The 124062-nt window shown below is 38.1% G+C and overlaps 3 protein-coding genes across 3 annotated transcripts; 1 reads left to right on the top strand and 2 right to left on the bottom strand.

Annotated features, from left to right (window-relative positions):
• Positions 1 to 24376: 24376 nt before the first annotated feature.
• Positions 24377 to 75965, bottom strand: LOC132550504 (rab3 GTPase-activating protein non-catalytic subunit-like). Its single transcript, XM_060214574.1, is given in 33 exon segments — positions 24377 to 27905; positions 30759 to 30917; positions 33881 to 34120; positions 38671 to 38760; positions 38944 to 39156; positions 40849 to 40923; positions 41861 to 41896; positions 44607 to 44677; positions 47544 to 47577; positions 47924 to 48066; positions 48844 to 49002; positions 51314 to 51548; positions 57048 to 57208; positions 57699 to 57795; positions 58509 to 58606; positions 58766 to 59021; positions 59264 to 59403; positions 63112 to 63196; positions 63672 to 63736; positions 64179 to 64261; positions 66259 to 66458; positions 66805 to 66932; positions 69062 to 69201; positions 69768 to 69851; positions 71083 to 71162; positions 71335 to 71483; positions 71866 to 71967; positions 72995 to 73094; positions 73516 to 73617; positions 74247 to 74322; positions 74629 to 74676; positions 75292 to 75376; positions 75792 to 75965. Coding segments are annotated over 33 exon segments (4020 nt in total). The 5' UTR covers positions 75925 to 75965; the 3' UTR covers positions 24377 to 27752.
• Positions 75966 to 76588: 623 nt separating this feature from the next.
• On the top strand, positions 76589 to 85100 carry LOC132550492 (DNA repair protein XRCC3-like). The gene is made up of 8 exons (XM_060214562.1): positions 76589 to 76654; positions 77781 to 77910; positions 78571 to 78708; positions 79005 to 79094; positions 81152 to 81274; positions 81652 to 81797; positions 82368 to 82580; positions 84840 to 85100. Exons 1-8 carry the CDS (start codon positions 76589 to 76591, stop codon positions 85098 to 85100), a joined length of 1167 nt encoding a protein of 388 aa, XP_060070545.1.
• A 7705-nt stretch (positions 85101 to 92805) lies between these two features.
• Positions 92806 to 123416, bottom strand: LOC132550531 (S1 RNA-binding domain-containing protein 1-like). Its single transcript, XM_060214620.1, has 16 exons — positions 123338 to 123416; positions 122088 to 122323; positions 116080 to 116197; positions 113082 to 113474; positions 111876 to 112087; positions 111028 to 111185; positions 107403 to 107484; positions 104977 to 105075; positions 104339 to 104430; positions 102700 to 102782; positions 102385 to 102491; positions 101844 to 102020; positions 95199 to 95354; positions 94078 to 94163; positions 93336 to 93434; positions 92806 to 93080 (listed from the first exon to the last, which is right to left on the bottom strand). The coding sequence occupies exons 2-16, from the start codon at positions 122312 to 122314 to the stop codon at positions 92824 to 92826; spliced, it is 2346 nt and encodes a 781-aa protein (XP_060070603.1). The 5' UTR covers positions 122315 to 122323; positions 123338 to 123416; the 3' UTR covers positions 92806 to 92823.
• Positions 123417 to 124062: the final 646 nt, after the last annotated feature.

Here is a 124062-nt window from a genome sequence, read left to right as displayed (position 1 = left end):
ATTCAGGACAGCTTAAATGATATTCCGTATAAGAATGATTGAGACGCTCTATTTCCATATTAGTATATTTTATCATGCATTCATGGATTCACACGCATTTCTCGTGACGTCATAACAACTTCATAGTTGACACCAATTATCCATATATAGTGACACCTGGGTCCTAAATAAACACGTCATTGTTCTTGAACGCTTACACCCGATTCTTCGAATTCGTCTCGCCAGGTGTTTATGGTAGAAAACAATAACCAGCTCAATCGAGGCATCCGTCACTTCGTCCCGAAATATGCACTGCACACCAATTTCTACATCTGATCGATCATCTTTGATAGATAAATCTACGCCCAAATATATAGAGACTCATTAATGTCTCAATTTATAACATATTGACCTTCACTCAAATTACTCTTTAACCCCGAGACGATGTCCTATGAAACGTGAATGCACATATACACTGATACCTGCTACTGGTATTACAGTGAATATAGCAAGCGTAATCTAATAAAGACAAAACTATATTGAACTTAATTTTAATACGTTGAACTGGTTCCTCAAGTTTAATGTAAAAGAGGTACTCCCTCTCCAATACTGTTTGGTTGATGAAATGCTTACTGATTAATATAACAATGATACTGCTTTGGTAAGTAAGGAATGTTTATATAAAGGTATGTGTGTTTCTATAAGTTGAACTTATATCGTGTGGCGATTGTATCTAAAGCTTTATTTATTTATTATGTTAAACATACCCTACTATATAATAGTACTGTTGTATCGTGTATCTGTTTATAGTCCAACCAATGTCACGTAAATATCACATAGGGAATACTTTGTTGTCAGTGGGCGAAATATGTGATACGATGTCAATAACTTGTGCCAGGCGAAGACGAAATGTGTGATACGATATCAGTAGCTGATGCCAGGCGAAGGTGAAATATGTGATACGATGTCAATAGCTTGTGTCAGACGAAGGCGAAATATGTGATACGATGTCAATAGCTTGTGTCAGGCGAAGGCGAAATGTGTGATACGATGTCAATAGCTTGTGTCAGGCGAAGGCGAAATGTGTGATGTGTGACGATGTCAATAGCTTGTGTCAGGCGAAGGCGAAATGTGTGATACGATGTCAATAGCTTGTGTCAGGCGAAGGCGAAATGTGTGATACGATGTCAATAGCTTGTGTCAGGCGAAGGCGAAATGTGTGATACGATGTCAATAGCTTGTGTCAGGCGAAGGCGAAATGTGTGATACGATGTCAATAGCTTGTGTCAGGCGAAGGCGATATGTGTGATATGGTATCGATATACGGTCCATGGCGAAGATCTGATTAAGACAATATTAGAATTAATATAGGACTAATATTCTCGAGAAATCACAAAATGACATCAGATATATTAACTTAACAATTAGAGACTAAAATTAAAACATTTTGAATAAGCCTTGTTTTGTTTTACTTTGTTTTCCCTTCTTTTTAAACTTCCAATGAATATTAATGTGATGGTGGTTCAGCAAGTGACTTCTAAAATGCTGTATTTGCTAATTGAACTTAAAATTTTGTGATTGCGCTTACGATTATGTCGTTGTATGTCAAGTACAGGTTTGGCATAAAGACATAATCATAATCCAAATTCATATTCAATTATCTACGGCGCAACATACGGACAAAAGGAAGATTTACACATCAACTGCTGAAACGTAAGCGTCCTCTACTTCATCGACGACACCCGCCATGTAAACCTTGGCCAATCCAAATAGATGTTGTCACGTTCTCAAATGAGAACTAGTTATACAACAACTGAACCAAAAGGCAAACTACTGAACATCAAACACCTCCAGCTTCATATCACACAAGAAATAGAATATTTCTCAATGAGATCACTATGACGATAGTAAAACTTCCCCATAAATTTCAACAACCTGCATCTTTTGATATCCTGTGTTACGAGTTGGTTAGTCAGATGAGTACTTCTAGCACGAAAATCGTGATAATGGAGACAGGCATTTTAATATCGATGCAACTGCCACATGTAAACACCATTGGTTGGCTATGCAGGGCTATTGCTATTCAGAAATGGAAACTTCCCAATAAGGAAAATAACTGATCACGATTATCATACAGCTTGGTGGAAAGCTGTCCATGTTGGTTTCGTTGTAGGAAAATAATGAGATAAGCAGCTGATGTAGAAGTCTGTCTCGTCTTTGATTTCTAACTTTGGTTGGTATATACAATGGATGTGGTCGATAAATTTCTTGTTATTTAAAGACAAGAGGACACCAATATATCTGAAGGTAAAATTAAACGATTTTGCAAGGTCTTTGTTACCTGTTTTGATAAGCTCTTCAATCAATTCAGTCTCGCATAAAAGCCAGAAACAAGTGAGCGGACAGCGTGGCACAGTTAGTTCCCATAGCTATGCCCTCTAGATCTTACCACCAAGCTCGACGAAGATGTTGTCAACCAGGAACTCGATCACCGTTATGATATTGTCCTCAATATATTATTTCTTTGATTCGGAAAAAAAACATTCATAACAAGAGAACAAAGGCTTTGTTTCAGTTTAGAATGGTGTATGACAGTGTATAGGATGGTAAAGTCAAATTTTACTGAAGAAATGTTTGGAAGAGGGTGTTGAGGATGGGCCAATAGCGCTTTGGAGTTCTTTCAAATCCGAATACTAGTATTTTCACTTCTTGAATAAACAGAATCACAATAACACTGATAACCAGTTTTGGTAGTACTCAGAATGGTTGTTAGTAGTTTTGGCAAAGACTCGATTGAACAGCTAGACGAACCAGCAATAAAATATTGTTAATATGGAAATTCTTGTGAAGTTAGGTATCCCATAAAATAACCAACAATGATAAAGTTATTTCATGCCTTGTCTGCAGGCACAATAAGAAACCTTTCATATAAATTTTGAAGTTGTATTTAACAAGCAAGGCTGACCTGTGTTTTCGTTTTTAACTCATCTGGTCCGTCAAAACAACGTCTTCTCAATAACCAATGGACCTAATATTTCGATATTTGGCTGGTATGTTCCTAGGATTAAGCCAACAAAATTTGCGAAAATAAATGACATTGACCTATATTCAAGGTCACAGGTGTCAAATGTCCTTAAACATTTAAACGACTTCTCCTCATGAACTAAAAGCCCAAAAGCATGCTATTTGACTGGTATGTTCCTAGGATGAAGCCCAACAAAGTTTGCAAAAAAGAAACGACATTGACTTAATTCGAGGTCACAGTCGTCAGATTTCTTAAAACCTTTAAATGATTTCTTCACATGAACTTAAAGGACCAGAGGCATGACATTTGACTAATATGTTCATTGAATAAAACCCGACAAAGTTTGCGGAAACTCATGACCGTGACTTTATATTCAAGGTCACAAGGGTCGAATTCTCTGGTATATATTTATATATGCCAGGTGAGCGTTGCAAGCCCATTGGAACTATTGTTTACTCTAGATTTCCAGCTGCAGATTGATGGACCGAATGGATTAACCCACCGAACGCAGCATATTTTCTTTTTACCCGTTTCCAGGCATAGTTCCAACATTATCCATAAGGATCTTAAAATTCATATTCAAATCAACGGACGGGGTTTACGATATTTAAGATCCTTCATGAAAAGCTCTCGTAGCTTAACATTTTGAATAATGCTTAAATTACCACATAGTAATAAATAGAGGTAGAACAAGAACAAGCTGACGGAGGACTAGTTCTAAAGTTATCTACATTAATATATTGCATTGTTTGTTTGTAATTGAAAAGTTCGATGCAATGGGCTTAGAGGAAATTATAGGACGTTACAGAGGGGTTTTTTTCTTGGAAGGTATGGTGGAATGTAAGCCTGAACAGACTTCTGGTGTAAAATATTATATTTATAACATCTGCCCTTAATGTTAATTTGGAGTAATTCATGAAATATACTAAAAGGATAAAGAAACGCAGGGTGAACTTTAAACCAGAAATTAAGTATAATATCGGGCTTCATTTAAAACGAAATTTTGTATATTTACAGATAGATTAAAGCTTAAAAATTTCCAAAGTCTGTATTTTGCATCTGACAATTGGTTAAGAGGTACTAACGATTAAATTGAATGGACCCATAAGATTTTGAAATTGAAATTGAACTGAGTCATCAATATTTTGTGTGTCCGCCGTTCGCTGTGGTCACGGCCCTTTTTCTTCCGGTCATAGAGTTCATGAGAGCGTTAATCCGTCTTATGGGGATGTTGTCCCAGTCTTCAATCAGAGCTCTGGTCAACTGCTCTCGAGTAGCAGGGGGTGGCTGGCGCTTTCGAACCTGTCTATCCAACTGGTCCCAAAGATGCTCGATCGGGGACAAATCAGGGCTATATGGCGGCCAATCTAGTGGTTGAATGTTGTTGTTGGCCAGAAAGACTTGTCAAATCCTTGCTACGTGGGGCCTAGCATTATCCTGCTGGAGAGTTAGATTATGCTGCTGTAAGAAAGGGATAACATGGGGTCGGATGATCTCATCTCTATACTTAGCTGCTGTTAAATTGCCATCAATAACAATCAATTGTGATTTTAACCCGTGTGAGATTCCTTCCCACACCATTACTGAACCGCCCCCAAACCTATCCCTCTCTACAACGCAAGTATCCGTAAAACGTTCTCCACGATGTCGGTAGACACGTTGACGGCCGTCAGATCGATAAAGACAAATCGAGACTCGTCCATGAAGAAAACTTGTCTCCACTGCCTCAGTGGAAACCGTCGTGGAGCATGTGCAGCGGCCCAGGCCATACGACGCTGACGTCGAGCAGGGGTAAGGTGTGGACCTACGTAGGGGCGACACTTCTCGTAATCGATTCCTTACAGTTTTTGAACTTATAGCACGCCCATGATTTCCAGGAACACTAAGTGCACTCTCAACGGCAGTAAGGCGCCGATTACGCACATGAGAGACGACGAAATAGCGATCCTGACGTCGTGACGTTACGCGCGGACGTCCTGACCTAGGTCGATCGGCCAATCGCCCAGTTTCCAGAAGACGTCTTACAAGACGTTCTATGGTGGAAACATTAACACCAAAGTGCCTAGCAACCTGATTTTGCAGTTGTCCTTGCATCAGCATCTGAATGGCCTGACCCCTCTGAACTTCTGTGAGTCGTGCCATTCTTAAAACGAATCAAATTTTCAATTAATTTTAGGGAAGCAGTTGGTCTGTATAAAGGCTAACGAAGAGTGACTTGACCAACACTGCATGAGACCAGAACAACACGGTGCACGAGATTCTTGTTATTTTCTTCCTCCATTTACCAGAGCTGCGCACTGTACCGTGACTAAATTTTCGATACATGACAAGGTGTAATATGACCCAATTACTCAATCCACAAAGTTTCACTTTATTTGGAGAATGCGTCTTCAAAATATCGGAATAAATATTACCCTGCGTTTCTTTATCCTTTCAGTTAAGTTGCGCTTTTATTCTAGAAACATTTCATAATGAATAATAAATGAATAAAAAATGCTTTTTATCTTCCGAGAGGCATATCGGTACGTTTCTGAATAAATGACACGTTATATCCAGGTTTTGAGTAATTAGGTGAAAGTACTATACCGAAGTTATTTTAAACTACCAAAGACATTGCAACGAGATATGACATTATATCGAAATTTTACTTTCCTAGACCAGAAACGCTATTGAACTGACAAAAAAATATCGAAATAGAGATAAAGAGATTACAAAAAAAAACAAAAACAAAAAAATTAAATAAATAAAAATAAAGTATAGTCAGTTATTTTCTGTGGATGATATTTTCGCTATGAATCGGTACAATAACGGGACCGCGAAGATATAATTCTTGACATAATCAGACATAGATGTATCACATGTCCTTTTACGTCCAGGTCGCGAGATTTCAATTCGTTAAAATATAATTCCTTCATTTAAACGAAAATCGCGGTTCTTTCCTCCAAAATTGGACTTTTTTCAAAATATAAAATACATGATCAACCGTTTTTCCGCTACTTTTCTTTTGTGGCTAAGAACTATCTAAAGTTTCCCGAAATATATATGGAATGTATAGAACCGTACAATACTATGATTTGAAAACATATTACATTCTAGGTAAAATTTAATTGCTTTATCTGACGTACATGACAGCGCAAGTGACAAATGATATTGCAAAATAAGATTTAACATCATTTTTGTACTATACGTGTTAAGTCAACTTTTTAATACGGCGTTGATGCTGTCATTTAAGTGTTGACGTCATCTTAAGACACAGAGAGCAACGTGTCACACTTGTTTCTGATTATCTTGAGGAGGGCGTAGAGAGCAACGTGTCACACTTGTGGTGGTCTGGAGGAGTGCACAGATAGCAACATGTCACAGATGTGGTAGTGTGGAGGAGTGCACGGAGAGTCACATGTAACAGATGTGGTAGTCTGGAGGAGGGCAAGGAGAGCCACTTGTCACAAATGTGGTAGTCTGGAGGAGTGCACGGAGAGCCACGTGTAACAGATGTGGTTGTCTGGAGGAATGCACGGACAGCCACGTGTAACAGATGTGGTTGTCTGGAGGAGTGCACGGAGAGCCACGTGTAACAGATGTGGTTGTCTGGAGGAGTGCACGGAGAGCCACTTGTCACAGATGTAGTAGTCTGGAGGAGTGCACGGACAGCAACGTGTAACAGATGTGGTAGTGTGGAGGAGTACACGGAGAGCCACGTGTAACAGATGTGGTTGTCTGGAGGAGTGCACGGAGAGCCACTTGTCACAGCTGTAGTAGTCTGGAGGAGTGCACGGACAACAACGTGTAACAGATGTGGTAGTGTGGAGGAGTGCACGGACAGTCACGTGTAACAGATATGGTAGTCTGGAGGAGTGCACGGACAGTCACGTGTAACAGATTTAGTAGTCTGGAGGAGTGCACGGACAGCAACGTGTAACAGATGTGGTAGTCTGGAGTCTGGAGTGCACGGACAGTCACGTGTAACAGATGTGGTAGTCTGGAGGAGTGCACGGACAGCCACGTGTAACAGATGTGGTAGTCTGGAGGAGTGCACGGAGAGCCACGTGTAACAGATATGGTAGTCTGGAGGAGTAAACGGAGAGCCACTTGTCACAGATTTAGTAGTCTGGAGGAGTGCACGGACAGCAACGTGTAACAGATGTGGTTGTCTGGAGGAGTGCACGGAGAGCCACGTGTAACAGATGTGGTTGTCTGGAGGAGTGCACGGAGAGCCACTTGTCACAGATGTAGTAGTCTGGAGGAGTGCACGGACAGCAACGTGTAACAGATGTGGTAGTGTGGAGGAGTACACGGAGAGCCACGTGTAACAGATGTGGTTGTCTGGAGGAGTGCACGGAGAGCCACTTGTCACAGCTGTAGTAGTCTGGAGGAGTGCACGGACAGCAACGTGTAACAGATGTGGTAGTGTGGAGGAGTGCACGGACAGTCACGTGTAACAGATATGGTAGTCTGGAGGAGTGCACGGACAGTCACGTGTAACAGATATGGTAGTCTGGAGGAGTGCACGGACAGCCACGTGTAACAGATTTAGTAGTCTGGAGGAGTGCACGGACAGCAACGTGTAACAGATGTGGTAGTCTGGAGGAGTGCACGGACAGCCACGTGTAACAGATTTAGTAGTCTGGGGGAGTGCACGGAGAGCCACGTGTAACAGATATGGTAGTCTGGAGGAGTGCACGGAGAGCCACGTGTAACAGATTTAGTAGTCTGGAGGAGTGCACGGACAGCAACGTGTAACAGATGTGGTAGTCTGGAGGAGGGCACGGAGAGCCACTTGTCACAGATGTGGTAGTCTGGAGGAGTGCACGGAGAGCCACGTGTAACAGATGTGGTTGTCTGGAGGAGTGCACGGACAGCCACGTGTAACAGATGTGGTTGTCTGGAGGAGTGCACGGAGAACCACGTGTAACAGATGTGGTAGTCTGGAGGAGTGCACGGACAGCCACGTGTAACAGATGTGGTAGTCTGGAGGAGTGCACGGACAGCCACGTGTAACAGATGTGGTTGTCTGGAGGAGTGCACGGACACTTGCAAGCGTGTAGTCTGGACAGATGTGGTAGTGTGGAGGAGTGCACGGACAGTCACGTGTAACAGATATGGTAGTCTGGAGGAGTGCACGGACAGTCACGTGTAACAGATTTAGTAGTCTGGAGGAGTGCACGGACAGCCACGTGTAACAGATGTGGTTGTCTGGAGGAGTGCACGGACAGCAACGTGTAACAGATGTGGTAGTCTGGAGGAGTGCACGGACAGCCACGTGTAACAGATTTAGTAGTCTGGGGGAGTGCACGGAGAGCCACGTGTAACAGATATGGTAGTCTGGAGGAGTAAACGGAGAGCCACTTGTAACAGATTTAGTAGTCTGGAGGAGTGCACGGACAGTCACGTGTAACAGATGTGGTAGTCTGGAGGAGTGCACGGACAGCAACGTGTAACAGATGTGGTAGTCTGGAGGAGTGCACGGACAGCAACGTGTAACAGATGTGGTAGTCTGGAGGGGTGCACGGACAGTCACGTGTAACAGATGTGGTAGTCTGGAGGAGTGCACGGACAGTCATGTGTAACAGATGTGGTAGTCTGGAGGAGTGCACGGACAGCAACGTGTAACAGATGTGGTAGTCTGGAGGAGTGCACGGACAGCAACGTGTAACAGATGTGGTAGTCTGGAGGAGTGCACGGACAGTCACGTGTAACAGATGTGGTAGTCTGGAGGAGTGCACGGACAGTCACGTGTAACAGATGTGGTAGTCTGGAGGAGTGCACGGACAGCAACGTGTAACAGATGTGGTAGTCTGGAGGAGTGCACGGACAGTCACGTGTAACAGATGTGGTAGTCTGGAGGAGTGCACGGACAGCAACGTGTAACAGATGTGGTAGTCTGGAGGAGTGCACGGACAGTCACGTGTAACAGATATGGTAGTCTGGAGGAGTGCACGGACAGTCACGTGTAACAGATGTGGTAGTGTGGAGGAGTGCACGGAGAACCACGTGTGACAGATTTAGTAGTCTGGAGGAGTGCACGGACAGTCACGTGTAACAGATGTGGTAGTCTGGAGGAGTGCACGGACAGTCACGTGTAACAGATGTGGTAGTCTGGAGGAGTGCACGGAGAGCCACTTGTCACAAGCAGGAACATGTCAAAGTTCAAGAGATCGAACGGAGGGCTAAGAAAGCGATGCGTCACAGTTGTTATGATCTGGAGATGGGCAAAGTTTACAAAGTGTAATAGTTGTGGAGGTCTAGAACAAGTGAAGCAAGCGATTGAATATTAAATCAACTCCGACATCATAAACAGTGGAACCAGGTAGCGTACAAAGGGAAAACATTAAATGTTCGCATAGAAAAAATAATTTTTTCAGGGAAAGTCGTTCAAGGTTCGTCAAAAGTTCACGATGAGGCTGTAACACTGTTTTGATAACAACAAATACCGTGGGTCCAAAGATCAACGAGGAAAGGCTGCACTGTTATAATTTAGAACAATACGAACGATAATAAAACATGATGAGCTAGTATTGGAAAGAATGGGTTAGTTTTGGTTCGCTCTTTGTTTGCAAGAAATGTCTGCAGACAAGGACAAAAAAATTATTCAAGGCATCGGATGCTTTATCTACAGATAAGATCACATTTATTGTGCAAATATTTCAGCCTTGTCTCGACATCAGGATCAAGGAGGAATACAGGCCTGTATTGCAGATTTTAAGATGATGTTCTAGACTGAATAGATTTATTCTATTGTGAAAGTGAACCCAACGCAACATGCTCTTTCACCAATTCAAGATATTTTTGATCCCTTCATGAAAACAACTCATAACTTCACATCTTGTATAGCTCTCATTACAGCTATATATGAAGCTGAACCATAGTCACAAGGAGGGAAAGTGTGAGAGTAAGTCACAAGGAGGGAAATTGTTAAAGTAAGTCACAAGGAGGGAAAGTGTGAAAATAAGTCACAAGGAGGGAAATTGTTAAAGTAAGTCACAAGGAGGCAAAGTGTGAAAGTAAGTCACAAGGAGGCAAAGTGTGAGAGTATGTCACAAGGAGGGAAAGTGTGAAAATAAGTCACAAGGAGGGAAATTGTTAAAGTAAGTCACAAAGAGGGAAATTGTTAAAGTAAGTCACAAGGAGGCAAAGTGTGAAAGTAAGTCACAAGGAGGCAAAGTGTGAAAATAAGTCACAAGGAGGGAAATTGTTAAAGTAAGTCACAAAGAGGGAAATTGTTAAAGTAAGTCACAAGGAGGCAAAGTGTGAAAGTAAGTCACAAGGAGGCAAAGTGTGAAAGTAAGTCACAAGGAGGCAAAGTGTGAGAGTATGTCACAAGGAGGGAAAGTGTGAAAGTAAGTCACAAGGAGGGAAAGTGGGAAAGTAAGTCACAAGGAGGCAAAGTGTGAGAGTAAGTCACAAGGAGGCAAAGTGTGAGAGTAAGTCACAAGGAGGCAAAGTGTGAGAGTATGTCATAAGGAGGCAAAGTGTGAGATTAAGTCACAAGGAGGCAAAGTGGGAAAGTAAGTCACAAGGAGGGAAAGTGGGAAAGTAAGTCACAAGGAGGGAAAGTGGGAAAGTAAGTCACAAGGAGGCAAAGTGTGAAAGTAAGTCACAAGGAGGCAAAGTGTGAGAGTATGTCACACGGGGGGAAAGTGTGAGAGTAAGTCACAAGGAGGGAAAGTGTGAGAGTAAGTCACAAGGGGCAAAGTGTGAGAGTATGCCACAAGGAGGCAAAGTGTGAAAGTAAGTCACAAGGAGGCAAAGTGTGAGAGTAAGTCACAAGGAGGCAAAGTGTGAAAGTAAGTCACAAGGAGGGAAAGTGTGAGAGTAAGTCACAAGGAGGCAAAGTGTGAAAGTAAGTCACAAGGAGGGAAAGTGGGAAAGTAAGTCACAAGGAGGGAAAGTGTGAAAGTAAGTCACAAGGAGGGAAAGTGTGAGTGTAAGTCACTAGGAGGGAAAGTGTGAGAGTAAGTCACAAGGAGGCAAAGTGTGAGAGTAAGTCACAAGGAGGGAAAGTGTGAGAGTAAGTCACAAGGAGGCAAAGTGTGAGAGTATGTCACAAGGAGGGAAAGTGGGAAAGTAAGTCACAAGGAGGGAAAGTGTGAAAGTAAGTCACAAGGAGACAAAGTGTGAGAGTAAGTCACTAGGAGGGAAAGTGTGAGAGTAAGTCACAAGGAGGCAAAGTGTGAGAGTAAGTCACAAGGAGGGAAAGTGTGAGAGTAAGTCACAAGGAGGCAAAGTGTGAGAGTATGTCACAAGGAGGGAAAGTGTGAGATTAAGTCACAAGGAGGGAAAGTAAGTCACAAGGAGGGAAATTGTTAAAGTAAGTCACAAGGAGGCAAAGTGTGAAAGTAAGTCACAAGGAGGCAAAGTGTGAGAGTATGTCACAAGGAGGGAAAGTGTAAAAGTAAGTCACAAGGAGGGAAAGTGTGAAAGTAAGTCACAAGGAGGGAAATTGTTAAAGTAAGTCACAAGGAGGCAAAGTGTGAAAGTAAGTCACAAGGAGGCAAAATGTGAGAGTATGTCACAAAGGGGGAAAGTGTGAGAGTACGTCACAAGGAGGGAAAGTAAGAAAGTAAGTCACAAGGAGGGAAAGTGTGAAAGTAAGTCACAAGGAGGCAAAATGTGAGAGTATGTCACAAAGGGGGAAAGTGTGAGAGTAAGTCACAAGGAGGGAAAGTGTGAAAGTAAGTCACAAGGAGGCAAAGTGTGAGAGTATGTCACACGGGGGGAAAGTGTGAGAGTAAGTCACAAGGAGGCAAAGTGTGAGAGTAAGTCACAAGGAGAGAAAGTGTGAGAGTAAGTCACAAGGGGGGAAAGTGTGAGAGTAAGTCACAAGGAGGCAAAGTGTGAGAGTAAGTCACAAGGAGGCAAAGTGTGAAAGTAAGTCACAAGGAGAGAAAGTGTGAGAGTAAGTCACAAGGAGGGAACGTGTGAAAGTAAGGGGCGTAAAATACATGAGGGCACTGATGTGGAGATAAATTTTGCGTTGCAAATTAAACATCTATTATATAAAATTCTTTTCTTCTAGTTACATTCTCTTGAGTATGATTGGTACTTTAATATTTCACATAACTGTGTTGATATTGGAAGATTCAAACAGCATCGTGCAGTACCTACTTTAGTTAAGACAATCTCTGTAGATCTATGATGGGCAATATGTTGTTGTGAAAAGGGTAGATTCAGAAAATCTATGAAAGGCAATGTGATATATTATGTTTGTGAACAATAATGACGAATGTACAAACGACACACAAGTGAATAACACCTGTTTATATAAATCAAGAGACAGATCAAGTCGAGAGAGACAATAAAGTAAACTAAACCTTCAAGTTGTTTCCTCCTATAGGCCTAAACTTTGAAGCCAAGGAGGAGGAAATCCAAAGTGATCGCCTACGACAAGTACTAATGACGATGAGAAGGTGCGGCAGGTAAAACCTATGTTGTGAAAATTTGTCGAAAGCTAAGAAGAAATAAACGGGTCAAGAAATTGTAAAATTTCATAGTTGTCGACAATTAGGTAGGATCTTCCAACAGACTATTGGAATGCATGTGTACAAAGAAAGAGTACCTCTCTTTTGTCTGTCTTTTTTGTTTTATTTGAGGTTGAATTTATCGTAGTGCTTATCAAAACAGTTATCAGCGGATTTTTCCCTACTGTAGATTCCATTTTTGTGCCATTTATGATAACTACAACTATGGCTAAGGCGACCTAAGTAGATCTCTGGTGAGCAAAGTGTTACTACAACAATCATTAGGATGATATAAGTGGGTCTATGACGGGCGGTGTGTTACTACAACAATCAAGAGGATGATATAAGTGGGTCTATGACGGGCGGTGTGTTACTACAACAATCAAGAGGATGATATAAGTGGGTCTATGACGGGCGGTGTGTTACTACAACAATCATTAGGATGATATAAGTGGGTCTATGACGGGCGGTGTGTTACTACAACAATCATTAGGATGATATAAGTGGGTCTATGACGGGCGGTGTGTTACTACAACAATCAAGAGGATGATATAAGTGGGTCTATGACGGGCGGTGTGTTACTACAACAATCAAGAGGATGATCTAAGTGGGTCTATGACGGGCGGTGTGTTACTACAACAATCAAGAGGATGATATAAGTGGGTCTATGACGGGCGGTGTGTTACTACAACAATCATTAGGATGATATAAGTGGGTCTATGACGGGCGGTGTGTTACTACAACAATCAAGAGGATGATATAAGTGGGTCTAAGTGGGTGTTACTACAACAATCATTAGGATGATATAAGTGGGTCTATGACGGGCGGTGTGTTACTACAACAATCAAGATGGATGATATAATGACGGGCGGTGTGTTACTACAACAATCATTAGGTCTATCATTAGGATGATATAAGTGGGTCTATGACGGTGTGTTACTACAACAATCATTAGGATGATATAAGTGGGTCTATGACGGGCGGTGTGTTACTACAACAATCAAGAGGATGATATAAGTGGGTCTATGACGGGCGGTGTGTTACTACAACAATCATTAGGATGATAAGTGGGTCTATGATGTGTTATATAAGTGATATAAGGTCTATGACGGGCGGTGTGTTACTACAACAATCATTAGGATGATATAAGTGGGTCTATGACGGGCGGTGTGTTACTACAACAATCATTAGGATGATATAAGTGGGTCTACAACAATATGACGGGCGGTGTGTTAATACAACAATCATTAGGATGATATAAGTGGGTCTACGGTGTGTTACTACAACAATCATTAGGATGATATAAGTGGGTCTATGACGGGCGGTGTGTTACTACAACAATCATTAGGATGATATAAGTGGGTCTATGACGGGCGGTGTGTTACTACAACAATCATTAGGATGATCTAAGTGGGTCTATGACGGGCGGTGTGTTACTACAACAATCATTAGGATGATCTAAGTGGGTCTATGACGGGCGGTGTGTTACTACAACAATCATTAGGATGATATAAGTGGGTCTATGACGGGCGGTGTGTTACTACAACAATCATTAGGATGATCTAAGTGGGTCTATGACGGGCGGTGTGTTACTACAACAATCATTAGGATGATATAAGTGGGTCTATGACGGGCGGTGTGTTACTACAACAATCAATAGGATGATATAAGTGGGTCTATGACGGGCGGTGTGTTACTACAACAATCAAGAGGATGATATAAGTGGGTCTATGACGGGCGGTGTGTTACTACAACAATCATTAGGATGATATAAGTGGGTCTATGACGGGCGGTGTGTTACTACAACAATCATTAGGATGATCTTAGTGGGTCTATAACGGGCGGTGTGTTACTACAACAATAATTAGGATGATCTAAGTGGGTCTATGACGGGCGGTGTGTTACTACAACAATCATTAGGATGATCTTAGTGGGTCTATGACGGGCGGTGTGTTACTACAACAATCATTAGGATGATATAAGTGGGTCTATGACGGGCGGTGTGTTACTACAACAATCATTAGGATGATATAAGTGGGTCTATGACGGGCGGTGTGTTACTTCAAGTCTATTTCACAACAGCCTAGATTCTTCGAATTCTTATGGAAATATAAAGAACATGTCAAAACTACTATTTCAAGATATATTACACTGCAGGTGAGATTTAAGTGTTTCAGCTGACGTTTTGACAGTTCTGGTGACAAATTACGTCTCAGCATAAGATTTTACATCCATTCTCTCAGTACAAGTTGAAAGGCCTTCCTTCAACGTAATGTTACATCCGTCACATAAATGTTGACGTCACTTCAAATCTGAAACGGAGAATATGGCATTTACAATAATGTGCTACCATTGCGGTGGTCTGGAACATTTGGTAGTTACCAGCGTAAGACCGAAACAGTGACGGAGCTGTGTTAGCAGTGGCCTCTTGACGCGACAGTTTCCGAACTGTACTATTAATGACATATGTTGGTGAAGCAGGAGTGTTACTTTCAAGAAATGGACACTGCATTTTTCTTATAGGTTACGTTGTTGAGCTAATCAGATGATGTCTGGGTGGCCTTGATGTAAGTTACCGATTGGATAACTAAAAACTCGGTTTACACTGATTTAGTCATCACAACAGAACACGTTGTCTATATATAAAACTTTATACATTTGTTTTTGTCCATCTTCCAGTTGTTAAACTTTCATCGTCTAAAACGTTGATTTGTTTTTGTCACATTTTTATAAATTTGTTACCTGCAAAATAATAAAGATGGGATGAGTAATCACTATTATACAACTGAAAATAGAAATACTACAAAATGTTGTCCTGGATATTCAATCGTATAAAGTTCATAATAAAAATATTTTAAAATCAAATTAGCACATCGATTTTTTTTCCTGATCATTATTTCCTTGTTGTGAGTCGATTGTCGATATCTTGTAAGCTAGAGGAGCAGGTTTTGCTGTCTAGAAATGGAAAATTCGCATCATGAAAATTAAATAACACATACCATAGAGATCGGTGGAATGCTTTGGATGAAAGAATTAATTCCACATACCATTAATTCCACATACCATTAAATCCACATGACATTAATTCCACATACCATTAGTTCCACATACCATTAAATCCACATAACATTAATTCCACATACCATTAGTTCCACATACCATTAAATCCACATGACATTAATTCCACATGTCATTTATTCCACATGTCATTAAAACCACATACCATTAATTCTACATACCATTAGTTCCACATACCATTAAATCCACATGACATTAATTCCACATACCATTTATTCCACATGTCATTAAAACCACATACCATTAATTCTACATACCATTAGTTCCACATACCATTAAATCCACATACTATTAATTCTACATACCATTTATTCTACATGTCATTAAAACCACATACCATTAATTCTACATACCTTTAATTCCACATACCATTAATTCCACATACCATTAAATCCACATAACATTAATTCCACATACCATTAGTTCCACATACCATTAAATCCACATGACATTAATTCCACATGTCATTTATTCCACATGTCATTAAAACCACATACCATTAATTCTACATACCATTAGTTCCACATACCATTAGTTCCACATACCATTAGTTCCACATACCATTAATTCTACATACTATTAATTCCACATACCATTAAATCCACATAATATTAATTCCACATACCATTAAATCCACATACTATTAATACCACATACCATTAATTCTACATACTATTAATTCCACATACCATTAAATCCACATACCATTAATTCTACATACCATTTATTCCATATACCATTAGTTCTACATACCATTTATTCCACATATCATTAATTCTACATACCTTTGATTCCACATACCTCCAATTCCACATACCATTAGTTCCACATACCTTTAAATCCACATCGCAACAGTGTCACAATAGGACTGTAAGTCTGATTGAAGAGTACAGTAAATAAGAAGATTTGATAAAGGTTTGGTAGAACAACTTGCCAGTAATAAAGCGTCCTTATCATTAACTGGTGATCTGGATGATTACTAAAGCATGAATAGCTACCATTTCATCTTTGGAAAGATGAGATAATGTGTAAGGGGTTGCCTTTGTTTCCGAGAAAACCTAGTTCTTTTTGCATGTAGGAAACAACATACACATCAGTGTCAGGGAATGCAGACTTTTGTTTCGTTTGAAATTTCAAGTTGTTTATTTTAGTTTTAAAATGATAATCTAAATGTGGTGATCCAACCCTGTATACTCTTGATTCATCCATCCTCTGGCATAGTTTTCGACAGAATCCATTAGTTTCTGTAAATTCACAATCCAACTAATGGAAAGTTTTTATCACCTTTAGTATCATCAAGATATATAAAAGTAAAACAGGCTTGGTAAGGTTTTTGTGAACTTTTGTGACAAATATTACCTTCGTGTGAAACCGAAAACATTTCGGCTAAGAAAGCGGCGGTTTGTTCGCAGAATCTCAGCATATCATCAATGACACTTTTTGATGAATAGATGACTATTCAACATGTTCATGGTCTTTAAAAAAATAAACAAAAACAACAAACAAACATAGAAAAGTTAAAGATAAATAAATAAAATGTATTTGATCTGTAAGTCTCGAGTGTGTAACCTTGGCCTGATCGTGGAAATTCAAATTGATTACTGAGGCAACTACGGTTTTCTGAAATCAAAGATTTATAGACCAAGTCAGCGCCTAGGGTATCAACAGGTACGGCTTACGGCAATCAGACGGCAGTGGTGACCTTTGTACTCTGTTTTGTAGAGCAGTTATGAACCGCTAGGGGTGTGAACTGTGTGTTTGTAACTTCACACCATCTTACATTTATTCTACAAACATAACAGCATCAGTAAGAAATTACGATGCGAGGTTGCAGAGTGAAATCTTCTTCCCAAATCTAATGTTAAGGTCAAGACGAAGGTCAAGGTATTATTTATCTTTGTTTTTGTGTTTTTGGATAAGGCAACCAGTAACTGTCCATTTTACAAAGACTGTTGTCTTCTACAAGAGTTTATTGTCATTCGTGTGCAACCTCTCTTAACCACTAGTAAATCACCTTTACCGGATTTAGTCTTATAACTGTGTGTTATAGTCTATATCATCTTTACCGGATTTAGTCTTATAACTGTGTGTTATAGTCTATATCATTTTTACCGGATTTAGTCTTATAACTGTGTGTTATAGTCTATATCATATCACCTTTACCGGATTTAGTCTTATAACTGTGTGTTATAGTCTATATCATATCATTTTTACCGGATTTAGTCTTATAACTGTGTGTTATAGTCTATATCATTTTTACCGGATTTAGTCTTATAACTGTGTGTTATAGTCTATATCATTTTTACCGGATTTAGTCTTATAACTGTGTGTTATAGTCTATATCATATCACCTTTACCGGATTTAGTCTTATAACTGTGTGTTATAGTCTATATCATATCATTTTTACCGGATTTAATCTTATAACTGTGTGTTATAGTCTATATCATTTTTACCGGATTTAGTCTTATAACTGTGTGTTATAGTCTATATCATATCATTTTTACCGGATTTAATCTTATAACTGTGTGTTATAGTCTATATCATTTTTACCGGATTTAGTCTTATAACTGTGTGTTATAGTCTATATCATTTTTACCGGATTTAGTCTTATAACTGTGTGTTATAGTCTATATCATTTTTACCGGATTTAGTCTTATAACTGTGTGTTATAGTCTATATCATATCACCTTTACCGGATTTAGTCTTATAACTGTGTGTTATAGTCTATATCATTTTTACCGGATTTAATCTTATAACTGTGTGTTATAGTCTATATCATTTTTACCGGATTTAGTCTTATAACTGTGTGTTATAGTCTATATCATTTTTACCGGATTTAGTCTTATAACTGTGTGTTATAGTCTATATCATTTTTACCGGATTTAGTCTTATAACTGTGTGTTGAATGTATGCGGAATGTTAGTCTGAACTGACTTCTTGTGTAAAATATTGCTATGCTTATAGCATCAACTCCCTTATTTACAAACTCAACTTTCACAAGTTGGGGAGTTTTGGAGGATCGCGGTTATTTGTACGGACAGGTTTAAAGAGCCTGATTTGAGCCACATCATCAATGATTTTATGAAGCTAGTTTCTACATGTCACCAAAAGCAGTATTAGCTTAATCCACTTGAATCTTTCGTAGAACGGAGAGGGGAAGCGAATATAACGTAGTCCGAACATTATAGACCCGTAGTGTTTTCTGTAAATCATACATTAGATTTTCAGACGTGGCATTATATCAGCTAGATATATTATGTTTATGTCCGTTGGCACAATTACGTCTAGTTTAAGTAGTGAATAAAGCCCTAACGTTAGTGTTACTGCATCTAGGATTGGACACATTTCCTACAGAGTCCACGCGGTCATTGCAGCCATTTGGAACAGCAGTGCCAAGCACTAAGAGCGTGTTATAAAATGGCACCAGCAAAGACAATGGAGTTGGACACCTAAAATGAAAAACTGATGTCAAATAAGAGTTTAAATTATGTAGGTCACTGACTGTCTCAAAAACATGTAGACGGCTAAAAACGTCCTGGACCAACAAATAATGCTGAGCTTGAAGAAAAAGTGCTATAGAACCATAAATTGAAAATGAACATATGACTGAACATGAATTTTAAAATGTAGGTTGCAGTCCCTCAGTTTTTCAAAAATTGAAAAAAATCAATTAGACTATTAGCTGGTGATGAATTGAAGAACTAGGTAGGCTGAGGTCATTTACCCGCTAGCTGTGTGGCCTTCAGTTATAGACGACGTGTTTCATCCTCGCGTGTTAATACTGTCTTGTGCTTTGATGTTTCTATATAAACGTTACATAAGATATCATTCATTTATTTAAATTCGAATTTGAAGACCATGTTCTACTTTGAATGATTATGATAATAACTGTATTTACATAATTAAAACCATAATTTGTTATTTTTAGAAAATGTTCAATATTTATGTTTTATTTTGACAACACACAAACACTTGAATAGAATGATGATATTAATTAACAAGAGGATGAAAGCTCTGAAGAATAACTTACTTTGATCTGATATGACATGGCTACAACGGCATAGCAAATTATCATAACGTAACCTTGTATTTAAATGTCATTCAGCAACAATAGGGATTTCAAGAAATGTCTGGATTCTGTGAAAAGCTATGCTAAAAAGTAGGTGAACAAAGCCATGCTTCCTTCGGTGGATCACAAATTCGAGACAGCCAGCGCATGATATAAACAAAGGTAAATGTACACGGCGACTTCTGAAAAAGTATATGGAGAATTAGACCAGGTGTTCCAGAAGGGTAAGCGTCTTCTCCTTCATTAACGACACCAATCATGTAAACTTTGGTAAATCCAAATTAATATTGTCACATTCACGGTAAACATCAACGAAACTGCTAAGCAAACTAACGAGCATCCCAACACATCCAGCTTCTCATCGCTAAGGAAAAAGAAAATTCCAAAATGAGATATCGTCACTCTAAAACTTAATCATTTTTATTATTTCGATCTCTGTATATTTCTTTTTTGATTTGGACGGATGTTTCCCAACATACGCTCCAGTATGGTTTAAATTAATACATTTTTACCGTCATTTACATCTCTTGGAAAATATCGCTATGATAACAAAAAGGTGCAGGGGGTCCTCCGGTTTAGAATAGGGGCTTGGTGTGTACAGAATTAAAAAAAAGTTCTTTATAATAAATGTTTCAAAACAGGGTGTTGAAGATTGATTAAAAGCCGTTTTGTTTCCGTTGATATGGATTCTTAAGGGTATTCGTATACTTATCATTCATAGGCAGTTTAAATGACATGTTTGTAGTACAAAAACATGATTGACCAGTATTTTCTCTCATTTGTACCAACAGATCAAGCATCCAATTCGGTCCTGGGATGCTCGATATACAAGGAAACACTACTCACTTTATGCACTTATTGCTACCCTATACACTACCACACCCCATTCAAAATAAAGGCACGCCTTCGTTCTCTCGAGAGCTTTCTTTTCAGAGGTCTGTGGATTTTAAAGGACTCCGGAGAACTTTTTAACAATCGAGAGCACTCTCTTCTTAAAGACATATCTTCAATTAAAATAATTGATTTTCCACCGTTTACACTAGCATAACATATTCCAAACCGAAGAAACGCCTTCATTCTTTCGTCTGGAGAGCATTATTTTCAAAAACGAGAGTATCTGTAAAACTAATGTAAGCTTCTCGAATATGACTTTATTGGACACAAAAATTTTAAATGAGGGCAGTAATTATGTAATTAAGCGCTTTCAGTTACAGATTTTAAATAAAAGCAAAGTCATGCTTCAGACATAAATTTAAACAAGGGGCAATAACTCTGTAATTAAGGGGTTGCAGGCTCTGAATTTGGTACATGACATACCTTTTTAGTATGATCAATGTATTCATCACCCTTACGTAACTGTGGGTAAAGGTATACTCCGAGCACGAAAGGACGAACGGACGGACAAAGCGATGATAATATTCTCCCCCGCAAATTTTCGGATCATATACACAGTGTAACATTTATATCGTTGTCAACTTTACTGGCTCGTATTTCATGGGAAAGTACTACGAAAGTGAAGAAAAAATACTTCGGATGAAATCATGAAAATGATCAAACTTCAAGTTGACCAACTTCTCCTTGTTCGGTGGTAGGACCATCCAACATACCCATGGAAATGGTATACCCTCCCTTACCCATATTTCTTTGTTTTCATACGAGGCTAAATTTATTGAAGAGCTTATTACAACAGGTTACTAAGACCTTGCAAAGTCCTTAAATTTCAAATTCAGATATATTGATAATGTCTTGTCATTTGATAAGAATGTTATTGGTCATGTCTATGGTATATACCCATCGAATTTGGAAATCATTGACACGGTACGCTCTTCTACATCAGCCACTTACCTCAATCTTTTCCTATAGCGAAACCAACATGGACATCAAGATGTATATTAAAAGCCTTTATGATTTCGATTTCCCCTGCTGGGTTTCAAAATGATACCAAGCCTGTTCCCCAAATTACGATGTTTACACGTAGCAGTTGATTGCACATTCAACAGCTTGTTCCCAATAAACTACACTGTTTCATGAAGAATGTCGACAACCAATGCGTATGTAGGTTGAAGTCATAGTGGTCGCCACCATGATCCGATTTTGAAATATTCCCATTTCCTTGTGGGATTGATGTTGTTTGATGTTAGTGCGTCTGATATTTTTATTATAAACTCGGTTCTCATTTGAAGAACGTGACATAACTTGTATTGGCAATGGAACACTTACACTTACGGAGGAAACCTGATGACCTCCATGTAATTTTTTTCGAGTTAGATTAAGTATTTTGTTACTATGTATGTATTATCTTGTCGTAACAACGTCTTTCATCGTTTTAGCATAACACTGCATTGTGAGTGAGGTAAGCAAACCTCTGCAAAACGATTTTCAAAACTCATTTCTCGTATGGTTCCATACTTTGCTACAGTTAACGTATTTTAATACTGCCAGATTTTCTCATTAAATCCGCATGTTACATGATTTGTGAGAGTTTGATGAAGCTTTACAGATGACATTTTGATTCCATGAGGTTTTCCCTTGTAAATCTATCTGTTAATGTTTCCGTAGGATCACAACACTGGTGGCTTTCCAATGTCAGACTCCTTTGGTAATAGCATTCCAGCTGAAGTATACCGTGCTTCACACTAGGTCCAAAACGAAACGCTTGGTATAAATGAATATCTGGTTCCACAGGAAAGGCTGACCTTTCCCGTATAGTGGTCCTGGAACCTTTATTTAGATCATTTGTTCCTACAGGAAACTTTGTTTTAATTCCCGATTATGTCTGATTACTGTATTTGTAGGTCATTGATGGATAAATAATGGTATTTGGCATTAGTTGATATGTAACAAATACAAATAATAAAAAACACTGCTGATTTAATCAGTAATAGTTTATTGTGACACAAAACCATATAATCTGGTGAGAAAATATTGCACATCTCGAACACAACATCAGAATTCAAAGATATTCAAAATCAAATTCCTCTCATCCTGCATTATTTTTCATTCTTAGATTCTCATATTCTTAATCTTACAAATGTAAGAGTAATTAAAATTTATAATGAATTCATATTTCCAGAATACCAGGTAAAAAAACAAGGGAGCGTGTAACCAGGACAGAATTGACCCTACACTCATAACCAATTGTCATACTTAATATAAAGGTATCTATTATCTGTCAACACCAAACAATATCCCAATAATATTAAATCATTTAAAAAAAATGTCCATGATCAAATAGTCGACTACAGCAGGAAATAAAGCAATGTATACAATGTGACCTTTGTCATAGAAATGTTATGTATACAATGTAACATTTGTTATAGAAACGTTATGTATACAATGTAACATTTGTTATAGAAACGTTATGTATACAATGTAACATTTGTTATAGAAATGTTATGTATACAATGTAACATTTGTTATAGAAATGTTATGTATACAATGTAACATTTGTTATAGAAATGTTATGTATACAATGTAACATTTGTAATAGAAATGTTATGTATACAATGTGACCTTTGTTATAGAAATGTTATGTATACAATGTAACATTTGTTATAGAAATGTTATGTATACAATGTAACATTTGTAATAGAAATGTTATGTATACAATGTTAACCTTTGTTATAGAAATGTTATGTATACAATGTAACATTTGTTATAGAAATGTTATGTATACAATGTAACATTTGTTATAGAAATGTTATGTATACAATGTAACATTTGTTATAGAAATGTTATGTATACAATGTAACATTTGTTATAGAAATGTTATGTATACAATGTGACCTTTGTTATAGAAATGTTATGTATACAATGTCACATTTGTTATAGAAATGTTATGTATACAATGTAACATTTGAAATGTTATGTATACAAGTTAACCTTTGTTATAGAAATGTTATGTATACAATGTAACATTTGTTATAGAAATGTTATGTATACAATGTAACATTTGTTATAGAAATGTTATGTATACAATGTAACATTTGTTATAGAAATGTTATGTATACAATGTAACATTTGTTATAGAAATGTTATGTATACAATGTAACATTTGTTATAGAAATGTTATGTATACAATGTAACATTTGTTATAGAAATGTATATGTTATAGAAATGTTATGTATACAATGTAACATTTTTGTTATAGAAATGTTATGTATACAATGTAACATTTGTTAACAATGTTACCTTTGTTATAGAAATGTTATGTATACAATGTAACATTTGTTATAGAAATGTTATGTATACAATGTAACATTTGTTATAGAAATGTTATGTATACAATGTAACATTTGTTATAGAAATGTTATGTATACAATGTAACATTTGTTATAGAAACTTTGTTACCTTTGTTATAGAAATGTTATGTATACAATGTTACCTTTGTTATAGAAATGTTATGTATACAATGTAACATTTGTTATAGAAATGTTATGTATACAATGTAACCTTTGTTATAGAAATGTTATGTATACAATGTAACATTTGTTATAGAAACGTTATGTATACAATGTTACCTTTGTTATAGAAATGTTATGTATACAATGTGAACCTTTGTTATAGAAACATTATGTATACAATGTAACATTTGTTATAGAAATGTTATGTATACAATGTGACCTTTGTTATAGAAACATTATGTATACAATGTAACATTTGTTATAGAAATGTTATGTATACAATGTTACCTTTGTTATAGAAATGTTATGTATACAATGTTACCTTTGTTATAGAAATGTTATGTATACAATGTAACATTTGTTATAGAAATGTTATGTATACAATGTAACATTTGTTATAGAAACGTTATGTTTACAAAATTCTCCTATTGATTTGTAACTACAAAAGTAAATTTCTGTTACTTGAAGGCAAAGGAAACATTAAAATTGCATTAAGATAGGACGGATCAACGTTTAGGATTGATCCATGTTTAGGACTGATCCATGTTCAGGACTAGTCCATGTTTAGGATTGATCCATGTTTACGACTGATCCCTGTTCAGGAGTAATCCATGTTCAGGACTAATCCATGTTTTGGACTAATTCATGTTCAGGACTGATCCATGATTAGGACTGATCCATGTTTAGGATAGATCCATGTTCAGGACTGATCCATGTTTAGGACTGATCCATGTTCAGGACTGATCCATGTTTAGGACTAATCCATGTTCAGGACTGACCATGTTTAGGACTTATCCATGTTTAGGACTAATCCCTGTTATTAATTAGCTATTGATTTGTAACTACAAAAGTAAGTTTCCATTACTTGAAAGCAAGGGAAACATTAAAACTGCAGTAAGATAGGTTATACCAAGTAATTTAAAAATCCTGTCACCAGTACGTGTTTGAGGTTGATTTAGCTGTCTACAACTGACATTTTATAACAAAAGCTCATCTGAGGCAAACCTCAAGCAGAAAAGAGGCTAAACATACATATCTGAAACCAAATTACGTAAACATAAATCAATTTTTACTTTTTCATTTCCAATTTCCTCAATGTGTCAGATTAATCATCTGCATTTTTCAACTTGGACGTTCTAATTATGACATCACTTTGCACTGACTGTCCTGTGAAGGTAAAGGACAGATTAGCTGGGACAAGGAAATCTATCACAGAATTAAAGCAGGGGGCTTTCTCTGTGCCATGTACAATAAAATAACAATTATGTTATTTTGAGAACCTTTACTTTCTCTAAATTCAAAGTATCATAAAAATTTAATTAATCATTACAAGCTTATGGTTTTCAAATATTATCTACCAAACATCAACAAAGGATGTCTTGATGTAATAAAAACAGGTCCAAAATTCTCAAGTCTTACATATTTCACAAACATTGGTTTCTAACATCTAACTGGATACCAAATCCCTCTGTACTGTTTTAAGGACTATTTTTAAACTAACAGACTGCTTTACTTCAAACACACCCTACTTTCTGCAGTTCTCCTGCAGGAGGAGGATTGAATAGTGTTTCAAGTTGCTCACATGAGCCAGAAGCTGAAAGAACGGAAATGTTTTGTGCAGCTATAGATAAAGAGGATTTGTCGAAAGTATGACAAATGCACCAATTTCAGTAGAACAGACTAACTTGTATGGAGGGCTGACTTAACAGACGTTACAAGTTATCTCCCCTTGTCCATGCACAAAAGATACAGCAACTGTATTCTCTCATCTGAGTTGTGTAGCCTCAAACTATCTTACAACTGACGAGAGATTTAATAACTAAAAAGACTTGCACAAAGTTCAGTAGCCTTTTAATCTTTGGTATCATTCAACTATTTTCATAGGCATACAATGTATGCATAACTGATGTCTCCACAACAGATATAATGCATAGAATATTTAATACTTATAACCAGCATCACATCAACAGATCTTCATCCTCAATACTTCAGGGGCTTAAATCACTCTCTAGACCCCTACAATATGTCATGGCAATATTGGAGCTTCCATGTGCAACACCTTGTGGACAAGACTAGTTTGATCCTGATATATTGCAATGGCTTTGAAATTGGGTGTCACTCCTTTGTAATCTTCAAATGGAATGTATCAGCCTGTGATTGGTTCCAGGAGAAAAAAAAACGACCATCAAACTACTTCATTTGTGCCTTCAATTTTGCCAGGAAATGTTCTAGAGGTGCAGACAGCGAAAGTGATCCTAACCCCCGGGGGTATCGAGGACGACATTATACAGATTAAAAATCCTCAGTAATAACTCATACCTATTGGTCCTGTTTCACTTTATCAACTGCTTATTAATTCATGAAATGTAACATTAAAACTGATACAGTGTACTTGACTGCTAATTATAATGTTGGTCCCCCTGGTTTCCTTATACATAGAAGGGGTCATTGTCAACTACTGCTAAATTCCATAATGCTAAATATAAAATGAAGTGATATTTTTACAGATAAATACAATCACTGGATTACCTTTGGTTTTTTTTTTTTGCTATATTTTTTAAGAGTGTACTATTTATTAAATATAAAGTAGGGCGTTAATTTTGTAAAAATAGACCTACACCATAATATGTTTATTTCTTGAAATCAATACTTATTGAACTCATTAATGTAATATTTGTGCTGAGTGTACAATAAACTAGGTAACCACTATCAGTTAAAAAGGAGGCTCATGGGCCTTAACGCTCATCCCGATGATAAAGACTTCTATTTGATACACTAGAGACAGCAGTAGTAAGAACAATCATTTAATGAGTAAAGCAGTTCAGAAGATTTTAGTGGTAACAGCAAAACACATACTTCATTTTAACACTACCACAAAATTTCAGACCTATGGCATCAGTGTATCTGAGGAAGAAGTTTTAAATGCTTTTCAAGTTGGCAGGTATATTGGATTTCAGACAATACCAAATAATTACATCATTTAGTCAGGATCATCTCAGGTTTGTTACAGCAAAATTCTAAGGGTGGAAGTTGAGAAGTTTAAAATGTAAAAAGTTCATGCACGGCACATGAAACATGATGGCTAAAGGTCATCCTGATCCTAGAGGTCAGATGTCCTAATAAAGGACATTTATTATCATCAGTAATATTACCAGAACACACAGCAGCAATTATTTTATTTTAATTCATTTTATACCATACAATCTCTAATACCTCAAGTTAAACAAACAAATGTATGGATGTTACAGAATAGAATTACAGCAATCTTCTCCATTTCTGTAGATTATAACTATCAACTTTAAGAATGAGCATTTTTGCATCCAAATATAAAGTCTTTGAAACATAAACACAACATGTAATGGTACTAAACATGTAAAATAGATATGAGTTAACTGTGGTCAATAGACCAACATGTGAGATATTGAAACTGTACTAAATGGGGGAGAGTGGGGCGGGGGGGGGATGGGGGGGACGGAGGGGGAAGGGCAGAAGAGAGGTATGATCAAAGGTATCAAAGTCAGAGAAAAGATATCAAAAGGACCTTTGAGGGCAGAGGCCAGAGAGGTTGAGGTTGGAGGTAAGGTGGGGAGGTGGTGAGGTTAGAGATGGCAAAGTAAGAGGGTTGAGATCAGAAGGATCATCGAGGGCAGAGGGATGAGGTCAGAGGGATCATTGGGGATAGATTCAGAGGGCAAAGGGGATGAGGTCAGAGGGGGCAAAGTTAAGGATGAAACCAGTGTTATGATATGGAAGACATGGATTGCACTAAGTCCACTAGTGAGATGGCTAGGTCATACTCAGGGTATCCCTCAGGAAGGTTGTTGGCTACATGCTGGACTAGCATGGCGATGTCTCCTGCTGACACTTTAGGCTCACGCAAATGTCCTTTGTCCTGAAACATTCAAATGTTGTTCTTTATTGTAAACTGTTAATGTGACTGGGATTCTAAAATTCAATACACATTTGGAATTTTCAAATAGTCAGTTTCTGTCTTTTTTTCTCTTTACTTTCTAATCAACTTTGAATTATATGACTTCTGATACTGAATTGATATTATAAGAAGTAACAGGAGGGTTAGTTGTCCTTCTGGAAGAAAAATTACAAGTCATAACAAGAGACTTGAACCACAGGCAGAGCTGGGGAAGTTCATCTTATATAATTATATACCCCACTACTTACTAGAGACTTGAGCCAGGTGGACAGAGCTGGGGACACCGTGGTCAGTAAGTCCACCCTATATATTTATATACACTAGTACTTACTAGAGACTTGAGCCAGGTGGACAGAGCTGGGGACATTGTGGTCAGTAAGTCCACCTATATATTTATATACACTGGTACTTACTAGAGACTTGAGCCAGGTGGACAGAGCTGGGGACACCGACAGTCCACTATATATTTATATACACTAGTACTTACTAGAGACTTGAGCCAGGTGGACAGAGCTGGGGACATTGTGGTCAGTAAGTCCACCTATATATCTATATACACTGGTACTTACTAGAGACTTGAGCCAGGTGGACAGAGCTGGGGACACCGTGGTCAGTAAGTCCACCCTATATATTTATATACACTAGTACTTACTAGAGACTTGAGCCAGGTGGACAGAGCTGGGGACATTGTGGTCAGTAAGTCCACTTATATATTTATATACACTGGTACTTACTAGAGACTTGAGCCAGGTGGACAGAGCTGGGGACACCGTGGTCAGTAAGTCCACCCTATATATTTATATACACCACTACTTACTAGAGACTTGAGCCAGGTGGACAGAGCTGGGGACATTGTGGTCAGTAAGTCCACCCTATATATTTATATACACTGGTACTTACTAGAGACTTGAGCCAGGTGGACAGAGCTGGGGACATTGTGGTCAGTAAGTCCACTTATATATTTATATACACTGGTACTTACTAGAGACTTGAGCCAGGTGGACAGAGCTGGGGACACCGTGGTCAGTAAGTCCACCCTATATATTTATATACACTGGTACTTACTAGAGACTTGAGCCAGGTGGACAGAGCTGGGGACACCGTGGTCAGTAAGTCCACCCTATATATTTATATACACTGGTACTTACTAGAGACTTGAGCCAGGTGGACAGAGCTGGGGACACCGTGGTCAGTAAGTCCATCCTATATATTTATATACACTGGTACTTACTAGAGACTTGAGCCAGGTGGACAGAGCTGGGGACACAGTAAAGTAATTCAAACTATATATTTATATACACTGGTACTTACTAGAGACTTGAGCCAGGTGGACAGAGCTGGGGACACCGTGGTCAGTAAGTCCAACCTATATATTTATATACACTGGTACTTACTAGAGACTTGAGCCAGGTGGACAGAGCTGGGGACACCGTGGTCAGTAAGTCCACCCTATATATTTATATACACTGGTACTTACTAGAGACTTGAGCCAGGTGGACAGAGCTGGGGACACCGTGGTCAGTAAGTCCACCCTATATATTTATATACACTGGTACTTACTAGAGACTTGAGCCAGGTGGACAGAGCTGGGGACACCGTGGTCAGTAAGTCCACCCTATATATTTATATACACTGGTACTTACTAGAGACTTGAGCCAGGTGGACAGAGCTGGGGACACCGTGGTCAGTAAGTCCACCCTATATATTTATATACACTGGTACTTACTAGAGACTTGAGCCAGGTGGACAGAGCTGGGGACACCGTGGTCAGTAAGTCCACCCTATATATTTATATACACTGGTACTTACTAGAGACTTGAGCCAGGTGGACAGAGCTGGGGACACCGTGGTCAGTAAGTCCACCCTATATATTTATATACACTGGTACTTACTAGAGACTTGAGCCAGGTGGACAGAGCTGGGGACACCGTGGTCAGTAAGTCCACCCTATATATTTATATACACTGGTACTTACTAGAGACTTGAGCCAGGTGGACAGAGCTGGGGACACCGTGGTCAGTAAGTCCACCCTATATATTTATATACACTGGTACTTACTAGAGACTTGAGCCAGGTGGACAGAGCTGGGGACACCGTAAGTCCAGTATATATTTATATACCACCCTATATATTTATATACACTGGTACTTACTAGAGACTTGAGCCAGGTGGACAGAGCTGGGGACACCGTGGTCAGTAAGTCCACCCTATATATTTATATACACTGGTACTTACTAGAGACTTGAGCCAGGTGGACAGAGCTGGGGACACTGTGGTCAGTAAGTCCACCCTATATATTTATATACACTGGTACTTACTAGAGACTTGAGCCAGGTGGACAGAGCTGGGGACATTGTGGTCAGTAAGTCCACCTATATATTTATATACACTGGTACTTACTAGAGACTTGAGCCAGGTGGGCAGAGCTGGGGACACCGTGGTCAGTAAGTCCACCCTATATATTTATATACACTGGTACTTACTAGAGACTTGAGCCAGGTGGACAGAGCTGTAAACATTGTGGTCAGTAAGTCCACTTATATATTTATATACACTGGTACTTACTATAGACTTGAGCCAATTGGACAGAGCTGGGGACACCGTGGTCAGTAAGTCCACCCTATATATTTATATACACTGGTACTTACTAGAGACTTGAGCCAGGTGGACAGAGCTGGGGACACCGTGGTCAGTAAGTCCACCCTATATATTTATATACACCACTACTTACTAGAGACTTGAGCCAGGTGGACAGAGCTGGGGACACCGTGGTCAGTAAGTCCACCCTATATATTTATACACACCACTACTTACTAGAGACTTGAGCCAGGTGGACAGAGCTGGGGACACCGTGGTCAGTAATTCCACACCTTTAGATTTATGTGAGTCTAGGAGGAAATGTGCCGTCCTGTGTCCAGCAATTAATAGCAGTTGTGAGCCAATCAACTCATGGTCATTCACAGTCAGAAGTACCTGAAGAGGAAGGATTAGTTTGATCAGTATAGAAGTAGAATATATAGAATATATGTAATGTCTTCTGGTGATCGGGGAAGATATCAGCAACATGACAACCACTTTGTTTTCTTTATTAGAAGTTAGGCTTAAGGAAAATATCAATAAAACACGAGTGCTTTCCACCTCCCTCCCTTCCCCTTCTATACAGAAATAAAACACGAGTGCTTTCCACCTCCCTCCCTTCCCCTTCTATACAGAAATAAAACACGAGTGCTTTCCACCTCCCTCCCTTCCCCTTCTATACAGAAATAAAACAAGAATGCTTTCCACCTCCCTCCCTTCCCCTTCTATAAAGAAATAAAATACGAGTGCTTTCCACCTCCCTCCCTTCCCCTTCTATACAGAAATAAAACAAGAATGCTTTCCACCTCCCTCCCTTCCCCTTCTATACAGAAATAAAACACGAGTGCTTTCCACCTCCCTCCCTTCCCCTTCTATACAGAAATAAAACAAGAATGCTTTCCACCTCCCTCCCTTCCCCTTCTATACAGAAATAAAACACGAGTGCTTTCCACCTCCCTCCCTTCCCCTTCTATACAGAAATAAAACACGAGTGCTTTCCATCTCCCTCCCTTCCCCTTCTATACAGAAATAAAACAAGAATGCTTTCCACCTCCCTCCCTTCCCCTTCTATACAGAAATAAAACACGAGTGCTTTCCACCTCCCTCCCTTCCCCTTCTATACAGAAATAAAACACGAGTGCTTTCCATCTCCCTCCCTTCCCCTTCTATACAGAAATAAAACACGAGTGCTTTCCACCTCCCTCCCTTCCCCTTCTATACAGAAATAAAACAAGAATGCTTTCCACCTCCCTCCCTTCCCCTTCTATACAGAAATAAAACACGAGTGCTTTCCACCTCCCTCCCTTCCCCTTCTATACAGAAATAAAACACGAGTGCTTTCCACCTCCCTCCCTTCCCCTTCTATACAGAAATAAAACACGAGTGCTTTCCACCTCCCTCCCTTCCCCTTCTATACAGAAATAAAACACGAGTGCTTTCCACCTCCCTCCCTTCCCCTTCTATACAGAAATAAAACACGAGTGCTTTCCACCTCCCTCCCTTCCCCTTCTATACAGAAATAAAACACGAGTGCTTTCCACCTCCCTCCCTTCCCCTTCTATACAGAAATAAAACATGAGTGCTTTCCACCTCCCTCCCTTCCCCTTCTATACAGAAATAAGTGGTTATCAGAACATAACTTTATGAAGTGTAAATATAAATCTCTCCTCCAACTGGAAATTACCAGGAAAGGGTGTTTTCTATATATATTGTCATGACCAATGACAATGTAAACTTATGATAAAATTTGGGTGAGACTTTGATTTCAAACAGTGACTTTGAAAAGCCTATGATGCATTTGCATAACTAGAAAAGTACCCACATCCCTTAGTTATCATGCATCATGAGTGGATAAGTCAGTCGCTTTGTGGATCGAGTGTGATAGAAAAGTATCCACATTCCTTAGTTATCATGCATCATGAGTGGATAAGTCAGTTGCTTTGTGGATCGAGTGTGGTAGAAAAGTATTCACATTCCTTAGTTATCATGCATCATGAGTGGATAAGTCAGTCGCTTTGTGGATCGAGAGTCAAAAATAAAACATGTATTTTTCCCATTTTCCAATTTGAGCACTGGTCAGGTTAGACTACTTCAGCACCCCAGATCAATATATGACAGCAAAAATTTACGGAAAAGAAAAGTTTAAAGGAAGAGGTCACTTAAAATCTTATTGCGTTTCATTAAAGGTAAAGTTTACTGCCCACAAGTGAGAACTTTGCGAATGAAGATTTTCTCGCATAAATCATCAAGAAGGATGAACATTGAAATTATTTCATTTTATTGGAGTAGCCTCCCCTTGTCCATAATTACTTGAAAATATTGAAAAAAACTGACATACTGGAAAATAAAAAGCATTATTATGGCTGATTATACACTTTTATTCATTTATCTGGTTATAATGTTACCAATCATATGACAGCATGAAACATATGGTATAATGTTAAAACACTAACATACTTAGGTGGAAGAAGATGTGTGTTGTTGTGTTTTATGTAGGGAAAAATTGACTTGTAAGAGTCTCCCCTACAGATACTGATTCCCAGCATCTAATGTTAAGGCATTGAATCTGATAGTATTATTTTATGAATATGAACCACATCTGTTGAAAAATATGACAATGATACAGAATGGGATGTGATGGGATTGGACAAACAGACATGGGTAACACTTCTCACTCCCACTTTCCTCCTATAATGGATATCACCCTGCAACCTGAAAAATATTGGTACTCTGACGTTTACATTAGGATTAATAAAGTTAATAGACTTACCTGTTAGCCCAGTTACAACCTATGCTAACCTCTTCAGTCATTCTGTTAACACCCTTATCTGTTAACACCTTTATATGTTCACACCCTTATCTGTTAACACCTTTATCTGTTAACACCTTTATCTATTAACACCCTTACCAGTTAACACCTTAATCTGTTAGCCCACTTACAACCTATGCTAACCTCTTCAGTCATTCTGTTAAAACCTTTCTGTTAACACCTTTACCTGTTAACACCTTTATCTGTTAGCCCAGTTACAACCTATGCTAACCTCTTCAGTCATTCTGTTAACACCCTTATCTGTTAACACCTTTATATGTTAACACCCTTATCTGTTAACACCTTTATCTGTTAACACCCTTATCTATCTGTTAATACCCTTATCTGTTAACACCCTTATCTGTTAACACCCTTATCTGTTAACACCCTTATCTGTTAACACCCTTATCTGTTAACACCCTTATCTGTTAACACCTTTATCTGTTAACACCCTTATCTGTTAATACCCTTATCTGTTAACACCCTTATCTGTTAACACCTTTATCTGTTAACACCTTTATCTGTTAGCCCAGTTACAACCTATACTAACCTCCTCAGCCATTCTGTCGTGACCTCCCGAGTACAGTTCACACACATGGTGTCGTTTGAAGAAATCCAAATCTAGGCCAAAGTCCTTGGCAAGTTCAAGTACAAGTGCTGGCCATTTAGTTGCAGCATCAACAAACTTCTTGTTTGGACTTGTAGGAGAAACTGGAGATGATGATGAAGACTGGGTGTGCTTGGCAACATCAAGTGACAGAATCGCATTAGAGATGACACGCGCAAAGAACTACAACAGAATAGGGATGGAAGATGGTATTAAACTGCTGACTATTTTGATATTAAGTCGTGGACTACATTGAGAGTTTTATCTATCCAGGAAAAATAGTTATTATCAATATCATTAACAATACTTTCACACAAAACTCATTAGTTTCACATGTCCAATTCCTGGCATGGAATCTACAGGTGTTCACAAAGTACCAATATGTTACAAGTTCAAACTGCTCATAAATCTGTCAAAGTTTTTAGTGTCTTTTTTCAAATGCAAACAAGGACAGCATTGACATAATGATCCCTTCCCTCTATGTCAAAAACCTCAGTGATGTTACCATAAGGCAAACATAGTTGTAGTTGGATTTGATTTATCGGAGCACTAACATACTTCTGCACAGATGTATCCTCAAAACTGAGCCCTGCATAACATTTTTTGTTACTTAAGTTGTTCTTGGATGATAGAAATACACATTTCCAGTGTAAAGACCTAACAATGCCCAGTATAACTTACAATATGTAAAGGCCTAACAATGTCCAGTATAACTTACAATGTGTAAAGGCCTAACAATGCCCAGTATAACTTACCATGTGTAAAGGCCTTACAATGCCCAGTATAACTCACAATGTGTAAAGACCTAACACTGCCCAGTATAACAATGCCCAGTATAACTTACAATGTGTAAAGGCCTAACAATGCCCAGTATAACTCACAATGTGTAAAGGCCTAACAATGCCCAGTATAACTTACCATGTGTAAAGGCCTAACAATGCCCAGTATAACTTACAATGTGTAAAGGCCTAACAATGTCCAGTATAACTTACAATGTGTAAAGACCTAACAATGCCCAGTATAACTTACCATGTGTAAAGGCCTTACAATGTAAAGGCCTAACAATGCCCAGTATAACTTACAATATGTAAAGGCCTAACAATGCCCAGTATAACTTACAATGTGTAAAGGCCTAACAATGACCAGTATAACTTACAATGTGTAAAGACCGAACAATGCCCAGTATAACTTACAATGTGTAAAGACCTAACAATGCCCAGTATAAATCAAAATGTGTAAAGACCTAACAATGCCCAGTATAACTTACAATGTGTAAAGACCTAACAATGCCCAGTATAACTTACAATGTGTAAAGACCTAACAATGCCCAGTATAACTTACAATGTGTAAAGGCCTAACAATGCCCAGTATAAATCAAAATGTGTAAAGACCTAACAATGCCCAGTATAACTTACAATGTGTAAAGGCCTAACAATGCCCAGTATAACTTACAATGTGTAAAGGCCTAACAATGACCAGTATAACTTACAATGTGTAAAGGCCTAACAATGACCAGTATAACTTACAATGTGTAAAGGCCTAACAATGACCAGTATAACTCACAATGTGTAAAGACCGAACAATGCCCAGTATAACTTACAATGTGTAAAGGCCTAACAATGACCAGTATAACTCACAATGTGTAAAGGCCTAACAATGACCAGTATAACTTACAATGTGTAAAGGCCTAACAATGACCAGTATAACTCACAATGTGTAAAGGCCTAACAATGTCCAGTATAACTTACAATGTGTAAAGGCCTAACAATGCCCAGTATAACTTACAATGTGTAAAGGCCTAACAATGACCAGTATAACTCACAATGTGTAAAGGCCTAACAATGCCCAGTATAACAATGCCCAGTATAACTTTTGCCGTGGAACCTAGAGGTGTACCTAAACTGCAGGAGATCAGGGCCGGTGATTTGTCTGAATCAAATCTTTTGATGTTAGTGAGTAAAACTGGTTTTGGTGTTGGATGGAAAGACAACAGTTTTGTGTAAGTGACAAAGACAATATTTTTGACGTTGGTGAGTAAGGAGTAAGATAATAGTTTTGATACTGAGTGTCATGATCACTATTCAAGTAATTATTTAAAATCTAAATATAGCCTTTGATGTGTGTTTCCTCCAGGTTGCTTATGGGTGAAGATTCTGCCAGACACAAACATCAGAAGCATTGTGATTGTGAACTGACACAGGGACACACACTCTAAAACAATATGATTTATTCTCAGCGACTTCACAGACATAATGATTGACAGGTAGAGTTATCACTACATAGTATATATACAGCATACAAACCATTTCACAAATTTTTGTCTGTGTGACTTTAAAACCTACACACAGTTAGAGATACCTTTCAGTGACAACTGGGCTCTGTCACTTTAATCACACAAATATATAACATAGTTATGTGAACAGAAACAGGGCATGTAGACAGACCTATACAGTAATTCACACAAACGATATTCAACAATCAATCAACACACATATACCAGCGATCAATGTACTATTTATTGTCATGAGTCCTGTTCAACTTTATTGCTAAAAAGAATAGGCCTCACAATATGATATTGAAGTATTTCCAGAAATTCCTCAAGTCACATCAAAATTCTATAAGTGGGGCTTGGGAGCCACATGTGGATTGATCACAGATATACTAAACCATTCAAAGTAAAACAAAACTTCAATCATTCAGTCTTACACACATACAAATTAGATAATTCAGTCATACACACACACAAATCAAATAATTCAGTCATACACATACAAATTAGATAATTCAGTCATACACACACACAAATCAAATAATTCAGTCATACACACACACAAATCAAATAATTCAGTCATACACATACAAATTAGATAATTCAGTCATACACACACACAAATCAAATAATTCAGTCTTACACACATACAAATTAGATAATTCAGTCTTACACACACACAAATCAAATAATTCAGTCATACACATACAAATTAGATAATTCAGTCATACACACACACACAAATCAAATAATTCAGTCATACACATACAAATTAGATAATTCAGTCATACACACACACAAATCAGATAATTCAGTCATACACATACACAAATCAAATAATTCAGTCATACACACACACAAATCAAATAATTCAGTCTTACACACATACAAATTAGATAATTCAGTCTTACACACATACAAATTAGATAATTCAGTCATACACACACACAAATCAAATAATACAGTCATACACATACAAATTAGATAATTCAGTCATACACACATACAAATTAGATAATTCAGTCATACACACACACAAATCAAATAATTCAGTCATACACACACACAAATCAAATAATTCAGTCATACACACACACAAATCAAATAATTCAGTCATACACACACACAAATCAAATAATTCAGTCATACACACACACAAATCAAATAATTCAGTCATACACATACAAATTAGATAATTCAGTCATACACACACACAAATCAAATAATTCAGTCATACACATACAAATTAGATAATTCAGTCATACACACACACAAATTAGATAATTCAGTCTTACACATTGACAAATTAGATAATTCAGTCTTACACATTGACAAATCAAATAATTCAGACATACACATACACAAATCAGATAATTCAGTCATACACATACACAAATCAGATAATTCAGTCATACACATACACAAATTAGATAATTCAGTCTTACACATTGACAAATCAAATAATTCAGACATACACATACACAAATCAGATAATTCAGTCATACACATACACAAATCAAATAATTCAGACATACACATACACAAATCAGATAATTCAGTCATACACATACCAAATTAGATAATTCAGTCTTACACATACACAAATTAGATAATTCAGTCATACATTTATACAAATTCATTTGTTCAATAAGATGTATTTTTACCTGCCAATTTAATTTCATTTAATAATTATCTCTTCAATATTTAGGCCAACTTTTTGTTAAGGGCTGAATCACTTTTACATTTGCTTTACAAGGAATAGTTATGTTTTTATACTAATTATTCTGGAGTAGATTTAATGATGATCAGATCCCACCCACTCACTCCCTCCCTTGACAAGGATACTTAGATTTTTGCGGCTGTTGGATATAAAGGCAGCTATGTTTTGTGATGGAAGTAGAGGATGTTGTTGCAGATCCAGAAATAGGGAGTTCTTTGACAAGGATACTTACATTTTTGTGGCTGTTGGATATAAAGGCAGCTATGTTTTGTGATGGAAGTAGAGGATGTTGTTGCAGATCCAGAAATAGGGAGTTCTTTGACAAGGATACTTACATTTTTGTGGCTGTTGGATATAAAGGCAGCTATGTTTTGTGATGGAAGTAGAGGATGTTGTTGCAGATCCAGAAATAGGGAGTTTGACAAGGATACTTACATTTTTGCGGCTGTTGGATATAAAGGCAGCTATGTTTTGTGATGGAAGTAGAGGATGTTGTTGCAGATCCAGAAATAGGGAGTTCTTTGACAAGGATACTTACATTTTTGTGGCTGTTGGATATAAAGGCAGCTATGTTTTGTGATGGAAGTAGAGGATGTTGTTGCAGATCCAGAAATAGGGAGTTCTTTGACAAGGATACTTACATTTTTGCGGCTGTTGGATATAAAGGCAGCTATGGTTTGTGATGGAAGTAGAGGATGTTGTTGCAGATCCAGAAATAGGGAGTTCTTTGACAAGGATACTTACATTTTTGCGGCTGTTGGATATAAAGGCATCTATGTTTTGTGATGGAAGTAGAGGATGTTGGTGCAGATCCAGAAATAGGGAGTTCTTTCCCTGAAAAGAAAGTTAACATAAAAAAAAACTGTAATGTTCATATCATTTAAATTGACAGAATTACAGTACCGGTACAAGTACTGCTACTGGAAAATGATCATAAAAAATCAGACTTGAAATGTTTGAAAAGTTCTTCTTTATATAAACTGTAACCACATCACATTATATACAATATATACAGACCTTTGAATCAAACAAGGACAAGACTTTGACTGACTTCATTCCAAACACCAAGATGGCATGCATCATAACGGCCAGCTGGTAGTGTAGCCGTAACAGACCGTAGTTTGTAGACTTTTGGTCAATGGCAAGTTCTACAAGTGAGGCAGGACCCCTGACATCCTGCCACAGATGTTCAATGTTGAATACTGGAACCTCATTGGCTTCACAGTTGGCCTACCAAAACACAAACATGGAAATTGTTTTATACGTTAACTACCAAGTATAAAGAGCAGGATGTAAACATCAACTATACACGGTTACATCATCTAAATATCTGACCAAGTCCTCTAATCCAGTATACGATCCAGTCACCCTATGAGCTCTAATTGTCATAAATTGCCACTGTCCTGTATGTCTATAGAAATCCATTCTACCCTCAAATGAATACAGGAAATAAGAACTGTTTGATATAAAGATTAATTTATAAAGTTCACTATTATGTCATCGTCGATCAAATTAGAGTTACCAGAAAATGAACATACAGTGCATATGTATCATTTCTGCCAATCTATTCAGAGTTTACTCTCGTAGGTTTAAAAAGACAATTCCTGAGAGATTCCATATAGTGGCAGTCATTGTAACTGTTAGTTTAGTCTTCTTAGAAAAGTGTCCAATATATGACATCAGTCAATGTAAATGTGTCAAGCATCAAAGAATTTGCCTCAGTGTACAAGTATTTCTTGGGATTGCACATTAAAACATGAGCAAAATCAACAGAGAATTTAGAGAAATTCTTCTGTCAAAATGTTGAAAAAAATTAAGGCTGACCACAGCAGTGAAATACCAGACAACTTGACATCCTCATTTAGGGGTACTTTAGTTACTTAACTACATGCCAACTGGTTTTCACTCAGGAGTCCTGATGACGTCAGGTTGTGTTGTGGTTGTACCTCTGTATTTATATCTCTTAGTCATATGCAATCACTCTGTCTACTTGAGGTTATCCACTCCTAGACCACTTATCTGATACAACACAAAAAAGGAACATTGTGTTGGCTCCTCTTGTCCTATTCTAAAATTAGAGCTGACTGCAAAAGGATTTGGACAGCTGGGAAACCAAAAACATTTTTTGTGGCCTAAGTTTACCAGGTATATTTATCACTCTTGGAAGTGTGCAAGGGGTCTTACAATTAGAGGAAACTAGAGATTATGGGGAAACCCAAGTGGTCAGGCAGGTGACAATTTTTTACAATTGCTTAGGAATTTGAACCCTGGATGTCTAGGTGTTTCAAACAGATCAGTCAAAAATTGAGAAAGGACATTTCTAGACTAGAACGTTAATGAGATGGACGGAACATATGTGTACCACATTGTAATGCATTCTGTGTGATTTTAGTGTAATGGAGTTAAATATACTGTTACCATGCCAACAACATCATGCATTCAACACACAACCAACCATGTTAAAATTGGGGACAAGACACAAGTATACTGTACCCCAAAGTCAGGTGTTGATGACGACTGAAACCATCAAATATTTCCTCATATAGTGATACAGTCCAAACAAAACTTCAATAACTTAAACAATGACAACAATCCCCTGAGAGAACACTGGTGTTTTTACTTTGTTAGAATGACATGGCAGAAGGGACATAACTCTTAAGAAATCCAGGTGTACATTGCTACTCCTGTTATCAAGTCTCCTAAATGTTTGTAAAAGTAAGCGACACTGTACTCTAAAATCTTCTATCCCAACATAGACAGAACAACTTTATTCAGCACCAGAAAAGGATACAATAGACTCAGAAGAGCCATGTAGTATACTACTATTTAAATATCAAAGGAACACTTATATATCCAACTTGTATACAAACTTAACAAAAACAACATCAAATTTACAGGAAGACAGAAATAAAGCTTACTCACCTCCATGATAATATCTAAAAGGTCACAAACACAGCCCACAAAGCCAGCCATGCTTCCCTCACTCAGTCCCACCTCCTGGTAACAAATAACAATTCAATAATGTTTATGTTATGGCGAATGTTTTTTTATGAAGAGTAAATTTTTTTAACAAATTTGATATTTCAATTGATGTACAAATCAGAAATGTCTCATGGAGAAAGTAAAAATAAAAGATGTCTTGCTGATATTGAGATTCAAATTCACAAGATTTTCACAGCATCTTCATCTGATATTGTTACCACAAACCTAAGGTCTCATAGATTCAGGAGATACTACTTTGATAATTCACTATTAATCAAAAGTTACAATTTTCCTTCCTTTCTGTTTATATTCAAACAAGATAAGTCATGTTTCCATGTCTACTGTCAACTGCTGAAGTCATGTTTCCGTGTCTACTGTCAGCTCCTGAAGCCATGTTTCCGTGTCTACTGTCGACTCCTGAAGCCATGTTTCCATGTCTACTGTCGACTCCTGAAGCCATGTTTCCATGTCTACTGTCAGCTCCTGAAGCCATGTTTCCGTGTCTACTTTCGACTCCTGAAGCCATGTTTCCGTGTCTACTGTCGACTCCTGAAGCCATGTTTCCGTGTCTACTGTCGACTCCTGAAGCCATGTTTCCGTGTCTACTGTCGACTCCTGAAGCCATGTTTCCGTGTCTACTGTCGACTCCTGAAGCCATGTTTCCGTGTCTACTGTCGACTCCTGAAGCCATGTTTCCGTGTCTACTGTCACCTCCTGAAGACATGTTTCCATGTCTACTGTCGACTCCTGAAGCCATGTTTCCGTGTCTACTGTCGACTCCTGAAGCCATGTTTCCGTGTCTACTGTCGACTCCTGAAGCCATGTTTCCGTGTCTACTGTCGACTCCTGAAGCCATGTTTCCATGTCTACTGTCACCTCCTGAAGACATGTTTCCATGTCTACCGTGCTGATAGGTGATAAGTTATAGTTATGCTTTTGATCGGATTCTTACCTTTCTACAAAGTCTGTCTTTAGGTACCTTCCCAACCTGTGAATAAAATAAGAGGAGCTACAATCTAAACACAAATCTATTTTCTTATCTTCTAAACATAGAAAATTCTGTGTCTCCCTGTTTCTCTAAAGTGACTAAATCATCATGTACTCTGTGTGTCTATCTTCACACACTCTGCACTTGTATGTTTCTAGTGTTGTTATCTACTGTTTACCTTCAGAGTTGAAATTGCAGCCTTTTCATATGATTAAATTGTAATATAACTGATAATAGGGGTGTCCTGACAGGAATTAAACCAAGGTCTCTGATGTGGTAATTCATAAACACAGCCAACAAGTATTCTCCATCAGCTGAGTAACAGAACCTGTATTTAACACTATGTACAAGTCACACTGATCCATCAGCTGAGTAACAGAGACTGTATTTAACACTATGTACAAGTCACACTGACCCATCAGCTGAGTAACAGAACCTGTATTTAACACTATGTACAAGTCACACTGACCCATCAGCTGAGTGACAGAGACCATATTTAACACTATGTACAAGTCACACTGACCATCAGCTGAGTGACAGAGACTGTATTTAACACTATGTACAAGTCACACTGACCCATCAGCTGAGTAACAGAACCTGTATTTAACACTATGTACAAGTCACAATGACCTATCAGCTGAGTAACAGAACCTGTATTTAACACTATGTACAAGTCACAATGACCTATCAGCTGAGTAACAGAACCTGTATTTAACACTATGTACAAGTCACACTGATAAATCAGCTGAGTGACAGACTGTATTTAACACTATGTACAAGCCCACTGATAAATCAGCTGAGTGACAGACTGTATTTAACACTATGTACAAGCCCACTGACCCATCCACTGAGTGACAGACTGTATTTAACACTATGTACAAGCCCACTGACCCATCCACTGAGTGACAGAACCTGTATTTAACACTATGTACAAGCCCACTGACCTATCAGCTGAGTAACAGAACCTGTATTTAACACTATGTACAAGCCCACTGACCTATCAGCTGAGTAACAGAACCTGTATTTAACACTATGTACAAGCCCACTGACCCATCCACTGAGTGACAGAGACTGTATTTAACACTATGTACAAGCCCACTGACCTATCAGCTGAGTAACAGAACCTGTATTTAACACTATGTACAAGTCACACTGACCTATCAGCTGAGTAACAGAACCTGTATTTAACACTATGTACAAGCCCACTGACCTATCAGCTGAGTAACAGAACCTGTATTTAACACTATGTACAAGCCCACTGACCCATCCACTGAGTGACAGAACCTGTATTTAACACTATGTACAAGCCCACTGACCTATCAGCTGAGTAACAGAACCTGTATTTAACACTATGTACAAGCCCACTGACCTATCAGCTGAGTAACAGAACCTGTATTTAACACTATGTACAAGCCCACTGACCCATCCACTGAGTGACAGAGACTGTATTTAACACTATGTACAAGCCCACTGACCTATCAGCTGAGTAACAGAACCTGTATTTAACACTATGTACAAGTCACACTGACCTATCAGCTGAGTAACAGAACCTGTATTTAACACTATGTACAAGCCCACTGACCTATCAGCTGAGTAACAGAACCTGTATTTAACACTATGTACAAGCCCACTGATAAATCAGCTGAGTGACAGACTGTATTTAACACTATGTACAAGCCCACTGACCCATCAGCTGAGTGACAGAAACTGAATTTAACACAATGTACAAGCTCCACTGACCCATCAGCTGAGTAACAGAGACTGTATTTAACACTATGTACAAGCTCCACTGACCCATCAGCTGAGTAACAGAGACTGTATTTAACACTATGTACAAGCCCACTAACCCATCCACTGAGTGACAGAAACTGAATTTAACACAATGTACAAGCTCCACTGACCCATCAGCTGAGTAACAGAGACTGTATTTAACACTATGTACAAGTCACACTGACCAATCAGCTGAGTGACAGAGACTGTATTTAACACTATGTAAAGTCACACTGATCCATCAGCTGAGTGACAGAGACTGTATTTAACACTATGTACAAGCCCACTGACCCATCCACTGAGTGACAGAGACTGTATTTAACACTATGTACAAGTCACACTGACCCATCAGCTGAGTGACAGAACCTGTATTTAACACTATGTACAAGCCCACTGATAAATCAGCTGAGTGACAGAGACTGTATTTAACACTATGTACAAGTCACACTGACCCATCCACTGAGTGACAGAGACTGTATTTAACACTATGTACAAGCCCACTGACCCATCCACTGAGTGACAGAGACTGTATTTAACACTATGTACAAGCCCACTGACCCATCCACTGAGTGACAGAGACTGTATTTAACACTATGTACAAGCCCACTGACCCATCCACTGAGTGACAGAGACTGTATTTAACACTATGTACAAGCCCACTGACCCATCCACTGAGTGACAGAGACTGTATTTAATACTATGTACAAGCCCACTGACCCATCCACTGAGTGACAGAGACTGTATTTAATACTATGTACAAGCCCACTGACCCATCCACTGAGTGACAGAGACTGTATTTAACACTATGTAAAGTCACAATGACCCATCCACTGAGTGACAGAGACTGTATTTAACACTATGTACAAGCCCACTGACCCATCCACTGAGTAACAGAGGCTGTATTTAATACCTTTTACAATGTATATATTACAAAAGTTACCTTTTCCATCAGATGAGCTGCAGCAGAAAAAGTCTTTGCAATGAACATATGCCACAGTAGACTGCCCACACCTGTATAACACACAACAGTCATATGTCAAACATTTAGTCAAAACTTTTACTGGATGATTGGCTATTTAACTTACTGAGGGTTAATTTACTTAACAGGTATTACTCCTTTATAAACAGTATTTGGGGGTCCTTACCTTGTGTGAGGATGGCATTTTATATCTACAGTATCTATAAACAGTATTTGGGGATCATTACCTTGTGTGAGGATGGCATTTTATATCTACAGTATCTATAAACAGTATTTGGGGGTCCTTACCTTGTGTGAGGATGGCATTTTATATCTACAGTATCTATAAACAGTATTTGGGGGTCCTTACCTTGTGTGAGGATGGCATTTTATATCTACAGTATCTATAAACAGTATTTGGGGGTCCTTACCTTGTGTGAGGATGGCATTTTATATCTACAGTATCTATAAACAGTATTTGGGGGTCCTTACCTTGTGTGAGGATGGCATTTTATATCTACAGTATCTATAAACAGTATTTGGGGGTCCTTACCTTGTGTGAGGATGGCATTTTATATCTACAGTATCTATAAACAGTATTTGGGGGTCCTTACCTTGTGTGAGGATGGCATTTTATATCTACAGTATCTATAAACAGTATTTGGGGGTCCTTACCTTGTGTGAGGATGGCATTTTATATCTACAGTATCTATAAACAGTATTTGGGGATCCTTACCTTGTGTGAGGATGGCATTTTATATCTACAGTATCTATAAACAGTATTTGGGGGTCCTTACCTTGTGTGAGGATGGCATTTTATATCTACAGTATCTATAAACAGTATTTGGGGGTCCTTACCTTGTGTGAGGATGGCATTTTATATCTACAGTATCTATAAACAGTATTTGGGGGTCCTTACCTTGTGTGAGGATGGCATTTTATATCTACAGTATCTATAAACAGTATTTGGGGGTCCTTACCTTGTGTGAGGATGGCATTTTATATCTACAGTATCTATAAACAGTATTTGGGGGTCCTTACCTTGTGTGAGGATGGCATTTTATATCTACAGTATCTAAACAGTATTTGGGGGTCCTTACCTTGTGTGAGGATGGCATTTTATACCTACAGTATCTATAAACAGTATTTGGGGGTCCTTACCTTGTGTGAGGATGGCATTTTATATCTACAGTATCTATAAACAGTATTTGGGGGTCCTTACCTTGTGTGAGGATGGCATTTTATATCTACAGTATCTATAAACAGTATTTGGGGGTCCTTACCTTGTGTGAGGATGGCATTTTATATCTACAGTATCTATAAACAGTATTTGGGGCTCCTTACCTTGTGTGTGTGAGGATGGCATTTTATATCTACAGTATTTATAAACAGTATTTGGGGGTCCTTACCTTGTGTGAGGATGGCATTTTATATCTACAGTATCTATAAACAGTATTTGGGGGTCCTTACCTTGTGTGAGGATGGCATTTTATATCTACAGTATCTATAAACAGTATTTGGGGGTCCTTACCTTGTGTGAGGATGGCATTTTATATCTACAGTATCTATAAACAGTATTTGGGGGTCCTTACCTTGTGTGAGGATGGCATTTTATATCTACAGTATCTATAAACAGTATTTGGGGGTCCTTACCTTGTGTGAGGATGGCATTTTATATCTACAGTATCTATAAACAGTATTTGGGGGTCCTTACCTTGTGTGAGGATGGCATTTTATATCTACAGTATCTATAAACAGTATTTGGGGGTCCTTACCTTGTGTGAGGATGGCATTTTATATCTACAGTATCTATAAACAGTATTTGGGGGTCCTTACCTTGTGTGAGGATGGCATTTTATATCTACAGTATCTATAAACAGTATTTGGGGGTCCTTACCTTGTGTGAGGATGGCATTTTATATCTACAGTATCTATAAACAGTATTTGGGGGTCCTTACCTTGTGTGAGGATGGCATTTTATATCTACAGTATCTATAAACAGTATTTGGGGGTCCTTACCTTGTGTGAGGATGGCATTTTATATCTACAGTATCTATAAACAGTATTTGGGGGTCCTTACCTTGTGTGAGGATGGCATTTTATATCTACAGTATCTATAAACAGTATTTGGGGGTCCTTACCTTGTGTGAGGATGGCATTTTATATCTACAGTATCTATAAACAGTATTTGGGGGTCCTTACCTTGTGTGAGGATGGCATTTTATATCTACAGTATCTATAAACAGTATTTGGGGGTCCTTACCTTGTGTGAGGATGGCATTTTATATCTACAGTATCTATAAACAGTATTTGGGGGTCCTTACCTTGTGTGAGGATGGCATTTTATATCTACAGTACAGTATTTGGGGGTCCTTACCTTGTGTGAGGATGGCATTTTATATCTATAAAAACAGTATTTGGGGGTCCTTACCTTGTGTGAGGATGGCATTTTATATCTACAGTATCTATAAACAGTATTTGGGGGTCCTTACCTTGTGTGAGGATGGCATTTTATATCTACAGTATCTATAAACAGTATTTGGGGGTCCTTACCTTGTGTGAGGATGGCATTTTATATCTACAGTATCTATAAACAGTATTTGGGGGTCCTTACCTTGTGTGAGGATGGCATTTTATATCTACAGTATCTATAAACAGTATTTGGGGGTCCTTACCTTGTGTGAGGATGGCATTTTATATCTACAGTATCTATAAACAGTATTTGGGGGTCCTTACCTTGTGTGAGGATGGCATTTTATATCTACAGTATCTATAAACAGTATTTGGGGGTCCTTACCTTGTGTGAGGATGGCATTTTATATCTACAGTATCTATAAACAGTATTTGGGGGTCCTTACCTTGTGTGAGGATGGCATTTTATATCTACAGTATTTATAAACAGTATTTGGGGGTCCTTACCTTGTGTGAGGATGGCATTTTATATCAACAGTATCTAAAAACTGAAATGGGGGCTCATTAACTTGTGTGAGGATGGCATTTTAAACAGTATCTATAAACAGTATTTGGGGGTCCTTAATTCTAAGGAATTTTGTACTCAAAATTTTTCATACACTGCAAACAGAAGAAAACTAAAGTTGAAGTAAAAAAAATTAAAATTGAGTGATGAAGAAAAATGAGGTTCTAGTCCACTTTCCAAGGAAGGTTTTCAACACCATTTGATAAGTCACACTTAGAGTTTATTTTCTCACAAGTCACAATCTGAATTAATCTTTTCCAAAAGACAGGCCTTTCAACCATTCTAGCTTATAAATCATTATTATTGTCAGTGTCTCAACTGCCATATCTCTACATAAAACCATTGTCAGTATCCCAACCTCTGTATCTTTGTTCCATTGGACAGCGTTCTCCCAGCAGCAATTGGCCAGAAGCACATCAGATTCCATACTATGAGGTAGTCGCTGTTTCAGTACCTCCATCTTACCTACGGAACAAAACCATTCTAAGTTATGGTTTATCTCAGTCAGTCAGAAGGTTACTGGTTCATTAACAAGATAATCAGATACATCACGCAAAACAAGCTATTCCATACTGATTCAATAGATGTTGAAATTTGGTTACTGACTTACAGTTCAATTGAAACAAATAGGATCAAAGTTTAGCAAGAAAATATTCCAAATAAAAATCAGTAAGCAATAAAAAGACAATGACTTACCTGTATGGTACATACAGAATACCCACCTGTAGGTTTATCTTACATAAATAATGACTTACCTGTATGGTACATACAGAATACCCACCTGTAGGTTTATCTTACATAAATAATGACTTACCTGTATGGTACATACAGAATATACACTTGTAGGTTTATCTCACACTGAAGCACAAAGCATGTCAGTGAACACACTAGTTTTTTACATTTCAGCTGCCATACCTGTAGGCCATTCTAGCCTATTTAGAGTTATTGATAACATATATAACATTAGTGGTAGTCGTAACAATGATCAAACAGTTATACAGTTTGGCATATTTTTGCAGCAAAGGCAAAAGACACTCCTCATTTCAGTCTCTTGACATTCCCACAAAATCTCTGCTCAAATGCACCCGTGGAATTGAGAAAAAGTTTTATAATGTGTTTATTGTGATGGCAGTCACACTGAATGACAGACTGACCAAAAAAATACCAAGACTTGGTCAGGTCCATTTCAGGATAATTTCTAGCATGTTTCAGTTCAATGCCACAAGTCATGACAATAGATACCTTGAACTCTCTCTAAAAATGACTGGAAGGTAGTCTCTGTGGCTTCCATGGCCTCTCCGTGGACTTCTGAACTCTCCGACATGTGACAGGGAAGGAAGAGATCACTAGGATGTAAGCCAGACTGTGTGACATAGCAACCCACCAACTCTGATACAGCACCTGTAGCAGATAGTTTATAGATCATTAACTGATCACTGACCACACACTAACCAAACACTGATCACACTGTGACCACACATTGACCACACAATAACCAAACACTGATCACACTGTGACCACACATTGACCACACACTAACCATGACCACACACTTGACAACATACTGTCCACACACTAACCACATACCAACCACACACTAACCAAACACTGATCACACTGTGACCACACATTGACCACACACTAACCACTGATTGACAAAATACTTACCACATACTGACCACACACTAACCAAACACTGATCACACTGTGACCACACATTGAACACTCCATGACCACACACTAACAACATACTGTCCACACACTAACCACATACCAACCACACACTAACCAAACACTGATCACACTGTGACCACACATTGACCACACACTAACCACTGATTGACAAAATACTTACCACATACTGACCACACACTAACCAAACACTGATCACACTGTGACCACACATTGAACACTCCATGACCACACACTAACAACATACTGTCCACACACTAACCACATACCAACCACACACTAACCAAACACTGATCACACTGTGACCACACATTGAACACTCCATGACCACACACTAACAACATACTGTCCACACACTAACACACTAACCAAACACTGATCACACTGTGACCACACATTGAACACACACTAACCACTGATTGACAAAATACTTACCACATACTGACCACACACTAACCAAACACTGATCACACTGTGACCACACATTGACCACACACTAACCACTGATTGACAAAATACTTACCACATACTGACCACACACTAACCAAACACTGATCACACTGTGACCACACATTGACCACACACTAACCACTGATTGACAAAATACTTACCACATACTGACCACACACTAACCAAACACTGATCACACTGTGACCACACATTGACCACACACTAACCACTGATTGACAAAATACTTACCACATACTGACCACACACTAACCAAACACTGATCACACTGTGACTACACATTGACCACACACTAACCACTGATTGACAAAATACTTACCACATACTGACCACACACTAACCAAACACTGATCACACTGTGACCACACATTGACCACTCACTGACCACTCAGTGACAATACACTAACCACATACTGTCCACACACTAACCAAACACTGATCACACTGTGACCACACATTGAACACTCCATGACCACACACTAACAAACATACTGACCTCACACTAACCACATACTGACCATACACTAACTACATACTGTCCAAACACTAACCACATACTGTCCACATACTAATCACATACTGTCCACATACTAATCACATACTGCCCACACACTAACCACATACTGTCCACACACTAACCACATACTGTCTACACACTAACCACATACCGACCACACACTAACAACATACTGCCCACACACTAACCACATACTGTCCACACACTAACCACATACTGTCCACACACTAACCACATACTGACCATACACTAACCACATACTGACCATACACTAACCACATACTGTCCACACACTAACCACATACTGTCCACACACTAATCACATACTGTCCACATACTAACCACATACTGACCATACACTAACCACATACTGTCCACATACTAACCACATACTGTCCACATACTAACCACATACTGACCATACACTAACCACATACTGTCCACATACTAACCACATACCTATGTAGAATATCAAAATTTTATTTTTGTTTTGTTGTCATTCTGTAAAATATATGATGTATAAATCTGTATGTGCTTGGTCAGTAAGGGTATTGTACACGTGTGCAGGGCGGAACGTCGTGAGCACAAATGCATTTGATTGGAGTTGTTATTACATGTTTTCTTGTTTGGATGAATAAACAATAGAAGGGGAAAGTAGAAATTAGAAATTTATTTGCTTCTGTTTATTTACTGCCATTTCAGATAACAGATATAACAGACTGTTTATACCACAGTGTACTGTGCATACCTCTACTTTGTACAACTGTCATCAACATCAGTATATCATCAACCTGATTTGGACACTTCATTTGAGTCGAAATTTCAATAAGTCAAAATATTTTCCATTGTACCTTGGATTTCAAGATAACAAGTTTCGACTGTATTTATCAACCACACAAACAAAAATAGATGTATAATGTTTCTAACCTCCATCTCCCTCCATTAGCTTTATAAAACTCACTGAGTGGTTCTGGTACTGTCTGACATTTGATCTTTAAACCACACACACAGAGGTAACAATGTGGTTTGACTTACCTCTACCTCCCTCCATTAGCTTTGTAACAGATACTGTGAGTGGTTCTGGTACGGTTTGACCTTTAACCTCTGACGGAGCGATATGAAGCAGACAACTGAGACACAAGACATCTTCCAGTTTTTTCACACTCGTGTTCCACTGTTGACAATCTTCTACAGGATGTGTGTCTGGGCATGACTCGCCTGCTGGCTGGACAGATGTCAGGTCTCCACTCTCTGTGTCAGCATCATGGTCCTTATGAAAATAGATACTAATCAAATATATCCTAACCAATCACAGTCATATCAGTACAGCTAGTCTTACCATAACTATAACCAACCAACCATATCAGTACAGCTAGTCTTACCATAACTATAACCAACCAACCATATCAGTACAGCTAGTCTTACCATAACTATAACCAACCAACCATATCAGTACAGCTAGTCTTACCATAACTATAACCAACCAACCAACCATATCAGTACAGCTAGTCTTACCATAACTATAACCAACCAACCATATCAGTACAGCTAGTCTTACCATAACTATAACCAACCAACCATATCAGTACAGCTAGTCTTACCATAACTATAACCAACCAACCATATCAGTACAGCTAGTCTTACCATAACTATAACCAACCAACCATATCAGTACAGCTAGTCTTACCATAACTATAACCAACCAACCATATCAGTACAGCTAGTCTTACCATAAACCAACCATAACCAACCAACCAACCAACCATCAGTACAGCTAGTCTTACCATAACTATAACCAACCAACCATATCAGTACAGCTAGTCTTACCATAACTATAACCAACCAACCATATCAGTACAGCTAGTCTTACCATAACTATAACCAACCAACCATATCAGTACAGCTAGTCTTACCATAACTATAACCAACCAACCATATCATACAGTACAGCTATAACCAACCAACCAACTATAACCAACCAACCATATCAGTACAGTAGTCTTACCATAACTATAACCAACCAACCATATCAGCTAGTCTTACCATAACTATAACCAACCAACCATATCAGTACAGCTAGTCTTACCATAACTATAACCAACCAACCATATCAGTACAGCTAGTAACTATAACCACCATATATCTACAGCTAACCAACCAACCAACCAACCATATCAGTACAGCTAGTCTTACCTTAACTATAACCAACCAACCATATCAGTACAGGTAGTCTTACCATAACTATAACCAACCAACCATATCAGTACAGCTAGTCTTACCATAACTATAACCAACCAACCATATCAGTACAGCTAGTCTTACCATAACTATAACCAACCAACCATATCAGTACAGCTAGTCTTACCATAACTATAACCAATCACAGTCATATCAGTACATCTAGTCTTACCATAACTATAACCAACCAACCATATCAGTACAGCTAGTCTTACCATAACTATAACCAACCAACCATATCAGTACAGCTAGTCTTACCATAACTATAACCAACCAACCATATCAGTACAGCTAGTCTTACCATAACTATAACCAACCAACCATATCAGTACAGCTAGTCTTACCATAACTATAACCAACCAACCATATCAGTACAGCTAGTCTTACCATAACTATAACCAACCAACCAACCATATCAGTACAGCTAGTCTTACCATAACTATAACCAACCAACCATATCAGTACAGCTAGTCTTACCATAACTATAACCAACCAACCATATCAGTACAGCTAGTCTTACCATAACTATAACCAACCAACCATATCAGTACAGCTAGTCTTACCATAACTATAACCAACCAACCATATCAGTACAGCTAGTCTTACCATAACTATAACCAACCAACCATATCAGTACAGCTAGTCTTACCATAACTATAACCAACCAACCATATCAGTACAGCTAGTCTTACCATAACTATAACCAACCAACCATATCAGTACAGCTAGTCTTACCATAACTATAACCAATCACAGTCATATCAGTACAGCTAGTCTTACCATAACTATAACCAACCAACCATATCAGTACAGCTAGACTTACCATAACTATAACCAACCAACCATATCAGTACAGCTAGTCTTACCATAACTATAACCAACCAACCATATCAGTACAGCTAGTCTTACCATAACTATAACCAACCAACCATATCAGTACAGCTAGTCTTACCATAACTATAACCAACCAACCATATCAGTACAGCTAGTCTTACCATAACTATAACCAACCAACCATATCAGTACAGCTAGTCTTACCATAACTATAACCAACCAACCATATCAGTACAGCTAGTCTTACCATAACTATAACCAACCAACCATATCAGTACAGCTAGTCTTACCATAACTATAACCAACCAACCATATCAGTACAGCTAGTCTTACCATAACTATAACCAACCAACCATATCAGTACAGCTAGTCTTACCATAACTATAACCAACCAACTATCAGTACAGCTAACCAACCAACCAACCATATCAGTACAGCTAGTCTTACCATAACTATAACCAACCAACCATATCAGTACAGCTAGTCTTACCATAACTATAACCAACCAACCATATCAGTACAGCTAGTCTTACCATAACTATAACCAACCAACCATATCAGTACAGCTAGTCTTACCATAACTATAACCAACCAACCATATCAGTACAGCTAGTACTTACCAGCTAGTCTTACCATAACTATAACCAACCAACCATATCAGTACAGCTAGTCTTACCATAACTATAACCAACCAACCATATCAGTACAGCTAGTCTTACCATAACTATAACCAACCAACCATATCAGTACAGCTAGTCTTACCATAACTATAACCAACCAACCATATCAGTACAGCTAGTCTTACCATAACTATAACCAACCAACCATATCAGTACAGCTAGTCTTACCATAACTATAACCAACCAACCATATCAGTACAGCTAGTCTTACCATAACTATAACCAACCAACCATATCAGTACAGCTAGTCTTACCATAACTATAACCAACCAACCATATCAGTACAGCTAGTCTTACCATAACTATAACCAACCAACCATATCAGTACAGCTAGTCTTACCATAACTATAACCAACCAACCATATCAGTACAGCTAGTCTTACCATAACTATAACCAACCAACCATATCAGTACAGCTAGTCTTACCATAACTATAACCAACCAACCATATCAGTACAGCTAGTCTTACCATAACTATAACCAACCAACCATATCAGTACAGCTAGTCTTAGCATAACTATAACCAACCAACCATATCAGTACAGCTAGTCTTACCATAACTATAACCAACCAACCATATCAGTACAGCTAGTCTTACCATAACTATAACCAACCAACCATATCAGTACAGCTAGTCTTACCATAACTATAACCAACCAACCATATCAGTACAGCTAGTCTTACCATAACTATAACCAACCAACCATATCAGTACAGCTAGTCTTACCATAACTATAACAAACCAACCATATCAGTACAGCTAGTCTTACCATAACTATAACCAACCAACCATATCAGTACAGCTAGTCTTACCATAACTATAACCAACCAACCATATCAGTACAGCTAGTCTTACCATAACTATAACCAACCAACCATATCAGTACAGCTAGTCTTACCATAACTATAACCAACCAACCATATCAGTACAGCTAGTCTTACCATAACTATAACCAACCAACCATATCAGTACAGCTAGTCTTACCATAACTATAACCATAACTATAACCAACCAACCATATCAGTACAGCTAGTCTTACCATAACTATAACCAACCAACCATATCAGTACAGCTAGTCTTACCATAACTATAACCAACCAACCATATCAGTACAGCTAGTCTTACCATAACTATAACCAACCAACCATATCAGTACAGCTAGTCTTACCATAACTATAACCAACCAACCATATCAGTACAGCTAGTCTTACCATAACTATAACCAACCAACCATATCAGTACAGCTAGTCTTACCATAACTATAACCAAACAACCATATCAGTACAGCTAGTCTTACCATAACTATAACCAACCAACCATATCAGTACAGCTAGTCTTACCATAACTATAACCAACCAACCATATCAGTACAGCTAGTCTTACCATAACTATAACCAACCAACCATATCAGTACAGCTAGTCTTACCATAACTATAACCAACCAACCATATCAGTACAGCTAGTCTTACCATAACTATAACCAACCAACCATATCAGTACAGCTAGTCTTACCATAACTATAACCAACCAACCATATCAGTACAGCTAGTCTTACCATAACTATAACCAACCAACCATATCAGTACAGCTAGTCTTACCATAACTATAACCAACCAACCATATCAGTACAGCTAGTCTTACCATAACTATAACCAACCAACCATATCAGTACAGCTAGTCTTACCATAACTATAACCAACCATATCAGTACAGCTAGACTTACCATAACTATAACCAACCAACCAACCATATCAGTACAGCTAGTCTTACCATAACTATAACCAACCAACCATATCAGTACAGCTAGTCTTACCATAACTATAACCAACCAACCATATCAGTACAGCTAGTCTTACCATAACTATAACCAACCAACCAACCAAATCAGTACAGCTAGTCTTACCATAACTATAACCAACCAACCATATCAGTACAGCTAGTCTTACCATAACTATAACCAACCAACCATATCAGTACAGCTAGTCTTACCATAACTATAACCAACCAACCATATCAGTACAGCTAGTCTTACCATAACTATAACCAACCAACCATATCAGTACAGCTAGTCTTACCATAACTATAACCAACCAACCAACCATATAGTACAGCTAGTCTTACCATAACTATAACCAACCAACCATATCAGTACAGCTAGTCTTACCATAACTATAACCAACCAACCAACCATATCAGTACAGCTAGTCTTACCATAACTATAACCAACCAACCATATCAGTACAGCTAGTCTTACCATAACTATAACCAACCAACCAACCATATCAGTACATCTAGACTTACCACAGCTACAACCAACCAATCAAATCAGTACATCTAGACTTACCACAGCTACAACTAACCAATCAAATCAGTACATCTAGACTTACCACAGCTACAACCAACCAATCAAATCAGTACATCTAGACTTACCACAGCTACAACCAACCAATCAAATCAGTACATCTAGACTTACCACAGCTACAACTAACCAATCAAATCAGTACATCTAGACTTACCACAGCTACAACTAACCAATCAAATCAGTACATCTAGACTTACCACAGCTACAACTAACCAACCATATCAGTACATCTAGACTTACCACAGCTACAACTAACCAATCAAATCAGTACATCTAGACTTACCACAGCTACAACCAACCAATCAAATCAGTACATCTAGACTTACCACAGCTACAACCAACCAATCAAATCAGTACATCTAGACTTACCACAGCTACAACTAACCAACCGTATCAGTACATCTAGACTTACCACAGCTACAACCAACCAATCAAATTAATATTAAGGGCCTTACTGGTAAGATTTTGACAGGAACGTCATATGGTTAATAATACCTATTTAAATTCATAGTGGACTTAGATAAACTTCCCTGCAGCCATTATGATTCATGGTCACAGATATTTAACTGGTATCAAAACAATTAATAATGTCTAGCCAATAAGGACAAACAATGTCTGTTCAACACTGATGGATGACATCTCACAAATACTGACCTTTGACTGCAGTTGACTGTCTATGACTTCATTTACCACAGCCCTACAAACAAGTGCCAGGATGTAAGCTGCCTGTACAGCGTTGCTATGGTGACAAGCTTCTCTAATATTGAGCCACCAGGAACATACTTCTCCAGGCTCTGCTATCAGAGAGCTCTTCCCTGAAATGTAGAAACAGATCTCAGTTCTAAAGTCAGCAAGAGCAATCTAAACTAGAGTATCACAAACAGTGTATGATCCTATCCAATGTTTATGATTGTATGATATTTTAAATACCCAACAGCTACAGTCATGTCTAAATATATAAATGTATGAACTATTTTCCCGATTCGTATCCATATCATCCTTGTTCAACCCCAGAAGAGCATTCATCCTAAAAATTAGGATAATAACATACTTGCATTTGCACCAAAACTTTGTCAAAATAATTGCCCAAAAAAAATTTAGTCCCAAGCATGTCAAACATTTGAAAAAAATTGAAATCAATTAGAAATTAATTGCATCAATTAAATCTAAGCTAAAATGAAACATTCATGCTAAAATAAATAATACATTGACTGAAGTTAAAAACGGCCACCAGATGGATTGAAACAGACAGTATACAAAAATACATCCTTCAAATACACCAGGTCTATGACGAAAAGGTCTTACCTGTTAGAGAGGTTAAACTCTTTACTATGTGATACAGATTAAATACCATGTTCAGCTTCCTATTGTCATCAGACAGCCAGAACATCACTAACAGTTTCTGTAAAACACAAAACATCACATACAGTTTCTGTAAAACACAAAACATCACGTACAGTTTCTGTAAAACACAAAACATCACTAACAGTTCCTGTAAAACACACAACATCACGTACAGTTTCTGTAAAACACACAACATCACTAACAGTTTCTGTAAAACACAAAACATCACTAACAGTTCCTGTAAAACACACAACATCACGTACAGTTTCTGTAAAACACAAAACATCACATACAGTTCCTGTAAAACACACAACATCACGTACAGTTTCTGTAAAACACAAAACATCACTAATAGTTTCTGTAAAACACAAAACATCACATACAGTTTCTGTAAAACACAAAACATCACTAACAGTTTCTGTAAAACACAAAACATCACATACAGTTTCTGTAAAACACAAAACATCACATACAGTTTCTGTAAAACACAAAACATCACATACAGTTTCTGTAAAACACAAAACATCACTAACAGTTCCTGTAAAACACAAAACATCACTAACAGTTCCTGTAAAACACAAAACATCACTAACAGTTTCTGTAAAACACAAAACATCACTTCTTTTTGCAGTTACAGTGTATTCATATTTTTCAGAAAGTTGATAAAAAGGAAAGAATATAAATTTCTTTCATTCTAAAAACTATATAAAAAATGTAGTGCTTAAGAACAGGAATCTTAATAGACCTTACAATAAAACACTAGGTTCTTACCATTAGCAGTAGTGGTGATAATTTGCTATCTTGTAGTACTGTGCTGAGTTTACTAGGACAGGTTGTCTCACACAATATACTTTGATAAAAGAAATTGGCTGAAAAAGAACAAGAGACATTAAAATATTTGTTATATTTTAAAAACTTATTAGATCAGTTAGAAATACAGAGGTGACAATTGTTACCAGAGCATTGCTATAAAGGGTTGAATGGACTCTTGGTTGTCAAGAGTAAATTATCTAATTTGTAGAATTTACCTAAATTTGATCTTTTCTCGTCATTAATTCTGGTTGCTATGGTGACCGACCCATGTTGACTGGACTCTCGGTCATCAGTGCAGTGAAGATGACAGTGGAAACAGCTGATGAAGGAAGCTGCACTGAATTTACTCTCCACATCAAACTGAACACGGCGACTCACTTTCTCACAACCAACCTGTACCTGACATTGTTCCATCTGAGTGATGATGTGGGCAGCTTCCGACTCACTCAGGTGAAACGTCTGCATTAGCTCCTGAGTTATAGATATAAAAGAACGTGATCACAACAAAATGACCAGAAATTTGGTAATTATTACAGTAGATACCATGCGCTTATAATTTTGAAATACAGAAAACATAAAATATTCCTACAGATAGCGTGAAATGGTTCAATAGAACACTCATATATGTTAAATTGCTTCAAGGTTTAATATCAAGATTGACACATAAACATTGACTCAACCATGACTGTGAAGAGCTATTTTATAATGACTACCTCTGACAAGTCTGTTGCTGCACTTTTTTTATCAGCCGTCTGGTTGATGGTGTTCACCTCTTCATAAATTTTCAGTAGGTTGTCATGGAGATGACAGTAACGCACAAACAGCTTGGTATCAATGTCCCAGGTGTCCTCATCTAAACAACAATGGTTTCTATAGTACATCATCTTTTATACATTTTTATTACACTCATATCCAAGAAATATGAGAAGATATCTAGTTTCTTACCCAATGTGCCAATGTATCAGTTTTTTTTAATACAGTTAAAAATAAATCACTTTTATAACTGACCAATCAGAATAGCTTTTTCTATTTTGTTTCAAGGCTAATATATCTTTTTAAAATATAGATGTACTGATGATTCAATCACTGGATGTAAACATCAATCTCTGTAACACACATAAAAACCTCACTTGATGTAAACATCAATCTATGTAACACACATAAAAACCTCACAGGATGTAAACATCAATCTATGTAACACACATAAAAACCTCACAGGATGTAAACATCAATCTCTGTAACACACATAAAAACCTCACTAGATGTAAACATCAATCTATGTAACACACATAAAAACCTCACTAGATGTAAACATCAATCTCTGTAACACACATAAAAACCTCACTAGATGTAAACATCAATCTATGTAACACACATAAAAACCTCACTAGATGTAAACATCAATCTCTGTAACACACATAAAACCTCACAGGATGTAAACATCAATCTATGTAACACACATAAAAACCTCACTAGATGTAAACATCAATCTCTGTAACACACATAAAAACCTCACTAGATGTAAACATCAATCTATGTAACACACATAAAAACCTCACTAGATGTAAACATCAATCTCTGTAACACACATAAAACCTCACAGGATGTAAACATCAATCTATGTAACACACATAAAAACCTCACTAGATGTAAACATCAATCTCTGTAACACACATAAAACCTCACAGGATGTAAACATCAATCTGTAACACACATAAAAACCTCACTAGATGTAAACATCAATCTCTGTAACACACATAAAAACCTCACTAGATGTAAACATCAATCTCTATAACAGACATAAAAACCTCACTAGATGTAAACATCAATCTATGTAACACACATAAAAACCTCACTAGATGTAAACATCAATCTGTAACACACATAAAAACCTCACTAGATGTAAACATCAATCTCTATAACAGACATAAAAACCTCACTAGATGTAAACATCAATCTATGTAACACACATAAAAACCTCACAGGATGTAAACATCAATCTATGTAACACACATAAAAACCTCACTAGATGTAAACATCAATCTCTATAACAGACATAAAAACCTCACTAGATGTAAACATCAATCTCTGTAACACACATAAAAACCTCACTAGATGTAAACATCAATCTATGTAACACACATAAAAACCTCACTAGATGTAAACATCAATCTATGTAACACACATAAAAACCTCACTAGATGTAAACATCAATCTATGTAACACACATAAAAACCTCACTAGATGTAAACATCAATCTGTAACACACATAAAAACCTCACTAGATGTAAACATCAATCTCTGTAACACACATAAAAACCTCACTAGATGTAAACATCAATCTATGTAACACACATAAAAACCTCACTAGATGTAAACATCAATCTATGTAACACACATAAAAACCTCACTAGATGTAAACATCAATCTCTGTAACACACATAAAAACCTCACTAGATGTAAACATCAATCTGTAACACACATAAAAACCTCACTAGATGTAAACATCAATCTTTGTTATATTTTAAAAACTGTAACACACATAAAAACCTCACTAGATGTAAACATCAATCTATGTAACACACATAAAAACCTCACTAGATGTAAACATCAATCTGTAACACACATAAAAACCTCACTAGATGTAAACATCAATCTCTGTAACACACATAAAAACCTCACAGGATGTAAACATCAATCTATGTAACACACATAAAAACCTCACTAGATGTAAACATCAATCTATGTAACACACATAAAAACCTCACTAGATGTAAACATCAATCTCTATAACAGACATAAAAACCTCACTAGATGTAAACATCAATCTATGTAACACACATAAAAACCTCACTAGATGTAAACATCAATCTATGTAACACACATAAAAACCTCACTAGATGTAAACATCAATCTCTATAACAGACATAAAAACCTCACTAGATGTAAACATCAATCTATGTAACACACATAAAAACCTCACTAGATGTAAACATCAATCTCTATAACAGACATAACACACATCTATGTAACAACATAAAAACCTCACAGGATGTAAACATCAATCTCTGTAACACACATAAAAACCTCACTAGATGTAAACATCAATCTCTATAACAGACATAAAAACCTCACTAGATGTAAACATCAATCTCTGTAACACACATTTTTGAACCTCACAGATGTAAACATCAATCTATTATAACACACATAAAAACCTCTTTTGTAAACATATTTTGTTTCACACATAATAATCTCACTTGTAAAATATATCTCTGTAACACACATAAAAACCTCACTAGATGTAAACATCAATCTGTAACACACATAAAAACCTCACTAGATGTAAACATCAATCTCTGTAACACACATAAAAACCTCACTAGATGTAAACATCAATCTATGTAACACACATAAAAACCTCACTAGATGTAAACATCAATCTATGTAACACACATAAAAACCTCACTAGATGTAAACATCAATCTATGTAACACACATAAAAACCTCACTAGATGTAAACATCAATCTGTAACACACATAAAAACCTCACTAGATGTAAACATCAATCTCTGTAACACACATAAAAACCTCACTAGATGTAAACATCAATCTATGTAACACACATAAAAACCTCACTAGATGTAAACATCAATCTATGTAACACACATAAAAACCTCACTAGATGTAAACATCAATCTCTGTAACACACATAAAAACCTCACAGATGTAAACATCAATCTATGTAACACACATAAAAACCTCACTAGATGTAAACATCAATCTATGTAACACACATAAAAACCTCACTAGATGTAAACATCAATCTATGTAACACACATAAAAACCTCACTAGATGTAAACATCAATCTATGTAACACACATAAAAACCTCACAGGATGTAAACATCAATCTATGTAACACACATAAAAACCTCACTAGATGTAAACATCAATCTATGTAACACACATAAAAACCTCACTAGATGTAAACATCAATCTATGTAACACACATAAAACCTCACAGGATGTAAACATCAATCTATGTAACACACATAAAAACCTCACTAGATGTAAACATCAATCTATGTAACACACATAAAAACCTCACTAGATGTAAACATCAATCTATGTAACACACATAAAAACCTCACAGGATGTAAACATCAATCTATGTAACACACATAAAAACCTCACTAGATGTAAACATCAATCTATGTAACACACATAAAAACCTCACTAGATGTAAACATCAATCTATGTAACACACATAAAAACCTCACTAGATGTAAACATCAATCTCTGTAACACACATAAAAACCTCACAGGATGTAAACATCAATCTATGTAACACACACAAAAACCTCACTAGATGTTAACATCAATCTCTAACACACATAAAAACCTCACAGGATGTAAACATCAATCTTCATCACTCACACATAGTCTCTAAGGTATATATTGAACTATACAACTATTTAACTGGTAAATGCAAACAGATGAGGTGCCAAACATTTAGGTACAATGTATGAAGTGACCAATAAGACATAACTTGCCTTTACTAGTAACCTGCTCCAAACACATCTTCATGATCCTCCTCATACAAGCTGCTGATAAATACTTAGCTCCCAGCACTCGGTCCATTCCCTGTAGAAATGGTCAGTAAAAAGTTATTGAAACTTAAATCATAGCCTAACAAGATACTGTTGTAAGTGACATCGAGGTGATATATTGTTATGGACATTTTCATCTTTTCTTTACACATACACTAGTTAATGAATTAAGAGTTGTACAGGACCATTTTCTGAACAGTGTATAAGAACTCTCCATGTCTAAATAAGGAAATATTACATTAGAGAAGTAATGCTAAGGCTGCTTTGAGGTAAAACCTTTCATTAAATAAGTTTTATAAATCTTAAATCCTATTCAACCCAGAAAAATTCTGTTACCACTAAAGGGAGCACAAATCTCCCACTTGGTTCCCTACAATAAAAGACTACAAACTTCACTTCTGAGTACCTAAAGAAACTAAAATTCCACGGGAAATCAGTGTTTCATGTGTTAACATTTTGTTTCTACCTACTTAAACTAGAAATCAGTGAGAAATCTTGAAGATTCTTACCTGTTGTTTAATGCTAGCAATCCTCATGTCTTTAAGCAAGTTCTTCACAACATTCTCCAGAGATTCTGAAACAGATTCAACATGATCTTAGCAGCATACATGTCTGATTCAAAGTTGGATGGAAAAGAATGAAAGATATTTACAAAAGTTAACTTCAACTGTTTTTGTTCCCATATTTTTTATTTATCACATAGGGTTTCATTTGCAGAGAGAGGGTCAAATTCGTTTCTACCTTCATAATCATAAACCTGTAATAAAGTTCACTATTTATTGCAGAACTTTCACCAAGATTCAAACCCATGATTTCTGGTTTATCTAACCTACTGTATTTGACAAGGTAGAGCAGCACTTATTTTACTTCTAGCCAATTGTGACATCAGATTTTTTTTGTAATACTGATTGTGACAACATCACAGATCCCTGGGTCAGACAGGAGTTTTCAGAACCAGCAGACATAAAGTTATCAGGTGGCAAGAAGGAAGATCCTTATGACACCAATATATTTACCTGTCTCCTCTGATGTATCCTTCATTACCATCTTCAGTTTCTTCAGCAGATGAAGATCCCGAGCTCTCTTACTATTCTTGTCACTGAGTAAAGATAATAAAAACTTGATTTACATCTGTGTCCTGTACATGTACAACAGGACAAGCTTCCTGCTGACATGGAATAAAAGAAATTTGTACATCTGTGTCCTATACATGTACAACAGGACAAGCTTCCTGCTGACATGAAATGAAGAAATTTGTACATCTGTGTCCTATACATGTACAACAGGACAAGCTTCCTGCTGACATAGAATGAAGAAATTTGTACATCTGTGTCCTGCACTTGTACAACAGGACAAGCTTCCTGCTAACATAGAATGAAGAAATTTGTACATCTGTGTCCTGCACTTGTACAACAGGACAAGCTTCCTGCTGACATAGAATGAAGAAATTTGTACATCTGTGTCCTGCACTTGTACAACAGGACAAGCTTCCTACTGAACCTAAGTGAAATAACTTGTGAATGAATCACATGGGTCGGTGAGATCACTGACTTAGGTAAGGCCTATTGAGCTTAAACAGTTCAAGTAAAACCATTTTCCTAAGTATAAATACCTGTTGATTTAACTGACTTTAAAATCAGATTCATCAACCTAAGTAATTAAGATGAATGACTTCCTATAGAGTGTTTATCTGAGTGATTTACCTCACAAATTTAACTGAATGATCTACATCAGTGTTTTACCAGAGTGATTTATCTGAGTGATTTACCTGACAAATTTAACTGAATGATTTACATCAGTGATTTACTCGAGTGATTTACATCAGTGATTTACCCCAGTGATTTACCCAAGTGATCTACCAGAGTGATTTACATCAGTGATTTACCAGAGTAATTTACATCAGTGATTTACCTGAGTGATTCAGCTGACTGATTTACCAGAGTGATTTACATCAGTGATTTACCAGAGTGATTTACATCAGTGATTTACCAGAGTGATTTACATCAGTGATTTACCTGAGTGATTCAGCTGACTGATTTACCAGAGTGATTTAGCTGAGTGATTTACCCTAGTGATTTACATCAGTGATTTACCTGAGTGATTCAGCTGACTGATTTACCAGAGTGATTTATATCAGTGATTTACCTGAGTGATTCAGCTGACTGATTTACCAGAGTGATTTAGCTGAGTGATTTACCCTAGTGATTTACATCAGCGATTTACCTGAGTGATTCAGCTGACTGATTTACCAGAGTGATTTAGCTGAGTGATTTACCCTAGTGATTTACATCAGCGATTTACCTGAGTGATTCAAAATACCTGTTGAGAGGTGACTGATTTACCAGAGTGATTTAGCTGAGTGATTTACCCTAGTGATTTACATCAGCGATTTACCTGAGTGATTCAGCTGACTGATTTACCTGAGTGATTCAGCTGACTGATTTACCAGAGTGATTTAGCTGAGTGATTTACCAGAGTGATTTATATCAGTGATTTACCAGAGTGATTTATATCAGTGATTTACCAGAGTAATTTACATCAGTGATTTACCAGAGTGATTTATATCAGTGATTTACCAGAGTGATTCAGCTGACTGATTTACCAGAGTGATTCAGCTGACTGATTTACCAGAGTGATTTAGCTGACTGATTTACCTGAGTGATTCAGCTGACTGATTTACCTGAGTGATTCAGCTGACTGATTTACCAGAGTGATTTAGCTGAGTGATTTACCAGAGTGATTTATATCAGTGATTTACCAGAGTGATTTATATCAGTGATTTACCTGAGTGATTCAGCTGACTGATTTACCAGAGTGATTTAGCTGAGTGATTTACCCTAGTGATTTACATCAGCGATTTACCTGAGTGATTCAGCTGACTGATTTACCAGAGTGATTTAGCTGAGTGATTTACCCTAGTGATTTACATCAGTGATTTACCTGAGTGATTCAGCTGACTGATTTACCAGAGTGATTTAGCTGAGTGATTTACCCGAGTGATTTACATCAGTGATTTACCAGAGTGATTTATATCAGTGATTTACCTGAGGGATTCACTCGAATGATTTACCTGAGTGATGTATATCAGTGATTTACCTGAGAGCCAGATGGAAGGGTATATCCAAAGTTTTGATGACTCCTGTGGGCTCTATGAGAGCACACTGAAACACTTTTGTTTTGACACCACGACAGGTGACATTATTCAGTCCCATAATGCCATAGCTGGGACATACAAGACGACACCATTTGTTGACATTGAAAGCTGCCACTCGAGGTCCGTTGGCTGCAGTCCACACCTATTGATACAAAACCAAGATTTTTTAACTATATCATAAAAAACCTAAATAACATGTACATCATTGCACCTCTGATATAAAGTCCTCAAGGACTATTGATTAGGCTAAGAGTGAATTGTACACCTATAATATTTTGTAAGCAAAAGATTACTTACTATGAAATACACATTTTGTGACAGAAACTTATTAAAAGGAACTTCTGTACATAAATGAAAATGGCCTGATTCTGGATTACAGACCTTTACAGCAACCTAGAGGAACACAGAATGGTTGACAGTTTCACAGCTGGGGAACCATAATGAAAAGAACAAATTTTGAGCTGTGGAGGAGGACATTTTTTACCTACCTCTAATATCCCTCTCCGTGGGGCATAGATGATGAGAAACTGGGCCACTCTTGAGAGCTCCTGGTCTGAATTGCCGTGGGGACTGTCCTCTCTCACCTGAATCCAGCCCAGCTGAGCATCTCTGTAACCTAGGATATAATGTACACCACAATAAATAACCATTAGAGTACAGCAAACCAAGTGATGTTGGTGTGTATAGGCTGATAGACTGTGGCTGTGTGTCTATGTGGCTGGTGTATGAAAGTATCTGTAGGCTGATAGACTGTGGCAGTGTGTCTATGTGGCTGGTGTTTGAAAGTATCTGTAGGCTGATAGACTGTGGCCGTGTGGCTGGTGTGTTAAGGCCGTGTGGCTGGTGTGTGAAAGTATCTGTAGGCTGATAGACTGTGGCTGTGTGGCTGGTGTGTGAGAGTATCTGTAGGCTGATAGACTGTGGCTGTGTGGCTGGTGTGTGAAAGTATCTGTAGGCTGTTAGACTGTGGCTGTGTGGCTGGTGTGTGAAAGTATCTGTAGGCTGATAGACTGTGGCCGTGTGGCTGGTGTGTAAAAGTACCTGTAGGCTGATAGCCTGTGGCAGTGTGAATGGTGTGTGAAAGTATCTGTAGGCTGATAGACTGTGGCTGTGTGGCTGGTGTGTGAAAGTATCTGTAGGCTGATAGACTGTGGCTGTGTGACTGGTGTGTGAAAGTATCTGTAGGCTGATAGACTGTGGCTGTGTGGCTGGTGTGTTAAAGTATCTGTAGGCTGATAGACTGTGGCTGTGTGGCTGGTGTGTGAAAGTATCTGTAGGCTGATAGACTGTGGCTATGTGGCTAGTGTATCAGGTCTATACAAATCTTCAGTATGATACAGCAAACCAAGTGATGTTGGTGTGTATAGGCTGATAGACTGTGGCTGTGTGTCTATGTGGCTGGTGTATGAAAGTATCTGTAGGCTGATAGACTGTGGCCGTGTGGCTGGTGTTTGAAAGTATCTGTAGGCTGATAGACTGTGGCCGTGTGGCTGGTGTGTTAAAGTGTCTGTAGGCTGATAGACTGTGGCTGAGTGGCTGTGTGGCTGGTGTGTGAAAGTATCTGTAGGCTGAAAGACTGTGGCTGTGTGGCTGGTGTGTGAGAGTATCTGTAGGCTGATAGACTGTGGCTGTGTGGCTGGTGTGTCAAAGTATCTGTAGGCTGATAGACTGTGGCCGCGTGAATGGTGTGTGAAAGTATCTGTAGGCTGATAGACTGTGGCTGTGTGGCTGGTGTGTGAAAGTATCTGTAGGCTGATAGACTGTGGCTGTGTGGCTGGTGTGTGAAAGTATCTGTAGGCTGATAGACTGTGGCTGTGTGGCTGGTGTGTTAAAGTATCTGTAGGCTGATAGACTGTGGCTGTGTGGCTGGTGTGTGAAAGTATCTGTAGGCTGATAGACTGTGGCTATGTGGCTAGTGTATCAGGTCTATACAAATCTTCAGTATGATACACCTTATGTCTTTGTGATATAATTAGCTTCAATCAATGAAACAATTTCAAAAACTATAAATAACAAAGATTTTTCTAAATATGTTCATTTCCCTCATTTATTGCACTTAATGCCATTACCTATCAAGTTTTGTAACCATACACTATCACACATAAACATTTTGACAGATCTGAGGAAGGGGAGGTAATTTTTAAATGCTTCATTTATACTGACGACTTACACAATATGGAAAAACTTCTTACACTATTATGATGAGGCCTACCAAAAAAAGGAAAGTCAATTTAAAAGGGGATGCAGCAATTTCAATTAAAAGATTGAAGGGCCATGATGACAACATAAGACTATAAACCTTTAAACCCTACTGGAAGGTTGGACAGGGATGGATATTGAATGATGATGAGAAAATGTGGTGTCTGGCAGATCAGCCAAATGGAAATGAGATACTAAGTCTCAAACGTACACAGACAGAACCTAGTTCCGTAACTCTAAAATCATGATGTAATACGAGCCAGAGGACATTAATTTGATGAGACAAAGTCTTTTTCAAAATAAAAGCCATTGGTTTGTTACGGCGAAATTTTGTGAAACAATCTTAAATTTCTATAGTCCTATTGCTAATGGGACTTCATGGGATACTGTCACACACTGCTTAGTCACCACATACACATGATAAGGACACCATACACATATTAACATTAGACTACCGGCAATATCACTTACACTCGATGTGTTGAATAAATGTAAATAATTTTCCACTACAGATATTAAGAGCCATCCTTGCTGTTATGCCCTTACCTTTCCACATCCTTACTGCAATGCCATTCTCCACATCTATCAGGGTTACACGCCCAAAGCTGTCTGTAGTGGCAGCATAGTTGTTATTGGGTGATAGAAATATATTGTCTCCCTGTCGCCTCTTGTCAGGGAGTCCATACCTGTGATTATATCACACAAGTTATATATCATTGTCAGGGAGTCCATACCTGTGATTATATCACACAAGTTATATATCATTGTCAGGGAGGCCATACCTGTGATTATATCACACAAGTTATATATCATTGTCAGGGAGACTGTCCTAAGCTTACTATGTCTACAAAGTCTCATGCTCACAGCAACTGTCCTAAGCTTACTAATTATACAATGTCTTATGCTCACATCAACACTGTCCTAAGCTTACTATGTCTACAATGTCTTATGCTCACATCAACACTGTCCTAAGCTTACTATGTCTACAATGTCTTATGCTCACATCAACACTGTCCTAAGCTTACTATGTCTACAATGTCTTATGCTCACAGCAACCTTGTCCTAAGCTTACTATGTCTACAATGTCTTATGCTCACAGCAACTGTCCTAAGCTTACTAATTATACAATGTCTTATGCTCATTAAATCTACTTAGTTCTAAATATACTAAGTCTACACTGTCCTGAGCTCACTAACTATACCCTGCCTCAGCTTCCAAAGAGTATGTTGTCCTGACAGTCTAATGTCCTTACCTGAGTGACAATGGGGTCTCAGGCTCTATCTTTGGTTTCTGTTTGTCTTCTTCTCTTTGTTTGCTGCCAAATCCTAGCCAGCCACTACAAGTCAAAAACCAAATCATTACTCCACTGTGGTCATACTGTATATCTTTTATTGGATCTACTATATAAATCCACCCAGTGGACCCTGTTATCTATGTGTCTAGACTGTACATCAGACTTTACTTTATGGGCCTACCTTGCTGTAAAAGCAGACTTGAATTGATGTCTTATCTTTCAACAGACAGTATAGCAGATTTGAATTTAAGTTCCTACCTAGAAAAAACACATATTGGCAGACTTCAGGCTGTGTGCCTACCTTGCTGCGTACAGGACACCAGACATGAGGTTGTGTGTCTACCTTACAGCAGACGTAATAGTAGACTTGAGGTTGTGTATCTACCTTGATGCAGACATAATAGCAGATATGAGGATGTGTGTCTACCTTGATGCAGACATAATAGCAGACTTGAGGTTGTGTGTCTACCTTATGGCAGACATAATAGGAGACATGAGGTTGTATGTCTACCTTGATGCAGACATAAAAGCAGACTTGAGGTTGTGTGTCTACCTTGATGAAGACATAATAGCAGATATGAGGATGTGTGTCTACCTTGATGCAGACATAATAGCAGACTTGAGGTTGTGTGTCTACCTTACGGCAGACATAATAGGAGACATGAGGTTGTATGTCTACCTTGATGCAGACATAAAAGCAGACTTGAGGTTGTGTGTCTACCTTGATGAAGACATAATAGCAGATATGAGGATGTGTGTCTACCTTGATGCAGACATAATAGCAGATATGAGGATGTGTGTCTACCTTGATGCAGACATAATAGCAGACTTGAGGTTGTGTGTCTACCTTGATGCAGACATAATAGCAGATATGAGGATGTGTGTCTACCTTGATGCAGACATAATAGCAGACTTGAGGTTGTGTGTCTACCTTGATGCAGACATAATAGCAGACATGAGGATGTGTGTCTACCTTGACGCAGACATGAGGTTGTGTGTCTACCTTGATGCAGACATAATAGCAGACATGAGGATGTGTGTCTACCTTGACGCAGACATGAGGTTGTGTGTCTACCTTGATGCAGACATAATAGCAGACATGAGGATGTGTGTCTACCTTGACGCAGACATGAGGTTGTGTGTCTACCTTGATGCAGACATAATAGCAGACATTAGGATGTGTATCTACCTTGCAGCAGACATGATAGCAGACTTGAGGATGTGTGCCTACCTTGCTGTAGATTGGATACCAGACATGAACTTGTGTGCCTACCTTGCAGCAGACATGATAGCAGACTTGAGTTTGTGGGCAACAGCAAACGCTACTTCTGACAATATAGGCTGTGCACTCCCCTGTAGTAGAAGAAACACCGATTTTAATTATCTGTATTGTTAATTTACAGAAACAAGGATTTAATGTGTCCTTAAAATCCTAATTGTTGTCATCAAGACGATTCTTGAAGAAAAAACAATTTTATATTAATGTAACGAAGAGAGAAATGAAACTGCCATGTAAAAATTTTACCTCCACAGCATAGAAGAATCCAACATAATGATCAATACCAGACGTCAGGTACATGGAATGAGCTGGTGGTGTGGGGCGGATAGTAGCAGAGGGGCCACCCAGCACTGCTGCAGCCTTCATCTGGTCAAATGGGTTTGGAGTTCCCACCCCTGAAACAGAATACATTGGAGTAACTGGAAAAAAATTATCCTTACACAACCAGTACAGTGTTGGTTGTGTTATAAGAACCAGTAGTATTGTGTTATGTTATTAGAACCCATGGTACTGGATGTGGTATTAGAACCCATGGTACTGATTGTGTTATTAGAACCCATGGTAATGGTTGTGTTATTAGAACCCATGGTACTGGATGTGGTATTAGAACCCATGGTACTGATTGTGTTATTAGAACCCATGGTAATGGTTGTGTTATTAGAACCCATGGTACTGGATGTGGTATTAGAACCCATGGTACTGATTGTGATAAGAGGGTTGAGTTAATGGCCAGTACAACATTTGTCATGTACAGACATCAGTAATGTACACACTCACCACAACTACAACAGTCTAGGATGCGCTCCTGTCCCTGGAGTCCCCACTTCTTGTAAGCCAATGGAGGAGGCTGGAGGGATGAGTCCGTCCCACTGGCAGTAGCTGATTAACACAAAATAACTACCGGGTTCATACAGGAAAAATAGACAATCAAGCAATTTTATAGGAGAATGAAAATAAAAAGAACTGTAACACAATGTTTCCATGAAAAGTTTTATAAGAATCTCCAACCAAATGTGAGAATGCACAGACACTGAAAAATGAGTACTGTGATACTGGGTAATAGTATCTCTGATGTAGGCTAGAGATGAGTACTGTGATACTGGGTAATAGTATCTCTAATGTAGGCTAGATTTAACACTGTGATACTGGGTAATAGTATCTCTGATGTAGGCTAGATTTAACACTGTGATACTGGGTAATAGTATCTCTGATGTAGGCTAGATTTAACACTGTGATACTGATACTGGTAATAGTATCTCTGATGGTAATAGTATCTATGATGTAGGCTAGAGATGAGTACTGTGATACTGGGTAATAGTATCTCTGATGTAGGCTAGATTTAACACTGTGATACTGGGTAATAGTATCTCTGATGTAGGCTAGAGATGAGTACTGTGATACTGGGTAATAGTATCTCTGATGTAGGCTAGATTTAACACTGTGATACTGGGTAATAGTATCTCTGATGTAGGCTAGAGATGAGTACTGTGATACTGGGTAATAGTATCTCTGATGTAGGCTAGATTTAACACTGTGATACTGGGTAATAGTATCTATGATGTAGGCTAGAGATGAGTACTGTGATACTGGGTAATAGTATCTCTGATGTAGGCTAGATTTAACACTGTGATACTGGGTAATAGTATCTCTGATGTAGGCTAGAGAGGAGTACTGTGATACTGGGTAATAGTATCTCTGATGTAGGCTAGATTTAACACTGTGATACTGGGTAATAGTATCTCTGATGTAGGCTAGAGAGGAGTACTGTGACACTGGGTAATAGTATCTCTGATGTAGGCTAGATTTAACACTGTGATACTGGGTAATAGTATCTCTGATGTAGGCTAGAGATGAGTACTGTGATACTGGGTAATAGTATCTCTGATGTAGGCTAGTAACTACTCACCTCTAGCCACTTGGTTCCTACAGGCTCGTAGAGATTGGAACAAGCTAAAACCATCAATGGTGACCAGTGCTTTCTTGAATAGGATCACAAGCTCTTCATGCTTCAACAAAACAAAATGCATTTTGTAAAACAACATCAACAATAGCCTAAATGACTAGTCACAAACAAACTCTATTCAAACACAAAGTTCCTGGAATAAGTATTTACATGGAGGTGCTGAGTAAAAGGTATGAGATGCTTCACCTATTTTTGACATCTTCGCGCCAGCTGTTACTGGTTTTCCTTTCTTTAGTTGCATTTGAATTATAAAGTTTAAACCTTTGGTAACTTTTCAAGGACACAAATCACGATCACCCTCTCCCTCAATATGTGCATTGAACCTTGTCCGCCCTTTTTCCCAGTAACTGACTTGGCTTAACATGCTTCTGCTGCTCCTTTACATAGTGCTGGCTGAAGAAGAAACACACAAATGCACCGAGCCATCTCTATATCACCGAGAACTAACGGTGTTCTACAAATACCTGTTCTGCTAGGCCAAGATAGCGTGGCGGCTCATAGGTGTGACACTTGAGTTTCTGGACAGGTTCTGTGTGAAGTAATTGTGATAAAAGGAGTGTCCCAGACTGAAAAACAGGAGAAAGAATTATCACTCAATATATCAAAAAGAAAAAATGCAGGTGATGTGATAGTGGATTGACCATAAATAAGAATAGTTATTTCAGGATTTTAAGTTACTGTAATATCAAACCTGCAAATTAATACTGCAAAACAGTTATGTAAAGTAAATGCAGGCTCAACATTTAAGAATTGGGCCACTGATTCTGGAGAATATTTCTTGAGCAATGAAAATAGTCTAGTGTACTGGGTTCTACAATACAACAGACAGTATATTTATGGTGAGAAATAAATCACTATCTTGTAAGCAGGCTGAAAATTCTGAACTTTTGGACCATGTTTTTTTTGTTAGATGCTTTAGGTCATCATCATACATCTTAACTTCAGGTTAAGATTTCACTCTCACCTTCAGGTTGAGATTTCTCTGTCTCACCTTCAGGTTAAGATTTTTCTGTCTCACCTTCAGGTTGAGATTTCACTGTCTCACCTTCAGGTTGAGATTTCACTGTCTCACCTTCAGGTTGAGATTTCACTGTCTTCTCACACAATGGAATTATAATATTTTCTCCCACCTCCAAATTTGTAAAATATCCATGTCCCATTTGTGGAACATCCATGTTAGATAATTCTATCTTACCTCTGTGTACATCCTCAGGTGTCCAGAAGAGAAACCCACGATAACACATGTCCAGTCTGGACCTCCTTGTGTACTTCTGAAAACAAATCCAGGGGTGATAATCCAGTTAACATCAATGTAAAGAGATTTTGAAATAAATTCCCCTTTTCCATCCTTTCTTTCTCACTATGAAACAATCTTTTAAAATTTGAAATAGCAAATGATTTAATTACTACTTTGCATACACAACATAGAAACAACAATAAAGAATGCAGGACCTTTGAAACAAACAAAAGATAAAAGTAGTTAACTATGAAGAACACCAACCTGGGGACGGCATGGTGCAGTCCTCCTACACGACTTAACATCCAAATACAAAATGTGATACTACACTCATACAAACCTTTTCTGAGAGGCCAACGGTAAACACAAAATGGCTGTGATGGTTTCTCTGAAAAATAATCCAAGTGTGACAACTAAATAAATATTATTATGATTGACTTGACTCGAAGATCATCAACTTAGATACTCAGAGCTCATAATTAAGTTTCTCTGATCTTCTCCCTTAAATACTTCCTGTCATTCTCTTACCTATCCTTTTCCTTATAGATAACATCAGAAATTATATTCTACAGGTTTCCTGTCTACATGACCTATACATAGGTTTTGTCTCACCAACAGTCCTCATTGCAGTCTTTTAATATGAAGGGTAGCTAATATCTTCCAAGCTTACAGAGGATCCATCCTCCACTCTCATCAAAACAGAAGATCCTTTATCTACTTTACACATAACAGAATATCCTTTATTCACTTTCCACCTGATGGCAGATCTTTAATCCACCTCCCACTTTAAAGAAGATTATCTATTGACCTTCCACCTAATAGAATATCCTTCATCCATCTTACAGAAGATCCTTTATCTGCTTTCAACCAAACAGAACATCCTTTATCCACCTTCCAACTTACAGTGGATCCTTTATCCACCTAAATGAATATCTTTTACCCACCTTCCAACTTACAGATCATCCTTTATCCATCTTCCACTTAACATAATAACCAAACTTACCCTTCCTCCTGATTGATGGTGCCTTCAAATACTTTTGTCAACTTGGTATCAATGTCGGCTTCCTTATTTTGGGGGTCATATTTCTCTGTTTGTTAAAAGAAAATGATAATGAAACTAAACAAATTTAAGAACATGTTATCAGTTTGTCACACTATATCTTTGCTATCTGTCATGGTCTACTCAAGGGAAATAATTCTCACACAAATTAAGCTATGAATGTTTTTCCTGAGGCCTATCAGATCAAACAAACAATGAAGTGTGTATTACTTCTTAGTTTTCGACAACTAGCCTGAACAAATAGGTTAGAGAAGATAATTCAATAAAATGTTTAAGTCATCTAACAGACATAAGGTTACAACATCACTATGAGGAACCCATAATCTGTTCTTGTTTTCAATACATGCACCAGGACAGTCATAGGCCAGTTAACACACAGGACCCAAGAAATGCAATGAGTTTAATCATATCTATTTAATGGGGAAAAACCACAAGCAACATACGGGAGAGCAGTACAATCTTCTGTTCATTGGCAATTGCAATAATGTCATTGGCAGGTGATAGAGAGATGATGCAGTCCTGAAGCCAACTGTGTTTGGTGTCTGTTGTTGACTCAGATGTTGCCTCCTCTTCCATTGGAGTGGAAGCTAACTCACTGTCTTCTTCTTCTGTGTTCCAATCATCCCAGTCCACATCCCAACCTCCACTCTCATTGACAGCTGTAAGAATAAATACAAAACAAGTCATACTAGTCCACATCCCAGCCTCCTCCCTCATTGACAGCTGTAAGAATAAATACAAAACAAGTCATACTAGTCCACATCCCAGCCTCCTCCCTCATTGACAGCTGTAAGAATAAATACAAAACAAGTCAATGTTACTTTGTTGTTTTCTACAACACAGACAGATTAGCAGAGTGCTTTCCTGAAAGGAACAGCCCAACCCCATGTGTAGATCAGACCAATCTGTACAGGATCAGACCAAAACCACCTGACAGGATCAGACTAAAACCACCTGCTAGGATCAACCTAACCCCCTAACAGGATCAGACCAAAACCCCCTGTTAGGATCAGACGACTCCCCTGACAGCATCAGACCAGAACCCCCTGTTAGGATCAGACGAACCCCTTTACATGATCAGACAAATGCTGACAGGATCAGACAAATCCCTTTATAGGATCAGATCAACACCTTGCTAGGATCAGACCAACCCCCTAACAGGACCAGACTAGAATCCCCTGTTAGGATCAGACCAATCCCGACAGGAAATGAAAAATACTCCCAGGTAACTTGAGAGAGCATGTCAAACTTAAGAGGGACAAATAGTGTTTTACTGCATGGAGTCATACCAACAATCAAACTAAAAGTAACAGAGACGAGAAAAAAATCAATGGAAAGCTATGTTGATTCCCCATGGGTAGTTATGTTGATTCATTACATATTTCTTAAGTGGGAAGATAGATAAACATAATCCTCATTGACATTCCTGAAAGGGTGCCAGACCTTTACAGCACATTTCCTTAAAGACCTTATTTCATTGGTACGTTTTGTCTTTTTTTGGTAAAAACAAAGAAATATTTGGATATTAATACATCTACAATTTTGCAAATCCACAACATTCAATATTCATGTTCATCAGTCAGCATACAGGAACAATAGGCTTATCTATGTACATCAAAATTATATGAAGAGATATCTGTAAACGCTTCAAATACAGGCTCCCCTGAAGATTCTTCTCAAAGTCATGAAAAGTCCAGTACAAGTGCTGAAACAAATACGATTGTATTTTATAGCACTGAGTAAAAGCATACACCATCTTGACATCTTCAACTCAATATAGACAAAAAAGTGATATGATTGACATCACTATCTGGTAGAGTTTAACATCCCTGTCAATGAATATTGATTTCTCATTCAACAGATGGCCTTGTGCCATGCTGATTTACAGATCCCAACACAACTTAAATACATTAAACCCTCATAGTATATCTATAATAAGGCATGTTAACATTTCAGTTTTAACAATCACACAGACTTTTGTTAATCCCCAGGGGATATCTCTTTGACATGAAATGTCAATTTGGACCACCTTGCTGCTGAACTTCACTCAAACTAACATCCATTACCATTCTTTGGAAGTCTTTCAGGCGAATCCTCCTTCAAGTTTGGAAAAAGGTAACTTTTCACTTTTGAAATGTCACTGAAATGAGCTAGAGAAGTCAGCTGACACGACATAGTTATCGTAAATTATCTGTCTGAACCTTCTACACGTCAACCATGTTTACATTCAGTTGCCCGCCAGACGGCGCAATACTCGCGTCAAATACTATTTGGGGAGCATACCAGGGAGGGAAGTGGAAATTGTGTATATCGTGTTAAAAATATTGAAGCGAAGTCGTCAAACTGATTGATATTGATAAATATAAAGTCATTTTGAAGCTATTTCAAGGAGAAAAAATAATCGAATGTAGAACCAGATTTCATAATTATAGAATATAAGTGGAAGCAGGAAATACCCGCTCCCTGCTCCTGACTGCTGGCGCGAAAATGAAAGTAGACAAGACATCGGTGGCATGGAATATCTTGATATAAATCCACGAATTATCACAGGAATCAAGAGAGGTAAAATCACAATATGATTAAAGCGTTTATGTTTGCTCATTGCTATAACAACTTCTACTAACACACTTTTAAAATGCAGTCTGAAAGCACAGCGTGTCTTAAATACAACCTCCTACTTAACGTAAAGCAGAGCTTATGACAACGTAAAGCTGTGAACGTTTTTGTTTATTTGGCAGGGGTCGGAGTTGTATATTTATATGGAGGAACTCGATAATCTTACTTTGTATTTAGATTAGCACTGACAAAGTTTATCACATATATAAATGTTTCAGAACAGGCTATCAATCCTCTTTTATTTTACAATACTCCCTCAGTTTTTCTTGAGGTTTTGTAAATCTCAACACGAGACACAAATTCTGCAACCCATGTAAAGAATGAAAACACCTGCTAAGCACCCATAAAGAGATTATTATTATTATTAAGAAAGATTCTGACTATCTGCACAATTTTATTTTTGTGTCAACCAAGACCAAGGCGAAAATTAACCTTTCAGACTACATCCCTACCAACTGAGCCAAAAGTAGATTAAAATATATATTTTATCTAACACTTTGTAAGCCAGACCTATCTACTCCTTTGACAGTTTTATGAAGAAAGTGAGAAACATGAAAAGATGATTTTATCTCGATTAATACTCTGACTCTGATTATCATATTTCAGCTGGTCTGAAAACATTTGAATCCATACTGAGTTTATCAACACCAGATATTGAAAGATCTACAAATCTGAGCTCCAGTGATGTCCTTATCTTGAAGACAGCAGTAGCACAGGCAGTCCCTAAACTTCCAGTTGTCTCAGGTAGGACAGCCATTCTCAAACTCAATGTTATTTCAGTTAAATAAGGTAACATCAAAAGTCTGTTGATTAAGATAACTGTCAGCACCAGTTGTTTCAGGATAAAAATGATATTTTACATTCCTTTTCACACTAAATAATGCATCAGGAATACTGCCCTAAAATGTGTCTCATATTAAGTACCAGCCTGTCTCCTTGAAGTCTTATCTATGGCCTGAACATTAGATTCCTTCATGATAAATAACTCACTTCCATAAAGAAATTACCTGTTTTATCTTGTGTCATTGAAATCTTCACAGCGTTAGACATTCTGCACCGAGACTGTCCAGAGACTCTTGTAGTATCCAAACTAACCACAGGATGTGAGATCATAGACAAAGCACTGAGGGGTATGTGTTCTTAGCATAGTATATAATAAAGTAACTTATATTTATCAAAGTGAAAATATAAAACTAACAGAAATACAGGAGCCTGGTCAGTAGTCTAGACTAACAGAAATACAGGAGCCTGGTCAGTAGTCTAGACTAACAGAAATAAAGGAGCCTGGTCAGTAGTCTAGACTAACAGAAATAAAGGAGCCTGGTCAGTAGTCTAGACTAACAGAAACAAAGGAGCCTGGTCAGTAGTCTAGACTAACAGAAACAAAGGAGCCTGGTCTGTAGTCTAGACTTACAGAAATACAGGAGCCTGGTCAGTAGTCTAGACTAACAGAAACAGAGGAGCCTGGTCAGTAGTCTAGACTAACAGAAACAAAGGAGTCTAGACTAACAGAAACAAAGGAGCCTGGTCTGTAGTCTAGACTAACAGAAATAAAGGAGCCTGGTCTGTAGTCTAGACTTACAGAAATACAGGAGCCTGGTCAGTAGTCTAGACTTACAGAAATACAGGAGCCTGGTCAGTAGTCTAGACTAACAGAAACAGAGGAGCCTGGTCAGTAGTCTAGACTTACAGAAACAAAGGAGCCTGGTCAGTAGTCTAGACTAACAGAAATAAAGGAGCCTGGTCAGTAGTCTAGACTTACAGAAATACAGGAGCCTGGTCAGTAGTCTAGACTAACAGAAACAAAGGAACCTGGTCAGTAGTCTAGACTAACAGAAATACAGGAGCCTGGTCAGTAGTCTAGACTAACAGAAATACAGGAGCCTGGTCAGTAGTCTAGACTTACAGAAATACAGGAGCCTGGTCAGTAGTCTAGACTAACAGAAATACAGGAGCCTGGTCAGTAGTCTAGACTAACAGAAATACAGGAGCCTGGTCAGTAGTCTAGACTAACAGAAGTAAAGGAGCCTGGTCTGTAGTCTAGACTAACGGAAACAAAGGAGCCTGGTCAGTAGTCTAGACTAACAGAAACAAAGGAGCCTGGTCAGTAGTCTAGACTAACAGAAATACAGGAGCCTGGTCAGTAGTCTAGACTAACAGAAATACAGGAGCCTGGTCAGTAGTCTAGACTAACGGAAACAAAGGAGCCCGGTCAGTAGTCCAGACTAACAGAAATACAGGAGCCTGGTCAGTAGTCTAGACTTACAGAAATACAGGAGCCTGGTCAGTAGTCTAGACTTACAGAAATAGAGGAGCCCGGTCAGTAGTCTAGACTAACAGAAATAAAGGAGCCTGGTCAGTAGTCTAGACTAACAGAAACAAAGGAGCCTGGTCAGTAGTCTAGACTAACAGAAACAAAGGAGCCTGGTCTGTAGTCTAGACTTACAGAAATACAGGAGCCTGGTCAGTAGTCTAGACTAACAGAAACAAAGGAGCCTGGTCAGTAGTCTAGACTAACAGAAATAAAGGAGCCTGGTCAGTAGTCTAGACTAACAGAAATAAAGGAGCCTGGTCAGTAGTCTAGACTAACAGAAATAAAGGAGCCCGGTCAGTAGTCTAGACTAACAGAAACAAAGGAGCCTGGTCTGTAGTCTAGACTTACAGAAATAAAGGAGCCTGGTCAGTAGTCTAGACTAACAGAAACAAAGGAGCCTGGTCAGTAGTCTAGACTAACAGAAATAAAGGAGCCTGGTCAGTAGTCTAGACTAACAGAAATAAAGGAGCCTGGTCAGTAGTCTAGACTAACAGAAATACAGGAGCCTGGTCAGTAGTCTAGACTAACAGAAATACAGGAGCCTGGTCAGTAGTCTAGACTAACAGAAATACAGGAGCCTGGTCAGTAGTCTAGACTAACAGAAATACAGGAGCCTGGTCAGTAGTCTAGACTAACAGAAATAAAGGAGCCTGGTCAGTAGTCTAGACTAACAGAAATACAGGAGCCTGGTCAGTAGTCTAGACAAAGTAAAGGTTTCTTATCCACATCTTTCCAGTCAATAACATTATATAACAAAGCTTTATTAGGAAGAGAATCGCTTTTTGTCACAATTCAAAATATGTCCAGAAGGGGAAAATTATTACCTTTATTATTATTTACCTTTTCTTTCTTTTTTCTTCACTTTAAATCTAGGTGGAATTCTTTCCCAAGGAATTACAGAAATAGCTGGGGAAAGTGCCAGTGGGAAAACTCAGCTATGTCTCCAAATTTGTCTGACGGTCCAGCTTCCATTGAACCTCGGGGGACTCAATGGTGGTATGTAGGTCTAACCTTTGAGTCATTCTCATTGTTCCATAGCACCACAAACTGTTCTCATTGTTCCATAACATCACAAACTGTTCTCATTGTTCCATAACATCACAAAATGTTCTCATTGTTCTATAGCATCACAAACTGTTCTCATTGCTCCATAACATCACAAACTGTTCTCATTGTTCCATAATATCACAAACTGTTCTCATTGTTCCATAACATCACAAATTGTTCTCATTGTTTCATAACACCACAAATTGTTCTCATTGTTCAATAACTCTTCAAGCTGAGATTAAAATTAATATTAAGTCCAATTTTTAGTAAAATTTAATTACTTTGTGCAGATTCTCTTTATGTGTGCGTCTTGTTTGTTTTGACAGGAGCTGCCTATATATGTACGGAGGATATTTTCCCCAATAAAAGACTTCATCAAATGATTCAGTTCTTCAGTAGAAAAACGTCTCTTAAACTGCCAAGTCCAGTCAACTTTGGAGACCAGATATTTATAGAACATGTATCTGACATAGTGAGTGTAACAGAGATCATTATTTGTTTAAATGCCTCCGTTAGGATTCAAACTCGAGACCTCTGGCATACTAGTCTGACGCTCAACCGATCAAGCTAATGAGAATTTCCCTCTAGCCGAGCGATGTATTGCAGCTAGTATTTACCAGGGTGACAGGAGTACCAAATATACTGCAGCTAGTCATTGACTCATTTATTATATATATAATAGCATCTACTTGTATTTCCTGGTTTCCTTTTTTATGTGCAGATTATTACTGTTAACTTGATACTTACTTCAAATGACAGGATCCTCTTAACCCAGCTGTGATATATTTACATTCACTTCCACATATCAATGAAATTCTTAACTGTTATAAATTATTTTGCAGTTTTTTTTGTAACATTGGAAAGTCACAGGTGTAAGGTCTTGGCCGATTCAACTTATCAGTTATAACAATAATTAAATATAATATACTTTACATAGAGTGATTATAGATGACAACATCTTTTGACCTTTAATTTATCCATGTTCCTGTCTCCTTTAATCAATCCAGTTATCTTACCATTCTGCTGTAATTTCGTGTTACAGGAAGATTTAACACAATGTGTCAAGAGAAAACTGCCAGCTCTGTTGAGTAAAGGAAAAATCAAGCTTGTCGTTGTTGACTCAGTGGCTGCACTATTTCGCTGCGAGTTTGAGGCTTGGGAGATGGTGAAGCGGTCCAAATATCTCACATCACTTGCTGCTAATCTTCACCAGCTTAGTCATCAGTATGGTGTCCCTATTGTTTGTGTAAACCAGGTAAGTTATCAGTATGGTGTCCCAATTGTCTGTGTCAACCAGGTAAGTTTTCAGTATGGTGTCCCTATTGTTTGTGTAAACCAGGTAAGTTTTCAGTATGGTGTCCCAATTGTCTGTGTCAACCAGGTAAGTTTTCAGTATGGTGTCCCTATTGTTTGTGTCAACCAGGTTAGTTTTCAGTATGGTGTCCCTATTGTCTGTGTCAACCAGGTTAGTTTTCAGTATGGTGTCCCAATAGTCTGTGTCAACCAGGTTAGTTATCAGTATGGTGTCCCAATAGTCTGTGTCAACCAGGTAGTCATCAGTATGGTGTCCCAATTGTCTGTGTCAACCAGGTTAGTTTTCAGTATGGTGTCCCTATTGTTTGTGTCAACCAGGTTAGTTATCAGTATGGTGTCCCCATTGTTTGTGTCAACCAGGTTAGTTTTCAGTATGGTGTCCCTATTGTTTGTGTCAACCAGGTTAGTTTTCAGTATGGTGTCCCTATTGTTTGTGTAAACCAGGTTAGTCATCAGTATGGTGTCCCTATTGTCTGTGTCAACCAGGTTAGTCATCAGTATGGTGTCCCAATAGTCTGTGTCAACCAGGTTAGTCATCAGTGTGGTGTCCCTATTGTTTGTGTAAACCAGGTTAGTTTTCAGTATGGTGTCCCTATTGTCTGTGTCAACCAGGTAGCTATCAGTATGGTGTCCCTATTGTCTGTGTCAGTCAGGTTAGTTATCAGTATGGCATTCCTATTGTCTGTGTCAACCAGGTAGTTATCAGTATGGTGTCCCTATTGTCTGTGTCAACCAGGTTAGTCATCAGTATGGTGTCCCTATAGTCTGTGTCAACCAGGTTAGTTTTCAGTATGGTGTCCCTATTGTTTGTGTCAACCAGGTTAGTTTTCAGTATGGTGTCCCTATTGTTTGTGTCAACCAGGTTAGTTTTCAGTATTGTGTCCCTATTGTCTGTGTCAACCAGGTTAGTTTTCAGTATGGTGTCCCTATTGTTTGTGTCAACCAGGTTAGTTTTCAGTATGGTGTCCCTATTGTTTGTGTAAACCAGTCTGTGTCAACCAGGTTAGTTATCAGTATGGTGTCCCTATTGTCTGTGTCAACCAGGTTAGTTTTCAGTATGGTGTCCCTATTGTCTGTGTCAACCAGGTTAGTTTTCAGTATGGTGTCCCTATTGTTTGTGTCAACCAGGTTAGTTTTCAGTATGGTGTCCCTATTGTCTGTGTCAACCAGGTTAGTTTTCAGTATGGTGTCCCAATTGTCTGTGTCAACCAGGTTAGTTATCAGTATGGTGTCCCATTGTCTGTGTCAACCAGGTAAGTTGGTGTCCCTATTGTCTGTGTCAGGTTATGTATGGCATTCCCATTGTCTGTGTCAACCAGGTAGTTATCAGTATGGTGTCCCTATTGTCTGTGTAAACCAGGTTAGTTATCAGTATGGTGTCCCTATTGTTTGTGTCAACCAGGTTAGTCATCAGTATGGTGTCCCAATTGTCTGTGTCAACCAGGTTAGTCATCAGTGTGGTGTCCCTATTGTTTGTGTCAACCAGGTTAGTTTTCAGTATGGTGTCCCTATTGTCTGTGTCAACCAGGTTAGTTTTCAGTATGGTGTCCCTATTGTCTGTGTCAACCAGGTTAGTCATCAGTGTGGTGTCCCAATTGTCTGTGTCAACCAGGTTAGTTATCAGTATGGTGTCCCAATAGTCTGTGTCAACCAGGTTAGTTATCAGTATGGTGTCCCAATAGTCTGTGTCAACCAGGTTAGTCATTAGTATGGTGTCCCCATTGTCTGTGTCAACCAGGTAGTTATCAGTATGGTGTCCCAATTGTCTGTGTCAACCAGGTAGTCATCAGTATGGTGTCCCAATTGTCTGTGTCAACCAGGTAGTCATCAGTATGGTGTCCCAATTGTCTGTGTCAACCAGGTAGTTATCAGTATGGTGTCCCCATTGTCTGTGTCAACCAGGTTAGTTATCAGTATGGCATTCCCATTGTCTGTGTCAACCAGGTAACTATCAGTATGGTGTCCCTATTGTCTGTGTCAACCACTTTAGTTATCGGTATGGTGTCCTCATTGTCTGTGTCAACCAGGTTAGTTATCAGTATGGTGTCCCTATTGTCTGTGTCAACCAGATAAGTTATCAGTATTACATTCTTGTTTTGCTTACCTAAACAATAGACAGGAATTAATACTCTGAAGACAAAATATGTTACAGTTTGATGGATGACCTGTTCTCACTTTGACCATGTCACTGGTGTTGTAGGTGACGGACTCTATGAAGACGGAGGACACTAGAAAACATGTCCCAGCTCTCGGCCTGACCTGGGCAAACCAAGTGACTTGTCGTGTAATGTTATCTAGAACTCAACATCAAATATCTGTCCCGCGGCAGACTGTGAATGACTCAGTGATAGGAGGTTTTCAGACGACTGTCAGACATTTTGAAGTTATATATGCTCCACATTTACCCATGTTGAAAGTTTCATTTATTGTTGACCAAGAGGGCATTAAAGCATTAACATAAAACAGTGTTGTATTTATCTTATGTTCCTGGAACAGTTATACAAATAGTGTTGTATTTATCTTATGTTCCTGGAACAGTTACACAAACAGTGTTGTATTTATCTTATGTTCCTGGAACAGTTACACAAACAGTGTTGTATTTATCTTATGTTCCTGGAAGTTATACAAACAGTGTTGTATTTAAGTTCCTGGAACAGTTATACAAACAGTGTTGTATTTATCTTATGTTCCTGGAAGTTATACAAACAGTGTTGTATTTAAGTTCCTGGAACAGTTATACAAACAGTGTTGTATTTAAGTTCCTGGAACAGTTATACAAACAGTGTTGTATTTATCTTATGTTCCTGGAACAGTTATACAAACAGTGTTGTATTTATCTTATGTTCCTGGAACAGTTACACAAACAGTGTTGTATTTATCTTATGTTCCTGGAACAGTTACACAAACAGTGTTGTATTTAAGTTCCTGGAACAGTTATACAGTGTTGTATTTATCTTATGTTCCTGGAACAGTTATACAGTGTTGTATTTATCTTATGTTCCTGGAACAGTTATACAGTGTTGTATTTATCTTATGTTCCTGGAACAGTTATACAAACAGTGTTGTATTTATCTTATGTTCCTGGAACAGTTACACAAACAGTGTTGTATTTATCTTATGTTCCTGGAACAGTTATACAGTGTTGTATTTATCTTATGTTCCTGGAACAGTTATACAGTGTTGTATTTATCTTATGTTCCTGGAACAGTTACACAAACAGTGTTGTATTTAAGTTCCTGGAACAGTTATACAGTGTTGTATTTATCTTATGTTCCTGGAACAGTTATACAGTGTTGTATTTAAGTTCCTGGAACAGTTATACAGTGTTGTATTTATCTTATGTTCCTGGAACAGTTATACAGTGTTGTATTTAAGTTCCTGGAACAGTTATACAGTGTTGTATTTATCTTATGTTCCTGGAACAGTTATACAGTGTTGTATTTAAGTTCCTGGAACAGTTATACAGCGTTGTATTTATCTTATGTTCCTGGAACAGTTATACAGTGTTGTATTTAAGTTCCTGGAACAGTTATACAGTGTTGTATTTATCTTATGTTCCTGGAACAGTTACACAAACAGTGTTGTATTTATCTTATGTTCCTGGAACAGTTATACAGTGTTGTATTTATCTTATGTTCCTGGAACAGTTATACAAACAGTGTTGTATTTAAGTTCCTGGAACAGTTACACAAACAGTGTTGTATTTAAGTTCCTGGAACAGTTACACAAACAGTGTTGTATTTAAGTTCCTGGAACAGTTATACAGTGTTGTATTTATCTTATGTTCCTGGAACAGTTATACAGTGTTGTATTTATCTTATGTTCCTGGAACAGTTATACAGTGTTGTATTTATCTTATGTTCCTGGAACAGTTATACAAACAGTGTTGTATTTAAGTTCCTGGAACAGTTACACAAACAGTGTTGTATTTAAGTTCCTGGAACAGTTACACAAACAGTGTTGTATTTAAGTTCCTGGAACAGTTACACAAACAGTGTTGTATTTAAGTTCCTGGAACAGTTATACACACAGTGTTGTATTTATCTTATGTTCCTGGAACAGTTATACAGTGTTGTATTTATCTTATGTTCCTGGAACAGTTACACAAACAGTGTTGTATTTATCTTATGTTCCTGGAACAGTTATACAAATAGTGTTGTATTTATCTTATGTTCCTGGAACAGTTATACAAACAGTGTTGTATTTATCTTATGTTCCTGGAACAGTTACACAAACAGTGTTGTATTTATCTTATGTTCCTGGAACAGTTATACAGTGTTGTATTTATCTTATGTTCCTGGAACAGTTATACAGTGTTGTATTTATCTTATGTTCCTGGAACAGTTATACAGTGTTGTATTTAAGTTCCTGGAACAGTTATACAGTGTTGTATTTAAGTTCCTGGAACAGTTATACAGTGTTGTATTTAAGTTCCTGGAACAGTTATACAGTGTTGTATTTAAGTTCCTGGAACAGTTATACAGTGTTGTATTTAAGTTCCTGGAACAGTTATACAGTGTTGTATTTAAGTTCCTGGAACAGTTATACAAACAGTGTTGTATTTATCTTATGTTCCTGGAACAGTTATACAGTGTTGTATTTATCTTATGTTCCTGGAACAGTTATACAGTGTTGTATTTAAGTTCCTGGAACAGTTATACAGTGTTGTATTTAAGTTCCTGGAACAGTTATACAGTGTTGTATTTAAGTTCCTGGAACAGTTATACAAACAGTGTTGTATTTAAGTTCCTGGAACAGTTATAAATACAGTGTTGTATTTAAGTTCCTGGAACAGTTATACAGTGTTGTATTTATCTTATGTTCCTGGAACAGTTATACAGTGTTGTATTTATCTTATGTTCCTGGAACAGTTATACAGTGTTGTATTTAAGTTCCTGGAACAGTTATACAGTGTTGTATTTAAGTTCCTGGAACAGTTATACAGTGTTGTATTTAAGTTCCTGGAACAGTTATACAAACAGTGTTGTATTTATCTTATGTTCCTGGAACAGTTATACAGTGTTGTATTTATCTTATGTTCCTGGAACAGTTATACAGTGTTGTATTTAAGTTCCTGGAACAGTTATACAGTGTTGTATTTAAGTTCCTGGAACAGTTATACAGTGTTGTATTTAAGTTCCTGGAACAGTTATACAAACAGTGTTGTATTTAAGTTCCTGGAACAGTTATAAATACAGTGTTGTATTTAAGTTCCTGGAACAGTTATACAGTGTTGTATTTATCTTATGTTCCTGGAACAGTTATACAGTGTTGTATTTATCTTATGTTCCTGGAACAGTTATACAGTGTTGTATTTATGTTCCTGGAACAGTTATACAGTGTTGTATTTATCTTATGTTCCTGGAACAGTTATACAAACAGTGTTGTATTTATCTTATGTTCCTGGAACAGTTATACAGTGTTGTATTTATCTTATGTTCCTGGAACAGTTATACAGTGTTGTATTTATCTTATGTTCCTGGAACAGTTATACAAACAGTGTTGTATTTATCTTATGTTCCTGGAACAGTTATACAGTGTTGTATTTATCTTATGTTCCTGGAACAGTTATACAGTGTTGTATTTAAGTTCCTGGAACAGTTATACAGTGTTGTATTTAAGTTCCTGGAACAGTTATACAAACAGTGTTGTATTTATCTTATGTTCCTGGAACAGTTATAAATACAGTGTTGTATTTAAGTTCCTGGAACAGTTATACAAACAGTGTTGTATTTTAAGTTCCTGGAACAGTTATAAATACAGTGTTGTATTTAAGTTCCTGGAACAGTTATACAAACAGTGTTGTATTTAAGTTCCTGGAACAGTTATACACACAGTGTTGTATTTAAGTTCCTGGAACAGTTATACAAACAGTGTTGTATTTATCTTATGTTCCTGGAACAGTTATAAATACAGTGTTGTATTTAAGTTCCTGGAACAGTTATACAAACAGTGTTGTATTTTAAGTTCCTGGAACAGTTATAAATACAGTGTTGTATTTAAGTTCCTGGAACAGTTATACAAACAGTGTTGTATTTAAGTTCCTGGAACAGTTATACACACAGTGTTGTATTTAAGTTCCTGGAACAGTTATACAAACAGTGTTGTATTTAAGTTCCTGGAACAGTTATAAATACAGTGTTGTATTTAAGTTCCTGGAACAGTTATACAAACAGTGTTGTATTTAAGTTCCTGGAACAGTTATACAAACTGTTGTATTTAAGTTCCCGGAACAGTTATACAAACAGTGTTGTATTTATGTTCCTGGAACAGTTATAAATACAGTGTTGTATTTAAGTTCCTGGAACAGTTATACAAACAGTGTTGTATTTAAGTTCCTGGAACAGTTATACAAACTGTTGTATTTAAGTTCCCGGAACAGTTATACAAACAGTGTTGTATTTATGTTCCTGGAACAGTTATAAATACAGTGTTGTATTTAAGTTCCTGGAACAGTTATACAGTGTTGTATTTAAGTTCCTGGAACAGTTATACAAACAGTGTTGTATTTTAAGTTCCTGGAACAGTTATAAATACAGTGTTGTATTTAAGTTCCTGGAACAGTTATACAGTGTTGTATTTAAGTTCCTGGAACAGTTATAAATACAGTGTTGTATTTAAGTTCCTGGAACAGTTATACAGTGTTGTATTTAAGTTCCTGGAACAGTTATACAAACAGTGTTGTATTTTAAGTTCCTGGAACAGTTATAAATACAGTGTTGTATTTAAGTTCCTGGAACAGTTATACAGTGTTGTATTTAAGTTCCTGGAACAGTTATACAAACAGTGTTGTATTTTAAGTTCCTGGAACAGTTATAAATACAGTGTTGTATTTAAGTTCCTGGAACAGTTATACAGTGTTGTATTTAAGTTCCTGGAACAGTCATACAAACAGTGTTGTATTTTAAGTTCCTGGAACAGTTATAAATACAGTGTTTTCGTTATTTTGTGTATTAGATAATTGCTGGAAGAATCATACTAACAATATCATAGTTATTTTGTGTGCAAAATTATCCTTGGAACAGTTTTAAAATTCATAATGGTTTAACCAGGTTCAGTCAGGTTTTGTCAAACAGAATCAATGAAATCCTGAAATTATGAAACAAAAATCAATTTCAGTTCTGGATATCATTTATTTCATGAACACAAAATACAACAATTCATTTTTCTTCACAAAGAGTTAGATTTGAGCCATTTTTGGTCCCTGTTTCAATCAAATTGTTTCAATCTCATTTCTTTAAATGAAGATTTCTTTCTGTTATTCTCTTCTTCTCTCCTCCAAATTCTTTACTTGTTTTCAATTTTGGATGCTTAACTGCAGGAATTTACACAAATTTCAGAAATTTGTGATGTTAAATGAAGATTTCAGATTTTTAATAACTATTATATGCCATTAAAACATTAAAGATTTAAGAACTTAACATTCTGAATTTTGTTGGGGTTTAAATTTGGCTCAAATAATACAATGACCTTTTTTAAAGAATGGATAATTATCTATTACAAGTTGTACTGATAATTAAACCTGCTATAATGTAATTCAACATCAGTCTTCACTTTACTACTGTAAATATTTCCTTTTTCTCTTGGCTCACCATTATATCAAGTTTATAACCTTAATTCTGATGTCAATGGTTTATAAGTATTATTACACACAGCCCGATATCAATCCTCAACATCAGTAAAATCTATAACATAGACTCAATAAAATATCCATCTCAAACATATCTCTGACATAAGGTCCTATACACAATCAAGTGATTATGTTCTCCTCACTCCACCCCATCTACAAACACACACAGCCTATGCTCTCCTCACTCCACCCCATCTACAAACACACACAGCCTATGCTCTCCTCACTCCACCCCATCTACAAACACACACAGCCTATGCTCTCCTCACTCCACCCCATCTACAAACACACACAGCCTATGCTCTCCTCACTCCACCCCATCTACAAACACACACAGCCTATGCTCTCCTCACTCCACCCCATCTACAAACACACACAGCCTATCTGCCCTTCTCTGTTTGGTGTTTCATTGGAAAGTTATGACTCAATGTCCGCAGTCCTGGTTGCATCTTTGGGCAAGACACTCTGATTTCTTTGGATAGTTTGTGGTGGACCTCCATCGTTTTCAGTGCCGAATCCACCACCAACTACTAGGAGGTCCCACCTCAACCAAACTATGGCTGTTCCAAGGGGAGGTAAACCCAGCAAACAATCCTTCCATATACATACATAATGTCATACCTATTGTTACAACGGATTTAATCAAATGATGTGTTCTTCACATTATTTATCAAAATTATTACAAAATCAACAAACAAGAGGCCCAAGGGCCTTAACGGTCACCTGAGTCACAACACTTCTTGTAACATGTCATATACTCCAGGGATAAAAAAACGCAGGGTGATATTATTTGCAATATCTTGCGAACACATTATTCAAAAACGATGAAAATCTGTCAAGCAACACTCTAGGTCACAGTGCATGTGGTCCTGTATCAAATGTTGTATAATTCTATTGCCTCACAAGTTCTTCCGAGGAAAATATGAAATGGAGCAATCTTGAGCACAGTAGTGCTGTGACTTTGAGGAACACTGTTCATCATACCATTAGGTAGTCCTCATAGAGATACATCATTTTCCGATATTTTGATTAATTTCTGATAGCATTAAACAATGGTACATTACGGAAGTTCAGAGGGGTCAGGCCATTGCGATGATTATTCAAGGTCAAAGGCAAATACAGGTTGCCAGATATTTCATTGTCCATATCCGTACTATAGAACGTACTGCTAGAGGTCTAAGTGAAACTGGGTGGGTTTGCCAACAGACCTAGGTCTGGGTGCTCGCACATGACGTCACAACATCAATCGGCACCTTTCTGCCACTGAATCTACCCTTCCATGCACAAACTGTTATGAAACAATTGTTGGAAGTTGGTCTGCAGGCATGTTCTCTTTCAATTCCCTTCAATTAATCCTCAATCACAAATCATTGACTTTGCAGTTTGCTCTGTATGGATTATTCTTCATTCTTACTTTAAAAAATTGAACATTATACCATTATACTTGATGTCTTGCCGAGAATCATCTTCAAAGTTTACCCTGCCTTTTTTTATCCCTTGAGTATAGAAATGATTTTGTTAAAAAGAATTACTTTAACTATGTTGTACACATAGAATGCAAATGTAAACTGTGTATACATTAACTGCTGTGCCATTTTAAGGCTTCTAACAAAGTATGAATTAAAAGAAATCCCACTCAATATTTGAATTTTCCTATATAGAATCTTTAATCCAGGAAGAGTAGAACATCTTTGAAATTTCAGTCAATTTGACCCATTTTTGGCACTGCCCAACAGCCCCTGGGGAGGTGCATCTTATTAAACTGTCATCTAAAACTAATAATTCTAACCAGGTTTGAACAATTTCCAATAGAAAATAAACAAATAATGCTCAAAAATGTAATGTTTCTATATAAACTGGAGTAAACCTCCTCCTCAGGGGGAAATGTGAGGCCCTGTGGTCATGAAATTGACAATTTTGGTAAAGTGTTTGAAGGCCTTTCTATCATGAAAGATTCCTGATTCTACTATACCTGGGATTTGAGGAGATTTTTGAAGTTTCAATTAATTTTGACCATTTCTTGTCCCACCTCTGAGGCCCCTGGGTGTTGGGAACTGTATAATTTACAATTTTGGTGTACCTTTAGCCATGAAAGTTTTTTGTAAAATTTCTTTGAAATTGGTTCAGGGATTTTCCAGAAGAAGTAAAAAATGTGATAGTTTACGATGCCTGACAAACGGGGATCGCAATAGGTCACCCTGAGACTTTGTCTTCAGTGACCTTAAAATCTACTTAAATGACTTCCAAAACGAGCTGGAACCAATTGCACTGAAAAGAACATTTTTTTTTTTATCATTTACTTGATATCAAACACAATTCTTGTACTGGGGGATGGGGTATTAAGATCACATCAAAATCACATAAAATGTTTGCAAATGCATGATTCTTAAACATCAACAACATCACCAAATGAAACGCAGCTTTCACTTTGTGACATATACTGTCATAAGCTGAACTTTTCCATTCTGGTTGCAATCATTTCCATTTATGAAATCAACAATCTTATTTGTAAATCATCATCTCTGATCAGCCATTGTTACAGAAAGCAGTTAAGTCACCCGAACTTGACAAATTCTAGTCTGAATCGTTTACGTCCCCTGTCCAGAGAGAGGACCTTCACTTCGAGGCGGTTACCTAGCTGTATGTGCTGTCCCTTCATGGCGCTGTTAAAGAGCAGTCCTCTCTCCCCCACCCCTACATCAACAAATGCCCCGAAGTGTGTTACATTCTCAACTTTTCCTGTGAGTATCTCTCCAACCTTGAGTTCATCAAACCCAGATGTTCTAGACCGAAATAAAGGCTTGTCAAAACCTGAAGAAGAGAAGTAGAATGGCTTTCATATTGTATTTCTTCATCCAGACTCTACGTTATTATTTGTGTCTTTAGGAAATGACATCCTTAGTTTGTTAGAGAGTGTATGATTTTAAAACTGATATTAAAAACTGATATCTGACTTAAAGGTTTTGTTTCTGAATAAGAATAAACTAAAAATTAATGACAATGTAAATTGAATGAGACAAAATTTATCCCAAATAAATTACTTGTCTGTCACCTTCTTTGCCTTACCTTCACGAAAATCATAGTTAAGGGGCTGCTGTAAAGCACTGACAATGAGATCCAATGTAGGCTCTCCTACAGATAACTCTGCTGCCTGCTGGGTTACACCTGTAACACAGGGACTTAAAAATCAACCCATATTTAAAATAGTTATTAATGCTCTAAAGAACAAAATACTAAAACTTGGGTTTACATACATCCTAATTGTAAGTAATGTCCCACAAATCACCTATGCAGATGTAAAGAATGTGAAAAAAAGAAAATCAAGGTATTCATCATGAAAATACAAATATAAAAGTTAGTTGTGTGATATAAATGAGGTGTACCATCAATGTTTTACACCAATAACACACCAAATCAAACTAAAAAGATTAGAGCTGTATTGATCATGTCCAATAAATCAGAAACCACAATAGATAATTTGATTTCCCATTAAATCTATCTGTGATGTGTCATTTCCACCACAGTTTGACCTCATCAGCCATTAAAAGTATCTGTCATTAGAAGCCAAAGAAGACATATGAAATCCTCAAACAAGTTCCACATTTTAAACTTCATCAACATCAATTGAAACAAAGTACCAGTAAGATCATGTGGACCAATCAGAAGGCTAGCTGACCAACAGAATAATGCTACATGTATTAACAAATATATGAAATAGTGTGTTTGAAAGAACAAAACCTCAGAAGCACTTCCTAGTAATGACAGCTTTATCAACATCAGTGGAATGATAGATAGGGAGTGAACTTACTTGTTTTTTTCATGAAGTCCTGGACCTGTCTGATAAAATGGGCTTGTCCAACTTGTGATGGATTCACCCCAATTCTTTCCAGAAGTCTAAATATAATACAAAAAATCAGTAGGTTATCACAGATTTACCCCCAATTCTCTCCAGAAGTCTTACTATAACACAATAAATCAGTGGGTTATCACAGATTTAACCCCAATTCTCTTCAGAAGTCTAAATATAGCACAATAAATCAGTGGGTTATCACAGATTTACCCCAATTCTCTTCAGAAGTCTAAATATAGCACAATAAACCAGTGGGTTATCACAGATTTACCCCAATTCTCTTCAGAAGTCTAAATATAGCACAATAAATCAGTGGGTTATCACAGATTTACCCCAATTCTCTTCAGAAGTCTAAATATAGCACAATAAATCAGTGGGTTATCACAGATTTACCCCCAATTCTCTTCAGAAGTCTAAATATAGCACAATAGATCAGTGGGTTATCACAGATTTACCCCCAATTCTCTCCAGAAGTCTAAATATAGCACAATAAATCAGTGGGTTATCACAGATTTACCCCCAATTCTCTTCAGAAGTCTAAATATAGCACAATAAATCAGTGGGTTATCACAGATTTACCCCCATATGGTTATATCATCACAAAAGATTAAAATAGTAGTAAGTCATATCCTATTATATACACCAAAATCTTTGAGAATTTCATAAAAAGAAAAAATCAGTTTTTAAAATGGGTATTAAGACTTGTAATGTTAAGATGAAAATTTTCTCAAGTAGACAGATGGTCAATGAAGTCCAATAAAAAATGTTTAATGGTGAATGGCTCATCACATCCTATGCATCGAGGATTATCTTCGCCTTTCAACGTATATGAATGTTTAAGTATTGACAGGCAAGGACAACTTCGTCCCAATGGTTGTCTCTATAGCATGGAGACCATTCACCGATGATAGGTTTTACAGAATGCATTTTATAATCTGTATATTGATTCTATTCCTCCTGCCACTGAGCTGTTAAAATTGTTTGATAAATGGTTTAAAAGCTGGTAAGATAAGAAAATGAAATCAGTATTAAACATTGATCATCAGTTTAACAACTGTGAAATAGTATTACATACTCACCGTTGAGCTTGTGGGTAACTTTCTGGGTGAATGGAGGTCATATCTAGTGGGTTTGGTTGGTCGGACATTTTGGCTTTCTTAGCCTTGCTGACTTTTGTGGTAGCTTTCCTTTTCCTACCTCCTGACGTGCAGGCCTCAGGTTCTTCATCTTTTTCTCTACAATGAAGTCACTTATTGTCAATCATTTCAACTTTTTTTCAGTACCAGTTTAGACATAGAATATTCTAATATTGTGAACATCCAGAACTTTTGCACAGGAGCAAATGATACAAGTGTTAGTTCACCTGTTTAATTTCTTAATATGTTAGGCCACACATCAGATACCGCAGCAATTTATCATTATCTTAGTCAGGTCATCTGACTATAAACATCTACATATGAAAGGGGCCAAATAGGCTGAAAAGGAATTGCTCAACTACTCTACAGCTTACATTGAGAACGTTGTCAGTTCATCACAACTGTCATTACTCTGCATGTGTTGCTTGTTGAAAAAGCAAGCTATAGGCCCAATATCAAGACCCTTTGCATTCGGTTATTGAAAAGAAGTTACTTAAGCACTTTCACACATTTAATCTTTGTGACCTTGAAAGGTTGACCAACATCAACACCCTGGGCTTTTAATTATTGAGAAGGTCATTTTGACTTTTTAACACATTTGATACCTGTGACCTTGAAAGTGGGTCAAGGTCATTCATATGAACAAAGTTGGTAGCCCTACATCCTAGCATGCTACTTACCTAAGCAGATCATGGTCATTCATATTAAGTAGGGGTCAAATCAACTTCTGGAATCTAAGAAATGATTTTCCATTCTCAATGATGTTTCATGCCAAATATGGCTGAAACCATGTAAGCATTCAGAAAATATAGCATTTTGAAGTAGAATATTGACAGACTATCCTATTTGGGGCTCCACCTGACCCCAAATTCCTCGGGGTCCAATCAACTTCCTTGATGTAAGAAATGTTTCTCCACTCTCAATGATGTTTCACACCAAATTTGGTTAAAATCCATTCAAGTATTAAGAAAGAGTAGCATTTTAAAGCAAAATCTTGTCTAACTTCCCCTTTTGGGACCCCGCCCCAAAGTCCCTAGGTGTTCAATCATCTTTCTGAATTGAAGAAATGATTCTCAACTCTCAATGAAATTTGGTTGAAATCCACTCAACCATTAAAGAGGAGTAGCATGTGGAAGCTAAATATTGTTAAACATCCTCTTTTGGGACCTGTCCCTAAGTCCTTAGGGGTCTCATCAGGTCAATTTTGTATTTCTGCATCGTTCTCCTCAGCATGTGTCCCCATGACCTCTCTTGATCTGCATGGCCCGAAGGCGCAGTTCTGTTGTACTGACAGCAATGCCGGCATCTCGGCAATCGCATACAAAGTTGAACAGCTCTCTCTTAACCTCTTGGTGTTTTGCTGTTGCACCTCTGTTAGCCCTTTTGGTCAGTGGTTCGGACTTTAGACATTCTTCTTTTTTCTTCCATGCTCTGATATTTGACTCTGGAATGTCAAAGTGACGACCGGCAGCACGAAACCCAAGTCTCTCGTGTAGTCAATGGCGTCCAGTTTTTCTGTCGCTGTAAACGATGTTCTGTGTTTCCCCATGTCGAAGTCGGTGTAAACAATCTATCATTAAGTAACTTTGGATACCGCAGTGGGTACAGATACCATGAAAGATCTTCCAGTACTGAAAATATCACCTATTTTTTTGGAGACAAGGTAGGATTGAAAATTTTCAGACATTTAAAACAACATCGTTTTTGGACCAATAGCACGCATTCAGCTCAAGCCGGGTGTCATCAATCTCCTCATACTCAATGTGGTACCTGTTAAGAATTAGAAGCCTTTCATGCTTATTAAGTCTGGCACCTGTGTGAATTTGTTTACATAAGGTAATTAAATATGTTAGGGTCACGATGATTGTGGTTTCCTAATTATCAATGGATCAAACCACATCAACTGTTTCATCGCGGTGACCAGTAATCAATTAATCTTTCAGTAGAAAAAAACTTTTTTTTTTCTTAATCTGATCCCAAAAAAGTACCTGCACATTATACCCACAAATTTACGGTAGTTAAATCCATTGAAGTATTGTCAAATGTCACCTTTTGGAGTCCTGTAGCAAATTTGACCCCTGTGACCTTGAATATAAGTCAAGATCAAATGTTTCCGCCAATTTTGTTAGGATTCATCCTAGCAACATACCAGCCAAATATCATGCCTCTAGGCCTCTTAGTTCATGAAAATAAGTTGTTCAAAGGTTTAAACAAATTTGACCTCTATGACCTTGATTATAGATCAAAGTCATTTCTTTTCCAAAACAGCCTGACAAACTGGACATATACCTTGGTAACAGATGTATAGATACAGCTACTTACTGTGTAACCTGACACACTGGACAGGTAACATGTACAGATACAGCTACTTACTGTGTAACCTGACACACTGGACAGGTAACAGATGTATAGATACAGCTACTTACTGTGTAACCTGACACACTGGACAGGTAACAGATGTATAGATACAGCTACTTACTGTGTAACCTGACACACTGGACAGGTAACAGATGTATAGATACAGCTACTTACTGTGTAACCTGACACACTGGACAGGTAACAGTATGATATACTTACTGTGTAACCTGACACACTGGACAGGTAACAGATGCTACTTACTGTGTAACCTGACACACTGGACAGGTAACAGATGTATAGATACAGCTACTTACTGTGTAACCTGACACACTGGACAGGTAACAGATGTATAGATACAGCTACTTACTGTGTAACCTGACACACTGGACAGGTAACAGATGTATAGATACAGCTACTTACTGTGTAACCTGACACACTGGACAGGTAACAGATGTATAGATACAGCTACTTACTGTGTAACCTGACACACTGGACAGGTAACAGATGTATAGATACAGCTACTTACTGTGTAACCTGACACACTGGACAGGTAACAGATGTATAGATACAGCTACTTACTGTGTAACCTGACACACTGGACAGGTAACAGATGTATAGATACAGCTACTTACTGTGTAACCTGACACACTGGACAGGTAACAGATGTATAGATACAGCTACTTACTGTGTAACCTGACACACTGGACAGGTAACAGATGTATAGATACAGCTACTTACTGTGTAACCTGACACACTGGACAGGTAACAGATGTATAGATACAGCTACTTACTGTGTAACCTGACACACTGGACAGGTAACAGATGTATAGATACAGCTACTTACTGTGTAACCTGACACACTGGACAGGTAACAGATGTATAGATACATCTACTTACTGTGTAACCTGACACACTGGACAGGTAACAGATGCATAGATACAGCTACTTACTGTGTAACCAGACACACTGGACAGGTAACAGATGCATAGATAAAGCTACTTACTGTGTAACCAGACACACTGGACAGGTAACAGATGCATAGATACAGCTACTTACTGTGTAACCTGACACACTGGACAGGTAACAGATGTATAGATACAGCTACTTACTGTGTAACCAGACACACTGGACAGGTAACAGATGTATAGATACAGCTACTTACTGTGTAACCAGACACACTGACACACTTACTGTGTAACCAGACACACTGGACAGGTAACAGATGTATAGATACAGCTACTTACTGTGTAACCTGACACACTGGACAGGTAACAGATGTATAGATACAGCTACTTACTGTGTAACCAGACACACTGGACAGGTAACAGATGTATAGATACAGCTACTTACTGTGTAACCAGACACACTGGACAGGTAACAGATGTATAGATACAGCTACTTACTGTGTAACCAGACACACTGGACAGGTAACATGTATAAGATACAGCTACTTACTGTGTAACCTGACACACTGGACAGGTAACAGATGTATAGATACAGCTACTTACTGTGTAACCAGACACACTGGACAGGTAACAGATGTATAGATACAGCTACTTACTGTGTAACCAGACACACTGGACAGGTAACAGATGTATAGATACAGCTACTTACTGTGTAACCTGACACACTGGACAGGTAACAGATGTATAGATACAGCTACTTACTGTGTAACCTGACACACTGGACAGGTAACAGATGTATAGATACAGCTACTTACTGTGTAACCTGACACACTGGACAGGTAACAGATGTATAGATACAGCTACTTACTGTGTAACCTGACACACTGGACAGGTAACAGATGTATAGATACAGCTACTTACTGTGTAACCTGACACACTGGACAGGTAACAGATGTATAGATACAGCTACTTACTGTGTAACCTGACACACTGGACAGGTAACAGATGTATAGATACAGCTACTTACTGTGTAACCTGACACACTGGACAGGTAACAGATGTATAGATACAGCTACTTACTGTGTAACCTGACACACTGGACAGGTAACAGATGTATAGATACAGCTACTTACTGTGTAACCTGACACACTGGACAGGTAACAGATGTATAGATACAGCTACTTACTGAGAAAACAGACACACTGCTCAGCTAACATCAATGTGATACAGCTACTTACTGTGTAACCTGACACACACACTGGACAGGTAACAGATGTATAGATACAGCTACTTACTGTGTAACCTGACACACTGGACAGGTAACAGATGTATAGATACAGCTACTTACTGTGTAACAGATGTAACCTACTTACTGTGTACACACACTGGACAGGTAACAGATGTATAGATACAGCTACTTACTGTGTAACCTGACACACTGGACAGGTAACAGATGTATAGATACAGCTACTTACTGTGTAACCTGACACACTGGACAGGTAACATGTATAAGATACAGCTACTTACTGTGTAACCTGACACACTGGACAGGTAACAGATGTATAGATACAGCTACTTACTGTGTAACCTGACACACTGGACAGGTAACAGATGTATAGATACAGCTACTTACTGTGTAACCTGACACACTGGACAGGTAACAGATGTAAAGATACAGCTACTTAACATGTATAAGATACAGCTACTTACTGTGTAACCTGACACACTGGACAGGTAACAGATGTATAGATACAGCTACTTACTGTGTAACCTGACACACTGGACAGGTAACAGATGTATAGATACAGCTACTTACTGTGTAACCTGACACACTGGACAGGTAACATGTATAAGATACAGCTACTTACTGTGTAACCTGACACACTGGACAGGTAACAGATGTATAGATACAGCTACTTACTGTGTAACCTGACACACTGGACAGGTAACAGATGTATAGATACAGCTACTTACTGTGTAACCTGACACACTGGACAGGTAACAGATGTATAGATACAGCTACTTACTGTGTAACCTGACACACTGGACAGGTAACAGATGTATAGATACAGCTACTTACTGTGTAACCTGACACACTGGACAGGTAACAGATGTATAGATACAGCTACTTACTGTGTAACCTGACACACTGGACAGGTAACAGATGTATAGATACAGCTACTTACTGTGTAACCTGACACACTGGACAGGTAACAGATGTATAGATACAGCTACTTACTGTGTAACCTGACACACTGGACAGGTAACATGTATAAGATACAGCTACTTACTGTGTAACCTGACACACTGGACAGGTAACAGATGTATAAATACAGCTACTTACTGTGTAACCTGACACACTGGACAGGTAACAGATGTATAGATACATCTACTTACTGTGTAACCAGACACACTGGACAGGTAACAGATGTATAGATACACTGTGTAACTACACACTTACTGTGTAACCTGACACACTGGACAGGTAACAGATGTATAGATACAGCTACTTACTGTGTAACCTGACACACTGGACAGGTAACAGATGTATAGATACAGCTACTTACTGTGTAACCAGACACACTGGACAGGTAACAGATGTATAGATACAGCTACTTACTGTGTAACCTGACACACTGGACAGGTAACAGATGTATAGATACAGCTACTTACTGTGTAACCTGACACACTGGACAGGTAACAGATGTATAGATACAGCTACTTACTGTGTAACCTACTTACTGACACACTGGACAGGTAACAGATGTAACAGATGTATAGATACAGCTACTTACTGTGTAACCTGACACACTGGACAGGTAACAGATGTATAGATACAGCTACTTACTGTGTAACCTGACACACTGGACAGGTAACAGATGTATAGATACAGCTACTTACTGTGTAACCTGACACACTGGACAGGTAACAGATGTATAGATACAGCTACTTACTGTGTAACAAGACACACTGGACAGGTAACAGATGTATAGATACAGCTACTTACTGTGTAACCAGACACACTGGACAGGTAACAGATGTATAGATACAGCTACTTACTGTGTAACCTGACACACTGGACAGGTAACAGATGTATAGATACAGCTACTTACTGTGTAACCTGACACACTGGACAGGTAACAGATGTATAGATACAGCTACTTACTGTGTAACCAGACACACTGGACAGGTAACAGATGTATAGATACAGCTACTTACTGTGTAACCTGACACACTGGACAGGTAACAGATGTATAGATACAGCTACTTACTGTGTAACCTGACACACTGGACAGGTAACAGATGTATAGATACAGCTACTTACTGTGTAACCTGGGCAACAGATGTACTATGTACTCTGATAAATCCAGCACACTGCTCATAGGATTTGGCCCCAACCCCCTTAACATGACGGATCTGGTCTCTGTTGATGAATGCTCCATTCTTCTCTCTCCACTCCACGATGTTCTTGGCACGACTAGCTGTCAGTCCAGCTGTTCTCCTAGTAAATGATATATAAATTAAAGCCAATTATTACAATGCTGCTACATGCTCTATCTGCTAGGAAACAAAGGAACCAAGATATTATAATGATCATGAACACTAAATTGTTTTAATTTGCAAAAACAGGAGGGAAGGCTCCCTATCTTCACAAGTTTAAATCGAAGATGACCATTTGTCTGGTAAGTCGTTATGAAATTTAAAATGTGCCACTAGGGACGTTGAAGAAGTTACATATGAAATTTCTAAATTATTCATCCAGTGCTCCAATAAGTCCAAAAACTGACGATGAATACCTTAAGGAACCAAGGGTAACCTACATATATAGATGATGATTCACTTGTCTGCCTTCCTACCCAACCTACCGCAGAAGATGTTCACTTGCTGTGTTGACGTCCACTCCCACAAAGCTGACACACTCCTCCACTACAGAGTCAAGCGAAGTCTGCATCTGTTTCTCGGGCATGTCATGCTGAAAGTAAACTATTGGTGCAGTAACATTCTCGCTTGGCTGGACTGAACTACACACACAAAAACCTTTATCAGCAATATGACTTCATCAATAACTTCAGGCTTCTTTATGTATAAGATGACATAAGTAACATGGTTCACAGCCACAAAACAATTGTTTATGACAAGTTTTATACATAATAGTACAATTGTTTCATGTAGATTTTTACCTGGTACTGTCCTACACCAAGATGTTTTGGATCAACCTTCACAAACTCTGCCAGAGGGTCCAGTAAACGTCTGGCAATGGATACTGTAACACAAAAAGTCACCACTCATACAATCTGTCAAAACATGTTTTCTTAAAAAAGTAAGACAACTTTAACTACATTGTACATATATAACAAAATGTAAATTGTGCATAATTTTTTTCTAATGATCCATGCTAAGGCTTCTAACCAAGTTTGATTTAAAAGAAATTACACTAAACATTTGAACTTTCCAGTATCAAATCATCTACAAACAACACTAGAACATCTTTGAATCTTCAGTCAGTTTTATCCACTTTTAGCCTCCTCTCAACCTTTGGGGGTCAGCCGAGGTCAATATATGCAAATTGTCGGCTCATAATAATAATTCTAACCATGTTTGATCTATTACTGAAAGAAGATAAACAAATTATGTTCAACGAGAGGCCCAGAGAGCCTTTATTGGTCATTGTCAAGATAGCATGTAATTGTTCGTATGTTTTTCTGTTTCATCTGTTTGTATGTTCGTAGCTGTATGGCACGAATGTTAGTATGGCTAGGGTGGAAGTGCACATGCGGAATGACAGGTAAAGTATGCCATGAGTAATGGTTGTGTAGTTTTTACCTGTAGACCTGTGTACCTTACAAAGAAGGGTTCACAAAACAAATAGGAATGGCTGGACAGTCATGAGCGTGCTTACAACACTGAGGAAACTCCTGACGGCAAAACCAGAATTGAAACGGCCAGATTTGGAGCAGGGCTTTATCTTGAGAACTGATGCGTCCAACACCTGGTTAGGAGCTGTGTTATTACAGGAGGAAGACAATCAGAAGTTGCCTATCGCATACGCCAGTCGAAAACTTCTTCCCCAGGAACAGAACTACGCAGTTATTGAGAATTTCTCCTCAAGGCTGATCACCAGCCATTGCCCTACCTGAACAAGTCTAAGACAGCCAATGCGAGACTTATGAGGGGGGCACTACTACTCAAGCCATATCGTTTCAAGATACATGCCATCAAGGGTTCAGAAAATATTGGAGCTGATTATCTAAGTAGGATGTAGGTATGTCATGCTCCGTGGTGTTCCAATTTTTTTATCAGAATCCGGGGGTGTTGTCACAATCACATGTAATTGTCTATATGTTTTTCTATGTTTCATCTATTTATACGTTCGTAGCTGTATGGCCGAGATTTATACAAAACTTATTTCCTTTCACCAAAACCAAATCTGGATAACATCCTGCAATTCCTGAAGATGCATTTACAGGAAAACATAGATTTCTCTTATCGGGCCCCCTCCATCTGGCCCCCTCCATCTGGCCCCCTCCATCGGGCCCCCTCCATCGGGCCCCCTCCATCTGGCCCCCTCCATCTGGCCCAGGGAGGCCGAGCCCCACTGTTTATACATTGAAAGGACAGATGGAAAGATAGACGGACGTACAAGGCACCAACTATATCAACCCCCTAAAACTTTTTGGGGAGCATGAAAAGTCACCACTCATAGAATCTGTCACAACATGCTATAGTATGATGTCTAAGTACCTGATCACAACATAATATAAACCCTTTCCTTAAGTTTATCCAGTCGTTAATACATCACAAGTATAATCCTTAACATACCTGCACTCCTTAACATTGGCTCGAGATTAGGTAGTTCCTGTTTCGCTACATCTGTTACACTGTATATAGAGGCCCCGCTCTCCCTCACAATACTATAACATATAGGTATCAGTCTAAACGGCCTTATTATTACTTTGAAACATGATTTTGAACAACCATTAATTTCTGCTTATTACAAACTGTTGTATTACTGACGATATAATGTAAAATTCTTGATTTTGGATTTAAACACATTTGTTCATGATTTAGATATGAAGTAATATTAGGACAGCCTGTTACCTTGGACAGAGTGTGTGAGCCACTGGCCAAATGTCCATAATACCAGACTTTTCAGATTTTTCAAAATATTGTCATTTTAATTGTTTGTATCTGTTTATTCTGATAACCTGATGGATGAAGTTATTGATCTGGACAGACAATATAAACACGATGACCATGTTCATTCATCAGAATCTCTCATTTAAAGATTTCAATAAATTTAACTTCAGCAACCTTAAATTGAGGTGAAGATTATTTAAAAAGTTGTCTGGAAACACTGAAAAATTCCATGAACATGGCCCTGATCTCTTTACTTCTCAATACTTCTGCAAACTGATTCAATTAAGGAGATAAAAATAATAATTCTCAGTTAAATATACCAATATTGGATGTTTGCTCGATTTTCTTTGATGGCATCTGAAATCATTTTTTCTGACTCACGGCATCCAGATCCGTCTCCAATGGCAATGATACTGCACCTACAACACAGAGGACAGAAATTAATACAGATTACCGGTAGTCAGGAAACACCAACCTCTCATCAGGGCGCAGGCAATTATACCTACAACACAGAGGACAGAAATTAATACAGATTACCGGTAGTCAGGAAACACCAACCTCTCAACAGACACAGGCAATTATACCTACAACACAGAGGACAGAAATTAATACAGATTAGTCAGGAAACACCAACCTCTCAACAGGCACAGGCAATTATACCTACAACACAGAGGACAGAAATTAATACAGATTAGTCAGGAAACACCAACCTCTCAACAGACACAGGCAATTATACCTACAACACAGAGGACAGAAATTAATACAGATTACCGGTAGTCAGGAAACACCAACCTCTCAACAGGCACAGGCAATTATACCTACAACACAGAGGACAGAAATTAATACAGATTAGTCAGGAAACACCAACCTCTCAACAGACACAGGCAATTATACCTACAACACAGAGGACAGAAATTAATACAGATTAGTCAGGAAACACCAACCTCTCAACAGACACAGGCAATTATACCTACAACACAGAGGACAGAAATTGATACAGATTAGTCAGGAAACACCAACCTCTCAACAGGCACAGGCAATTATACCTACACCACAGAGGACAGAAATTAATACAGATTAGTCAGGAAACACCAACCTCTCAACAGGCACAGGCAATTATACCTACAACACAGAGGACAGAAATTAATACAGATTAGTCAGGAAACACCAACCTCTCAACAGACACAGGCAATTATACCTACAACACAGAGGACAGAAATTAATACAGATTAGTCAGGAAACACCAACCTCTCAACAGACACAGGCAATTATACCTACAACACAGAGGACAGAAATTAATACAGATTACCGGTAGTCAGGAAACACCAACCTCTCAACAGACACAGGCAATTATACCTACAACACAGAGGACAGAAATTAATACAGATTACCGGTAGTCAGGAAACACCAACCTCTTAACAGACACAGGCAATTATACCTACAACACAGAGGACAGAAATTAATACAGATTAGTCAGGAAACACCAACCTCTCAACAGGCACAGGCAATTATACCTACAACACAGAGGACAGAAATTAATACAGATTACCGGTAGTCAGGAAACACCAACCTCTCAACAGGCACAGGCAATTATACCTACAACACAGAGGACAGAAATTAATACAGATTAGTCAGGAAACACCAACCTCTCAACAGGCACAGGCAATTTACTTTACAACTCAGATGACAGTAATTTATACAGATTAACTGTAGTCAGGAAACACCAACCTCTCAACAGACACAGGCAATTATACCTACAACACAGAGGACAGAAATTAATACAGATTAGTCAGGAAACACCAACCTCTCAACAGACACAGGCAATTATACCTACAACACAGAGGACAGAAATTGATATAGGTTACAGTGCCAACTTAATTCATTACACCATAAAATTAATAATTATAGCAAGGGACAATCCTGAAACAAGTTCTAATAGGCAATTATTATTACAACTTTTTCTATGTAAATTGATTACATAATTCACTTTTTCGCATTAACACCATTCCAAGCTACTTCTTTTTTACTTTGTTATCTAATGTAAATGATTTTCTGATGTCAATCAAAACACCTTTGATGTAGATTTTTCTGATGTCAATCAGAACACCTTTGATGTAGATTTTTCTGATGTCAGTCAGTACACCTTTGATGTACATTTTTCTGATGTCAGTCAGAACACCTTTGATGTATATTTTTCTGATGTCAGTCAGAACACCTTTGATGTACATTTTTCTGATGACAGTCAGTACAGCTTACATTTTTCTGATGTCAGTCAGTACACCTTTGATGTACATTTTTCTGATGTCAGTCAGTACACCTTTGATGTACATTTTTCTGATGTCAATCAGAACACCTTTGATGTAGATTTTTCTGATGTCAGTCAGTACACCTTTGATGTACATTTTTCTGATGTCAGTCAGAACACCTTTGATGTAGATTTTTCTGATGTCAGTCAGAACACCTTTGATGTACATTTTTCTGTTGTCAGTCAGTACACCTTTGATGTACATTTTTCTGATGTCAATCAGAACACCTTTGATGTACATTTTTCTGATGTCAGTCAGTACACCTTTGATGTACATTTTTCTGATGTCAGTCAGAACACCTTTGATGTACATTTTTCTGATGTCAGTCAGAACACCTTTGATGTACATTTTTCTGATGTCAATCAGAACACCTTTGATGTACATTTTTCTAAGGTCTGAAGTTATTCATGTTTTCCTGTGAAATGCTCTCCTGTACATACCTGTGTTTTTTAGCCAGGTCTAATATCTTCCATTTCATAGAGTGATCCCGTAGATATAACACTGCTGTTTCAAGTACTTTCCCTACAAATGACAAATTACAAAGTACAATACAAGAATTCTATTCGGTTAACGGTCAGCATTAATTTTGATCAAAATCACAAAAACTCGAGAAAATACAAACATGGCAACATAATCATAATTCAAGCTCAAATTCCATAAAACTAGGGCAAAATTTGAACAAAAGAAAGATTTACATGGAGACTCCTAAAAAAGTACAAGGAGAATAAGACCAGGTGTTCTGGAAGAGTAAGCGTATTCTGCTTCATCAAAAACACATGCCATGTAAACCTTGGTCAATCCATGCAAGTAATGTCATATTCTAAAATGAAAATAACAACTTCTCACAAACCGTAATAATGGGACCAGGCCTTGAATATCAAATCAACTGTGACATCTTAAGACCATAGGCTGGAAATGCAGGGATATTGCTATCCAGAAATTGAAAATTCACAATAGGGAAATTGAAATTATCATCTTTATCATACAGTTTGATGGAAAGCTGTCCATGTTGGTTTTGTTGCAGGAAAAGATCAAGAAAAGCACTTGATGTAAAAGAGTCTGTCATAACATCCAGATGGGAATAACAGAATGCAAACATTTATAGAAGGATTTTCTTTCCTCTTGAATTTTTTTTTATCTTTAAATTAGCATGAGAAAAATAAATTCAAAGTAAAGAAACAAATTTTCTGATAACTGTAGCAGTGACCATGACCTCTGAGCACCTGACCTTTAAAAAGGTTATTCCAAGAAAAAAATAATTTTGTGCAGAATGTATGATGATGGAGACCTTGACCTTTGACCTAGAGATATGAACAGTAATCTCAAACAAATATCTCAGACATACAGAATTGTATCTTGGTGGCTGTATAATTAACAAGGATGTAACAGTACTGTTACATATCATACAGATGTCTCAGACATACAGAAGTGTATCTTGGTGGCTGTATAATTAACAAGGATGTAACAGTACTGTCAAGTTTCTGTATCAGTTACACACCATACAGATGTCTCAGACATACAGAAGTGTATCTTGGTGGCTGTATAATTAACAAGGATGTAACTGTACTGTTAGGTTTCTGTATCAGTTACACACCATACAGATGTCTCAGACATACAGAATTGTATCTTGGTGGCTGTATAATTAACAAGGATGTAACAGTACTGTTAGGTTTCTGTATCAGTTACACATCATATAGATGTCTCAGACATACTGTACTGGTAGTGTGGTGCTGGTAGTGTGGTGTACTGGTAGTGTGGTGTACTGGTAGTGTGGTGTACTTGTAGTGTGGTGTACTGGTAGTGTGGTGTACTGGTAGTGTGGTGCTGGTAGTGTGATGCTGGTAGTGTGGTGTACTGGTAGTGTGATGTACTGGTAGTGTGGTGTACTGGTAGTGTGGTGTACTGGTAGTGTGATGCTGGTAGTGTGGTGTACTGGTAGTTTGGTGTACTTGTAGTGTGGTGTACTTGTAGTGTGGTGTACTGGTAGTGTGGTGTACTGGTAGTATGGTGTACTAGTAGTGTGGTGTACTGGTAGTGTGGTGTACTGGTAGTGTGGTGTACTGGTAGTGTGGTGCTGGTAGTGTGATGCTGGTAGTGTGGTGTACTGGTAGTGTGGTGTACTGTGTGGTGTACTGGTAGTGTGGTGTACTGTGTGTGTGTGTACTGTGATGCTGCTAGTGTGGTGTACTGGTAGTGTGATGTACTGGTAGTGTGATGCTGGTAGTGTGGTGTACTGGTAGTGTGATGCTGGTAGTGTGGTGTACTGGTAGTTTGGTGTACTTGTAGTGTGGTGTACTGGTAGTGTGGTGTACTGGTAGTATGGTGTGTAGTGTGGTGTATGTGGTGTACTGGTAGTGGTGTGTGGTGTACTGGTAGTGTGGTGTACTGGTAGTGTGGTAGTGTGGTACTGGTAGTGTGGTGTACTGGTAGTTTGGTGTATTGGTAGTGTGGTGTACTGGTAGTGTTGTGTACTTGTAGTGTGGTGCTAGTAGTGTGGTGTACTGGTAGTGTAGTGTACTGGTAGTGTGGTGTACTGGTAGTGTGGTGCTGGTAGTGTGATGCTGGTAGTGTGGTGTACTGGTAGTGTGGTGTACTGGTAGTGTGGTTTACTGGTAGTGTAGTGTACTGGTAGTGTGGTGTACCGGTAGTGTGGTGTACCGGTAGTGTGGTATACCGGTAGTGTGGTGTACCGGTAGTGTGGTGTAATGGTAGTGTGGTGTACTGGTAGTGTGGTGTACTGGTAGTGTGGTGTACTGGTAGTGTGGTGTACTGGTAGTGTGGTGTTCTGGTAGTGTGGAGTACTGGTAGTGTGGTGTACTGGTAGTGTGGTGTACTGTGTAGTGTGGTGTACTGTGTGGTGTACTGGTAGTGTGATGCTGGTGGTAGTGTGGTGTTCTGGTAGTGTGGTGTACTTGTAGTGTGGTGTTCTGGTAGTGTGGTGTACTGGTAGTGTGGTGTACTGGTAGTGTGGTGTACTGGTAGTGTGGTGTACTGGTAGTGTGGTGTACTGGTAGTGTGATGCTGGCAGTGTGGTGTACTGGTAGTGTGGTGTACTGGTAGTGTGATGCTGGTAGTTTGGTGTATTGGTAGTGTGGTGTACTGGTAGTGTGGTGTACTGGTAGTGTGGTGTACTTGTAGTGTGGTGTACTGGTAGTGTGGTGTACTGGTAGTGTGGTGTACTTGTAGTGTGGTGTACTGGTAGTGTGGTGTACTGGTAGTGTGGTGTACTGGTAGTGTGGTGTACTGGTAGTGTGGTGTACTGGTAGTGTGGTGTACTTGTAGTGTGGTGTACTGGTAGTGTGGTGTACTTGTAGTGTGGTGTACTGGTAGTGTGGTGTACTGGTAGTGTGGTATTGGTAGTTTGGTGTACTGGTAGTGTGGTATTGGTAGTGTGGTGTACTTGAAGTGTGGTGTACTTGTAGTGTGGTGTACTGGTAGTGTGGTATGCTGGTAGTGTGGTGTACTGGTAGTGTGGTGCTGGTAGTGGTGTACTGGTAGTGTGGTGTGGTGTACTGGTAGTGTGGTGTACTGGTAGTGTGGTGTAGTGTGGTGTACTGGTAGTGTGGTGTACTTGTAGTGTGGTGTACTGGTAGTGTGGTGTACTTGTAGTGTGGTGTACTTGTAGTGTGGTGTACTTGTAGTGTGGTGTACTGGTAGTGTGGTGTACTGGTAGTGTGGTGTTCTGGTAGTGTGGTGTACTTGTAGTGTGGTGTTCTGGTAGTGTGGTGTACTTGTAGTGTGGTGTACTGGTAGTGTGGTTTTTTTTATCCTTGAACAAGATACTTTACTCTGCTAGTTGCAGTTGACTCAGCTGCAAATGAATAGGTGGCTCTGTAGTGTTGGAAATACTGTATACAAACTGAGGTCTGATAACCATGGTTAATAATTGATGAACTATTATGATCCAGCTATATTGCTGTAATAAATTGGTATACAAGGCCTTTGAGTCATTAATTTTGTTCCAGATATGGCTGGTAGAAGACTATCACACAAATCGTTTTTATAATGTAGTGTTTAAGATATATATTATCTGAGAGATAAACAGTTCTGTTACAGCAAACTAACCTGTATCTGAAATGACAGCTGTCTTACAGCCATTTGTAAATCCAGGGTCAAGTCCAATGATATTTTTTCCTTTACAAGGCTGTGTCAGAAGCAGCTGCTTCAAGTTCTCGGCGAACACTTGGATGGAAGATTTCCTTGCTTTTTTCAACAACTCTGACCTAAATACAAAGTTAAAAAATTCATTCTCAAACAAGAAAGACGACATCTGCCATGTCAGTTATCCAAGTATATCTTCCTCCTTGTATTTTTAGAACACATACAACATACAATTTACCCACGAGATATCTGCCTCAAAGACAAAAATAACTGACGCCCTTTTTAACAGGAGTTTAGAATGTTTATCTGAGTATCCATCATAATGGGATTCACTGTTTCAACAACAAATCCTAAATCTAATAGCAAACAAGTAGAGACCCAACACGAAGTGTCTGGAGATGGAAATGTTTCTGAAAGTATAACAGTAGAGATCCAAATATATGGTTCACATAATATGTGAATGAAGCCAGAAGGATTCTTAGCATCAAGAAGCAGTTGTCTTTAATGCTGACATACTGTTGACATGTTTCGACCCCTCAGCAATTATCAGATTAACAGATTGAAGAGTCATCAAGTGTATTAATGAGAAACCACCACTCCTGGAGGTTGACCGTTCTTCCGTCACATATTTTTTGCTTAAGTCGTCAGGAGAAAAAAAAATTCCTTTTATAGCTTCCATCTTTATTCACCGGGAAGGTATGGTACTCTACAATATAGGTCAAGATGACAGACACTAAGGTACATACAGATGCTCCTAAATGAGTCTACTTTTGGTCCATATCTTTTCACTGGCTTATTTGCGGTTACTGTACCTTATTTGTCTTGTCATTTGTGGCTGTATAAGTCGATCAAATGCATCTTCAGTAGCTTTCTTCACCATGGAAACTGCAGCTTCAGGCATACGATGCTCATCCCTAAGCCAGCGTCGTTTTAGAAACTGGTAAAACCTGTATTTAATGTTCTGAGGGTATGTGATGGTAACAGATAAAATTTTATGTTCTTCTCCTCTATTGATAGCCAGCACCTAAAAACACAAAATGGAATGAAAGTACAAATCTTTTTCAAAACTAGATTTTTCTGTGTTGGAAGCATTTTATAAATGTACCAATTCATCTGTTAAACAGTATAACTCACCTAAAATGAACAGGGTTGGTACAAATTTCCTTCCATAAATTTCAATCCCCTGACTTGGCTCTTTTTTATCATTACTTATTTGCAAATGTATAACAAATTTCCCATTGATACAAAGTGTAATTTTAGTTCCATCATCGAAAAAAACTTGCACCTATACCAAAATTCTGAAAATGGTGTCTGTAGCCTCACTTTGAAAGTGAAAGTAGGGGCCCTAAAAAGGTACATTACAATGCACAATTTAATATGCACAGTAGGTATATAGGTAAGTCCAGCTATGAACACTAGGCTATAAATGTATAAATCGATAATTTATGCTTAAATGATTTTACAGGTAAGTATATTTACACTATATAGCTATGGCAAAAATTATTCACTTCTGTTTTGAGATCCACCATACATTTCACAGGATGTAGTTACCTGGTAATCAATTTATCAGGCAGAATAAAAAAGTGTTTTATTGTTTGTTCTCTGGTTGTATTTTCTGTCTATGGGACAGTACATGTGTGTTATCTGCCATGTTATACCAGTGAAAAGAATAGCCTTGTGATTTTAAAAGTGTGTTAATGAGAGAATGCACCAACAGAGCTATTTTATAATCTGTCTGACTGTTTACAGAATTCTGATACTTAATACTTTTTGTTTAATGAGAACTGCACTATCGACTGCTTCAAACCCAATAACGGATTATGGCTATAACAAACTCTTTCTTCTGGTCCTGTGGAATCCCTAATAATGTACAACTGTTACTCTATTTCTCCCTTACATTACATAGGTCATACTCTTTTAGTTTTCTGCTTCAGTGAAAACATTTTTAATTGGTTTTTTTTCTTTACCCAAACAGAGGAATACATTGGTAAGAATTTTTATAAAAGTTTTAAACTTACCTGATAAGACTGTATGTGTGAAACTAGTCGACGGAAATTGAAATAAGATTCATAATTATAAGCCTTGTCTAATTCCTTATCATGTGACTTGTCACTGAGTTTTTTCTTCAATCCCTTAGATTCTGTCGATTCTAAGGTTATTCCCCGGTCGTCCGTCAGCACTCTGACCAGGTCAATCACTTCCTTATCTTTGGTCATCATGTCAGCCAGAATGTGCTGTATTCCTGCCTCCACCTCCTTTAGGCTAGACACACCTTTTGTGTCGGGTCTGATGTAGGCCTCTGTATCTATACGCCATGGATGGTTAATATACTGTAGTGCTAGAGGTTCTAGTCCCAAGGCTCGGGCTCTCTCCGCTAGCGTTCCCTTGTGGCCTGGTTTGTATGGGGCATACTGAAACAAACATATGCACAGCTATTTGCATCACACTTGAACCACCCTACTCCACATTGTGTTCTCAACGCTACCTTTCACAACCCTACTCCACATTGTGTCCTCAATGGTACCTTTCACCACCCTACTCTGCATTGTGCTTTCAATGCTACCTTGCACTATCCTCCTTCCTATTGTGTCCTCAACGCTACCTTTCACCACCCTACTCTGCATTGTGCTTTCAATGCTACCTTGCACTACCCTCCTCCCTATTGTGCCCTCAATGCTACCTTACACCACACTACTTAACACTGTGCCCTCATTGCTACCTAGCACTACCCTACTCCGCATTGTGCCCTCATTGCTACCTAGCACCACCCTACTCCGCATTGTGCCCTCATTGCTACCTAACACCACCCTTCTCCGCATCATGTCCTCAACGCTACCTAGCACCACCCTACTCCGTATTGTGCCCTCATTGCTACCTAGCACCACCCTTCTCCGCATCATGTCCTCAACGCTACCTAACACCACCCTACTCCGCATTGTGCCCTCATTGCTACCTAGCACCACCCTACTCCGCATTGTGCCCTCATTGCTACCTAGCACCACCCTACTCCGCATTGTGCCCTCATTGCTACCTAGCACCACCCTACTCCGCGTTGTGCCCTCATTGCTACCTAGCACCACCCTTCTCCGCATCATGTCCTCAATGCTACCTTACACCACACTACTTAACACTGTGCCCTCATTGCTACCTAGCCCTACCCTACTCCGCATTGTGCCCTCAGTGCTACCTAGCACTACCCTTCCCCCCATTGAGACCTCAATGCTACCTTTTGCAACACCCTACTCCACTTTGTGCCCTCATTGCTACCTAGCACCACCCTTCTCCGCATCATGTCCTCAACACTACCTAGCACCACCCTACTCCGCATTGTGCCCTCATTGCTACCTAGCACTACCCTTCTCCCCATTGAGACCTCAATGCTACCTTGCACCACCCTTCTCCACTTTGTGCCCTCAGTGCTACCTCGCACCACCCTTCTCCGCATCATGTCCTCAACGCTACCTAGCACCACCCTACTCTGTATTGTGCCCTCATTGCTACCTAGCACCACCCTACTCCGCATTGTGCCCTCATTGCTACCTAGCACCACCCTACTCCGCATTGTGCCCTCATTGCTACCTAGCACCACCCTACTCCGCATTGTGCCCTCATTGCTACCTAGCACTACCCTACTCCCCATTGTGCCCTCATTGCTACCTAGCACCACCCTACTCCGCATTGTGCCCTCATTGCTACCTAGCACCACCCTACTTCGCGTTGTGCCCTCATTGCTACCTAGCACCACCCTACTCCGCATTGTGCCCTCATTGCTACCTAGCACCACCCTACTCCGCATTGTGCCCTCATAGCTACCTAGCACCACCCTTCTCCGCATCATGTCCTCATTGCTACCTAGCACCACCCTACTCCACTTTGTGCCCTCATTGCTACCTAGCACCACCCTTCTCCGCATCATGTCCTCAACACTACCTAGCACCACCCTACTCCGCATTGTGCCCTCATTGCTACCTAGCACTACCCTTCTCCCCATTGAGACCTCAATGCTACCTTGCACCACCCTTCTCCACTTTGTGCCCTCAGTGCTACCTCGCACCACCCTTCTCCGCATCATGTCCTCAACACTACCTAGCACCACCCTACTCCGCATTGTGCCCTCATTGCTACCTAGCACCACCCTTCTCCGCATCATGTCCTCAACACTACCTAGCACCACCCTACTCCGCATTGTGCCCTCATTGCTACCTAGCACCACCCTACTCCGCATTGTGCCCTCAGTGCTACCTAGCACTACCCTACTCCGCATTGTGCCCTCAGTGCTACCTAGCACTACCCTTCCCCCCATTGAGACCTCAATGCTACCTTTTGCAACACCCTACTCCACTTTGTGCCCTCATTGCTACCTAGCACCACCCTTCTCCGCATCATGTCCTCAACACTACCTAGCACCACCCTACTCCGCATTGTGCCCTCATTGCTACCTAGCACTACCCTTCTCCCCATTGAGACCTCAATGCTACCTTGCACCACCCTTCTCCACTTTTTGCCCTCAGTGCTACCTCGCACCACCCTTCTCCGCATCATGTCCTCAACACTACCTAGCACCACCCTACTCCGCATTGTGCCCTCATTGCTACCTAGCACTACCCTACTCCCCATTGTGCCCTCAGTGCTACCTAGCACCACCCTACTCCACTTTGTGCCCTCAGTGCTACCTAGCACTACCCTTCTCCCCATTGAGACCTCAGTGCTACCTTGCACCACCCTTTGTCATCTTGCTGCACCTCCACAACTCAACACAACTGTATCTATTTTCCATAAACTGCTGAAAAGTTACAATTCAGTATTAAAGCCATTCTGGTTTAACAATTCAAGGATTATGTCCTACCATATGGACAGCATGATTTAACTTCCCGGGGTTTTCATAAACTCCCTTAATCAATACATAATCAATACTTGGATTTCAACCCAAAGAGATAGGAAGGAATTTTACAGTGCACTACTTAATAAGGCTTCACCTCCCAAACACATGAGTAAATTTCACAGCTGATGACTTACCAAAGCATCTACTTCTGATATTAAGATGGAATTTTCCAAGGCACATTTCAGTTCTCGTGTCAACTTTCCTAATTTCTTTACACTTTTCAAAACAGAGGTTGCCTTGGCCTCAACAGCTCTGGAAAAAACATGAAAATACAAAGGATGACAAAGAAAATCAGTAATATGTACACCTGCTAATAAGAAGCCCTAAGGTAAGATGACTTTTATCCTCTATTGATTTTTTTACAGTTACTATTAAAAATTCATTCTGCCCTTCCACTGAAGATTTTACATTCTATTATCCAATTTGGACCTACACCTCTTGGGGAAGGGGGTTGGGTTCCTCACATCAAACAACTAACTGAAGTAGGTCAGTCACATGTCCTGTGTATTCTGATCCCTACTTGGTATGAAATATTATTGCCAAATTTATTTTGTCAAAATCCAAACCATTTATAGACAATGCAGAAACTGTTAAATGTTAATGCACAAAGAATATTTCTAAACAACAAATCAAGCAAGATCAGAAAAGGTCAAGTTCACTTCATGAACGAACAGCAACTGTTTCCTTCATACAAACAAATGAGTGTAAATCTGTGGGTAAGATTTTTAAGGTTTAGTACCAGGCTTTGCTAAAAGTCCTGTCTTATAGGATGAGATATCTCTATATTCAATACCAAGAGGACGTTAAACGTTGATATTTTTCTTCCACAAAATTTGATGATTTCATAATGAAAATTGTTGTTGTAAACTGACTGTATCCCACTACCATAAATAGCCCACTGAATGTGTGTCAAAATTAATTTATATCAAAACTGGCAAAACTAAGAATTCACTGGTAAAATTGTGAAAGAAATATTCACAAGTAGCCGAAACAAAAACTAAAAGTAAAAGAATAAAAATCCCCCCCCCCCCAAAAAAAAAAAAAGAAATGGGGAGGTGGTCTTTACATCAGTATGACCATGTTTTTGGCATCATTTTTGGTTTTGTGGTTTTGTTCCTACAACCAAACACCTGTAAATACACAGAGATCTACCAACTTCCTATAACCAAACACCTGTAAATACACTGAGATCTACCAACTTCCTACAACCAAACACCTGTAAATACACTGAGATCTACCAACTTCCTATAACCAAACACCTGTAAATACACTGAGATCTACCAACTTCCTACAACCAAACACCTGTAAATACACTGAGATCTACCAACTTCCTACAACCAAACACCTGTAAATACACTGAGATCTACCAACTTCCTACAACCAAACACCTGTAAATACACTGAGATCTACCAACTTCCTACAACCAAACACCTGTACAAGAATGGTGGGTGATGCACATGTACAGTCAGTGATGATCAACACAACACACGCCCACCTGTTGTATCCTTGTCAATAAACCAGGGCTAATAAATATGATCATACAATAGCTGTGTCTAATCATTATTTACCTCGAGGCTTCGCTCTAACATTGTTTGTAGATTATCAAACTTAATAAAACACATCTATCAATGTCAACTTTCACTTCCATGTTCACTAATTATCTCTTATTGATGTTTGCTAGATCATTTGCAATTTCCAGAAAATAGATTATAAGCATTTTCCTTGGTATGATGAGATCATCTCATACCCAGCAGTAAACTGAAAGGTTTTTTTAATTCTTGTAATCAACAGAAAATAATCAAACACATAGGATTTATTCTCGCTGTGACATACCTTATCCTTCTTTGTCTAATACACAAATTTGAAGTTAAGTAATCTGCTCTGTTTATGTCTATGATTACAGCACTGAAAAGTTCTTCACCTCTTTGCGACTCCAAAATCATACAATTCTGTACTACTGGGAAATATAAGTTTTAATTGTTTTGAATAACCCTGTCAGTGACATGACTTATTAGAAATAATAGCAGGGTCATGTTCTATTGAATACTCGAAGGCCCCTGCATGGTTGTGTGATGGCTAACTCATCAATCACTACACAGCTGGAAGTGACTGGCACAATTTATTTATCAATTACCATCAACTGGAGGCTGACATCACTTCACAGTTTACATGTCAACAGGTTAAGTACACATAGCTTAGTTAGTCATCTCAAATAACTTTTGTGGCCTGTAGTTTTTTCTAAAATAAAAGGGACAAACTTAGTACCATCAAATGATGTTATGGGTAGTGTTTTATAATTATATATAAGTATACCAAACATAAGTCATATATATCTCAGATTTGACAGATTTATCATTGTTTGACAATTTGAATAAGCAATCTCAAAATATAAATACAAATCTAGTACTTCTCAAGAAATAGTGATAACAAAGTTTCATAGACAAAATACAAGGTGGCTGCCTATTGGCCATTTTAAATTTTTTATCAGTTCCAAAATCAAAAGGGCAGAACTATGGACCAAAGAGAATGTAGGTAATTTGGGAAAGATCTATCAAGTACTTCCACAGAAAGAGTGATAACAATGACTGTCAAAACCCATGATGGCCACCTGTCAGCCTGTTTTATGTTTCCATCAGTCCAAAGGAGGAACCTACATATAAAATTTGAAAATGACAATAAAGTACTTCATCTGAAACAGCAATAACTAACAATGAATGTCCAAAACCAAGATGGCAACCTGTCAGCCAACTTATTTTTCTGATCAGTCTTCAAATGAACTATAAATGGAATATGTCCAACTAAGCAGCAAGACAAACCTACATATAAAATTTGAGAGTGATCCATCGAACACTTCTGCAGAAATAATGCGAGAATGATCTGATGATGGTGAGCTACAAACAAACAAATATTTATACCTCACCTGTCCTCCTCTGTTAGTATGTTCATTTTTAAGTAAGCTACAAAATACACTTGAAGTCTTCCACATCCAAAATCCAAGTTAACTCAAATAGAAATGTTTAACCCCCATAAATATCACTCTTTTCAAAGCGAGGGGGAAATCTTGTCTGATATTTTACAATTTTTGTTTCAATATGACTATAAACTAAATCTGATATAGAGAGAACAAGCCATAAAGACTTTGTAGTCATTTTTGTCTCAAAAAAATAAATAAATGAAATTCCTGTACCTATAACCTATTTGACAGGCTCATATATTGATACTACAATGTAAGTTCCAGGTTTAATTGAAATAGTATTTGTACTTCATGAGAAACTATAAATGATGGATGTGCTGAAGTGTCCAGTATGTAATGGAACTTTATACCTATATCGGTGAAAGCTGACTTTCTGAGCAATAAATCTAAACGAGTGATTTATAATATATGAATAAGAAACTGTCTCTGTAAATCTATTGGGAAGAAATTCAAGTTAACTAGCCTTCCTGTGTTTATAAACCAATTTTTCAATTTTTCTCAAGCACAAACACAGAGCCTCAGAGGTCGCCACTGGGCCTAGGTTTTTATTTTCTCTGAATTACACATACCTGATCGAAATGCAAAACTTTGAAGTGAAAAAATGATGATGACATGCTCACTATCATCACCAGGTTAGTAGAAGTCTTCCTGAGTGTGATTAGTTGACTACCGTAAATTTGCGGGTATAGTGCGCACTCGGGTATAGTGCACAGGTACTTTTTTGGGGTCAGATTAAAAAAAAAACAAAAATTGTTTTCTACAGAAAGATTAATTGATTACTGGTTACCGCGATGAAAGTTGATGTGGTTTGATCCATTGATAATTAGGAAACCACAATCATCGTGACCCTAACATATTTAATTACCTTATGTAAACAAATTCACCCAGGTGCCTGACTTAACAAGCATGAAAGGCTTGGATAATTAACAGTTATTAACAGGTAACAAACACGTTGAGTATGAGGAGATTGATGACACCCGGCGTTGGCTGAACGCGTACTATTGCTCAGAAAATGATGTTGTTTTAACTGTCTGAAAAGTGTCAATCATACCTTGTCCCCATATCTGTACCTACCGCGGTATCCAAAGGTACTTAATTATAGATTGTTTACACTGACTTCGACATGGGGAACAGCGAACGTCATTGACTACGCCGAGAGACTTGAGTTTCGTGCCGCCGGTCGCTACTTCGATATTCCAGAGTGAAATATCAAGGCACAGAATTCAATATCAATATCAATTAAAAATACTCTATACTGTTTACCAGGGTTGATTCAAAGCACTGTAAATACACATAGTTATATATATGATAGAAATCTTTTCAATTGAACTACTTCTCAGCTGGGAACAATCTTTGTTTTTGTTTCCATCTTCAAAAAGGAAAATCATACCAGATGCTCAAGTCAAAACAAACAGAAAAAACAAGAGGCCCATGGGCCTTAACGGTCATCTGACAAAAAGCAAGCCAAACCTAGAAAGTGGGTTGAGGTCATTCATTTGAACAAACTTGGTAGCCTCTCCTCCAAGCATCTTACAGGCCCAATATCAGCACTCATGGACTTTTGCTTGTTGAGAAGAAGTCGTTTGTATATTTTAACATATTTGACCCCTGTGACCTTGAAAGTGGGTTGAGGTCATTCATTTGAATAAACTTGGTAGCCTTTCCTGCCAGCATGCTACAGACCCAATATCGGTACTCATAGACTTTTGCTTATTGAGATGAAGTCCTTTGTATATTTTAACATATTTGACCCCTGTGACCTTGAAAGTGGGCCAAGGTCATTCATTTGAACAAACTTTGTAGGGCTCCATGCCAGCATGCTATGGGCCAAGTATTAGCCCCCTAGGCCTTCTAGTATTTGAGAAGAAGTTATTTAAAGATTTTGACATATTTGACCCCTGCGACCTTGAAAGTTGTTCAAGGTCATTCATTTAAATAAACTTGGTACCCTTTCCTCCCAGCATGCTACAGACCCAATATCGGCACTCATAGACTTTTGCTTATTGAGATGAAGTCCTTTGTATATTTTAACATATTTGACCCCTGTGACCTTGAAAGTGGGCCAAGGTCATTCATTTGAACAAACTTTGTAGGGCTCCATGCCAGCATGCTATGGGCCAAGTATTAGCCCCCTAGGCCTTCTAGTATTTGAGAAGAAGTTATTTAAAGATTTTGACATATTTGACCCCTGTGACCTTGAAAGTTGTTCAAGGTCATTCATTTAAACAAACTTGATAGCCCTTCATCCCAGCATGCCACAGGCACAATATCAGCAATCTGAGCCTTTTGGTTATTGAGAAGAAGTTGTTTAAAGATTTTAACATATTTGACCCCTGTGACCTTTAAAGTGGGTCAAGGTCATTCATTTGAACAAACTTGGTAGTCCTTCATCCCAGCATGCTACAGGCCTTATTTTAGTTGCCTGGGCCTTTTGATTACTGAGAAGAAGTCCTTTGAAGATTTAAAGACATTTGACCCCTGTGACCTTGAATGAAGGTCAAGGTCATTCATTTGAACAAACTTGGTAGGGTTTCATCAAAGCAAGCTACAGGCTAAATATTAGTTGCCTGGGCCCTCCAGTTATTGAGAAGAAGTCATTTGAAGATTTTAAGACATTTGACCCCTGTGACCTTGAATGAAGGTCAAGGTCATTCTTTTTAACAAACTTGGTAGGGCTTCATCAAAGCAAGCTACAGGCTAAATATTAGTTGCCTGGGCCCTCCAGTTATTGAGAAGAAGTCGTTTGAAGATTTTAAGACATTTGACCCCTGTGACCTTGAATGAAGGTCAAGGTCATTCTTTTTAACAAACTTGGTAGGGCTTCATCAAAGCAAGCTACAGGCCAAATATTAGTTGCCTGGGCCTTCCAATTATTGAGAAGAAGTCGTTTGAATGAAAAGTTTACGGGCGGCGCTCGGCGGACGGCGCACGGCGGACGACGACAGACGAAGCATGATGACTATAGGTCATCGGACCCTTCGGGTCAGATGACCTAAAAAGGAAAGGAAATAAAAGGGGAGAAAAAAGATCACAGACACAAGGCAAATAAAGTACACTATGGAGATTTTACTGGTTGCAATCAGCAATGTAGTTTAGGGAAACTCTCACATATCTGCACTTTCTTTTATAGCTGTAGGTCTGGTAGACTTGCACAAGTTTTTAAATTACCTCAGCTCCTCCATGTTTGCCTCTACCTCCCGTATCTTGTCCACCTCCATATCCCCAGTGCGTTCCTTCCTGTACCTAGCAATGAATGGAATGGTATCACCAGCAGACAGCATCTCCACCACATTTTTTACCGCCAGTACATCCACCCTGACCCGTTCAGAAATTACACTGGAAAAGTCCCAGTTCATCCTGCAAACTTCCTTAGAATCTTCCTCATCCTTTGCCATTTTTCACCTCTGTTACAAAGAATCAGACTTGCAGAAATATCAAAGTCACATAACTATGTAAACGATAGAAATATCATATTCCTGATCAAGTATCAGATGGAACCAAAGTCAAATTTGTTGAATTACTTATTATAAAAAAGATCTTAGCTTGATTAATTATTATGCAGCATGTGAAATAAATCGAATATACTTTAAAGTATATTTATGCTGTTATATATCATGAGATTCAGAAGCTTGATAATCCGTTATGTTTGAATGTCTTCTTATATGTTGTGTTTTGTTTCAAATCTGAATTCTGCAATTGTTGTGTTTTGGATGGTGGTGAACAAGTGGAGAAGAGTATACTCTGGATTATATCCTAGACACATTAGATTCAAAGCCCTTTAGAACTATTTCATGCTAGCTACCTTATGTCAATGAATTACCACCAAACAATCTAAAAAAATCTGCCAAGTGAAACACCAGTATTTTTCTGAAAAATATCAATAAAGATAAAGATCTGACCTCAAATTCACTCACCTGAAATGAACGACAGGTGTATCGGACATGCGACTGTACTTATGTTTCTGATAATATCAATAAATCTCAGAGACACTTAAGATAGCTTAAAGTGACCTAGAAGTACACATGTATTACATAAAATCATTGTTTGAACGGAAATGACATTCTGATGACAGAAAAAAATCAAAATAAATAACGATGCGCAAGTTAATAATGCACGTGATACACCTTGACAAAATGGCCGTTCCGAAATCCATAATGGCCTAGAACAGATGACTAGACTTACTATACCACAGGCGGAAGTTCATGCCTATTATACACCCCAATCTGTGAAAGGTGTTGAATGTCAATGTGATATGTATAATTATCTCTAGATGAATATGATTATATTGTACTCATCTTGAAGAAGTTATAAAATTACGTTTGTGTAGGCCAACGACGGGTTGAAAACATGAAGTCGATATAAGCGGATGGTCAGAGAAAGTGTTATTGAGCAGTCTTTAGAGATTGAGAGTTCCTTACATGTTGACAGTTGATGAAACAGATCCTTCGTTACTCTTCTGAAAGATGTAAATTTCAATATGTTGCACATGAAAGAAGTCCTTGATCGATTAAGTAGAATGCGACTTGTGTCGCTTATCCTTCCTTTCAATTGCCCCCTTCCCGCAATATCGTTCGAAATAACGTCACTTACACGCTTTAAAGAAAAATCAGTGTCACTTGAACGTTTACTTCGATAGCCACTCGGAACTCCTCGAATGTGACCAACGCCAACATTCGTTTATCCGGACCGCTTTCGTTTATCCGGAAGGAAAAATACATGTGCAAATATTTTGAGAAATTAAATTTCCATTTTGTTAAATTCTTTGTTAATCAAAAGAGTACAGAGGTCAATGACCATAAATATTTTTAGTTTTATATTAGAAATTTGTGTATTACGTTTTTCTTGTGTTTTTTTTCCCATATTTTATGGCAAAATAGATAATTGTAGTATAATAATAGAAATGAAAATGTTTGTTTTGCTTATTCTTTTCTCCAAAAAATGTTATTGAAAAATGATGTTCTCAATCAGTGCAAAAAAAAATCTAACTTTTTGTAGAAAAATTTCTGTCAGTTGATAACAATGCATTTTCAGTGAAGCCAAGATTCTCTATCTTATAACAATTAGTCACATTGTAGTTCCTTCATTTATTGGCTTTATATCAGAAACACTTTTTATACTCAATTTAACTAACCTCTTTATTCTG

The sequence above is a fragment of the Ylistrum balloti genome, unplaced genomic scaffold (assembly GCF_031769215.1).
Source record: "Ylistrum balloti isolate Yb309-2 unplaced genomic scaffold, AGI_CSIRO_Ybal_v1 Utg370126, whole genome shotgun sequence".
In the NCBI taxonomy this organism is placed as follows: domain Eukaryota; kingdom Metazoa; phylum Mollusca; class Bivalvia; order Pectinida; family Pectinidae; genus Ylistrum; species Ylistrum balloti.
The sequence above is the reverse complement of the archived record's forward strand: the minus strand, read 5'-3'. Positions and strand labels throughout refer to the sequence as shown.

Bases quoted from the DNA above. Each gene is read 5' to 3' on its own strand.
- LOC132550492 (XM_060214562.1), top strand. From the start codon at position 76,589: ATGTCAAACTTAAGAGGGACAAATAGTGTTTTACTGCATGGAGTCATA. The intron at 78,709-79,004 runs GTAGGACAGCCA...AAATCTTCACAG, and splicing joins TAAACTTCCAGTTGTCTCAG to CGTTAGACATTCTGCACCGA. The intron at 79,095-81,151 runs GTATGTGTTCTT...CTTTAAATCTAG, and splicing joins CATAGACAAAGCACTGAGGG to GTGGAATTCTTTCCCAAGGA.
- LOC132550531 (XM_060214620.1), bottom strand. From the start codon at position 122,314: ATGGCAAAGGATGAGGAAGATTCTAAGGAAGTTTGCAGGATGAACTGG. The intron at 116,198-122,087 runs GTAATTTAAAAA...TGTTTTTTCCAG, and splicing joins GCAAACATGGAGGAGCTGAG to AGCTGTTGAGGCCAAGGCAA. The intron at 102,492-102,699 runs GTAAAAATCTAC...GTTTACTTTCAG, and splicing joins TTGGTGTAGGACAGTACCAG to CATGACATGCCCGAGAAACA.